General features: G+C 42.9%; 2 protein-coding genes across 3 annotated transcripts; one reads left to right on the top strand and one right to left on the bottom strand.

Annotated features, from left to right (window-relative positions):
* Positions 1-29,306: 29,306 nt before the first annotated feature.
* On the top strand, positions 29,307-77,303 carry CCDC7 (coiled-coil domain containing 7). The gene is made up of 20 exons (XM_072154789.1): positions 29,307-29,383; positions 52,936-53,206; positions 55,667-55,735; positions 57,928-58,008; positions 58,173-58,193; positions 58,310-58,342; positions 59,076-59,254; positions 59,728-59,786; positions 61,657-61,732; positions 62,033-62,277; positions 63,466-63,574; positions 66,068-66,098; positions 67,449-67,538; positions 68,255-68,361; positions 69,238-69,304; positions 71,876-71,991; positions 73,362-73,425; positions 74,150-74,704; positions 76,048-76,100; positions 76,635-77,303. The coding sequence occupies exons 1-20, from the start codon at positions 29,307-29,309 to the stop codon at positions 76,993-76,995; spliced, it is 2,664 nt and encodes an 887-aa protein (XP_072010890.1). The 3' UTR covers positions 76,996-77,303.
* Positions 77,304-85,371: 8,068 nt separating this feature from the next.
* Positions 85,372-111,760, bottom strand: ITGB1 (integrin subunit beta 1). 2 transcript variants are annotated; one of them, XM_072154041.1, is made up of 17 exons: positions 111,555-111,760; positions 99,245-99,314; positions 98,943-99,028; positions 98,075-98,291; positions 97,823-97,993; positions 96,514-96,752; positions 95,456-95,611; positions 94,529-94,624; positions 94,204-94,293; positions 93,980-94,120; positions 93,680-93,882; positions 92,639-92,877; positions 92,328-92,550; positions 91,246-91,478; positions 90,984-91,150; positions 88,619-88,699; positions 85,372-86,133 (listed from the first exon to the last, which is right to left on the bottom strand). In XM_072154041.1, exons 2-16 carry the CDS (start codon positions 99,312-99,314, stop codon positions 88,625-88,627), a joined length of 2,406 nt encoding a protein of 801 aa, XP_072010142.1. In that variant the 5' UTR covers positions 111,555-111,760; the 3' UTR covers positions 85,372-86,133; positions 88,619-88,624. The 2 variants fall into 2 exon arrangements, with proteins under 2 accessions (XP_072010142.1, XP_072010143.1); XM_072154042.1 differs by lacking the exon at positions 88,619-88,699 and having other exon boundaries at positions 111,555-111,756.
* Positions 111,761-112,887: the final 1,127 nt, after the last annotated feature.

Here is a 112,887-nt window from a genome sequence, read left to right as displayed (position 1 = left end):
TTATATACACAGTGATGGCACAGTACAGGGATAATACACACAGTGATGTCACTGTACAGGGATAATACACACAGTGATGTCACAGTACAGGGATTATATACACAGTGATGTCACAGTACAGGGATTATATACACAGTGATGGCACAGTACAGGGATAATACACACAGTGATGTCACTGTAATGGGATAATACACACAGTGATGTCACAGTACAGGGATTATATACACAGTGATGTCACAGTACAGGGATTATATACACAGCAATGTCACAGTACAGGGATAATACACATAGTGATGTCACAGTACAGGGATAATACACACAGTGATGTCACAGTACAAGAATAATACACACAGTGATGTCACAGTACAGGGATTATATACACAGCAATGTCACAGTACAGGGATAATACACACAGCAATGTCACAGTACAGGGATAATGCACACAGTGATGTCACAGTACAAGAATAATACACACAGTGATGTCACAGTACAGGGATAATACACACAGTGATGTCACAGTACAGAGATAATACACACAGTGATGTCACAGTACAGGGATAATACAACCAGTGATGTCACAGTACAGAGATAATACACACAGTGATGTCACAGTACAGAGATAATACACACAGTGATGTCACAGTACAGGGATAATACACACAGGGATTTCACAGTACAGGGATTATATACACAGTGATATCACAGTACAGGGATTATATACACAGTGATAGCACAGTACAGGGATAATACACACAGTGATGTCACAGTACAGGGATAATACACACAGGGATGTCACAGTACAGAGATAATACACACAGCGATGTCACAGTACAGGGATAATACAGTGATGTCACAGTACAGGGATAATACACACAGTGATGTCACAGTACAGGGATAATACACACAGTGATGTCACAGTACAGAGATAATACACACAGTGATGTCACAGTACAGGGATAATACACACAGTGATGTCACAGTACAGGGATAATACACACAGTGATGTCACAGTACAGGGATTATATACACAGTGATGTCACAGTACAGTGATTATATACACAGTGATGGCACAGTACAGGGATAATACACACAGTGATGTCACTGTACAGGGATAATACACACAGTGATGTCACAGTACAGGGATTATATACACAGTGATGTCACAGTACAGGGATTATATACACAGTGATGGCACAGTACAGGGATAATACACACAGTGATGTCACAGTACAGGGATAATACAACACAGCAATGTCACAGTACAGGGATAATACACACAGTGATGTCACAGTACAGGGATAATGCACACAGTGATGTCACAGTACAAGAATAATACACACAGTGATGTCACAGTACAGGGATAATACACACAGTGATGTCACAGTACAGAGATAATACACACAGTGATGTCACAGTACAGGGATAATACACACAGTGATGTCACAGTACAGAGATAATACACACAGTGATGTCACAGTACAGGGATAATACACACAGTGATGTCACAGTACAGAGATAATACACACAGTGATGTCACAGTACAGGGATAATACACACAGGGATTTCACAGTACAGGGATTATATACACAGTGATGTCACAGTACAGGGATAATACACACAGTGATGTCACAGTACAGGGATAATACACACAGTGATGTCACAGTACAGAGATAATACACACAGTGATGTCACAGTACAGGGATAATACACACAGTGATGTCACAGTACAGGGATAATACACACAGTGATGTCACAGTACAGAGATAATACACACAGTGATGTCACAGTACAGGGATAATACACACAGTGATGTCACAGTACAGAGATAATACACACAGTGATGTCACAGTACAGGGATAATACACACAGGGATTTCACAGTACAGGGATTATATACACAGTGATGTCACAGTACGGGGATTATATACACAGTGATAGCACAGTACAGGGATAATACACACAGTGATGTCACAGTACAGGGATAATACACACAGTGATGTCACAGTACAGAGATAATACACACAGTGATGTCACAGTACAGGGATAATACACACAGTGATGTCACAGTACAGAGATAATACACACAGTGATGTCACAGTACAGGGATAATACACACAGGGATTTCACAGTACAGGGATTATATACACAGTGATGTCACAGTACAGGGATTATATACACAGTGATAGCACAGTACAGGGATAATGCACACAGTGATGTCACAGTACAAGTATAATACACACAGTGATGTCACAGTACAGGGATAATACACACAGTGATGTCACAGTACAGAGATAATACACACAGTGATGTCACAGTACAGGGATAATACAACCAGTGATGTCACAGTACAGAGATAATACACACAGTGATGTCACAGTACAGAGATAATACACACAGTGATGTCACAGTACAGGGATAATACACACAGGGATTTCACAGTACAGGGATTATATACACAGTGATATCACAGTACAGGGATTATATACACAGTGATAGCACAGTACAGGGATAATACACACAGTGATGTCACAGTACAGGGATAATACACACAGGGATGTCACAGTACAGAGATAATACACACAGCGATGTCACAGTACAGGGATAATACAGTGATGTCACAGTACAGGGATAATACACACAGTGATGTCACAGTACAGGGATAATACACACAGTGATGTCACAGTACAGAGATAATACACACAGTGATGTCACAGTACAGGGATAATACACACAGTGATGTCACAGTACAGGGATAATACACACAGTGATGTCACAGTACAGGGATTATATACACAGTGATGTCACAGTACAGTGATTATATACACAGTGATGGCACAGTACAGGGATAATACACACAGTGATGTCACTGTACAGGGATAATACACACAGTGATGTCACAGTACAGGGATCATATACACAGTGATGTCACAGTACAGGGATTATATACACAGTGATGGCACAGTACAGGGATAATACACACAGTGATGTCACAGTACAGGGATAATACAACACAGCAATGTCACAGTACAGGGATAATACAAACAGTGATGTCACAGTACAGGGATAATGCACACAGTGATGTCACAGTACAAGAATAATACACACAGTGATGTCACAGTACAGGGATAATACACACAGTGATGTCACAGTACAGAGATAATACACACAGTGATGTCACAGTACAGGGATAATACACACAGTGATGTCACAGTACAGAGATAATACACACAGTGATGTCACAGTACAGAGATAATACACACAGTGATGTCACAGTACAGGGATAATACACACAGTGATGTCACAGTACAGGGATAATACACACAGGGATTTCACAGTACAGGGATTATATACACAGTGATGTCACAGTACAGGGATAATACACACAGTGATGTCACAGTACAAGAATAATACACACAGTGATGTCACAGTACAGGGATAATACACACAGTGATGTCACAGTACAGAGATAATACACACAGTGATGTCACAGTACAGGGATAATACACACAGTGATGTCACAGTACAGAGATAATACACACAGTGATGTCACAGTACAGGGATAATACACACAGTGATGTCACAGTACAGAGATAATACACACAGTGATGTCACAGTACAGGGATAATACACACAGGGATTTCACAGTACAGGGATTATATACACAGTGATGTCACAGTACAGGGATAATACACACAGTGATGTCACAGTACAGGGATAATACACACAGTGATGTCACAGTACAGAGATAATACACACAGTGATGTCACAGTACAGGGATAATACACACAGTGATGTCACAGTACAGGGATAATACACACAGTGATGTCACAGTACAGAGATAATACACACAGTGATGTCACAGTACAGGGATAATACACACAGTGATGTCACAGTACAGAGATAATACACACAGTGATGTCACAGTACAGGGATAATACACACAGGGATTTCACAGTACAGGGATTATATACACAGTGATGTCACAGTACAGGGATTATATACACAGTGATAGCACAGTACAGGGATAATACACACAGTGATGTCACAGTACAGGGATAATACACACAGTGATGTCACAGTACAGAGATAATACACACATCGATGTCACAGTACAGGGATAATACACACAGTGATGTCACAGTACAGGGATAATACACACAGTGATGTCACAGTACAGGGATAATACACACAGTGATGTCACAGTACAGAGATAATACACACAGTGATGTCACAGTACAGGGATAATACACACAGTGATGTCACAGTACAGGGATAATACACACAGTGATGTCACAGTACAGAGATAATACACACAGTGATGTCACAGTACAGGGATAATACACACAGTGATGTCACAGTACAGAGATAATACACACAGTGATGTCACAGTACAGGGATAATATACACAGTGATGTTACAGTACAGGGATAATACACACAGTTATGTCACAGTACAAGGATAATACACACAGGGATGTCACAGTACAGAGATAATACACACAGTGATGTCACAGTACAGGGATAATACACACAGTGATGTCACAGTACAGGGATAATACACACAGGGATTTCACAGTACAGGGATTATATACACAGTGATGTCACAGTACAGGGATAATACACACAGTGATGTCACAGTACAAAGATAATACACACAGTGATGTCACAGTACAGAGATAATACACACAGTGATGTCACAGTACAGGGATAATACACACAGTGATGTCACAGTACAGAGATAATACACACAGTGATGTCACAGTACAGGGATAATACACACAGTGATGTCACAGTACAGAGATAATACACACAGTGATGTCACAGTACAGGGATAATACACACAGGGATTTCACAGTACAGGGATTATATACACAGTGATGTCACAGTACAGGGATTATATACACAGTGATAGCACAGTACAGGGATAATACACACAGTGATGTCACAGTACAGGGATAATACACACAGTGATGTCACAGTACAGAGATAATACACACAGCGATGTCACAGTACAGGGATAATACACACAGTGGTGTCACAGTACAGGGATAATACACACAGTGATGTCACAGTACAGGGATAATACACACAGTGATGTCACAGTACAGAGATAATACACACAGTGATGTCACAGTACAGGGATAATACACACAGTGATGTCACAGTACAGGGATAATACACACAGTGATGTCACAGTACAGAGATAATACACACAGTGATGTCACAGTACAGGGATAATATACACAGTGATGTTACAGTACAGGGATAATACACACAGTTATGTCACAGTACAAGGATAATACACACAGGGATGTCATAGTACAGAGATAATACACACAGTGATGTCACAGTACAGGGATAATACACACAGTGATGTCACAGTACAGAGATAATACACATAGTGATGTCACAGTACAGGGATAATATACACAGTGATGTTACAGTACAGAGATACTACACACTGTGATGTCACAGTACAAGGATAATATACACAGTGATGTCACAGTGCAGAGATAATACACACAGTGATGTCACAGTACAGGGATAATACACATAGTGATGTCACAGTACAGAGATAATACACACAGTGATGTCACAGTACAGGGATAATATACACAGTGATGTCACAGTACAGAGATAATACACACAGTGATGTCACAGTACAAGGATAATATACACAGTGATGTCACAGTGCAGAGATAATACACACAGTGATGTCACAGTACAGAGATAATACACACAGTGATGTCACAGTACAGGGATAATACACACAGTTATGTCACAGTACAAGGATAATACACACAGGGATGTCACAGTACAGGGATTATATACACAGTGATGTCACAGTACAGGGATTATATACACAGTGATGGCACAGTACAGGGATAATACACACAGTGATGTCACAGTACAAGGATAATACAACACAGCAATGTCACAGTACAGGGATAATACACACAGTGATGTCACAGTACAGGGATAATGCACACAGTGATGTCACAGTACAAGAATAATACACACAGTGATGTCACAGTACAGTGATTATATACACAGTGATGGCACAGTACAGGGATAATACACACAGTGATGTCACTGTACATGGATAATACACACAGTGATGTCACAGTACAGGGATTATATACACAGTGATGTCACAGTACAGGGATTATATACACAGTGATGGCACAGTACAGGGATAATACACACAGTGATGTCACAGTACAGGGATAATACAACACAGCAATGTCACAGTACAGGGATAATACACACAGTGATGTCACAGTACAGGGATAATGCACACAGTGATGTCACAGTACAAGAATAATACACACAGTGATGTCACAGTACAGGGATAATACACACAGTGATGTCACAGTACAGAGATAATACACACAGTGATGTCACAGTACAGGGATAATACACACAGTGATGTCACAGTACAGAGATAATACACACAGTGATGTCACAGTACAGGGATAATACACACAGTGATGTCACAGTACAGAGATAATACACACAGTGATGTCACAGTACAGGGATAATACACACAGGGATTTCACAGTACAGGGATTATATACACAGTGATGTCACAGTACAGGGATTATATACACAGTGATGTCACAGTACAGGGATTATATACACAGTGATGGCACAGTACAGGGATAATACACACAGTGATGTCACAGTACAGGGATAATACAACACAGCAATGTCACAGTACAGGGATAATACACACAGTGATGTCACAGTACAGGGATAATGCACACAGTGATGTCACAGTACAAGAATAATACACACAGTGATGTCACAGTACAGGGATAATACACACAGTGATGTCACAGTACAGAGATAATACACACAGTGATGTCACAGTACAGGGATAATACACACAGTGATGTCACAGTACAGAGATAATACACACAGTGATGTCACAGTACAGGGATAATACACACAGTGATGTCACAGTACAGAGATAATACACACAGTGATGTCACAGTACAGGGATAATACACACAGGGATTTCACAGTACAGGGATTATATACACAGTGATGTCACAGTACAGGGATAATACACACAGTGATGTCACAGTACAGGGATAATACACACAGTGATGTCACAGTACAGAGATAATACACACAGTCATGTCACAGTACAGGGATAATACACACAGTGATGTCACAGTACAGGGATAATACACACAGTGATGTCACAGTACAGAGATAATACACACAGTGATGTCACAGTACAGAGATAATACACACAGTGATAGCACAGTACAGGGATAATACACACAGTGATGTCACAGTACAGGGATAATACACACAGTGATGTCACAGTACAGAGATAATACACACAGTGATGTCACAGTACAGGGATAATACACACAGTGATGTCACAGTACAGAGATAATACACACAGTGATGTCACAGTACAGGGATAATACACACAGGGATTTCACAGTACAGGGATTATATACACAGTGATGTCACAGTACAGGGATTATATACACAGTGATAGCACAGTACAGGGATAATGCACACAGTGATGTCACAGTACAAGAATAATACACACAGTGATGTCACAGTACAGAGATAATACACACAGTGATGTCACAGTACAGGGATAATACACACAGTGATGTCACAGTACAGAGATAATACACACAGTGATGTCACAGTACAGGGATAATACACACAGTGATGTCACAGTACAGAGATAATACACACAGTGATGTCACAGTACAGGGATAATACAGACAGGGATTTCACAGTACAGGGATTATATACACAGTGATGTCACAGTACAGGGATAATACACACAGTGATGTCACAGTACAGGGATAATACACACAGTGATGTCACAGTACAGAGATAATACACACAGTGATGTCACAGTACAGGGATAATACACACAGTGATGTCACAGTACAGGGATAATACACACAGTGATGTCACAGTACAGAGATAATACACACAGTGATGTCACAGTACAGGGATAATACACACAGTGATGTCACAGTACAGAGATAATACACACAGTGATGTCACAGTACAGGGATAATACACACAGGGATTTCACAGTACAGGGATTATATACACAGTGATGTCACAGTACAGGGATTATATACACAGTGATAGCACAGTACAGGGATAATACACACAGTGATGTCACAGTACAGGGATAATACACACAGTGATGTCACAGTACAGAGATAATACACACATCGATGTCACAGTACAGGGATAATACACACAGTGATGTCACAGTACAGGGATAATACACACAGTGATGTCACAGTACAGGGATAATACACACAGTGATGTCACAGTACAGAGATAATACACACAGTGATGTCACAGTACAGGGATAATACACACAGTGATGTCACAGTACAGGGATAATACACACAGTGATGTCACAGTACAGAGATAATACACACAGTGATGTCACAGTACAGGGATAATATACACAGTGATGTTACAGTACAGGGATAATACACACAGTTATGTCACAGTACAAGGATAATACACACAGGGATGTCACAGTACAGAGATAATACACACAGTGATGTCACAGTACAGGGATAATACACACAGTGATGTCACAGTACAGGGATAATACACACAGGGATTTCACAGTACAGGGATTATATACACAGTGATGTCACAGTACAGGGATAATACACACAGTGATGTCACAGTACAAAGATAATACACACAGTGATGTCACAGTACAGGGATTATATACACAGTGATGTCACAGTACAGGGATAATACACACAGTGATGTCACAGTACAGAGATAATACACACAGTGATGCCACAGTACAGGGATAATACACACAGTGATGTCACAGTACAGAGATAATACACACAGTGATGTCACAGTACAGGGATAATACACACAGGGATTTCACAGTACAGGGATTATATACACAGTGATGTCACAGTACAGGGATTATATACACAGTGATAGCACAGTACAGGGATAATACACACAGTGATGTCACAGTACAGGGATAATACACACAGTGATGTCACAGTACAGAGATAATACACACAGCGATGTCACAGTACAGGGATAATACACACAGTGGTGTCACAGTACAGGGATAATACACACAGTGATGTCACAGTACAGGGATAATACACACAGTGATGTCACAGTACAGAGATAATACACACAGTGATGTCACAGTACAGGGATAATACACACAGTGATGTCACAGTACAGAGATAATACACACAGTGATGTCACAGTACAGGGATAATATACACAGTGATGTTACAGTACAGGGATAATACACACAGTGATGTCACAGTACAGAGATAATACACACAGTGATGTCACAGTACAGGGATAATATACACAGTGATGTTACAGTACAGAGATACTACACACTGTGATGTCACAGTACAAGGATAATATACACAGTGATGTCACAGTGCAGAGATAATACACACAGTGATGTCACAGTACAGGGATAATACACATAGTGATGTCACAGTACAGAGATAATACACACAGTGATGTCACAGTACAGGGATAATATACACAGTGATGTCACAGTACAGAGATAATACACACAGTGATGTCACAGTACAAGGATAATATACACAGTGATGTCACAGTGCAGAGATAATACACACAGTGATGTCACAGTACAGAGATAATACACACAGTGATGTCACAGTACAGGGATAATACACACAGTTATGTCACAGTACAAGGATAATACACACAGGGATGTCACAGTACAGGGATTATATACACAGTGATGTCACAGTACAGGGATTATATACACAGTGATGGCACAGTACAGGGATAATACACACAGTGATGTCACAGTACAAGGATAATATACACAGTGATGTCACAGTACAGGGATAATACACACAGTGATGTCACAGTACAGGGATAATACACACAGTGATGTCACAGTACAGGGATAATGTGCACAGTGATGTTACAGTACAGGGATAATACACACAGTGATGTCACAGTACAGGGATTATACACACAGTGATGTCACAGTACAGGGATTATACACACAGTGATGTCACAGTACAGAGATAATACACACAGTGATGTCACAGTACAAGAATAATACACACAGTGATGTCACAGTACAGGGATAATACACACAGTGATGTCACAGTACAGGGACAATACACACAGTGATGTCACAGTACAGGGATAATACACACAGTGATGTCACAGTACAGAGATAATACACACAGTGATGTCACAGTACAGGGATAATACACACAGTGATGTCACAGTACAGAGATAATACACACAGTGATGTCACAGTACAGGGATTATACACACAGTGATGTCACAGTACAGAGATAATACACACAGTGATGTCACAGTACAGGGATAATACACACAGGGATTTCACAGTACAGGGATTATATACACAGTGATGTCACAGTACAGGGATTATATACACAGTGATGGCACAGTACAGGGATAATACACACAGTGATGTCACAGTACAGGGATTATATACACAGTGATGTCACAGTACAGGGATTATATACACAGCAATGTCACAGTACAGGGATAATACACACAGTGATGTCACAGTACAGGGATAATACACACAGCAATGTCACAGTACAGGGCTAATACACACAGTGATGTCACAGTACAAGAATAATACACACAGTGATGTCACAGTACAGGGATAATACACACAGGGATTTCACAGTACAGGGATTATATACACAGTGATGTCACAGTACAGGGATTATATACACAGTGATGGCACAGTACAGGGATAATACACACAGTGATGTCACAGTACAGGGATTATATACACAGTGATGGCACAGTACAGGGATAATACACACAGTGATGTCACTGTACAGGGATAATACACACAGTGATGTCACAGTACAGGGATTATATACACAGTGATGTCACAGTACAGGGATTATATACACAGCAATGTCACAGTACAGGGATAATACACACAGTGATGTCACAGTACAGGGATAATACACACAGCAATGTCACAGTACAGGGATAATACACACAGTGATGTCACAGTACAAGAATAATACACACAGTGATGTCACAGTACAGGGATAATACACACAGTGATGTCACAGTACAGAGATAATACACACAGTGATGTCACAGTACAGGGATAATACACACAGTGATGTCACAGTACAGGGATAATACACACAGTGATGTCACAGTACAGGGATTATATACACAGTGATGGCACAGTACAGGGATAATACACACAGTGATGTCACTGTACAGGGATAATACACACAGTGATGTCACAGTACAGGGATTATATACACAGTGATGTCACAGTACAGGGATTATATACACAGTGATGGCACAGTACAGGGATAATACACACAGTGATGTCACTGTAATGGGATAATACACACAGTGATGTCACAGTACAGGGATTATATACACAGTGATGTCACAGTACAGGGATTATATACACAGCAATGTCACAGTACAGGGATAATACACATAGTGATGTCACAGTACAGGGATAATACACACAGTGATGTCACAGTACAAGAATAATACACACAGTGATGTCACAGTACAGGGATTATATACACAGCAATGTCACAGTACAGGGATAATACACACAGCAATGTCACAGTACAGGGATAATGCACACAGTGATGTCACAGTACAAGAATAATACACACAGTGATGTCACAGTACAGGGATAATACACACAGTGATGTCACAGTACAGAGATAATACACACAGTGATGTCACAGTACAGGGATAATACAACCAGTGATGTCACAGTACAGAGATAATACACACAGTGATGTCACAGTACAGAGATAATACACACAGTGATGTCACAGTACAGGGATAATACACACAGGGATTTCACAGTACAGGGATTATATACACAGTGATATCACAGTACAGGGATTATATACACAGTGATAGCACAGTACAGGGATAATACACACAGTGATGTCACAGTACAGGGATAATACACACAGGGATGTCACAGTACAGAGATAATACACACAGCGATGTCACAGTACAGGGATAATACAGTGATGTCACAGTACAGGGATAATACACACAGTGATGTCACAGTACAGGGATAATACACACAGTGATGTCACAGTACAGAGATAATACACACAGTGATGTCACAGTACAGGGATAATACACACAGTGATGTCACAGTACAGGGATAATACACACAGTGATGTCACAGTACAGGGATTATATACACAGTGATGTCACAGTACAGTGATTATATACACAGTGATGGCACAGTACAGGGATAATACACACAGTGATGTCACTGTACAGGGATAATACACACAGTGATGTCACAGTACAGGGATTATATACACAGTGATGGCACAGTACAGGGATAATACACACAGTGATGTCACAGTACAGGGATAATACAACACAGCAATGTCACAGTACAGGGATAATACACACAGTGATGTCACAGTACAGGGATAATGCACACAGTGATGTCACAGTACAAGAATAATACACACAGTGATGTCACAGTACAGGGATAATACACACAGTGATGTCACAGTACAGAGATAATACACACAGTGATGTCACAGTACAGGGATAATACACACAGTGATGTCACAGTACAGAGATAATACACACAGTGATGTCACAGTACAGGGATAATACACACAGGGATTTCACAGTACAGGGATTATATACACAGTGATGTCACAGTACGGGGATTATATACACAGTGATAGCACAGTACAGGGATAATACACACAGTGATGTCACAGTACAGGGATAATACACACAGTGATGTCACAGTACAGAGATAATACACACAGTGATGTCACAGTACAGGGATAATACACACAGTGATGTCACAGTACAGAGATAATACACACAGTGATGTCACAGTACAGGGATAATACACACAGGGATTTCACAGTACAGGGATTATATACACAGTGATGTCACAGTACAGGGATTATATACACAGTGATAGCACAGTACAGGGATAATGCACACAGTGATGTCACAGTACAAGTATAATACACACAGTGATGTCACAGTACAGGGATAATACACACAGTGATGTCACAGTACAGAGATAATACACACAGTGATGTCACAGTACAGGGATAATACAACCAGTGATGTCACAGTACAGAGATAATACACACAGTGATGTCACAGTACAGAGATAATACACACAGTGATGTCACAGTACAGGGATAATACACACAGGGATTTCACAGTACAGGGATTATATACACAGTGATATCACAGTACAGGGATTATATACACAGTGATAGCACAGTACAGGGATAATACACACAGTGATGTCACAGTACAGGGATAATACACACAGGGATGTCACAGTACAGAGATAATACACACAGCGATGTCACAGTACAGGGATAATACAGTGATGTCACAGTACAGGGATAATACACACAGTGATGTCACAGTACAGGGATAATACACACAGTGATGTCACAGTACAGAGATAATACACACAGTGATGTCACAGTACAGGGATAATACACACAGTGATGTCACAGTACAGGGATAATACACACAGTGATGTCACAGTACAGGGATTATATACACAGTGATGTCACAGTACAGTGATTATATACACAGTGATGGCACAGTACAGGGATAATACACACAGTGATGTCACTGTACAGGGATAATACACACAGTGATGTCACAGTACAGGGATCATATACACAGTGATGTCACAGTACAGGGATTATATACACAGTGATGGCACAGTACAGGGATAATACACACAGTGATGTCACAGTACAGGGATAATACACACAGGGATTTCACAGTACAGGGATTATATACACAGTGATGTCACAGTACAGGGATAATACACACAGTGATGTCACAGTACAGTGATTATATACACAGTGATGGCACAGTACAGGGATAATACACACAGTGATGTCACTGTACAGGGATAATACACACAGTGATGTCACAGTACAGAGATAATACACACAGTGATGTCACAGTACAGAGATAATACACACAGTGATGTCACAGTACAGGGATAATACACACAGTGATGTCACAGTACAGGGATAATACACACAGGGATTTCACAGTACAGGGATTATATACACAGTGATGTCACAGTACAGGGATAATACACACAGTGATGTCACAGTACAAGAATAATACACACAGTGATGTCACAGTACAGGGATAATACACACAGTGATGTCACAGTACAGAGATAATACACACAGTGATGTCACAGTACAGGGATAATACACACAGTGATGTCACAGTACAGAGATAATACACACAGTGATGTCACAGTACAGGGATAATACACACAGTGATGTCACAGTACAGAGATAATACACACAGTGATGTCACAGTACAGGGATAATACACACAGGGATTTCACAGTACAGGGATTATATACACAGTGATGTCACAGTACAGGGATAATACACACAGTGATGTCACAGTACAGGGATAATACACACAGTGATGTCACAGTACAGAGATAATACACACAGTGATGTCACAGTACAGGGATAATACACACAGTGATGTCACAGTACAGGGATAATACACACAGTGATGTCACAGTACAGAGATAATACACACAGTGATGTCACAGTACAGGGATAATACACACAGTGATGTCACAGTACAGAGATAATACACACAGTGATGTCACAGTACAGGGATAATACACACAGGGATTTCACAGTACAGGGATTATATACACAGTGATGTCACAGTACAGGGATTATATACACAGTGATAGCACAGTACAGGGATAATACACACAGTGATGTCACAGTACAGGGATAATACACACAGTGATGTCACAGTACAGAGATAATACACACATCGATGTCACAGTACAGGGATAATACACACAGTGATGTCACAGTACAGGGATAATACACACAGTGATGTCACAGTACAGGGATAATACACACAGTGATGTCACAGTACAGAGATAATACACACAGTGATGTCACAGTACAGGGATAATACACACAGTGATGTCACAGTACAGGGATAATACACACAGTGATGTCACAGTACAGAGATAATACACACAGTGATGTCACAGTACAGGGATAATATACACAGTGATGTTACAGTACAGGGATAATACACACAGTTATGTCACAGTACAAGGATAATACACACAGGGATGTCACAGTACAGAGATAATACACACAGTGATGTCACAGTACAGGGATAATACACACAGTGATGTCACAGTACAGGGATAATACACACAGGGATTTCACAGTACAGGGATTATATACACAGTGATGTCACAGTACAGGGATAATACACACAGTGATGTCACAGTACAAAGATAATACACACAGTGATGTCACAGTACAGGGATTATAAACACAGTGATGTCACAGTACAGGGATAATACACACAGTGATGTCACAGTACAGAGATAATACACACAGTGATGTCACAGTACAGGGATAATACACACAGTGATGTCACAGTACAGAGATAATACACACAGTGATGTCACAGTACAGGGATAATACACACAGGGATTTCACAGTACAGGGATTATATACACAGTGATGTCACAGTACAGGGATTATATACACAGTGATAGCACAGTACAGGGATAATACACACAGTGATGTCACAGTACAGGGATAATACACACAGTGATGTCACAGTACAGAGATAATACACACAGCGATGTCACAGTACAGGGATAATACACACAGTGGTGTCACAGTACAGGGATAATACACACAGTGATGTCACAGTACAGGGATAATACACACAGTGATGTCACAGTACAGAGATAATACACACAGTGATGTCACAGTACAGGGATAATACACACAGTGATGTCACAGTACAGGGATAATACACACAGTGATGTCACAGTACAGAGATAATACACACAGTGATGTCACAGTACAGGGATAATATACACAGTGATGTTACAGTACAGGGATAATACACACAGTTATGTCACAGTACAAGGATAATACACACAGGGATGTCATAGTACAGAGATAATACACACAGTGATGTCACAGTACAGGGATAATACACACAGTGATGTCACAGTACAGAGATAATACACATAGTGATGTCACAGTACAGGGATAATATACACAGTGATGTTACAGTACAGAGATACTACACACTGTGATGTCACAGTACAAGGATAATATACACAGTGATGTCACAGTGCAGAGATAATACACACAGTGATGTCACAGTACAGGGATAATACACATAGTGATGTCACAGTACAGAGATAATACACACAGTGATGTCACAGTACAGGGATAATATACACAGTGATGTCACAGTACAGAGATAATACACACAGTGATGTCACAGTTCAAGGATAATATACACAGTGATGTCACAGTGCAGAGATAATACACACAGTGATGTCACAGTACAGAGATAATACACACAGTGATGTCACAGTACAGGGATAATACACACAGTTATGTCACAGTACAAGGATAATACACACAGGGATGTCACAGTACAGGGATTATATACACAGTGATGTCACAGTACAGGGATTATATACACAGTGATGGCACAGTACAGGGATAATACACACAGTGATGTCACAGTACAAGGATAATACAACACAGCAATGTCACAGTACAGGGATAATACACACAGTGATGTCACAGTACAGGGATAATGCACACAGTGATGTCACAGTACAAGAATAATACACACAGTGATGTCACAGTACAGTGATTATATACACAGTGATGGCACAGTACAGGGATAATACACACAGTGATGTCACTGTACATGGATAATACACACAGTGATGTCACAGTACAGGGATTATATACACAGTGATGTCACAGTACAGGGATTATATACACAGTGATGGCACAGTACAGGGATAATACACACAGTGATGTCACAGTACAGGGATAATACAACACAGCAATGTCACAGTACAGGGATAATACACACAGTGATGTCACAGTACAGGGATAATACACACAGTGATGTCACAGTACAAGAATAATACACACAGTGATGTCACAGTACAGGGATAATACACACAGTGATGTCACAGTACAGAGATAATACACACAGTGATGTCACAGTACAGGGATAATACACACAGTGATGTCACAGTACAGAGATAATACACACAGTGATGTCACAGTACAGGGATAATACACACAGTGATGTCACAGTACAGAGATAATACACACAGTGATGTCACAGTACAGGGATAATACACACAGGGATTTCACAGTACAGGGATTATATACACAGTGATGTCACAGTACAGGGATTATATACACAGTGATGTCACAGTACAGGGATTATATACACAGTGATGGCACAGTACAGGGATAATACACACAGTGATGTCACAGTACAGGGATAATACAACACAGCAATGTCACAGTACAGGGATAATACACACAGTGATGTCACAGTACAGGGATAATGCACACAGTGATGTCACAGTACAAGAATAATACACACAGTGATGTCACAGTACAGGGATAATACACACAGTGATGTCACAGTACAGAGATAATACACACAGTGATGTCACAGTACAGGGATAATACACACAGTGATGTCACAGTACAGAGATAATACACACAGTGATGTCACAGTACAGGGATAATACACACAGTGATGTCACAGTACAGAGATAATACACACAGTGATGTCACAGTACAGGGATAATACACACAGGGATTTCACAGTACAGGGATTATATACACAGTGATGTCACAGTACAGGGATAATACACACAGTGATGTCACAGTACAGGGATAATACACACAGTGATGTCACAGTACAGAGATAATACACACAGTCATGTCACAGTACAGGGATAATACACACAGTGATGTCACAGTACAGGGATAATACACACAGTGATGTCACAGTACAGAGATAATACACACAGTGATGTCACAGTACAGGGATAATACACACAGTGATGTCACAGTACAGAGATAATACACACAGTGATGTCACAGTACAGGGATAATACACACAGGGATTTCACAGTACAGGGATTATATACACAGTGATGTCACAGTACAGGGATTATATACACAGTGATAGCACAGTACAGGGATAATACACACAGTGATGTCACAGTACAGGGATAATACACACAGTGATGTCACAGTACAGAGATAATACACACAGTGATGTCACAGTACAGGGATAATACACACAGTGATGTCACAGTACAGAGATAATACACACAGTGATGTCACAGTACAGGGATAATACACACAGGGATTTCACAGTACAGGGATTATATACACAGTGATGTCACAGTACAGGGATTATATACACAGTGATAGCACAGTACAGGGATAATGCACACAGTGATGTCACAGTACAAGAATAATACACACAGTGATGTCACAGTACAGAGATAATACACACAGTGATGTCACAGTACAGGGATAATACACACAGTGATGTCACAGTACAGAGATAATACACACAGTGATGTCACAGTACAGGGATAATACACACAGTGATGTCACAGTACAGAGATAATACACACAGTGATGTCACAGTACAGGGATAATACAGACAGGGATTTCACAGTACAGGGATTATATACACAGTGATGTCACAGTACAGGGATAATACACACAGTGATGTCACAGTACAGGGATAATACACACAGTGATGTCACAGTACAGAGATAATACACACAGTGATGTCACAGTACAGGGATAATACACACAGTGATGTCACAGTACAGGGATAATACACACAGTGATGTCACAGTACAGAGATAATACACACAGTGATGTCACAGTACAGGGATAATACACACAGTGATGTCACAGTACAGAGATAATACACACAGTGATGTCACAGTACAGGGATAATACACACAGGGATTTCACAGTACAGGGATTATATACACAGTGATGTCACAGTACAGGGATTATATACACAGTGATAGCACAGTACAGGGATAATACACACAGTGATGTCACAGTACAGGGATAATACACACAGTGATGTCACAGTACAGAGATAATACACACATCGATGTCACAGTACAGGGATAATACACACAGTGATGTCACAGTACAGGGATAATACACACAGTGATGTCACAGTACAGGGATAATACACACAGTGATGTCACAGTACAGAGATAATACACACAGTGATGTCACAGTACAGGGATAATACACACAGTGATGTCACAGTACAGGGATAATACACACAGTGATGTCACAGTACAGAGATAATATACACAGTGATGTCACAGTACAGGGATAATATACACAGTGATGTTACAGTACAGGGATAATACACACAGTTATGTCACAGTACAAGGATAATACACACAGGGATGTCACAGTACAGAGATAATACACACAGTGATGTCACAGTACAGGGATAATACACACAGTGATGTCACAGTACAGGGATAATACACACAGGGATTTCACAGTACAGGGATTATATACACAGTGATGTCACAGTACAGGGATAATACACACAGTGATGTCACAGTACAAAGATAATACACACAGTGATGTCACAGTACAAAGATAATACACACAGTGATGTCACAGTACAGGGATTATATACACAGTGATGTCACAGTACAGGGATAATACACACAGTGATGTCACAGTACAGAGATAATACACACAGTGATGTCACAGTACAGGGATAATACACACAGTGATGTCACAGTACAGAGATAATACACACAGTGATGTCACAGTACAGGGATAATACACACAGGGATTTCACAGTACAGGGATTATATACACAGTGATGTCACAGTACAGGGATTATATACACAGTGATAGCACAGTACAGGGATAATACACACAGTGATGTCACAGTACAGGGATAATACACACAGTGATGTCACAGTACAGAGATAATACACACAGCGATGTCACAGTACAGGGATAATACACACAGTGGTGTCACAGTACAGGGATAATACACACAGTGATGTCACAGTACAGGGATAATACACACAGTGATGTCACAGTACAGAGATAATACACACAGTGATGTCACAGTACAGGGATAATACACACAGTGATGTCACAGTACAGGGATAATACACACAGTGATGTCACAGTACAGAGATAATACACACAGTGATGTCACAGTACAGGGATAATATACACAGTGATGTTACAGTACAGGGATAATACACACAGTTATGTCACAGTACAAGGATAATACACACAGGGATGTCATAGTACAGAGATAATACACACAGTGATGTCACAGTACAGGGATAATACACACAGTGATGTCACAGTACAGAGATAATACACACAGTGATGTCACAGTACAGGGATAATATACACAGTGATGTTACAGTACAGAGATACTACACACTGTGATGTCACAGTACAAGGATAATATACACAGTGATGTCACAGTGCAGAGATAATACACACAGTGATATCACAGTACAGGGATAATACACATAGTGATGTCACAGTACAGAGATAATACACACAGTGATGTCACAGTACAGGGATAATATACACAGTGATGTCACAGTACAGAGATAATACACACAGTGATGTCACAGTACAAGGATAATATACACAGTGATGTCACAGTGCAGAGATAATACACACAGTGATGTCACAGTACAGAGATAATACACACAGTGATGTCACAGTACAGGGATAATACACACAGTTATGTCACAGTACAAGGATAATACACACAGGGATGTCACAGTACAGGGATTATATACACAGTGATGTCACAGTACAGGGATTATATACACAGTGATGGCACAGTACAGGGATAATACACACAGTGATGTCACAGTACAAGGATAATATACACAGTGATGTCACAGTACAGGGATAATACACACAGTGATGTCACAGTACAGGGATAATACACACAGTGATGTCACAGTACAGGGATAATGTGCACAGTGATGTTACAGTACAGGGATAATACACACAGTGATGTCACAGTACAGGGATAATACACACAGTTATGTCACTGTACAGGGATAAGAGGTAAATTACCTTATATCCTGCCCCTCCCCCAGACACATACACATTACAAAAAACATGAGGTAAAGTGGCCAACCCCTTTAATTCACTAATTCAGCCATGTTATAAAACTGAAATGAAGCTCCAGTTCAGTTACGTTCATTCTGTCTACAATCCTTCTAGGTCACATTAAACTCCCCTCCTCCCCTTCTCTTCTTTCTGGTAATATACTCCTACACACGGCTTGAATTAATGCAGAGACTTCTGTAATTACACAACATTATTACATGCATCTCTCTTTCTATTAAAGGACATCTACCACCAGGATGAAGGATTGTAAACCAAGCGCACTGACATACTGCTGTGCGCCCCCATGAACAGGATCTGCTTTTCTTTAATCTTCTTATGCCCTTGTTTTTATGAAAAATAGGCGTTTAAAATTATGCAAACAAGCCTAAGGGGCTCTGGGCTCCATCAGTGTTAATGGAGCCTGGAGCCCCTCGGGCTCATTTGTAGAATTTTTTAAGCCCTTTTTTCTTGAAAACAAGGGCATACAAAGATTAAAGAAGAGCGGATCCCGATAAAGACACTAGATTGTTGGTTGGTTCGGCAATGATGAACGCTGGGGTGCTTGGGCAAGGCGTCTGGTCAGTTTGTGGACCCTCTTGGCTGGTCCAGAACTTAGGATGGGCAAACATACATTAGATGTGTCACTGATATTAGTGATGGGCCACAGCCACCCCGACCATAATGTGGGAACGTGGATCAAGAACAGGAGGATTTTGAAACTATCTTTAAAGTAGACCTGTAGGTTCAATTTGGAACCCTAAACCAACTACAGGTCCTTATGGACTTGTGGTTTAGGGTTCCAAAGTGACCTTTTTGAAGTCTTTACATGTAAAAATATGAAAAAATATATTATACTTACCTAGATGAGACACACCGGACTTACATCTTCAATTCCGCACCTTATCTCGCGATCGGGAAGTGAAGCTTGGACAGTACCTCAGCTTCACTGTGCATGCGCCGTACCTTTGGCACCTGCGCAGTGAAGCAGGGCTGTAAACCTGCAGATGCCGAGAGACGAGGGGAGTATAACGTTTGTTTTTTCCAGAATGCTTAAAAATCATACAACGCTATTTGACACACTAAACCAATAGCCCTTAGTTTAGGGTGCCAAATCGCCTAAACAAATCAGGAAAGGTTTCAGTCATGTTATATTTGTTGCAAATTAGTATTGGATTTTTTGCAAAAAAAAGTTTATCATTATATTGCAAACTAGTAAACCCCATCTTCTTCCAGATAGGGCAGCACTGTGGCTCAGTGGTTAGCATTACAACCTTGCAGCGCTGGGACCTGGATTCAAGTCCCAGGATCAACATCTGCAAAGAGTTTGTATGTTCTCTCCATGTTTGCGTAGGTTTCCTCTGGATCCTCCGGTTTCTTCCCACACTCCAAAACATACTGGTAGGTTGATTAGATTGTGAGCCCCATTGGGGACAGGGACTGATTTGGGAGGCTCTGTGCAGCGCTGTGTAATCTGTGTGCGCTATATAAATAAAGTTATTATTATTATTACAGCATCCACACCATGAGTCATTGTACATGCACAGATTATATCATGTTTATGACTATTATAGTATACAGTATATTTTACCAGTGGAGTAGATTGCCTTTTCTCTCCCATCCCCGTCTGTCTCTCAGGAGCGACTAATTCACAGATTGAAACCACCAAACACCACTTTAAAACTCTAAATCCTTTAAATCCGGCAACCATCTGCTTTCACTCTCAACGACTGAAGGATATCTTCGAGCAATCCCCTTCTCTTACTCGCTTTTTGCACTAAACCAATCCTGGAAACCTCATCCAAATGTACAATGAGATTATTTCTATAGTCATTCTATACCATGTTTCTTTTTAAAGGGAGCCCACCACTTCCCTTAGCTTTATAATCTGCTGGCAGCATGTTGTGTGGTGATCCCAATATATCGTACATTTTTGGAGAAATTCCCTTCTTTATTATTTAAAGAGGACCTGTCACCCTGAAAGCTGCTCCTCATGCTAAAACAAATGCAGCAGTGTTACAATGATAGCGTTATCAGGAAACCTCTATCTAACACTGCTGCACTGTACATTACAAACGTTCTCAAAGCGGTCCGGCGTATTCATGAGGGGGTGGTCCAAGGTGCTGCCTCTTCCCTCACTACATAGCTCGGCAGTGACTGCCGCGCGTCATGCGGTAGTCACCGCCCATAATCCTGCCCACAATCCCACCCCCTTATGAATATGCCGTACCGCTTTGAGAGCGTTCCAGCCTATTCATGAGGGGGTGGTCCGAGGTGCTGCCTCTTCCCTGGACCGCCCCGCTCACTCCATAGCTCAGCGGTGACTGCCGCGCGTCATGCAGCAGTCACCGCCCATAATCCTGCCCACAATCCCGCCCCCTCGTGAATACGCTGGACCACTTTGAGAGCAGTCCGGCGTTTGTAATGTACAGCGCAGCAGTGTTAGTTAGCATTATCAATGATTTCTGAGAACGCTAATATTGTAACATTGCCGCGTTTGTTTTAGCACTGGGAGCTGCTTACTTTAGTAAGCTGCTCCTAATGCCGATTTTCAGGGTGACAGGTCCTCTTTAAATCAGGGAATTTTTATTGAAAGAAAAGTCCCCCCCCCCCCCCCCCGCCTTTTTTCACCCCAACAAGTACAAACATACCATGAATAAAATAACAATAGAGACTGCCGCAAGCAGTATTTCTTTTACAGTTCCACATCGGAACATTGCAACATTTGCTCTATTACAATATAAATACATTGCAGTCTCAAGACATACATTTTATCAAAAAGTACAATAACTCCCCCCCCTCCCTATGTGCCAGCTTCGGCTAGGACCAGTTGATCCTTCATCTATTGTCATGAACATATCATTCATTTTTTATTTCACTAACGATAGCTGATATTCTAGGCTTGTTATGAGTATTAATAGGGCTTCTGATGGTAGTCCAGGAGTGTCCATCCAACACCCCATATTTTCTCGAATTTCGGAATACTATTCCTCTTTACGTAAGTTCTATATTCCAATCTGATCACTGCATTCATGCGGTCTATGAATCCCTTCCTGTCTGGAGGCCTAGGTCTTATCCAATGGGCCTCTATAACTTATGAGGTCCTGTTAGATCATACGCACCGAGCACTCCTAGAAGACATGCCAAAGGGGCTTCATCAATAGATATGGAGTAGGCCGTGTGTATAATCTCCAAAACTGCTTTCCATAAGTTCCCAGCTCCCTGCAGTCCCACATCATATGGAGTATATCGGCTGCCTCTCTACTACACCTAGGACACTCAGAGTTGGGAACTATAATTGAGGGGATTTATATGCCCCCAATGTCCCAGTTACTGTGCCCTGTGCAGAAGAAGTAACTGGGACATTCTGCAAGCTTCGCTAGGGGAAAGGGTAGGCACTAGCTCCAATGCTTCATCCCACTGCTCATCTCCTATGGGACCTACATCTCTGTCCCATTTAGCTTGGCAGAAATTCCCTTTTAAATCTGTATGCTAATGAGACAGTTAGTGCACCCCAATTATATAGCAGAGAATAGCAGTTCTATGGGTGCTGAGGACACACTCTTGGTGCACCAACTGCCTCATTAGCATAAAGATTAAACAAGGAATATTTTGGTAATGACAGAAAGGATAGAAATAATAAAGCTATGTTGGAAATCACAGTGACTGGATTACAACATTATACTAATAGATTATAACACATGGTGGATGTGTTGTACTCCCTTTTAAGTAAAGTTGTCATAAGGAATGCATGCGTTTTTCAAAAACGCACGCGGTTTTTAACGCATGCAGTTTTTGACGGACTGCTTAAAAACGGGCTAAAAACGCGTCCAAAACGCCCCGTGTGCCATCACCCTCATATGGTAAAATATCTCCCAGGCAAGAAGAACAGACACAGGGGGTGCCCTGATTATATTAGGTGCAGGCACACCCCTTCACACCCATAGGAGTGCTGTAGGAGCGGACAAGTAGTGCTGGACAAGGTTCCATCCATGTAATTTATACATATATTTAGCATAGAACATCTCAACTATCCTATGTATTTATATGATTATATTTATAAATGATGTAACATACTTATAGCTGTGGTGAGCCCCTAGATCAGATTTTACTGGTGGGCCCATGGTATCCCAGTCCGACACTGCATTTAAGCATTCATCTCGCTGCCCTGAGTCTAGATTTGGCCTCATGCTGACATGGACAACAACTCCATAACTGGTATATTAAGATTCCCTTTGTCTCTTTGTAAAAAAAAAATGGGGGGAATTTTCAGAAAGATCCTTGGAGGTGCTGAGGATATGGAGGTGTTAGTTGATAGCTACCCCCTACAGAGCAAGAGACCCTATTCAGTCTTCCAGAGATTTCATTAGTTATTCAAGATAAGGCTAAGGGGGAAGTGATGCTGTTCTATATTATAGCTGAATATTTTGTGCAGATCTTTAGATGGCTTATGAAACTGTCCCTTATCCTTCCACATTGTTAGGGCACATTACTTGCTGTTCTATATTATAGCTGTATATTTTATACAGGTGTTTTGATTGTCCTTATCTCTTCACATTTTCCTTTCTTTATATGTCCAGGTACCAGAGAGTGGTTCCATGTTTGCATTTTCAAATTGTTTTAAAGTAAAAAAGAAAGGCCCATTCCCCAGTTACAGTAGTAGAGGGGATAAGTCTTATTGCTGGAGATCTGACCTTTGAGAATAATAATAATAATTCCTTTATCTAGTTGGCGCACACAGATTAGGCAGCGCTGCACAGAGCTTGCCAAATCAGTCCCTGTCCCCAATGGGGCTCACAATCTAATCAGCCTACCAGTATGTTTTGGAGTGTGGGAGGAAACCAGAGGTCCCAGAGGAAATCAACTCAAATATGGAGAGAACATACAAACTCTTTGCAGATGTTGACCCTGAGACTTGAACCCAGGTCCCCAGCACTGCAAGGCTGTAATGCTAACCACTAAGCCACAAACACCAGTAATCACAAGAATGGGGTCAACAAATGGAGAGTGAATGAAAAGGAGGTACAAATACATGACCATTTCTTTATTCACTATAAATTAAAAAACTTGGTAGCCATAGTTGTGTATTTAGTGTATAGCGTCTCTCTACATCTCTCTCAACCTCACACATTTAGAATTAACAACAGGTTGAACTTGTTCCTTTATGGGTTTTATTCATACATTAGTAACTATGCATCTGAAGTGTTCACGTCAGAAATAATTATCTTTAAGAACAGGATATTCAAGATGTGTCACATATATAATAAGACCCAATCCTCAAATCCAGTGAGTAGTAAAACCATGACTTCAGATTTAATCTAGGGTACGCTTGAAAAATGAGCTGTACGATCGTAAGACTCAAGATTTTCACAGAAAAAGAAGAACTTAACAGCACTTTGTAACAAGCCAACAAAAATGCCAAAAATGGCGGCCACAAGTTTAATGACAGAACATGAATAAGGCTTTAATTGTTACAAAATACCTACTCCACACTCTCTACAAAACCATTAACCTAAAAATAAATGATACCCTACCCCTGTGTCTTCAGGATATTAAGTACAATCACATCAATGACCGCCGAAAAGACTGCTCCGGTGGGCCGCTCACACACTGGGCCGTAAAATCCATGGCTCTTAGAAATTCATGGGATCATGAGCTATCCGTTAAATTAGCAACTTTCATGTACATTAGGGCTATTATTTTCAGAGACAATCCAGACAAATTTGGTCATGCACCAGTCTATAGCAGGAGGTCAGACTTGTGAAACCCAAATCAAATTGGACTGCCTTCTCCTCTTTAAGGACTGAAATGGGTGGTCGGTAATCAAGTTTGTGTTGTGTCAGTCTACAGGATTCTCTGCATCTTCCAGAAATAGTCTGGAAATTCTTCAGAGAATACAAAGCTTTATTCCATTCTCATCTGCTCCATTTACACCTAGTTCAGGTGTGGGGATTAACAAATGTGTTCTACTCCAGAAGGGGGAGGCTCCTGCTGCTTAACATGTCCACACAGGACTGCGAGGCGAAGAAGAAGCGGAGAATGGCTGATGTTCTGGCATGCACAAAAGTGTCTTTACCAAGTTATACCTGCAACACGACAAAAAAGAAATCATCAGAAAAGAACATACCGTATATACCTGAGTATAAGCCATCCCGTATATATATATATATATATATATATATATATATATATACACACACACTGTGACAGCCTATCAGTTATTTTCCCTGGTCACACTGCCAGCCCCCATCCCACACGGATCATACTTTACCTGTACAGTATGCACCCGTGTGATTAAAGAGTCTACACTTCCTCCCAGCCCACGGTGCATACCTACAGTATGCAGCCACGGGACCGACAGCTCCTGGACCCTGAAGCCTCAAAACACTCCGTCCATTCTTCTCCCACACACCCAAGGGCCCCGGTCAGAGTTAAAATGTGCATATATTGTGTGCCGGGTTAGTGCTGTGGTGCCAGGTGCCATGTGTCTGACAGGGGCTGCCGCACACACATACCATCTGATCTTTGCCTAGTTAAAAGTGTGTTTTGGCAGCAAAGACAGCCGCCCATATGAAGACTGACTCGTATATAAGCCGAGTCAGGATTTTTAAGCTCAAATTCGAGCTGAAAATCTCGGGTTATGCACGAGTATATACGGTAATAGAAGGAAATGTTAGGTTATTTGTTTTTTTGGGGGGCGGACTCTTTATGTTAACGGGATTTTCCAGAAATTCACTACCCTCAGACGGGACCCTCCTTCTGACCACTGGACACCACTTCCTTTGTTGTACCCAGGTCTGAGGAGGCCACTCAATGGCCCAAGTGTGTCCCATGACTTTAGGTCAAATGCTTGGCTGAAAAACGGAAACACTGTAGCAATGCAGAATCAGTAGCCAGAATTGGGTGTGCCTGGCCCCCACAGAGTTTTCCAAAATTCTTGGAAAACACTAATAAATTTCTCTTTGACTTTTCAAATAATCGTTGAGCTGTATAAGAGTCTAGTAGCATAGAATTTGGCACACTGGGTACACGTAGGGACATTTTGTTAATACAGACCCATGATCTAGGTCCTAAAGAGTATAGAAAGGGAAACAAGTCTAATGTTTGCTTACACTGGTGACGCACCAGAGCGATAAGAATCCGATGAATAAACAGGTAGCACTGGTGCTGGAGATTACGGAGGACTAAGCCTCAAATGATTAACCTGTCAAATGAACCATGCCGTCCTGATTCAGCTTTGCCATCATTCTCATGCTCTTTGCCAGAAGTTGAATACAACGTGGCACGTGGCTAGCTATGGGTGATGTGGAAGCTGGACGTCTGCTAAGGTGCCCAGCCTCTCCTAGTTATGCCCCTGCATGGACGCCCAGGTTTTGGAAGATGGACCTTTGATGTTGGACTGGATTTTATTAAAAAATGGGTATTAGAGATAAAAATAACTTTGGAAATGGACCCCCAACTATAATGTATTGTTTAGAATACTGTTTTTTTCATATGTAGAAGAAACATCATATAGGCCCCCTAAAGCTTTATGACCTAGGTTATGCCTCCTACCATAGGCTATCTCAACTATTCTTATTTGAATGAGCACATTCTAGTATGGCTACAAAATATTTATTAAAATAATTAAAGTGATGCATAAGGGTAGATGTGACACCCTCTGTCACACACTGTAGATGTTTTAGTTACATTGCATAATGCCCATATTTTATACCAGATAAGACAACTAATGTCAGGAACCCGGGGTAGTGGACCCACTGGACCACCACGGACGATGACGTGAGCCCACACCTGGGAGCAGAGTCTAAGAGTCTAAGTGGTACCGGGTTTTCACCAGAGCAGCCTCAAAGCAGGTTGGACTTTCTACAGCGTGGTACCACCAGGTCGCTCCACAGGCCCGACTTTGTCCGCAGTGGCGGCCAAGGCGAAGTACAGAGTTGTAACGTAAAATCGGGGACAGGCAGGAGGTTGAGATAGGCAGAACAAGATCAGACACGGGGATGTAGCTGAAGGTCTGGGCAGGCGGTAAGAATCAAGGTCAGGAACGTAGCTAAGGGTCACAACGGAAATCACACAGGCAGAAGGGAACAGCTTTCTCAGAGGCATAGAGCACAAAGATCCGACAGGGGACACAGGAAAGGGCTGGGATTTAAATTGGAAGGCGCGCTGGCCCAATTATCGGCGCACTGGCCCTTTAAACTTTAGAAAGCTGGCGCATGAAGTTTGGAGGGAGCGTGACAATAATTGCCACTGGCCGGCTGGAGCGAGAAGACCGTCGGTGGATCGTGGAAAGGTGAGTGAGGCTGCTGTGGGGGTCCAGGGGATCAGAGAGGGGCAAGAGTGCACCTGGGACCCAGGACATTGGTCGCAGGAGCACCCGTAACAACTAATACAAAATATATTTGTTCTGAATTTCATACAAATTCAACTTCAGAGCAAACCTACAGAACCTGTATGTAGCCCAGGGACTGCCTGTATTGCAAACGGAAAGCAGATGCCAAGATTGAGAGAGTCTGGGGCCCCTGGGTGGATTCTCCAGGGCTTGTGTTGACACTGATTCAGAGGTCTCCTATGGACACTTTGGGGCGATTGCCCAGACGATAGCAATATTCAGCGCTGCAAATAACTATTGTCCTAAAGTTAAGGATAAATAGGTAGACTGAATGTATAACAGCTTATTGTGATGTTGATGCTCCATGCCTGCCAGCATCCTCCTCTTGGTGGGCATCATTTCTTGATGTGCTGTTAGGCTCTGATGGCCCCTTCCTCCTTGTGCTCTAGTGTCCTGAAAGGGTATTTTGTTTCCAGCATTTTTCTGCTTGCTGATTGTTTCCTGTGTTCCTGACCTTGCTTAGTTTTGCAACTTTGTCTCTGGATCTTGTTACCATTCTTCTGTGACAAACCTAGTAATTCTTGCCTACAAACTCCTGTGTTCTACTGCTGCCTGCATTACATATCACTAGTGTACACCACCTGCCCTGACCTTGGCTTGTTCCTTACTATTCTCTGCCCGACATATGATGCTTCAGACCTGCATCTCTTGACCCACTCTTGTCAATTGTCCTTATGTCCGGACTACTCTGAGATGTAGTGACCTGCTGGCCTTCCATAGTAAAGTCTAGATCCTAGAACTAAATTAAAGGGAAACACCAAAAGGGGCACTTACCTAGCTCTTGAGACAGGCTCAAAGCCACACATGTTATGGAGTACAGTGGGACCAGAACTCACTTACCATGACACTTTTTTGTATGGGTTTGTTTATAATGGGGCTCATTTACTAAGTGTCCGAACCGCGCACTTTCGCTGGGTTCTCCGACGATTTCCGATTTGCACCAAATTGCCCCGGGATTTTGGCGCACGCGATTGGATTTTGGCGCATCTGTGAAGGCTTTCACGCGACAGAAATCGGGGGCGTGGCCATCGGACAACCCGACGGATTCGGAAAAACCGCAGAATTTAAGAAAGAATTTGTGTCGCAAGATCAGCACTTACATGCATCGGGAAGAAGGAGGTGAACTCCGGCAGACCTCGGAGCAGCAGCGGCATCTGGTGGATATAGGACCTTAGTGAATCCCTCCAGACCCGAATCCTCGTCGCTGGTTCGCGACTGGACCGGGTAAATAAATCTGCCCCAATATATACCACCATATATCCACCAGCATCATTGGCATTTGTGGTGCTCTTTGCATGTGACATATAAGATTGTACTGTGCAGAAGTTGTGTGAGTTGTCTTTCTGTGGTCCTCTTGATATTTATAGGGTCCCAGGTGCATCCTGCTGCGTGTTACTCATCTGTATTACTTTTATGTATGTTTTTTTACCACCCGTTTTCTAGGTGTAACAGCTTGTTAAAGCCTCATCACTAATGTCTAAGCCAAACACTAGGATGAACACAAAAGAGAGGTAATAAGTGAGAAGTATACATTTTCTTATTGAAAAAAAAATTACAAAAAGGCAAGTGCAACAAAAAGAAAAGTTATAACAGGATTATGCAGTCATTAAAGGAAATCAACCACCAGGATGAAGGATTGTAAACCAAGTACACTACCATGCTGGTGTATGCCACCTCTGGCAGGATACACTCTTCTTTTAGATTCTTATGCCCTTGTTTTTACAAAAAGGCTTTAAAAATTATGCAAATTTGCCCTGGGGGGGCTCCAAACTCTATTGCTGTTAAAGGGGGATGGCCCCTTTAAAATCACTTTTGTATACTGCTTGGGGAAGGCTAACTAACTTTTTGTCACTTCATAATAGATAAGGCTTTAGAGTCCTCAGTTGTTGATGCCTTTTATTGGCTTACTAAAAGGGATGAAAGCTTTCAAGGCTACATAGGTCTCTGCACCAGGTGTGGTACAAGAAAACGTCTGTACACAAATGTATACACATATTGACACAATAACATTATGGTTGATGAGACAAGTGATAAGAAACAGAACAATCAATGTAAGGAGAGAAGAGTAAACACTATTAGCAGTAAATTGTAGCACTTGTGAGATGGTTTTATTGTCCCGTGATTGAGATGTGGTCCATGGCTGTGATGACCCCACCAGGTCTGAGGAGCAGATTCCTAAAGAGTCATAAATAGAGATGAGCGAGCACTAAAATGCTCGGGTACTCGTTATTCGAGACGAACTTTTCCCGATGCTCGAGTGCTCGTCTCGAATAACGAGCCCCATTGAAGTCAATGGGAGACTCGAGCATTTTTCAAGGGGACCAAGGCTCTGCACAGGGAAGCTTGGCCAAACACCTGGGAACCTCAGAAAAGGATGGAAACACCACGGAAATGGACAGGAAACAGCAGGGGCAGCATGCATGGATGCCTCTGAGGCTGCTTAATCGCACCATTATGCCAAAATTATGGGCAACAGCATGGCCATGACAGAGTGACAGAATGAAGCTAGATAGCATCTAAAACATCCAATAATTGACCCTGACACTATAGGGGACGGCATGCAGAGGCAGCGGCAGCAGGCTAGAGAGTGTCATGGCGACATACCCTAAATGGACTCAGGCTTCAAACCAATGGGTGGCAGAGAGGAACCAAAGGAGGTGAGCAAGAAGCGCTCAAATAATATCGGTACATGATAAAAGTTTGCCAGTATATTTTGTGGATTACACAGCAGGGTGGCGACAAAGTTAACATGGAAGCCATGAAAACAACCCAAAATTCTGCCTGACACAGCTCGTTTGATAAGGGGACCATGTATGCTTACAGTTCATGCCAGTCGCTGCACTGGCTGCCAGTCTCCTTTCGAATACAGTTTAAAATAATAACCCTCATCCATAAAGCTCTGTATAATGCTGCACCCCCCTACCTCTCCTCTCTTATCTCAGTCTCTTAGACCCGTGCTCTTAGATCCGCCAGTGATCTTAGATTAACCTCTACCCTAGTGCGGACCACCCACTCGCGTCTCCAAGACTTCTCTAGAGCTGCACCAATTCTATGGAATGCTCTGCCCCGGACTATCAGACTAAAACCTAACCTCCAAAGTTTCAAACGTGCTCTTAAAACCCATTTCTTTAGGCAAGCCTATAACACTCATTAACTGCATGAAGTTTTAACTCTTCTACTAACCCGTCCTGTGTCGTCCTCCCATCTGTTATCCAGCAACCAACAGGCACCAGACTTCTCTGCAGTCCCATTCACCGTGGACCTGGTATATAAGATGACGGCTGAGTGGTTCAAGCGACAGCAATTCCATTTATTATATTTTTTTCTATTCCCTAAGAAGAATGGCTAAACCATTAAATATTCTTTTACCTCGTGTTACCCCATCATCTTCATAAACCGTAAGCTCTGGCGAGCAGGGACCTCACTCCTGTTGTTCCATACAAATGTTGTGCTCTGTTACATTACATTTGTATTTGTTTCCTATGATTTGTAAAGCGCTACGGAATATGATGGCGCTATATAAATAAAGATTATTATTATTATTATGGAGGCAGTGAACTAGTAGTAGATTAAAGGTGCTGCAGTTAAAACTATGTTAGTTGGATCTTGGCATGGAGCTGGCGCTCCGCTGCCAGGCGAGCTTTCGCCAATCCAAGCCCCTGTCTCTAGGCTACTCCCCAAACAGCACTTCTAAGAACCTTTTGTATAAGATCAAGTGTAGTAGCGTTCTTATAAGTTTGGGATATGGCGGGTGAGGGGAATGTAAACAGATGCGCAAGAAGCGCTGAAATAATATCGGTAAATGATAAAAGTTTGCCAGTATATTTTGTGGATTACACAGCAGGGTGGCGACAAAGTTAACAAGTTTGATGTGGAATGCCCTGTAATAGCTCTTGGGCGGTGTGCCTTTTATCGCCTAGGCTCAGCAGTTTGAGCACCGCCTGCTGTCGCTTAGCGACGGCACTGCTGCTGTGCCTAGAGCTAGCGACTGATGGCGCCATGCCCACGGATGGTAGTTCGGAGGAGGAGGTGGAGGAGGGGTGGGAGGAGGAGGAGGCATAGTAGCCCTTTGAGACCTGGACCGAGGTAGGCCCCGCAATCCTCGGCGTCGGCAGTATATGACCAGCCCCAGGGTCAGACTCGGTCCCAGCCTCCACCAAGTTAACCCAATGTGCCGTCAGCGATATATAGTGGCCCTGCCCGGCAGCACTCGTCCACGTGTCCGTGGTCAGGTGGACCTTGTCAGAAATGGCGTTGGTCAGGGCACGGATGATGTTGTCTGACACGTGCTGGTGCAGGGCTGGGACGGCACATCGGGAAAAGTAGTGGCGGCTGGGGACCGAATACCGAGGGGCGGCCGCCGCCATGAGGTTGCGAAAGGCCTCGGTCTCTACTAGCCTATAGGGCAGCATCTCCAGGCTAAGCAATCTGGAGATGTGGACATTAAGGGCTTGGGCGTGCGGGTGGGTTGCACTATATTTTCTTTTCCGCTCCAGCGTCTGGGGTATGGAGAGCTGAACGCTGGTGGATGCTGTGGAGGATCGTGGAGGCGACGATGGGGTTTTTGTGCCAGGGTCCTGGGCAGGGGGCTGACTATCAGCTGACACAGGGGAAGGAGCAGTGGTGTGCACGGCCGGAGGTGAACGGGCTTGGTGCCACTGATTCGGGTGTTTAGCATTCATATGCCTGCGCATACTGGTGGTAGTTAAGCTAGTAGTGGTGGAACCCCTGCTGATCCTGGTTTGGCAAAGGTTGCACACCACAGTCCGTCGGTCATCCGGTGTTTCCTTAAAGAACCTCCAGACTTCTGAAAATCTAGCCCTCGCCGCGGGAGCCCTCGCCACGGGAGCTTCACTACGTGACACATTTGGCGCTGATGCACCTGCTCTGGCCCTGCCTCTCCGTCTGGCCCCACCACTGCCTCTTCCAACCTGTTCTGCTATAGGACTCTCCTCCGTCTCAGAAGCACTGTGTTCACCCGGCCTCTCAACCCAGCTTGGGTCTGTCACCTCATCATCCTCCGATCCCTCAGTCTGCTCCCCCCTCGGACTTCCTGCCCTGACAACAACTTCACCACTGTCTGACAACCGTATCTCCTCATCGTCCGACACCTCTTTACACACTTCTTCCACTATGTCAAGAAGGTCATCATCACCCACAGACTGCGACTGGTGGAAAACCTGGGCATCGGAAAATTGCTCAGCAGCAACCGGACAAGTGGTTTGTGACTGTGGGAAGGGTCCAGAAAACAGTTCCTCAGAGTATGGCGGTTCAAATGCCAAATTTTCCTGGGAGGGGGCAGACTGGGGGGGAGGAGGCTGAGGTGCAGGAGCTGGAGGAGTGCCGATTTCGGTGACATGGGTGGACTGCGTGGAAGACTGACTGGTGGACAAATTGCTCGAAGCATTGTCGGCAATCCACGACATCACCTGTTCGCACTGTTCTGGCCTCAACAGTGCTCTACCACGAGTCCCAGTAACTTCAGACATGATGAACCTAGGGAGTGTAGCTCTGCGGCGTTCCCCTGCTCCCTCATCAGCAGGTGGTGTCTCACCCCACCCAGGACCACGGCCTCTGACCCCTGCAGTAGATGGACGCCCACGTCCCCGCCCTCGTCCTCGTCCTCTACCCCTAGCCCTCGGGTTAAACATTTTGAAAATGAAAGTTATATAACTTTAATTTTTTTTTTAACTTTTTTTTGTGTTTTTTTGTGTTTTTTAGTTTTTTTTTGTGTTTTTTAGTTTTTAAAACCAAACAATGCTATCCTATTGCTATGGCTATTTTCTAGCCAAGTATGAAAGCACACTGATGAGATGACGCTGAGTTATGAAAAAATAAAAGGAAAATAAAAAGGAAATGGCAGACTGTGCCTAATTGAAATCCAACCCCTAATAAATTATCCCACTTCGGTCTTTGCGATGGATATGTGCGTCACTAAGCGCTAAACACAGCGGTCGCAAGTCTCACTCCAAATTCCTCACAATTGGCTAGTATATGCACTGCAGCAAGGACAGCCACCAGCAGATCAACCAGAAATAAAATATATATAACGCTATTGTAGGCGTAAGTAAGCCGTTTGGATTCTCCTTTGGCTATTTTCTAGCCAAGTATGAAAGCACACTGATGAGATGACGCTGAGTTATGAAAAAATAAAAGGAAAATAAAAAGGAAATGGCAGACTGTGCCTAATTGAAATCCAACCCCTAATAAATTTTCCCACTTCGGTCTTTGCGATGGATATGTGCGTCACTAAGCGCTAAACACAGCGGTCGCAAGTCTCACTCCAAATTCCTCACAATTGGCTAGTATATGCACCGCAGCAAGGACAGCCACCAGCAGATCAACCAGAAATAAAATATATATAACGCTATTGTAGGCGTAAGTAAGCCGTTTGGATTCTCCTTTGGCTATTTTCTAGCCAAGTATGAAAGCACACTGATGAGATGACGCTGAGTTATGAAAAAATAAAAGGAAAATAAAAAGGAAATGGCAGACTGTGCCTAATTGAAATCCAACCCCTAATAAATTTTCCCACTTCGGTCTTTGCGATGGATATGTGCGTCACTAAGCGCTAAACACAGCGGTCGCAAGTCTCACTCCAAATTCCTCACAATTGGCTAGTATATGCACTGCAGCAAGGACAGCCACCAGCAGATCAACCAGAAATAAAATATATATAACGCTATTGTAGGCGTAAGTAAGCCGCTTGGATTCTCCTTTGGGGTGGATATGTGTGTCACTAAGAGCTAAACACAACGGTAGCAAGTCCCCCTGCAAATTCCTCACAATATGGTACTAGCTGCACTACTAGTGCCAGCAAGCCCAGCCACAAGCAAACCAAAAAAAAAAAAGTATAACGTTATTGTAGCCCTAAGAAGGGCTGTTGGGTTCTTGTTGAATCACTCCTGCCTAACAGTAATCTACTAGCACCCTAACGCTGTCCCTGACCAGCAGCAACTCTCTCCCTAGCGGCATCCAGACACAGAATGATCCGAGCAGCGCGGGCAGCGGCTAGTCTATCCCAGGGTCACCTGATCTGGCCAGCCAACCACTGCTATCGACGTGTAAGGGTACCACGTCATGCTGGGTGGAGTGCAGAGTCTCCTGGCTTGTGATTGGCTCTGTTTCTGTCCGCCAAAAAGCAAAACGGCGGGAGCTGCCATTTTCTCGAGCGGGCGAAGTATTCGTCCGAGCAACGAGCAGTTTCGAGTACGCTAATGCTTGAACGAGCATCAAGCTCGGACGAGTATGTTCGCTCATCTCTAGTCATAAACTGAAATAAATCCACATTTATTCCTGTTTTGAGTGTGTCAAATGTTATCATAAACTTGTACTCCAAGACTTTCCTTTCTCTCTGAGATTGGAAATTGTCTTTTAAAGGAAACCTACCATTTAGAATGGCAGGGGTAAGCTGTAAGTACCGAGCACCAGCTCAGGGTGAGCTGGTGCCGGTACTTACTTTTGTTAGTGTTATAAACCGCGGTATCGCGGTTTTAACACTTTTTAAACTCTAGACCAGAACAAGCTCCGGCGCTGCGTGCGCGCGCCTACATAGGAAATAGCGGAGATGTTGCGCGAGCATGGTCGCGCACAGCGCCGTAGCCTCTCCTGCTCTAAAGTTTAAAAAGTGTTAAAACCGCGATACCGCGGTTTATAACACTAACGAAAGTAAGTACCGGCACCAGCTCACCCTGACTTTCAAAACTTGGATTTTGTGGTCAGGGCTGCAGATTATTCCTCTTCTCTTTTATGGTGTGACGATGAGAGTTCATCCATGTTCTCAGTTGTTGCCCTGTTTTACCAACGTATAGGACAGTAGTGCATCTGTTACACACAATTGTGTGAAGTGCAGGTGAAGTTACCAGAGATATTCTTACTGCAATTGGTGTTTACTCTTCTCTCCTTACATTGATTCTTCTTCTTCTTATCACTTGTCTCATCAACCATAGCGTTACTGTGTCCATTTATGTATAAATATGTGTTCTATTCACATGTTGTCTTATACCACGCGTGATAGTCTCAAAATCTTGCAATTGTCATATTCCTTTTTAGCCAATAAAAGGTATCAACAACTGAGGACTCTACTTTTATCTACTTAACCACTGGCTAATATGGTACAAAGAATACTTTACCTGCATAACAAATTCTCACTCGTTGTCCTGATCCTCCCATATGGTCTTTGGTCTTCTCTTGCTTTCTGTGCGTCCTTCCCGGCTGACTCACTGGAGCACCACATGATCTTCTTCCCGTCTTTCATGCGCACACCAATGCGCACATCCCTTTCAATTGAACCTGGAGCCCCTCAGGCTCATTTATTTGTAAAAACAAGGGCATAAGAAAGCTAAGAGAAGTTCGGATCCTGCCAGAGGGGAGCAAAGACCAGCAGGTGGACCAGTTAGCCAATTATACAGATGAGACTGTTCAGTATACAGAATAGTAAATGGGTTGTCCTATTCCACAATAACCAAGTATTGCCTTTTTCAATCTGGACCTAAACTTGCAAAAAAACATTTCACAAATCAGTAACACATTGGGAGAGATTCTTTATGGCTTCTCTGACAGTTTTCTGCTGGGGAAACCACATGAATTTCCCTCTCCCCACCCATTTTTTTTGTGGCTTCTCCAATCCGCATCCATTTTGGACACATCGGACGGAGAGTGGGCAAGGAGCGGGGCAGGTGGGGGCTGGCAGTGGTAGTACTCCGCCAGTTTCGACCTGGTCTCCAGAGGCCGGAGTCTCTTACTGGATACAAGCACCGGACCGGCAGCAGGGGGAATTTTAAGACTCAGGGTTGCAGTGCATGCACTGTATCTCCCCGCACCCTGAACATGCCAAGCGGCCATGCCACAAATTATTTTACCCTATTCCTGTCTGGAATTTGTGGGTATTTTTAATGCAGATGTTCTATGCAAATTCCTACTTCTAATGGTGTTGCCAAGTGTAGACTTATTGATATAACCGACTCCTACTCACTTTCCACCTTCTCTTCTCCATAGTAAAACTATGTAATTTGACACCTCAATGAGCTTATGTTCATCTGGATAGCAAGATGGAATTCAGCAGTGGTTTCAGATTGAAAAGCATATTAAACAGAAGGGACAATGTTACCAGCCAATGTAGGTAGAGAAAGAGATGACTTCTACTCTCTTAGTTCCTATGTCAGCACACACTGGCTAAAAGCTTCTTGTTGGATACTAAAGCAGTCACACAAAGTCGAGGGGCTGTAAAGCAGTTCACTGCAGAAAGCTAAGACCACAGGAGCGTGAGGACATGTTCCCAGCACTCTACATCCAGTTACATTCCTGGAGTATTAATCACTTTTTCACAATCCTGCTACTAAATAATGAACAAATAAATAAATCTTTATATACCGGCACTTTACAATAAAACATAAACAATAAAACATTACAGAGCAATAACAATGTCAAATGCAACTATAAGAATAGGGGCTCTGTTACCGTTTTAGAGAACAGTTTTAGAGATTGGCTGGTTTAAAGAGCTTGGAATGGCCCCAAAATAGTTGGTTTATATCTATCATGGATTTCTTATTATAACATGTAGGGTGGCGACGACTACAGCAGTGAGCCTGAAGAAGACACTCATGTACCACCAGCAGTAGTGGATTATAATACAGGCAGTTTGGGCGGCAGACCTGGGCCCAAGCCTTCTAGGGGGCCATCCAAAACAGCCACCAAATTTTATGTTGAAAAACCCTTTACCGGTGAAATCCTTGTACATCTGTTCCTGCTCTCAATACACTGGTACAAGAGTCATTTCAGGACCTAAGAAGGTCCTCCAAAGGTCCTGAAACCACAGATTGGCAGCAGGGAAAGGGACGCATCCTCCATTCCCCAAGAAGCTGATTCTAGCACCATATGTAGGAAGTGATTGCAGACTTGTAGGGGCTATAGTATTCATACAGACCAGGGCCCATGGTGGTATTAAAGGGGTTGTCCGATTGTTTTTAAAATTCTGTAAGCGGGCCGGGGAGGGATTAAAAAAGTTACCATCACTCCTGGTGTGCAGGAGCAGATTATCATATATTCCCAAAATTTATCCCATATGTACTCTCTTTAACCTAACCCTCTCTGTTTACCCCTTCCCACTGGGTGATCTTTCAGCTCCTAATACCATTATACAGGTTACGCTGCAGGCCCAGGCACCATGCACATGAACATGAAGATGGTGGCTCGTTCATATAGCATTATTTATTTATTCTGATAGCCTACAAAGATAAAGACAAGCAATTTTACCTCTTGCGTGTATCACCCAAGATTGTAAGCTCTTGGGAGCAGGGACCCCATTCCTATAACTTGACCTGGTGACCACTTTATTTGTAATGTGTAATTTTGTCTTTATTTTGTCCTTGCAATTTTTACTATTGTAAGCTAGTTTTATGATAGTGTTTTCAAAGCAAAGTCCTTAGGGGACTAGCGGCTTAGATTGGTAAAACCTGCTGACAGGTTCCCTTTAAGTGCACCACAGACAAGTGGTAAAGCATGATGCTGCTTCCGAATAAAAAGTTACATGTGCATAAAAGTTTCAAAACCTTCCCAAGAATAACTGCACAATTCTGCTGCACATCCATTGATAAATTCACCCATAAGGTTTTTTAAAACCCTACACGCCGGAATAACAAGTGCCAATTGATGCCCAGAAACCTGCAGTCTGCCCCCTGCTGTCAGCCTATATGTTATTATACAGTGCCCTCTGCCAGTTATACACACTAACTGCCAGTCTGCCCCCTGCTGTCAGTCCATATGTTATTATACAGTGCCCTCTGCCAGTTATACACACTAACTACCAGTCTGCCCCCTGCTGTCAGTCTATATGTTATTATACAGTGTCCTCTGCCAGTTATACACAGTAACTGCCAGTCTGCCCCCTGCTGTCAGCCTATATGTTATTATACAGTGCCCTCTGCCAGTTATACACACTAACTACCAGTCTGCCCCCTGCTGTCAGTCTATATGTTATTATACAGTGTCCTCTGCCAGTTATACACACTAACTGCCAGTCTGCCCCCTGCTGTCAGTCTATATGTTATTATACAGTGTCCTCTACCAGTTATACACACTAACTACCAGTCTGCCCCCTGCTGTCAGTCTATATGTTATTATACAGTGCCCTCTGCCAGTTATACACACTAACTGCCAGTCTGCCCCCTGCTGTCAGTCTATATGTTATTATACAGTGCCCTCTGCCAGTTATACACACTAACTACCAGTCTGCCCCCTGCTGTCAGCCTATATGTTATACAGTGTCCTCTGCCAGTTATACACACTAACTACCAGTCTGCCCCCTGCTGTCAGTATATATGTTATTATACAGTGCCCTCTGCCAGTTATACACACTAACTGCCAGTCTGCCCCCTGCTGTCAGTCTATATGTTATTATACAGTGTCCTCTGCCAGTTATACACACTAACTACCAGTCTGCCCCCTGCTGTCAGTCTATATGTTATTATACAGTGTCCTCTGCCAGTTATACACACTAACTACCAGTCTGCCCCCTGCTGTCAGCCTTTATGTTATTATACAGTGTCCTCTGCCAGTTATACACACTAACTACCAGTCTGCCCCCTGCTGTCAGCCTTTATGTTATACAGTGCCCTCTGACAGTTATACACACTAACTACCAGTTTGCCCCCTGCTGTCAGTCTATATGTTATTATACAGTGCCCTCTGCCAGTTATACACACTAACTGCCAGTCTGCCCCCTGCTGTCAGTCCATATGTTATTATACAGTGCCCTCTGCCAGTTATACACACTAACTACCAGTTTGCCCCCTGCTGTCAGTCTATATGTTATTATACAGTGCCCTCTGCCAGTTATACACACTAACTACCAGTCCGCCCCCTGCTGTCAGTCTATATGTTATTATACAGTGCCCTCTGCCAGTTATACACACTAACTACCAGTCTGCCCCCTGCTGTCAGTCTATATGTTATTATACAGTGTCCTCTGCCAGTTATACACACTAACTACTAGTCTGCCCCCTGCTGTCAGTCTATATGTTATTATACAGTGCCCTCTGCCAGTTATACACACTAACTACCAGTTTGCCCCCTGCTGTCAGTCTATATGTTATTATACAGTGCCCTCTGCCAGTTATACACACTAACTACCAGTTTGCCCCCTGCTGTCAATCTATATGTTATTATACAGTGCCCTCTGCCAGTTATACACACTAACTACCAGTTTGCCCCCTGCTGTCAGTCTATATGTTATTATACAGTGCCCTCTGCCAGTTATACACACTAACTACCAGTCTGCCTCCTTCTGTCAGTCTATATGTTATTATACAGTGCCCTCTGCCAGTTATACACACTAACTACCAGTCTGCCTCCTTCTGTCAGTCTATATGTTATTATACAGTGTCCTCTACCAGTTATACACACTAACTGCCAGTCTGCCCCCTGCTGTCAGTCTATATGTTATTATACAGTGTCCTCTACCAGTTATACACACTAACTACCAGTCTGCCCCCTGCTGTCAGTCTATATGTTATTATACAGTGTCCTCTGCCAGTTATACACACTAACTACCAGTCTGCCCCCTGCTGTCAGTCTATATGTTATTATACAGTGTCCTCTGCCAGTTATACACACTAACTACCAGTCTGCCCCCTGCTGTCAGCCTTTATGTTATTATACAGTGTCCTCTGCCAGTTATACACACTAACTACCAGTCTGCCCCCTGCTGTCAGCCTTTATGTTATACAGTGCCCTCTGACAGTTATACACACTAACTACCAGTCTGCCTCCGGCTGTCAGTCTATATGTTATTATACAGTGCCCTCTGCCAGTTATACACACTAACTACCAGTTTGCCCCCTGCTGTCAGTCCATATGTTATTTTACAGTGCCCTCTGCCAGTTGTACACACTAACTACCAGTCTGCCTCCGGCTGTCAGTCTATATGTTATTATACAGTGTCCTCTACCAGTTATACACACTAACTACCAGTCTGCCCCCTGCTGTCAGTCTATATGTTATTATACAGTGTCCTCTACCAGTTATACACACTAACTACCAGTCTGCCCCCTGCTGTCAGTCTATATGTTATTATACAGTGTCCTCTGCCAGTTATACACACTAACTACCAGTCTGCCCCCTGCTGTCAGTCTATATATTATACAGTGTCCTCTGCCAGTTATACACACTAACTACCAGTCTGCCCCCTGCTGTCAGTCTATATGTTATTATACAGTGTCCTCTGCCAGTTATACACACTAACTACCAGTCTGCCCCCTGCTGTCAGCCTTTATGTTATACAGTGCCCTCTGACAGTTATACACACTAACTACCAGTTTGCCCCCTGCTGTCAGTCTATATGTTATTATACAGTGCCCTCTGCCAGTTATACACACTAACTGCCAGTCTGCCCCCTGCTGTCAGTCCATATGTTATTATACAGTGCCCTCTGCCAGTTATACACACTAACTACCAGTTTGCCCCCTGCTGTCAGTCTATATGTTATTATACAGTGCCCTCTGCCAGTTATACACACTAACTACCAGTCTGCCCCCTGCTGTCAGTCTATATGTTATTATACAGTGCCCTCTGCCAGTTATACACACTAACTACTAGTCTGCCCCCTGCTTTCAGTCTATATGTTATTATACAGTGCCCTCTGCCAGTTATACACACTAACTACCAGTTTGCCCCCTGCTGTCAGTCTATATGTTATTATACAGTGCCCTCTGCCAGTTATACACACTAACTACCAGTTTGCCCCCTGCTGTCAGTCTATATGTTATTATACAGTGCCCTCTGCCAGTTATACACACTAACTACCAGTTTGCCCCCTGCTGTCAGTCTATATGTTATTATACAGTGCCCTCTGCCAGTTATACACACTAACTACCAGTCTGCCTCCTGCTGTCAGTCTATATGTTATTATACAGTGCCCTCTGCCAGTTATACACACTAACTACCAGTCTGCCCCCTGCTGTCAGTCTATATGTTATTATACAGTGTCCTCTACCAGTTATACACACTAACTACCAGTCTGCCCCCTGCTGTCAGTCTATATGTTATTATACAGTGTCCTCTACCAGTTATACACACTAACTACCAGTCTGCCCCCTGCTGTCAGTCTATATATTATACAGTGTCCTCTGCCAGTTATACACACTAACTACCAGTCTGCCCCCTGCTGTCAGCCTATATGTTATTATACAGTGTCCTCTGCCAGTCATACACACTAACTACCAGTCTGCCCCCTGCTGTCAGCCTATATGTTATTATACAGTGTCCTCTACCAGTTATACACACTAACTACCAGTCTGCCCCCTGCTGTCAGCCTATATGTTATTATACAGTGCCCTCTGCCAGTTATACACACTAACTACAAGTCTGCCCCCCGCTGTCAGTCTATATCAGTGATGGCGAACCTTTTAGAGACCGAGTGCCCAAACTACAACAAAGACCCGCTTATTTATCGCAAAGTGCCAACACAGAAATGTAATTTGTGATTTATACTCCCTTCTCTGTCACAGTTTTCATTGATACCAGCCCCCTGAGGCACCAATATAGCAGAAAATAGTCCCAGGTCCAGCTGTCACTTTAAAATACCTCTTCGCACAGCAAGTCCTGGGCTGTCTGGGACTGCAGGAAGATACCTGGACTCATCTCTGGTGATGGCCCGGGTGCCCACAGAAAGGGCTCCGAGTGCCACCTCTGGCACGAGTGCCATAGGTTAGCCATCACTGGTCTATATGTTATTATACAGTGTCCTCTGCCAGTTATACACACTAACTACCAGTCTGCCCCCTGCTGTCAGCCTATATGTTATTATACAGTGTCCTTTGCCAGTTATACACACTAACTACCAGTCTGCCTCCTGCTGTCAGTCTATATGTTATTATACAGTGTCCTCTACCAGTTATACACACTAACTACCAGTCTGTCCCCTGCTGTCAGCCTATATGTTATTATACAGTGTCCTCTGCCAGTTATACACACTAACTGCCAGTCTGCCCCCTGCTGTCAGTCTATATGTTATTATACAGTGCCCTCTGCCAGTTATACACACTAACTACCAGTCTGCCCCCTGCTGTCAGTCTATATGTTATTATACAGTGTCCTCTGCCATTTATACACACTAAATACCAGTCTGCCCCTGCTGTCAGTCTATATGTTATTATACAGTGTCCTCTGCCAGTTATACACACTAACTACCAGTCTGCCCCCTGCTGTCAGCCTATATGTTATTATACAGTGTCCTCTGCCAGTTATACACACTAACTACCAGTCTGCCCCCTGCTGTCAGCCTATTTGTTATTATACAGTGCCCTCTGCCAGTTATAAACACTAACTACCAGTCTGCCCCCTGTTGTCAGCCTATATGTTATTATACAGTGTCCTCTACCAGTTATACACACTAACTACCAGTCTGCCCCCTGCTGTCAGCCTATATGTTATTATACAGTGCCTTCTGCCAGTTATACACACTAACTACTAGTCTGCCCCCTGCAGAGAGCCTATATGTTATTATACAGTGTCCTCTGCCAGTTATACACACTAACTACCAGTCTGCCCCCTGCTGTCAGTCTATATGTTATTATACAGTGTCCTCTGCCAGTTATACACACTAACTACCAGTCTGCCCCCTGCTGTCAGCCTATATGTTATTATACAGTGTCTTCTGCCAGTTATACACACTAACTACCAGTCTGCCTCCTGCTGTCAGTCTATATGTTATTATACAGTGCCCTCTGCCAGTTATACACACTAACTACCAGTCTGCCCCCTGCTGTCAGCCTATATGTTATACAGTGTCCTCTGCCAGTTATACACACTAACTGCCAGTCTGCCCCCTGCTGTCAGTCTATATGTTATTATACAGTGTCCTCTGCCAGTTATACACACTAACTACCAGTCTGCCCCCTGCTGTCAGCCTATATGTTATTATACAGTGTCCTCTGCCAGTTATACACACTAAATACCAGTCTGCCCCCTGCTGTCAGCCTATATGTTATACAGTGTCCTCTGCCAGTTATACACACTAACTACCAGTCTGCCCCCTGCTGTCAGCCTATATGTTATACAGTGTCCTCTGCCAGTTATACACACTAACTACCAGTCTGCCCCCTACTGTCAGTCTATATGTCATTATACAGTGCCCTCTGCCAGTTATACACACTAACTACCAGTCTGCCCCCTGCTGTCAGTCTATATGTTATTATACAGTGCCCTCTACCAGTTATACACACTAACTACCAGTCTGCCCCCTGCTGTCAGTATATATGTTATTATACAGTGTCCTCTACCAGTTATACACACTAACTACCAGTCTGCCCCCTGCTTTTAGTCTATATGTTATTATACAGTGCCCTCTGCCAGTTATACACACTAACTACCAGTCTGCCCCCTGCTGTCAGCCTATATGTTATTATACAGTGTCCTCTGCCAGTTACACAAACTAACTACTAGTCTGCCCCCTGCTGTCAGCCTTTATGTTATTATACAGTGTCCTCTGCCAGTTATACACACTAACTACCAGTCTGCCCCCTGCTGTCAGCCTATATGTTATTATACAGTGTCCTCTGCCAGTTATACAAACTAACTACCAGTCTGCCCCCTGCTGTCAGCCTATATGTTATACAGTGTCCTCTGCCAGTTATACACACTAACTACCAGTCTGCCCCCTGCTGTCAGCCTATATGTTATACAGTGTCCTCTGCCAGTTATACACACTAACTACCAGTCTGCCCCCTGCTGTCAGTCTACAGTATATGTTATACAGTGTCCTCTGCCAGTTATACACACTAACTACCAGTCTGCCCCCTGCTGTCAGCCTATATGTTATTATACAGTGCCCTCTGCCAGTTATACACACTAACTACCAGTCTGCCCCCTGCTGTCAGTCTATATGTTATTATACAGTGCCCTCTGCCAGTTATACACACTAACTACCAGTCTGCCCCCTGCTGTCAGTCTATATGTTATTATACAGTGCCCTCTACCAGTTATACACACTAACTACCAGTCTGCCCCCTGCTTTTAGTCTATATGTTATTATACAGTGCCCTCTGCCAGTTATACACACTAACTACCAGTCTGCCCCCTGCTGTCAGTATATATGTTATTATACAGTGTCCTCTGCCAGTTACACAAACTAACTACTAGTCTGCCCCCTGCTGTCAGCCTATATGTTATTATACAGTGTCCTCTGCCAGTTATACACACTAACTACCAGTCTGCCCCCTGCTGTCAGCCTATATGTTATTATACAGTGTCCTCTGCCAGTTATACAAACTAACTACCAGTCTGCCCCCTGCTGTCAGTCTATCTGTTATTATACAGTGTCCTCTGCCAGTTATACAAACTAACTACCAGTCTGCCCCCTGCTGTCAGCCTATATGTTATACAGTGTCCTCTGCCAGTTATACACACTAACTACCAGTCTGCCCCCTGCTGTCAGCCTATATGTTATACAGTGTCCTCTGCCAGTTATACACACTAACTACCAGTCTGCCCCCTGCTGTCAGTCTACAGTATATGTTATACAGTGTCCTCTGCCAGTTATACACACTAACTGCCAGTCTGCCACCTGCTGGCACTTGTCTGTTTGTGTCTTGCTTTTTCCCACCAGTCGGCCTACCCAATCTGGTGTCCTCTGTCCACCAGACCTTTAGGCTCTCTGCATTCCCAATAAGTCTTAAATCCTCCTTATAGGACCAGAACGTCACATGAATGACGAAGTGAAGTGAATTACTGCATTGACACTAAACATTGTAAGTACAATGTAGCAGGATGGGGATTGTATTTATGGTATTTATCAGATGTATCTTTATTTTTCTGGCCCTCTGCTGGTGCAAATGGAGAACTGCACAAATCACTAATCGGAACTAGTAGCTCTTATAACATGATTTATAGTATGATAATAAAAAAGGCAAAATCAGGGTCTAGTATTGAGGATAATATGTATTGGTAAATCATAACTTGCATATCGTGACCCAAAAGGTCCCTGTGGTCCTGTGGGCTGTCGCACACCCATATGAGTGGTTTGTACATGGGAATACCATTGTAGTATGGGGGGATTCATCAGTGCTTGTACGCCATTTTTTTTAGCATATATCCTTAAAATAATTGCAACTTCCAGTGTACGGATTAGCATCATAATGGGCTTGGAGGGACTTGAAGGGGGCTGTTCCCGTTTCCGTAACTTTCACAGGCTACAGAGCAATTGTACTCCTTACTCATAGATCCAGGCACCGTGACTGTGGTAATCTTCTTATATTTCTTATCCATGGCCTCCTTCCTTCCAAAATCAACTTTTGAAATTATGCAAAAGAGGGGCTCCTGTGGGTGTTTTCAGAGTCCCTCTGAGCTGTAGCTTCAGAGGCTGTTACAGAGTGCAAGGAGAACTTCCCCCTTCCAATGTGTGATATTACAGCAGACAGAGGGAGGGGGGGGGATTCGGGGAAAGCAAAGAGGATGTGGTCTACCACAGTGTAACAGCCTGTGAAAATACAGCATAGAGGGCTTCTAGTAAAAACCCCAGGAGCCCTTCAGACTCATTAGCATAATTTTAAAAGTTGATTTTAGAAGGAATGTGCGCATGGATAACAAGTATAAGAAGATTACTACAGTCACGAAGCCTGGATGTATGAGTAAGGGTCCCTGGATGAAGATGGTAGATTTCCTTTAAATTAACCTGCAATTCTCCCAGTAGCCAAAATGTGTTAGGGAAATAGTTCCAGGATTGTTTTCAATTTTTTTTTGCGAGAAAAGTTGAACAAAGTGAAGATATACAAAGTGCAGCATCGCCATCTGCTGTGTGAATGGAGTACTACATACAAACGCTGTGTCCTTTTCCTACTTCCACCTTCATCAAAACTGTGACATTTACTTAACATGATAAGTTTGTGTGATAAACATTTTCACTCTGTTTTTAAAAACAAAGGGAAAGCAAAGTTACTTTGACTTAAAGAAGTTGTGGTTTTTAGTGAATCTGGGAGAATGTGATATATTATTGCCACTTCCGCTCCTGTTAATCCTCTTTGAGGATTTTTTGTTACAGAACCAAAAGGGGTTTTCTAGCATTAAAATATAAATGCCTTATCCATCAAAGGGTTTTTCAGGGTTAATTATTTTTTTTATAAAAGCAATAGTTAGGATATATCCTCAATATCATATGGTTGGGGGCTCAACTCCCATCACCACACAGATCAGATAAAAAAATTCGGAAGCAGATAGCGCCATTCTCTATGTAGTGGACAGGCCAAGTTACTGAAGATCAGCTCCTATTGATTTGAATAGGAGCTTAGCTGCAGTGACTCAGTTTGACCACTACACTGAGAGGGGTGCTATCTGCTTACTGTTCTGTTCTCTGTTATGAAGCTGCTTAAAATAGTTAATTTGTAGGATGTTGGGAGTTGGACCCTAGAGTGACCCAGCACCCTACCCCAATACAGCACTCAATACTAGCCCATAAAAAACAAATCCTGAATTCAGGCAATAATTAATACAGATCTTAGACTAGGTTACAAATCATAATACAGACCCCTGAGCAGAGAAGTAATCATAGTGGAGACCCCAACACCCCCTCCTTCACCGAGCTGACAATGATATTGGAGGCTCATTGGAGCAGAAAATAAATAATAGGGACCCCCAACAGTAGACAATAAAAATGGAGGCCTCAGATGAGATAATAATGATAAGGACCCCAGAGCAGATGATACTAATAGAGACCCCAGAGCAGATGATACTAATAGAGACCCCAGAGCAGATGATACTAATAGAGACCCCAGAGCAGATGATACTAATAGAGACCCCAGAGCAGACGATACTAATAGAGACCGCAGAGCAGACAATAATAATAGAGACCCCAGATCAGACAATAATATTGGAGACCCCAGAACAGACAATACTGGCGGAGACCCCAGAACAGACAATACTAATAGAGACCCCAGAGCAGACAATAATAATGGAGTCCCTAGAGCAGATAATAATAATAGATACCCCAGAGCAGACACTAATAATGGAGACCCCAGAGCAGACACTAATAATGGAGACCTCAGATCAGACAATAATAATGGAGACCCCAGATCAGACAATAATAGTGGAGTCCCCAGAGCAGCCAATAATAATGGAGACCCCAGAGCAGCCAATAATAATGGAGACCCCAGAGCAGCCAATAATAATGGAGACCCCAGAGCAGACAATAATAATGGAGACCCCAGAGCAGACAATAGTAATGGAGACCCATTTATATGCTTAATAGCATATGTTACATGACCTCATTGATATTAAATTTGCTTTTATCAAATGGATTAAGTCTGTTTGAAATAAAACTAGAGCTTATTCTTTGATCCGTGTGGTTCTCAGTTCTGGATCATGATACTGGTGCATATCACCAGCATCAGCACCCAGAGAGTTGACCATAGTAGGAGAGGACCCAGGAGTTATGAAAGCACTTATTGGTCTCTGCCTGGTGGTAGGGTGCGGGCCACAACTTGAGGCTCTAACAGGACTTATCAAATAAATTATATAAGGTAAAAAATAAACAAACTTTACATTTAGAACAAAAAAAAATATTTTGTAAAATACAATAATCGAAGTACACATTTTTGTCCTTTGGAACTGTGCTAGATGGAAAGCCATGGGTCTTATGGACCTAGACATTAATGGGAGTATTTTCTGTACGTGGAAAATATCTCACACCACACAGATGCACATCAGAGACCTGTGAGTAATCCTATAGCAGGGTCACAGCCAGAGTAATGAGTGCAACTACAGGTTTCTAAACATGGATATGACAGCAGTATAGCGGCTTATACTTTGTAGCGGTCGCATAGTTAGATGTTTTGTGGTCGGCTGTGAGCTCAGACCTAACATTAAACCTAAAAAGATCTGAAGCTCACAAAAACGTTCTGTAATTATTCCATGAAGAAATCTAAATCTGTTGCTCTCAGTAACTATAACTACAGATAAATCCAATGTCCCTCCCTAAAAAAAGTTTTGGTTCTCGAAAAACTTTTTTTGGAATAGATTAATTGGTGTTTTATGATTGAGATTCCTGACATTCCCACTGCAGTCTAGAAGAACGTCACTTTGGATGTAGGACGTGTCGGTGGCTTCTCATTGACCACAGCAGGAGAGGGATTTTGCTAATAGAAAGTCAATGCCAAAATCTGTTGTGTGAATTGTTCCTTTAAAGGAAACCTACCACTTGAAGTGGCAGGTTTCAGAAGAAAATACCGAGCACCAGCTCAGGCTGAGCTGGTGCCGGTGCTTATTTCTGTTAGTGTTTTAAACCGCGGTTTCGCGGTTCAAAACACTTTTTAAACTTTATAGCTGGCGCAGGGAGGTACGCGCTCGGCGCTTACCATGCGCGCGGCTCTCCTTCACTTCCTATGTAGCCGCGCGCACGGTCGCGCGCATGGTAAGTGCCGAGCACGTACCTCCCTGCGCCGGCTATACAGTTTAAAAAGTGTTTTAAACCGCGATACAGCGGTTTAAAACACTAACAAAAATAAGCTCCGGCACCAGCTCAGCCTGAGCTGGTGCTCGGTGTTTTCTTCTGAAACCTGCCACTTCAAGTGGTAGGTTTCCTTTAAACTTCATTCGAATCCCTCATAACCCCAATCACTTTGAAGCAACTGGGCCCCAATGTAAAATGTGTACAGGCAGCCCCCGGGTTACATACAAGATAGGGTCCGGAGGTGTGCTCTTAAAGGAAACCTACCACCACAAATCTACCTATAAAGGTAGATTGGGTGGTAGGTGCATCAATGGGACGTGAGGATAGACCTTTTAAGGGCTAATCCTCACGTCCCCTCACTTTTTTGGTAACTTTTATTCCATATATATTTAAATTTACTTATGTGGCTACCGGGGCGTGGAGTAGCCGCATATGAGATTACATGAGGCGGCTACTCCACGCCCCGGTACCCACTTTACCCCTCCTACTCACCCATCTTCGGCGCGCAGCTCCGCGTAGCTGCGCGCCCTCGTCCGTTGACCCTGCCGTCTGCGCATGCGCAGAAGAGCAGGCCCGCGCCTGCGCGGTCACTGCTCCGAAACAGGCGCGGGCCTGCTCTTCTGCGCATGCGCAGACGGCAGGGTCGCCGGACGAGGGCGCGCAGCTACGCGGAGCTGCGCGCCGAAGATGGGTGAGTAGGAGGGGTAAAGTGGGTACCGGGGCGTGGAGTAGCCGCCTCATGTAATCTCATATGCGGCTACTCCACGCCCCGGTAGCCACATAAGTAAATTTAAATATATATGGAATAAAAGTTACCAAAAAAGTGAGGGGACGTGAGGATTAGCCCTTAAAAGGGCTATCCTCACGTCCCATTGATGCACCTACCACCCAATCTACCTTTATAGGTAGATTTGTGGTGGTAGGTGCCCTTTAAGCTGAATTTGTATGTAAGCCGAAACTGTACATTTTATAATTTAGTCCCAGTGACAATCGGAGTTTCAAAATCTTTTGCTGAAATGGGACCAAGGATTATCAATAAAGCTTCATTACAGACACCTTACAGCTAAACATTGCAGTCTGGGACTATAGTAACATCCAGAGAGCTTCACCGGAGATCACAGGGGGCAGAGGGGTCCGTCTTTAACTAGGGGTCGTCTGTAACTTGGGTGTCACCAGTATTGGGTCCCGAATTATAGTGTATTATTTATAATCCATAAACTGTTAATAGAGGAAAGACACCTTATGTACCCCCTTAGACTTCTGGACCCGAGAACTTGGACCCCTGCTGATCACAAGAACAGGGGTCACATGTCCTTTACCTCTCTGCACTACTACATGACTACATTAAAGGAACACTCCAGGCAAAGCTGATTCATTGAATAATTCCTGAAGGGAGGAGCAGGACTCATTGTCATTGTATTCCTAGAACTTAGAGTCCTGCTCCTCCCTCCAGGGTCTTGCACAAGGTATAATTCAATAGGGAAGATTTATCAAGCTGCCTAATAGTAAGAATGTGCTTTGTTGCCCATTACAACCAATTACAGCTCCCCTTTTAAAATATTTATGAGCACTGGTAAAATGAAAGCTGAGCTTTAATTAATTGCCATGGGCAACTAAGCACATTCTTACTCTTAAACAGCTGGATAAATCTCCCCCAATGAATCAGCAGTGACTGGAGTGTTCCTTCGAGAGAGTTTAGTGTGCGGTGGTCAGTATGTCCTTCTGGTCCATACATTGGGGCTCATTTACTAAGGGTCCGTTGGACGCATTTTCGGGTCTCCCGTCGATTTCCGTTTTGCGCCGAATTGCAGATGATCGGATTTTGGCGCATCGGTGCCAGCTTGCACGCGACAGAAACCAGGGAGCAGGCCGTCAGACAATCCGACGGATTCGGACAAACCGCGTAATTTGTAAGAAGATGGTAGATGCAAAGAAAGATTTCTATAGGGTCACCATTCTATATTTAGCTCCTCTACTCATTTTCTAGTTTCTCACCTACAGATTTCTCTTTCCCCAGCTCTTCTCCGATCATGAATTCTGCAAAGGTCAATCCCCTGAACACCTTAAGACCTAAACCACCAATACCTGCAGGGAAGACAACACATCTCAACCCTATAAAGAGGAAAAAGCTGAAATCTACAACTCCGGAATATCTCCCGATGGTGCTGCTACCTCCACCAGAGGCCGAGTCTCTCCAGCAATATGCCGTCCCTCTGATTGGGTATGGAAGGACGAGCCAGTACGACGATGTGACCGAAATGTGGAAGATCTGCAATAGAATTGATGAGGTGGGTGCAACTGGTTTTAAACAAAGGTAGAAAAGTGATTATACATGGAGGAAGGTTACATATGATGGAGGAGAATTGCTAGTATGGGCGCACTGGGAAATATAAGTGGCCCTCGGAAAAATGTTAGAGTGACCCCACTCTGTAATCAGAGTTAGCAAAACATCAATTTCAAACATCAATTTACATTGTTAGGCAACACTAATGTGCATCTACACAAGGAATGACGAAGAACAGTACATGATGCAAAAACATAACAAGCCTTAACATTCCCTCTTTGGTAGTTTGTGATGCCCCCAAAAAGTCACAATGCTGTCCTCCAGTGGTCACAGAGCTACTTCCAGTAGACACAGGGCTGCCCCCAGTAGTCACAGGGCTACCTCCAGTGGTCACAGGGCTGCCCTCAGTAGTCACAGGGCTGCCTCCAGTAGTCACAGGGCTGCCCACAGTGGTCACAGGGCTGCCCTCAGTAGTCACAGGGCTACCTCCAGTAGTCACAGGGCTACCTCCAGTGGTCACAGGGCTGCCCTCAGTAGTCACAGGGCTACCTCCAGTAGACACAGGGCTGCCCCCAGTGGTCACAGGGCTACCTCCAGTAGACACAGGGCTACCTCCAGTGGTCACAGGGCTGCCCCCAGTAGTCACAGTGCTACCTCCAGTAGACACAGGGCTGCCCCCAGTGTTCACAGGGCTACCTCCAGTAGACACAGGGCTGCCCCCAGTGGTCACAGGGCTACCTCCAGTAGACACAGAGCTAGCCCCCAGTGGTCACAGGGCTACCTCCAGTAGACACAGGGCTGCCCCCAGTGGTCACAGGGCTACCTCCAGTAGACACAGGGCTGCCCCCAGTGGTCACAGGGCTACCTCCAGTAGACACAGGGCTGCCCCCAGTCTTCACACTGCTGCCCCAGGTGTCACAGGGCTAAAGCTGCCCCAAAGTAGCCAGAGTGCTGCCCCAAAGTAGATAGATGGTGGTACAATTATTTTTTTATTATTTATGTGCAGGTTACCCCCAACCGGTCTGATATCAGTCAGCCCAACAGGATTTCTATGGTGGATTAAATTGAATTAGATATGAAGTGCCTGTTCAGCCTGCATGTTATAGAGCAGGAGGGCTTGAGCAGATTATACATAGTGTCCTATTTGCAGGCAGCATGTTATAGAGCAGGAGGAGCTGAGCAGATTGTACATAGTATCCTTTCTACAGGCAGCATGTTATAGAGCAGGAGGAGCTGAGCAAATTGTACATAGTGTCCTTCCTGCAGGCAGAATGTTATAGAGCAGGAGGAGCTGAGCAAATTGTACAGTGTCCTTCCTGCAGGCAGTATATTATAGAGTAGGAAGAGCTGAGCAAATTGGACACAGTGTCCTTTCTGCAGGCAGTGGGGCACATTTACTTACCCGTCCTGTGTGATCCCTGAAAGTGCATTGTGCAACCGGAATGCACATCTGCCGCGATTCACTAAGATCATGCGCCCAATATCCTGCATGTGTCGCATGTAAATGCATTGTCTTGCAACACAAATTGAATCTTAAATCCCGTGCTCAGTCTGAATCAGTCGGATCGTCCGATGGCCTGCTCCCCGGGTTCTGTCGCGTGAAGCCAGCGCAACTGCGCCAAAATCCTATCATGTGCGACACAAACCAGCGTGAGCAAATCCCGAAAATTGCCCTTAGTAAATAAGCCCCAGTGTCCTTTCTGCAGGCAGCATGTTCTAGAGCACATGGTGCTGAACACATTATTTACAGTATCCTATTTTCCAGCAGTGTTTTATAGAACAGGAGGAGTGGAGCAAATTATATAAAGTGTCCTGTCCACAGGCAGAATGTAATAGAACAGGAGGAGCTGAGCAGATTGTACATAGTGTCCTATCTGTAGGCAGCATGTTATAGAGCAGGAGGAGCTGAGCAGATTGTACATAGTGTCCTTTCTGTAGGCAGCATGTTATAGAGCAGGAGGAGCTGAGCGGATTGTACATAGTGTCCTATCTGTAGGCAGCATGTTATAGAGCAGGAGGAGCTGAGCAGATTGTACATAGTGTCCTATCTGTAGGCAGCATGTTATAGAGCAGGAGGAGCTGAGCAGATTGTACATAGTGTCCTTTCTGTAGGCAGCATGTTATAGAGCAGGAGGAGCTGAGCAGATTGTACATAGTGTTCTTTCTGTAGGCAAGTTGTTATAGAGCAGGAGGAGCTAAGCAGATTGAACATAGTGTCCTTTCTGTAGGCAACATGTTATAGAGCAGGAGGAGCTGAGCAGACTGATATTTAGTTTATTTGTGAAGACTTAGTATACCTTGTATTTTATTCATTTTATTCTCCACATATTCTGGACATAAGAGTTACAGTGGTAAGAACAGAAAGTTATATGTGTATACCTGCTCTTATACGAACCTAATAATATAACTTTATATTCTTACTTCTTTTGTGATGTTTTCTAATTGTTTCTCTGGTTCTTCCTAGTACTCTAAAGAGCTGGAAAATTTATATGGAAAAAGGGACAGTAAAGTATCGGCTAAATCTTTACAAATGGTAAGAATAAAATCTTATGTGTCACATGGAAACTTTACTTTCCCTATGACAGAACATGAGTACATATACATGAATGAAACAGCTTCCACTAGGAGCTTGACTGAATTAGGGCGGCACGGTGGCTCAGCAGTTCTGCCTTGCAGTCCTGGGTTCAAGTCCCACCCAGGTTAACATCTGCAAAGAGTTTGTATGTTCTCTCTGTGTTTGCATGGGTTTTCTCCAGGTCCTCCGGTTTCCTCCCACACTCCAAAACATACTGGTTGGTTGTTTAGATTGTGAGCCCCATGGGGACTGGGACCAATTTGTCATGCTTTGTGCAGCGCTGCGTAATCTGTAGGCGCTATATAAATAATTATTATTTGACACAGTAACACTGGCAATGGCTTATGTGAAGTGTTAAGGCATAATGGTATATCTCACATATAAGATTTCAATCTCTTGTTTTATGGACTTAGAAACAACCATTGTGGTTCCACTGAGTCACCTTACCAATGTAGCTGAAGGTTATCTAAGCTATGAATAATCCCAGTTCAGGAATCTGGACAGTGAAGAGGTCACCAGTTACCACCTCTTGGAGTAGTAGTAGCTGCTGTCCCAGGAGGGGTAAAGGTTTTTCACCTGTGGATCTGTCACAAATACTTGACAGATGTTGGTCACACTTCTGTGGACCTTCACCTTCATTGGGAACAAAGGTTTGCTGGCCCCCAAAAGAAGTCCAGGTCATCGACATTGATCCAAAGCTTGATCAGAAGATTCCAAGAGACATCCAAAGTTGCATCAGGACAATTGAATCGGTCAATGTTACAGGCATGAACAATTCCCTTTGCATTTTAGGCATTATCTGTGCCTAAAATGCTTGGAATGTTTCAGTTGTTCTGGTGCCAACTTTGGACGTCTCTTGGAATGTTCTAATAAAGCTTTGGATCACTGTCGATGATCCACTGGACTTCACTTGCTGCAATATATTACCTCTCCAGTGAGGTAGCCCAAGCTCAGATGGTGATGCTTACATAAGGGGGGCAGGTGAGCTGCAGTTCTTCTATTGGTCTACTGGACCCCGTCCCACCGCAAGGCCAAATTGAGACACGGCTGAACGCGCACCGCCAAGTCAGGAAGAGTTCAAAATGAACAAGAGATAAGTCATAGGCTGGGGCAGGGAGCACAGATCCATGTGGTCCTCACAGAAGATCAGCAGGTCAGGGACTTCATGAGAAAATGGAGTTGATGAACCACCTAAGGTCAAGAACACTGAAAATAGCCAAGGAGCAGGAACCTAAATAGAACCTAGATCGCTTCCATTGAGGGTCAAATGGAATTGCCTGGGGTCAGGCTTTTAAAATGTAAGTGGGAAGGGAAGGAGGAAGAAGAAAGGGACAACCACAGTCAAGGGAGGAGGAGGCAGTGGGTACAGTACATACAAATGAAAGTTTTTGACTTAAACTTAGCGGAGGAGCAACAGCCCCACGGAAAAAAAATCTCTAAAATTCGGGTTGCACTCAACTCCTATGATTCTGGCAGGAAAATAGTGGTATGACCATGGTCCTAGCAGAATCTTAGGATTGAATGCAAGCAAAATTTTAGAGATTTTGGGCACAGTAAGTTTTGGTGACCTTGAACCATTGAGGGGAAGCTACATGGCGTAGGTCACATACTGAAGGATCGCTGTAGGTGGATCCTACTTTGCACTGAAAGGAAATCTACCATGAAAAATCAAACATGGATAAACCAGGGACACTTACTCATAGATCCAGGCACAGTGACTGTAGTAATCTTCTTATGCAGATTCACCAGGTGTTACCTTGTGCAGGTGCACTTCCCCCCTCCCACCATGTGCTGAATCTTCCAATCTGCCAGAGCATTGAGGGTAAGAGCCCTTCTAACTCATTAGCATAATTTTAAAAGTTGATTTTAGAAGGAAGGAGGCCATGGCTAACAAAAAGAAGAAAACCACCACAGTCTCGGTGCCTGGATCTATGAGTAAATGTCCCTGGTTTATCTTGATTTTGATGGTAGATTTCCTTTCAAGTTGCACAACGCAAACTAAAAAACTCATACAGTCTATCATTGGTGAAGAAAAGGAAGGATGTGTGTTGGAAGTCTCCTAGGTGATGAGTATTAAATGATTAACATTTGTGCAAAAATCTATCACTTCCTATATGGTTACTAAGACCAAGTTCCCTTCCCTTTGTTAGGAGCGGCTATTCTTTTCCTTCGTGTCCACCTGTGATTCTGCTACTAAGGAGCTGGATACCAAAATCGACATGGAGAACAAAGTAAGGCAATGGCTATTGATTGGATTATCTTTTGCAATTATTCTGTACCGGAAGTTTTTATATGTCTGTAGCTGTAGATGTGGTCTGATTTTCATCCACCCAGTCTGATACTGTACAGATATATCATATTTTTGTGTATAATTATATTTTCATCTCTTCCTCAGATTCTAGAGTCCTTATATCAGGTATGTTCATCAATACCTAGAGATATCAGAGTTTTACTGTATCGGACAACTCATTCCATATATTCCTTCGGTTTATTAAAAATGTGCTGGATTATTTTATATGCTCTATGTTGCAGGGTTACGAGAAGGAAGTTTCTCTTTTGGAACAGGTGATTTTGTTACATTTTTTTTTGTTATATTAAGAATCCTTACCTCATTATCTCAATGTGGTTTATTACGTGTTATGTACTAAAATACATCTGAATTTTCTTTGTATTGAAATATAATACAGGGGTAGCAGGACCTTGTGGGCCAAAAATTTGCATATTACGATAATAGAAATTGTGATTTGTCAGCAGTCAGTCCACAGATATTATGCTTGTGATGCAGGCCACTCATATACAAGGTTATATATTTAGTGTACTGGGAGTTAATTGATTCTATTTATGTATACATTATTGGGGCAGATTTACTTACCCGGTCCATTCGCGATCCAGCGGCGCGTTCTCTGCACTGGATTCGGGTCCGGCCGGGATTCATTAAGGTAGTTCCTCTGCCGTCCACCAGGTGGCGCTGCTGCACTGAAAAGCATCGGAACGCGCTGGAGTTCACCGGGCCGGGCTGAGTGAAGGTAAGTGCAAGCTCCACGACAGATTTTTTGTTTTAAATGCGGCGGTTTTTCCGAATCCAGCGGGTTTTTGTTCGGCCACTCCCCTTGATTTCCGTCTCGTGCATGCCAGCGTCGATGCGCCACAATTCGATCACGTGCGCCAAAATCCCGGGGCAATTCTGGGGAAATCGGCGCAAATCAGAAATATTCGGGTAACACGTCGGGAAAACGCGAATCGGCCCTTTAGTAAATGACCCTCATCGACTATTATTACTTTGTTTGCTATATTGCAGTTAATCAGGGAAGATATTACGGCAGATAGTGATATACAGGCATCGCATCTCAGAGTAACATCACTCATGTCTAAACTAAATGAAAACCACCAGAAACTGGAGGGAATAAAACATTTTTTCCAAAATATTCCAAATACAAATGACCAGGAACTACTGCTTGCTTCACCTTCAAACGAAATGTAAGTACCAGACTTGTACAGATTGGTATGTATTGCTTTTTCTCGCTTGTTTAGGGAAAATATATTTTTGCTGGATTCATGACAGAATGATGGGCATCATTGGCATCATTATAATATGGCGCTGTTTTTTCTTGATTATGACAGAAAGTATGTTTCACATTTCTTGAACAATATCTGCTATATATATGATATGTGTTATAGATGTTGTCGGTATACTTACTGCCATATTTGGAGCGAGGTATGAGATACTTCTGACTTAATAATGAGAATATGTCCATATTATATTCTGACTGTCGTATGCCACCACTAGGGGGAGCTCCGGAGTTTATCATATACAGATTTCTAATTGACTATTATTCAACGGTGTAGGCATTAAGCTGTGCCTAGTAATATTTCTATATTAGACAAGTTGATTTTTATCAATTATCAAGTCCATTTTCGACATTATTAAGAGACTTTATATTTTTTATTAGAGAGGAAAAAAGACAAGGAGTTCAGAGAGTCAGAAAAGATTTGAAGCCTCGATGGAATGGTAAGAGGTGGGCAGAGGGTACATAAAAAAGACTTCTCTGCTATGTTCATTCGGGGTTAGCAATGTGAACAGTTTCCTTCATGTGACCAAATTAAGGATCTATATCCATTATTAGATGCCCATAGAGATTTGTAGGCCTGGTGTCACTAGAGGTATTATAGTCACTACTTAATACGTCCCATATTCATTTACATGCAGTATATTACTAGCCTGTGTCTGCTATGGAGCTAAGCTATATATAAATACTACCACTGAGCTCCAATACGACATACAACCTGGGAATAGAAGTAGTGCTATTTTTGGAATCAAAACTTAACTTTTTCTATGTTGGTCCAGTTGTATGATATCACTACCTATGTTGTTATAGAACTCAATCAGGAAAAACAACGTGTGGTTAAAGCACTGCAAGAAGTTTTCACCAAGATATCCGTAAGTTACCGTACATTTTCTGCTATCCTTGCTGGAATTTACAATATTGATGGCCCCATTCTTTGTTGGGGAACCAACTCTTGGTCCTGATACTTGCCTAACCCTAATCATCACATCATAATCATGTTAAAAAAGTAAAAGTTTGCCTCCATTTGATTAAATCCATTTGGATAAAGTGCTAATTATTTGGTTAGTAACTTTTCCACAAACTTTGCTTAAATCAATAGAACAAGTGTCTACATGATAATTCTTATTGGTACAAAGTGGTTCTTTCTCCGTTTACTTGGGTTCCAGCCATTCTCCATTCATCCCGCCTAATCTGCTTTTAACTCTGAAATCTCTGCTGAATTCCATTTTGCTAACAAGGCAGACAGAGGCTTACAGAGGAATCAGATTATAAATAAGAAGAAGAGATTGGGAGCAGTGAGTCACAGCAGCTAGGTCTCCCCCCACCAGCTTACAGAGGACTGCAATTTTACAGACAGAGACTGCAGATATGTGAACTGTTCGAAAAAGATTACAAGCAGGGGTGTAACTAGTAAAGACAGGGCCCCATAGCAGACTTCTGAATGGGGCCCCCTTCTCCCTTCACCAGGCAGTCTTCTTATCCCAAAGAAGTTGGGGGCACATATCTTTCCCAGTAACTGCAGACCACATGGGGGAAGTAGATGCAGGGAAGCTAGAGATCAGAGATTCCTAGTCCTGCCGTCCCCTCTCCCGCCGTTACTTATCTAAGTTCCCAACTCCCGGCTGTGTAGAAGATATCACTGTTACATACATATTATGGTGTACAATGTGCAGCATAATATGTGTATAATAGTGAACATTCACCATTCTTTAGTGAGTGTGGTCGGATGCCAGGGCCCCCTGACACTGCGGGCCCCATAGCAGCTGCTATGGTTGCTACCACTGTAGTTGCGCCCCTGATTACAAGTCACAAGATATGAAACAACTTAGATATGACTTTTGTGACTTAGTTATATTGCACATAGCAGTTTCTAGCTTTAGTCAGAGCATATGTCCATTGCAGAGCATACACATTTTGACAAAGAATAAATCAGTATTTAGTGATTTTCTTGCTTAATGCAAATATAATATGAAATTCCAACGCAGCATTATACATAGAAGGGAAGTTTTCTGCATCAGGCCAGATGAGGTCAAGAGAGATACGTTTTCAGAGTTCGCTAGCTAAAATTCCTTTTTTTTGTTTTTTTTTCTTGTTTAGTCTATTGGATCAAATCTAAATTGTAGCTTCCTGGTGAAACTAAACTAAATTGTATAGGATATATAAAAAGACATTATGGGCTACCACTTCTTCTTTCCGATCCCACATCTACTTCCCAGTAGCATTTCCTTTACTGTAATTGTGTATAAATGAGTGTAGAATCATGAACATGCACTTTTGAACGTTAATATGTAAAATTCTTACTTTATACAACAGGATCAAAAGAATCAATGGAAAAGCTCATCCATGATGTTGGCCAACTGTATGACGCGCAAACCATAGAACTACAGAAGTAAGTGAACAATGTAGTTCTGATTTGGTAGCTCAGAAGGTCCTGGCCATGTACATGTCACCAAGACAATGCCTTAATTTCGCAATTGCATTTCCACGTGACGTGGTTGGAGACAGGGGCGGACTGGCCATTGTACCCACCGGGAATTTTCCCGGTGGGCCGGTCGGTCCTGGGCCGGTCTGGGGCCGGTCCGGAGCTGGTGCGGGGCCGGTCCGCACTCCCTCCTTACAACTTTTAACATAATCTATAGTACCGGCATCGTACGATCGTACGATGCCGGTACTATTGATTAGTACACAGACGCAGCGCAGCACCGCTGCTTCTGCGTCTGTGTACACCCGCAGCTACACAGGTCGCGCAATTGACGTCATTGCGCGACCTGTGTAGCGTGGAGGAGGCTGACACTTACCCTGTCAGCTGTCCGGCCCTCCCTGCAGCTCCGCGGCTTGGTGTGGAGGCGCGAAGCAGTGACGTCACTAAACCCGCGCCTCTACACCAAGCCACCGAAGACCGAGGAAGCCACCGAAGAAACCTGCTCCAAAGAGGTGAGTATGATGTTTTTTTTGTTTTTTTTTAATGATAGAATGGGGCAATAATTATGTCTGGGGCGGGGGGTGCATTAGGGCTGGCAGGGGACATAAATTATATGTCTGGGGTGGGGGGGCATTAGGGCTGGCAGGGGGCATAAATTATATGTCTGGGGCAGGGGGGCATAAATTATATATCTGGGGCAGGGGGGCATTAATTATATGTCTGGTACGGGGGGGGGCATTAGGGCTGGCAGGGGGCATAAATTATATGTCCGGGGTGGGGGGGCATTAGGGCTGGCAGGGGGCATAAATTATATGTCTGGGGCAGGGGGGCATAAATTATATATCTGGGGCGGGGGGGGGGGTCATTAGAGCTGGCAGGGGGCATAAATTATATGTCTGGGGCGGGGGGGGGGTCATTAGAGCTGGCAGGGGGCATAAATTATATGTCTGGGGTGGGGGGGGGGTCATTAGAGCTGGCAGGGGGCATAAATTATATGTCTGGGGCGGGGGGGGGGGCATTAGGGCTGGCAGGGGGCATAAATTATATGTCTGGGGCAGGGGGGCATAAATTATATGTCTGGGGCGGGAGGTGGCATTAGGGCTGGCAGGGGGCATAAATTATATGTCTGGGGCAGGGGGGCATAAATTATATGTCTGGGGCAGGGGGGGGGCATTAGGGCTGGCAGGGGGCATAAATTATATGTCTGGGGCGGGGGGGCATTATTCTATATCTGGGGCTGGCAGGGGGCATTAATCTATATCTGGGGTAGGCTGGGAGTATAAACTCTATGTTTTGGGTAGGTTGGGGGCATAAATTCTATGTCTGGGGTAGGTTGGGGGCATAAATTCTATGTCTGGGGCAGGCTGGAGCCATTAATTCTTTTTCTGGGGTGGGATGGGGCCATTAATTCTATGTCTGGGGCAGGCTTGGGGCATTAATTTTATGACGGGGGTATGCTGGGGCCATTATTATTACACCTGGGTTATAGTCGGAGCTCTATCAATACTGGGGTGGGGGGGGGGGGTAAAGGAGGTTTCAGGAGAGAATAGAAGAAATAAATTATCCTTACCATTACAGTTACATTATGGGGCACTATTTGTGTGGTACTAATATTCTTTGGGGCACAGTATTGGTGGTAGCAGAAGAAGGGACAATGGGAAAGTGCAGAACATAAGACGTCTGTTTGGTAAACTCTGCAGGAAAGCTGTGTACCTGGAGGAAGAGACAAGGAGATGGTGGAACTAATGGAGAAGATGAGGAACGAGAACAATCCGAGGAGACGTCACCTGATGTCACTGGATGCAAAAGGTGAGGATCTCATGTGTTTTCTGTAGCTGCATATGATACATACTGATTTTTTCCATGTTCGCTTCTGTGTATATATGTAGTATTATAGTAGTTATATTCCTGTACATTGGGGGCAGTATTATAGTAGTTATATTCTTGTATATAGGGGGCAGTATTATAGTAGTTATATTCCTGTACATAGGGGGCAGTATTATAGTAGTTATATTCTTGTACATAGGGGGCAGTATTATAGTAGTTATATTCCTGTACATAGGGGGCAGTATTATAGTAGTTATATTCCTGTACATAGGGGGCAGTATTATAGTAGTTATATTCTTGTACATAGGGGGCAGTATTATAGTAGTTATATTCTTGTACATAGGGGCAGTATTATAGTAGTTATATTCTTGTACATAGGGGGCAGTATTATAGTAGTTATATTCTTGTACATAGGGGGCAGTATTATAGTAGTTATATTCTTGTACATAGGGGCAGTATTATAGTAGTTATATTCTTGTACATAGGGGGCAGTATTATAGTAGTTATATTCTTGTACATAGGGGGCAGTATTATAGTAGTTATATTCTTGTACATAGGGGCAGTATTATAGTAGTTATATTCTTGTACATAGGGGGCAGTATTATAGTAGTTATATTCTTGTACATAGGGGGCAGTATTATAGTAGTTATATTCTTGTACATAGGGGGCAGTATTATAGTAGTTATATTCTTGTACATAGGGGGCAGTATTATAGTAGTTATATTCTTGTACATAGGGGGCAGTATTATAGTAGTTATATTCTTGTACATAGGGGGCAGTATTATAGTAGTTATATTCTTGTACATAGGGGGAGTATTATAGTAGTTATATTCCTGTACATAGGGGCAGTATTATAGTAGTTATATTCTTGTACATAGGGGGCAGTATTATAGTAGTTATATTCCTGTACATAGGGGGCAGTATTATAGTAGTTATATTCTTGTACATAGGGGGCAGTATTACAGTAGTTATATTCTTGTACATAGGGGGCAGTATTACAGTAGTTATATTCTTGTACATAGGGGCAGTATTATAGTAGTTGGCTTGTATATGGGAGAAGGTATTGTAGTAGTTTTATTTTGTATACAGAAGGCAGGATTGAATGGGTTATTCTAAATGTGTTATTGCAGCATTATTCTTGTACATAGGAGGCAGTATCAATATATTATATCTCTGAATTGTACATGTATGGCACAGGGGAAAGGTATATAAGGCTTATCGGGTCGTGTGTTTGCATCATTTACTGATCGACAGGTCACATTCTTTGCACATTAGATTCACTTACTAGCAAAACATGTTCTTGTTTTGCATTAAGGCCATCTACCAACAATTTGTCTGTTATAACCCCACCCACATTATATGACCACACCCACTTGTTTTGACTCCGCCCATAAAATGGGGCCACTTTTATAGTTTTTTCCAGGGCCGTTTTAAATTCCCAGTCCGCCCCTGGTTGGAGATGAGCGGACGTGAACTTTAGGTTCCGTGTCCTCCATTCAGCAGCTCCGTGTAATACAGGAAAGTTACTTGATGAGTTGCAGAGCAGCCACCTAGCAACTAGGCATAGCTGTGATTGACCAGGTGGTCACCTGGTGGACATTACTGGCCAATCACAGCTATGCCTTGTTGCTGAGGACATAAAGCTGCCTGATTGGCTACTCTGCTGCCCATCAAGCAACATGTCCATGTTACGTGGAACTGCTCAATGGAGGACGCTGAACCTAAAGTTCGGGTCTGCTCATCTCATGTTGGTGTCATAGGTCATGATCACGAGGGTAAAATCATGGATAATATGACTGGCACATTAGGTGCCTATTTAACAAGGGAGATTTGCCATTTCCCGTCTCCTAGGGCGCACATGCGCCAGCTCTGTAAAATTTTCATCTGATAAATTCCAGCCCCTTCCTGTGTCCCCTGGCAGATCTTTGCGCCTCATAGCCTTACAGAAAGTTTTCCTGATGCCCTGTGCGATTATCCTGATTTCCCGTTGTGACCTCAATTCCGTTCCTGACCTTGCTATTGTGCTGCCCATCCTGACCTTCCGCTACGTCCCTGTGGAGCGACCTGGTGGTACCACGCCACAGCAAGTCCAACCCGCTTTGCAGCGGGCTCTAGTGAGAACTTAGACTGTGGTCCCAGTTGCTGGCTTACGTCATCGTCTACGGTGGTCCAGAAGATCCACTACAGCTGATCCTGACTCAGTCCCCTTGAATAAAGTAGTATAGCAGTACACGTGTGGAGCCTGCTGCTCCATTTGGAAAAATAGGAATGCGTTCTTGGGAATGATGAGGGCCCACTCCCAATCAGCAAGTTATCAGTTATCCTTGTCCAACCCATTTAAATATATTCACAATATTTCAAGATTCTATAGATTTTAGTTTTTCATAAAATTGATCAACACAGGGCATATACAGAATTACACCTGTTTTTGGCCCATTTATTGTTTCTTAGTCTGCTTTTTTCCCTCTAACCTAGGCTTGGAAAAGACCAGGAAGAAACAAAAAATGTAAGAATCCATTGTTGTTCTACAGTACAGTATATGATACAATACTCCAATTATTATTAAAAAGTATTATTTTATTATTCTGTAGTATTGTGGACAGTATTATTATTATTGATTTATAGAGCATCATTAATTCCATGGTCCTGTATAATAAATAAGGGGTTCACATACATAACATTAAGACAAAAACAAATGCAAAAACTAAAGAGATTAGGAAACCATGTAATATCTCTTTTTGCAGCTAGCACAAGGTCTCATTAGTTTCCATGGGCTCAAGCTCAGGGGCATTCATTAGCAGATCCTATTCCTGCCCATCTTTGTGGAAATTTCGGGAGTGTGAGTGGCGCTCTCTCGCTACAAACAAGTTCCATTGCTATAGACATGCAAAGTGCAGGTGGTCATAGGCTAGGCCTATTTTTACCTGAAGGATTAAGTACTATTTTAAAATGTCCTACTTATCTTTCAATGTGGCAATTTATGAGGTTGTTTTTTGTGGGATTAGATTAATTTTTCAATTTAATTCACTTTTCAAAATTCTTTCTAGGGAGGGGGGAATGAAAAAAAAAACGAAATCACCATTGATAATTTATTTTACATCTCAGTATAGTTTTCCATCAATGGGGCTGTCTTTTTTTTGTGGAAAAGTAATACTTTTCATTGGTGCCTTTTGGGATTTGGACGACTATTATTCTTTATTCTATCAATGAAACTTGCTATTTTGCCGTTATTCCTCACAATTTTTTTTACAATACCTACCATGCGATTGAAATAGCGTTAAAACTTCTGCTGATAAATTTAGAAGATCTGAGCAGCTATAGAGCCATAGTGGTGTAGAAACCCTGAAATAAGCTTATTGATAGCACTTGTGATTATTTTCCCCTTTCCACCACCTCTACGACGGAGGGGCATGAAACTGTGGGCACAGCCGGCAGAGAGTTTAGGGCCTGGCATGGAAATAAACACTGTGCAGGCCCCTGCCAGATACTTTAAAAGGCTGGAGCATGAGCACCGTCGTGCAGCAAATAACCCCCATAGTGTGTGACAAAGTATCTTAATTCAAGAGATTGACAGGGGAAGTGAACATTTTTAAATGTTTTAAATTTGAGGATCTAACAAGGTGGTGGTGAAAAACTGATCCACTATGATACGCCTCGTGTAGTTTCTCAGGGGCGGGAACATAAAACAATTGTTTAAAAGACGTTAAAGTTAAGCACCGCCCACGAGGAGTTTTCCTTTAGTGATTGTTACCACAGAATTTGTAATGAATTACCTTTTCTAGAAAAATGACATTAATGCCGTTATTACTTACATTTACTAAACTTTGCTCAAACTAATATGTGGTAATTGTTGTAGGAATACATTAAGGTTAAAACAAAGTGCCAATCCCTCCTGCAGGAGAAAAAGTTTTTAGAGATTGAGCTAAAGAAACTTCAGTCCCAGAAGGTGAGTTTTAACCTGTTTAAAAGGAAATCTACCATTTGCTTTTATACATTGTGAACCAAACATACCTTGAGAATGCTGTAGCTACACTGATGCAGAAACATTTCTTGTTTAATCCCTGAACCAAGTGGTTTTGCTGAAAAAAACTATTATAAAACTATGATAATGAGGCTCTGTCGTTTCTGTGGTTGCCTCAGTGCTTCTCCTCAGCCTTATTATGCACTGCTCCAGCCTTGTCCTGCTTAGCATAAGCTGAGAATATGTCATCACTGTGGTGTCCCTGACAGGCAAAAGTAATTAATCACTGCGCCATCCCCCAGCTGCTGTGTATGAGCCATCCAGCTTAAGTTGATTGGTGCTGTCTGGACAGTTCAGGCAGCTCTTCTGTGCACAGAAGACAGTCTGCACCCAGCTTTCCCAGGGTCCTGAATTTTATGATTGTTTTTTAGCAAAACCACTCGGTTCGGGGATTAAACAAGATATGTTTCTCCCTCAGTGTAGCTACAGCATTCTCAAGGTATGTTTAGTTCACAAGACATAAAAACAAATGGTAGATTTCCTTTAAAGTAAAATACATATTGTTTATGGGACTTACATGTATGTTCCACTTTGGAATTACATCTTCCTCTCTAGGACTAGAACATGTAAAATATTGTTTCAATGGATATTACAGAAAACATTTGATAATTGTTCTACAATTTCATTTTGCCATCATTTAGGCGGGCCAGAAATCTCCCCCTCTGTTGACACATGGTTTGAAAGATGGACGGGAGAAGGATATAGAAACAATTTCATCTCCTCAGGCTAAAAGTTCCATACAACAAGAGTAAGTTTTTGTATACTATCTAATAGGGGCATCTGATCCATTGAGAACTAAATGTTTTCAGTTTTTTCTGTAATTTAAGTAACAACAAGATAATCTGAAGCTTTTTACAGATTTTGTCCTCACCATCACCAGTTGGGCTCAAAATCCACATTTCTTATTAATATGTGTTTTTAGAGTGGGAGAAAAGTGAAGTACCAGGAACAAAACACATACAAATGGGGAGTACCTACAAATTCCTCCGTATTGTTGTCCTTGTTGGGATTCGATTCCACGTCTCCGCGATGTACATCATTATCAATTCCGATTCCAATTAAGTTCATCATTTTAAAACATGATAAAGGATTGTGAACCAAGCACACTAACATACTGGTGTGTCCCCCCTCTGGCAGGATCTGCTCTTCTTTAAGCTTCTTATGCCCTAATTTTTACAAAAAAATGGCTTTTAGAATTATGCTAATGAGTCAGAGGGGCTCCAGGTTCCATGAGCCCCAGACTCATTTGCATATTTTTTAAAACCCTTTTTCTTAAAAACCAGGACATTGAAAGCCTAAAGAAAAGGACATCCTGCCAGATGGGACACACACCAGTATGTCAGTGTGCTTGCTTTACAATTATTGATCTTGGTGGTAGATTTCCTTTAAAGTCTGTTCGAACTCTGTTTATGGACCAGTTTACAGGTTTGCCAGTGTTATATTAATATTAATATATTTGGGAATTAATGAAAAAAAAACTACCAAATGTAAATTATATAAATTGTGTAATATATAAAAGCCTTGAAAAAAAATAGTTTATTACCTGTAACATGGAGTTATTACAGTCTGGCCAGTATACGGTAGTATAATTAGCCATTACCGGTTTTCCGCTGTTTTATTTCAGATCGGAAAGAAAAGTCGCTTTCAGCTCCATGTCAGAAGAGGAAACTGAAGAAGTTCCAGAATCACAGGTAGTCCAGGGCTGTTTTTTTTAAAGAATATCTACATAAAGATATTTTCCTATTTAAATAGACCTATATTGGCCAGAGTGGATTAGGGGTATCATGGGCCTAACATTAGTGCCCTATACCAATAATTTGCATTGGCTATGTTGGTTGTGCAGTGTAATCTACTACTAGTAAATATGTCCCCTTAGTCATTGGTTATAATGCCCCTAAAGTTATAAACCCTGAAGTTAGGGACTGTGGCCTGAGCTATCACCTGCACCAATAACCTGCTCCCTCGTAGGCTACAAGACCATTTGGCCTATACTATTTGTGGAAGAATGGTTTAACACTGGAGTAACTGGGGCCCACTAATTCAGTTCATTATAAGGTTTAAATAATATTGGTCTCTAATAAGAGAGTTTTACAGATAATATTTGTGAGTTTAATATTCATTTAGTAGTAGAATTCATAAAATGCATAGATATGTAGAATATATAATAATCAATCATCATAGCAAATCATAGAAATTCATTCAGTAAGTAGTTAAATTCTTATGATATGAAACATACTCGTTCAATAACTCAGAGGTCCCCAACCGCCTGACAGCTAGCTCCGCGGCCCTGCGCCTGGTCAGAGGGTGGGTCTTAGTGACGCGGTCCTCCTGCACAGCATGGAGTGTTCCTGACGGGGTGGGGCGGCAGGCTCTCCTTACTGACACGCCTGGTGCTCCCACTCATTCTGAACCTATGGTAAGTTGAATCACATTCTCATTATAAATGTCATAATTATATGATAAGTATGCACTAAGCTCCACCCCTCCATAATCCCACCCCATATGACCAAAGCCCTGCCCCCACCGGACCATGGAAAACTGGTCTAGCTTAAAGCCGGTCCCTGGTGCAAAAAAGGTTGGGGACCTCTGCACTAACTCATAAATAAATAAATGCGGCTAAGAATACCATTTAGTACAATAAAGTACTCACATGGACTCACGATTGTGTTGTAGGGATTCAGCTGGTTTGGTGTTGTTTCCAAATGTTTTACAAGAGGAGGCCGCACGTCCTGCCCGCTCTGATTGGTCCATGTATCAGAGAACTATACATACATGTTCCTTGTAGAAATATATTGTTACGTCTGCTTTGCAACAAAGCTGACATGAATCTTTGTTGCGATCTGGATGGGAGAACACATTTCTTCAATGTGGATGCGCCACATAGTTCAGGGCATTAGTACAAAGATTTACAGCCTGAGTCCTGGATCGACTTTTTGCCATTGGGCCCCCTTTCGGTCTTGGGCAGTAGCACAGTTTACCCTCCTTAGAATCTTCCCTGATCATATGTACATGCAGAATTACTGCCATTTTGAACTGAAAGTAGTATATTGGCCAAGCCTGGGCCAAAAGGACATTTCTGACCTTTATATTTTGATGTTGAAACCTGTGGACAGATTGTTGTATACACGATTTTCCGGCACTTCCTGATTTGCTTTGGGTGAATCTTTTATATATGATAACAAGGGAAGTCTAATGGACCCATTGAAAGATCCATTGACTTTTGATGGTTTCTGTTAGTGTCCATTTCCACCACATCGGTTGTAATACTTTTTAGCGGAAAACTAAAAGTCCAAAATGTTGTCAAAAATTGACTAAAGGAAATAGGACCTTTTTATTAAAATAACTTGTATTTTAGAGGACTAGAAAGGGTTATATAATAATTAATGATAATTCTTTTATTTATATAGCGTACACAGATTACACAGCACTTGCCAAATCAGTCCCTGTCCCCATGGGGCTGACAATCGAATAAACCTACCAGTATGTTATTGGAGTGTGGGAGGAAACCGGAGGAAACCTATGCAAACACAGAGAGAACATACAAACATTTTGCAGATGTTGACCTGGGTGGGACCTGAATCCTGGATCCCAGCGCTGCAAGGCTGTAATGCTACCCACTAAGCCACCTTATATACCAATTTCCAGAACAATTAAATAGATTCAGACCCAAATCAAGTCCTATGAAAAATTCTGTGAGACTGCAGTGACTACAATCTAGAAGGATTGGCTCATCTCGTGTGATGGCTCGGCCTGATGCTAGATGGAGCTAGTGGCTTATGGGGAAAGGATGTGGTTGAGGGTTCGGACACAGGAACACAATGATATTACAGTTTCATCAAGTGGATACATTCTCTAATCATTGTCTTGCTGGATAATTCCAGGCATTCACAGGGATCATAGACTCCCACACAGACACAAGCAATGAATGCTCCTCTTGTGTCAGGAATTCCTCTGGAAATTAGCTACGGCTATTAGAAAAGTGCTGGACTGGCAGGACTGTATGTCTCTTATGTGTGTGTGTCTTTCCCGCTCTATGGACATGTTTTTCTTTTTTAATCCATCCTTAGACAAGATATGGTCCCCAGAAGTTTAGATGTGAATTAACTTATAATAGCCAAGGGGGCGGTACCTTTTATGTGTCCATGTGTGCTGTATGAATACAAAAGTAAACCACCCCCTTGGCTATTAAGAGATAATTGACATATAAACTTCTGCCATAACTTGTAAACAGATGAACAGATTATTCATATTCATTCATATAGAAAGAAGCAACATCAGCAGATTCTCCCGTATCTGGTGTTCACAAGAAAGCGAAGATAAAGAAAAAAAGGGATACGGATTCTCCGGAGATCACTAACATGTATGATCCGAATGAGGGGTGAGTAGTTATACAAGGTTAGCAGATTTTTTATTTTTTTTGTGAAACTGTTTATGTAGTTGAATCCTGTTCAATTTTTGAGCCCACTATGGTGGTCTTTTGCTTACATTCACACACTTAAAGGGAACCTGTCACCAGGAGACCCATTTTTAGCACTCCCCCAGTCCCCACAGAGCATAGTACATACACTGCCAAAGTGTTTTTGTATTAAAAATAAAGATCTGTTATATTGTACCTTTCATTAGCATCTGCTGTGTGACTAGGCAGTTGCCTATTGGGAGGAGCTTGAAAGGAGCAGTTCCCACCCACCTTTGGGAAATTGCTTCTCCATGTGACCTTTTCAAATATATGAAAACACCCATCACTGGGCTTAGCGACGCCCCCTGCTCCTCTACAGCCAATCCCGAGTGTGGGGAGTTATTAATATATTTGAAAAGGTCACATGTTTCCCAAGGGTGGGGGGGGAACTGCTCCTTTCCAGTCCCTCCCAATTGGCAACTGCCTAGTTACACAGCAGATGCTAATGAAAGGTACAATATAACATATCTTTTTTTCTGTAAAACCTATTTTTAATACAAAAACACTGTGTATGTACTATGCTCTGTGGGGACTGGGGGAGTGCTAAAAATGGGTCTCCTGGTGACAGGTTCCCTTTAAAGGGAACCTTTTAGCAGAAATTGACCCAATAAACCACTACAAGCATCTTGTGAAACTGATTAATACCTTCCAGTTTATGTTTCTTTCATGGCACAGCGTGGTGGTATCATCCAGAAAATGTACTTTAAAGTGAGATGTGTACTTTGAAGTAAGTTCTATAAGGTTATGGAGGCAGCGATTTTAGCGCTGAAGTCAAGCTCTTCCAACCTCAGCACTTCCCCTCTTCTGTGATCGGCATCATTTACTAGTTTTCAGGAGAGCTGATTAATCCTTGGACACAAGGACTCCAATTATAGTGTAGTGAGGAGAGCTTGACTTCAGTGTTAAACTCTCCTCCTCTGTGACTTTATACAAACAATTTACATCTCACTTCAAACCTGATTTACTGGATGATGCTGCCACACTGGACCATGAAAGATACATGTACTTGTTTGACAACATACTGGCAGTGGTTTGTTTGGGAACCTATCATCAGCTTTTCACCATTAAAACTAATGACAAGTTGATGGCATCTTGCCAGTAGACGCACCGAGTCACAAGGGGCATGTTTTTTCTTCAGCCGAGTCCCTGTGTTTTCATTCCTGCTGTTTAGATACCAAATAATATTTTTTCGTTTGCTATTCTGCAATTAAATTTCATAAAAAGTTTAGTTCACAATTTAGAGTTTACACGTTTCCAAATCTTTAAATGTAAGTGATACCTGTGACTTGCAGGGACAGAAATGCAGATATATCTCCTACTTCAGAGCCCGGGGATTCTAAGATGCTCGAACCCAAGGTAGGAAGTTGCTAAAGACAACATATTCGTATGATCTGTGCAAAACTCATGGTCATGAATGACAGCTGCAAAATGTCCCCCTTGTCGGAAGAGATTAAGCACATTATTTGTTGCATAAAGGAGAGACAAGTAGGTATGTAAGATGTATGGGGCGAAAACGAAGTGTATTGGTTACAAACTATCTTACAAGAGGCACCAGGCTTGGTGGTTAACCTCCTAACATGTGGTAACAGACTTGTTGGTTACCAAGACTCTCTATGAGAAGGTACACAGTTACACAATCAAATGGAAACAAAGCACGGTCCTTGTAACATAATATCAATCAATGGGTCATTGCCCTCAGCAACACCTGTAATGTACCATGTTTCACTGCCTACAGACTTGACTGGACCGGTTCCTGCTCATTTGTAAGCCACCAGAATTCGACAACATAATCTGAGTGTGTCTCCACTAACTTATCAAGTCCCTTGTCTAGTGTACTCCACCAGTCTTTTCTTTCCTGGTCCTTATTGGCACAGAAAATTATTCGTCCAACTTGGGCAGGTCACTACTGCAACCGGCAAATGACCTCATATTGTGGTGTGATTTGAGGCTTCATCCTCCTGAAAAGTGAACAGGAACATTGGGAAATCAACAAGGATATTGTGACGTTTATATTGTATATTACTCCATTCAAAGATGAACCTTTTAAACAGGAGCAAATATGATTATTTTTGTATTTTAGGAAAATTTAGGGTCAGAAACCAAAACTTTGGTGTCTTCAAGTCCAAATGCAGATATAAAAGGAAAGGACAGTAAAGGTAAAATGAAAAAACGAAAAGGAAAGTCTCAAAAGAGCAGAGGAAAAAGGCCCAGCACAGCCTCCATTGATATAAAGGTGCCTAAAGATGGTGGAAGAAGATCAAGCAAGGTCATTCTTCAAGGTGGAACTCCAAGTGAGAAACCAGAAGATAAATCACTTACGGGAAACAAAAAACAACAGGATCCCGAAACAGTCAAGTCTGGCACCAAAGAAAGAAAATCTATAATTAGGTTATCTAGAACCATATCATCTTCAGGTAAAGGAAAAGCTATGCTTAATGAAGAAGCCTCTATACTAACCCCTGATCCCAGCATTCAGCCTCGTAAGAGTGAGGAGTCAGGTCCTCAGCAGGAGATACCCGGTGGACCAATGTCTTCAAAGTCTATGGAAAAACAGCAAGGGGGACAACAAAGTCTTGGTTCCAGATCAAGCCTTCTATCTTCAGACGAAGAGGAAAAGTCAGGAAGGGATAAACAAGTAGGTAAAAAGCACAGGTTAGTTCAGACTTGTGGAGTTCAATCTGTCTTGCAGAAATAAGTCCAGCAATGATATTCAGTTTTGGTTAAGAATCAGCTTTTATTGTATAATCCAACAATAAAATACAAATGGTTCCATCTCCCACAAGCTGGCAATCATCGACCTACGCGTTTCAGATACTAGCACGTGTCAGTAGTCATGGTCAAAGACACAATGAGCCACATTGCGGCAGTTTTCTGTGGGACTTTACACATCGCAGTGTCCATGCTGCACTATACCCAATGCAACACAAAATTCTGCACATAAAGGGGCGTTCCGGAGGACAGCCGGACTGTGCTCCAAATTTATCATGCGGTGTCCGACAGAAGTGTGTCGCCCTATGGTGCACCGAAAAAAGTTGGTGCACTCTGTCGGAGCAGTGCAGGGGGCGCCAGATTCATGAAGAACGTGCACCACAAATCCTGAATCTGGCACCCTCTGAGACCCCCACAGATCGCAAAAAAGAGGGGTCCAACGCTTTGTCAGATTGATGGAGCAGACGGCCGCACATGATAGTTCTGCTCCATTAATCTCTATGGAGCTGACGGAAATTGCTGAGCGCCACGCTCCATGATCTCCTTCAGCTCCATAGAGATTAATGGAGCAGAACGGTCATGTGCGGCCGTCTGCTCCATTAGTCCGACAGAGCCCCCCTTTCCGCGATCTGCGGGCGTCTCAGAACTGAGACCCCCACTGATCAGCAAGTTAGGCCCTAACCCGTGAATAGGGCCTAACTTTCCTTTGAGGGAGAACCCTTTTAAAAACATTTCATATAACATATCGTAACCAGTTCTTACAAAGTATACATAATTAGTATTATCATCATATAATGCACATCCCAGTTCTAAGAAATATACAATCATTGTGGGTGACAATTAAACAAGACACACAATATAACAAGACACACAAAAAATAAACAGCGTCATCATTTCTAACCAGAATAGCAAACATACAAAGCAAATATGTATATACCCCATATAGCAGGGATAAGTATATACCACATATAGCAGGGGATACCTGGAGGTCCAATGTCTTCAAAGTCTATAGGAAAACACCAAGGGAGACAACAAAGTCTTCGAACCAAATCAAGTTCCAGGTTAGTTCAGACTTGTTGAGTTGGAGAAGCTCCTGTTTTACTTAATCCGTAGTGTAGGCATTAGGGGAGAAAACCTTACACCAGTACAGAAGCATGCAGTGTGATGGAGTAGTGTATGGGGGTGATTTCTTGAGACTGAATTGCAGACTGGATAGAAACTATTTGATGGTTTAATGGAAAAACTGTTTTCTCTGTATCATTGGAACAGAAAGAAGATCGGGATGAAAAACAGACCGGACACAAAAAAGTGCATGATGATCGGTGAGCTGTAATGTATTATAGATGGAGAATACAGTAGGTAATACTATCTACACAAAACCCTATGTAGAAGATGTCCTACAAAAAATACTCTGCCTATGCTAGGACCAGCATCTGTTACCCTACCACATTACTTATGGTATGGCCTGAAATGTCATAAGGACACCCTATTACATTCAATGTCCTGTGATCCCCATTTTCATCGGGATGATGACCACTTATATTCATCCAACCAATATTTAAAAATTTCTCCTTACCATAACAAGTAGTGCACATTCTCAGAACAAAGCTATTCTTGCCCTACCTAGGTCACACAAATTGGATGCTAAATTACTACCTTGTGGCAGACCTTTCAGTATTTTCATATCAGTAGAGAATTTATGAAGAATACTTAAAATGAGAAGCAAATTAGAAAAAATTCTTAAGTCTTGGAGGTCCTGCCCTGCATAAGAAAATCATGGAAATGAGATGAAATGATAATTTTAATGTTATAAAATTAAAATATAAAATGTTCTCTTCTTAATTGATTTCATGTAGTTTTAGGGAATTACCTGGTGTCATGGAAAGTGTTTCTAAAGGTAATGCAGAGCCCGGCAGAAAAGATAACCGCATGAGGTCAGATATGGAAGAGAGTGATGTCATTACACAAGATTCTGGTGGGAGGCTGCCATCTGACACAGGACAGGCGCTGGAGGACCCACTGGATCCCGGAAATATCTCAATGAAGACATTTGTCTCTGCGGTCACTGAATTTGTTCATACTCATCCCTTGGATACCTACGATAGAACAAGTGAAAATATGGATTTCCCAGGTTTCCAAGAACAAAGTACTACAACGCAACATTTCAGTGCTGATGAGTCATTCCAAACCGGAAACTCAGATACCAGATCCTGCTGATGTTGACCGTTTAAGATTTCACCCGTCCAGCGGGCCATTACAGTGGGAGGTAAAAGATTGACAATTTTCCACCAGACCACATCTCATACCGTTTCCTGTGAGTGACGATGGAGGCCCAGATCACCATAAACAATTAAGTTTGGACCAAAAAAATGGGTCTTTGTCTTGTCTTCCTTTATTAGCAGTACATTACCATACAACATGTATGATATTTTCTTCTGAAACCTCTACAACCCCTCAAGTTATGCTCCTGGCTGTAGTGTGCATGTAAAACCCTTGACACTAAGATTTATTTGGCAGTGGCAGTGCCCATCCCAAAAATTAATAGAGAGGTGTGCAACCAAAAAAACATAGGTGGATCCATACCTCCCACCTTGTAAGACTCTGGAAGTGGGACAAGAGATGTGTCTCACTATAGAAAATTTTCAATTCATGATGTCATCTATTGCACCTCTTGCTCTTTGTCAGACACAGCAGCGACAGAGGCTCAACGGTGGAGCGGGGAGCTAAGGGCTACCTGTATCACCATTGTATTCATCTCATCTACATCCAATACTGTCCTCCTCAGTCTGGGAAAGTTGGGAGAGATGGCGGACACCATGTGAGAGACTGCAAAGCCGCCCCCAATTATGATGTTCCCGCAAACGTATAGGATGATGTTTTGGAGTTGATGCTGTGTTTGTTTTCTTCAACCCATATCCCTACAGAAAATCATCTACATTTTACCTTATTTTTTTTTCCATCTAAAGAAAACCCAGTATAATTTTTTCCACTACAATCATTGACTTTACATTTTTTAAGAGGACACCGGAGGCGTCGGTATACGTTTTGTCGTCTTCTTTAAGGAGATATTTTTCCTTATTGCTGACCACATATTTCCTGTGTAAATTTCAGACAAGGAAATGGCACAAAGTGGAAATCAGCGAGAGCCGGCAGTGATTAGGAACAATGCATATTTGTATGAAAGGCTTCCTATCTCGGGGGCTCTGTACCACTTCTTTGTTTCAACCGTCAGGAATAAATGTAAAACACTTGGGCGGATAAAGGAAGGTTCACTTTCATTCCTTACCCAGGAAAAGGGAGGTTTTTTTAGAGGTTTTCTGAGCGAAAAATATGTCTGACCAATCCCTCATAAGAATAGGTGTTCAAAACCAGATTGTTTGGGGTCCAACACCCAGCAACCCCCACAGATGAGCTGCTATCTATCACTGGACTCAAGAGTAACCTCAGCAGGTGAGATGTGCTGTTTGGGCCCTGTGGTGACTTGCCCAAATTTAGCACAAAGATCCAAAACAGAAACCAAAATAGAGTCAGATAGTTCCTTTAAATGGAAGGTTGATGCCGGAGATACCCGAGCACTGTGCTCAGTAATATGCCAACAGCCTCAAAGTATTCAGTAGAGCAGTGATGGCAAACTTATGACACGTCATAGGCATCTTTTATCTTTACAAACGTTGCAGAGACATTTTTTTGCTGACACGCAGCAAGATGACAGCATCCGGAGGTGGAGAGCACAGCATGAAGGGCGTCCATCTTACCTCCCACTCTGAATTTCTTGCGTATGTGCACCCAGTATCTGGGAACATGAGAACTGTGTCCCTAAGTTGGTAAACGGCTGTTACCTGGACCAAGGTCCATATCAGGTAATAAAGAGGGGATAGGAGAGTCATTTAAGATTTGTGTGCTGTTTACACCTCGGCCATTATCTTATAGGAGCTACCAACCATCTCACCCTGCTGTCAGTGTCCCCACCACAGTTACTGCTCAGCAACAGGGGCGGATCAAGACTGCCTTGGGCCCTGGGGTGTATGAATATTATAGCCCCTACAAGTCTGGAATCACTTCCTACATCTGGTACTATATCAGCTTCTTGGGGAATGGAGGATGCGCCCCTTCTGCCTGCCCTCAATCTGTGGTTTCAAGACCTTCGGAGGACCTTCAAAGGTCCTGAAATAGCTCTTGTGCACATGTGTATTGAGAGAAAGAATTTGGTGGGTGGTGTGGGTGGCCATGAGCCCCAGGCTACCACCCACACCACCTGTATTATAATCCACTACTGTGCAGCAATACTGGGAGAAGAGAACTTTTTAGTATTTGACCTACAAATATCACAAAGGACCCCACCTGCAGGTTGTTATCCCCTATCCTGTGGCAAGTGGAGGACATTCCTGCACTTTGGAGTGACTAGTAATTTATTGACATAATAATTCCTTTATTTATATAGCGCACACAGGTAACGCAGCGCAGCACAGATCAGTCCCTGTCCCCAATGGGGCTCACAATCTAATCATACCTACCTGTATGTTTTGGAGTGTGGGAGGAAACTGGAGGACCCGGAGGAAACCCACGCAAACACAGAGAGAACATACAAACTCTTTGCAGATGTTTGCGTTTTTGTGGTTGGGTTTACTCTGGGTCCTCCGGTTTCCTCCCACACTCCAAAACATACTGGTAGGTTGATTAGATTGTGAGTCCCATAGGGACAGGGACCGATTTGGCAAGCTCTGTGCAGCGCTGCGTAATCTGTATGCGCTATATAAATAATTATTATTATTATCTGTTTGTAGATCCCACTGAAGACTGAACTTTCTCTTTGGGAACTGAAATCTCTTAATTAGAATAAATACAATGTGACTTTTACCAGTATTATATTTGACCTAATATTGTGTTGTGTTCTTTTATACATTGTTACAACCTGTTGTCATCTCGGCTCTTTCTGGTGAGTTTCCCCCAATTTCCTTCGCACAATAGGGGGAAGGTGAAGTTCACTTCCAGCGAGGCGCTAGATGACTATGCCACATGTAAATGACAGGATGGACAATCTGATGGACATTTATTCCCGTGCCTCCTGTCCCTGATACATGTATAAATCTCTGATACTACATGTCCTTTACCTTAGGAAGTCACTGTTTTCCATATTTGATGGCTTGGGTTCCTTAGGCTCACCAGATAAAATTATTCAGGCGGCCCACTTTATCACCCTCAAAGGGGTGTTCACATTTCAGGAAGTAAGTTATTGTTTGCATAAGGAAAAGTACTACAATTTTCCAATTTACTTCCTGTATCAATTCCGAACATTTTTCTAGATCTCCGCTTGCTGTCATCCTGTAGGAAGCTTCTATTCTATGCTTACTGCGATAGTGGATAGATAGTGTGTGTCCCAGGCAGCATTTATCGGCACAGATCCTCAGAAAGTCGAAACCTCTCGTGTAATTTTATGGTTTCTTTATTGGCTTGCAGAAGACGCGTTTCAGGCCCGGACCGGACCCTTCATCAGAGTTAGATACAACCTAACTGATGAAGGGTCCGGTCCCACCCCTCACCCTCAGGAAACTGCTCCGTCAAACATCGATTTCAAATAAAAAAACCCCCCAAAAACGAATTCCCATGTCCTCCAAATCGCTTCCCCCTTCAGAACGTCATACATGTCTGCCCCAATCCTCACTGGCCACTCCCAGGGGACTGGGGACACAGCTCTGCATACAGAAAGGTCAACTTTCATCGAAAAAAAAAAAACTATGAAACTCTTTGGCAATGTGCACACTATTCTCTATGAGGACATGGGGGAGACAGAAAAGGGGCTTCTGATGACAGGTTCCCTTTAAATAATGTGATTATGGCCTGAAACAAAGGTTATCCTGACCTAACAGAGTCATCTAGGTCACAGCTGTGCCTGTAGTACTAATGAAGCAGAGAGCTGTTACGGGCTGTGACCCGCCCCCATTGCACTTCAGGCTAATCTGCATATGTAACATCATTTATCTGCATGGTGATATGACATCTCTCCTTGTGGCCCATATACAGCATTTGTTTGTGAAGAAGCATTACTGTATGTGTCAGACTTCTTTGTTTTCTTGCTTGGGGCACAGAAGACATTTCCTGTGTGAATATTCAGACTATTTGTGTTTGTAAGGGGAAGGTTCAGGCTGATGAGTTTCTTTCATATGACACGGCCTTCCCAGAAATCATTGGAACAGGACTGTACTGTGATGCAAACACCATCATGTTAAAGGGATTTCCAACTAAATACAGTACACTTATTCCCTAGAAATGGAATAGGAGATAAGTATTGGATTGCTGGGGATCCAAACATTGAGACCCCAAGCTATGAAAGAAGGACGATCCAGAGGTGGTGTAGCACGTGGTTTCCGGAGGGTCCCAAAGGCTGGGCCAGAGGGACATCCAGACAAAGGGGTTGTCTGGATGTTAAAAAACATGGCTGCTTTCTACCAAAAACTGCCCCACACCTGAATATGGTTTGTGCTGGTATTGCAACTCAGCTCCATTCATCTCAATGCAGCTGACCTGCAATACCGGCACAAACCATGGTCAAGTGTAGCGCTGTTTCTGGAAGAAATCTGCCATGTTTTTTTTTTTTCATCCCCATTCTTCAAGACCCATCAACGGGTTTGTGTACTACCGCTACAGATACTACTAGGCCCACGGATTTGGGAACCTGGTCGGCCTGCTATGCACCTGCCATGTCTCGATAATGGGCAGTATAATTTCATATACTGTAGCCTACCAGTCCTCACATAGCAGTCATGTCCAGGGTGCAGACTGCTAGCTGTTGTTTCAAGTAGAGGATGAAAGGGTTAAAAGTTGGCCTCTAGTTTGCAGCATAAGCAGCAGCACAATGTGATATATAAATACCCGTTTTGGCAGGGACACGCACCTACTCAGCGCAGTGTTTAGACGGCTGCAGAAGTCATTGTCCCCGAGTAACAGAATGTTACTGGAGAACCATAAACAGCCCAGAGACATGTCCCCGGATAGCTGTATACTGATAGTGAAGACTCCATATACTACTCCAAGGTGTAGAATATTATCTGCCTGAACTACTGGAAGCCGTTTCTTCATGTATTCACAGCTAAGATGTTCCAACTACAGATGTGATCCAAGACTTCATCAAGAAAGGAGAGGAAATTACATTCCAGAGGTTACTCTCAAATGTCTCGGGCAATTTACAGAGAAATGGGGCACAGATTACAGATTAGTTATGGAATATTTTTGGTGCAGGGCCAGAAGTGTGGAGGCCTCAGCTCCTCCTGCTCTATAACATGCTGCCTGCAGATAGGATACTATGTACAATCTGCTCAGCTCCTCCTGCTCTATAACATGCTGCCTGCAGATAGGACACTATGTACAATCTGCTCAGCTCCTCCTGCTCTATAACATGCTGCCTGCAGATAGGACACTATGTACAATCTGCTCAGCTCCTCCTGCTCTATAACATGCTGCCTGCAGATAGGATACTATGTACAATCTGCTCAGCTCCTCCTGCTCTATAACATGCTGCCTGCAGATAGGATACTATGTACAATCTGCTCAGCTCCTCCTGCTCTAGAACATGCTGTCTGCAGATAGGACACTATGTACAATTTTCTCAGCTCCTCCTACTCTATACACTGCTCCTCACAATCTTCAGATTGATTCCATAACGTCCGAACAATCAATTTTCACTAGCAGATGGGTGGTGCCAGGCCATCTACTTCAGGCCAGAGCCACCCATCTGACAATTAAAGGAAACCTACCACCACGGATCAGGTGGTAGGTGCCTCTATTGCACATGAGGATAGACCCTTTTAAGGGCTAATCCTCACATCCCATGTATCTTTTCTATAACTTTTATTAGCCTAATATGCTAATTTTCTAAAGAGGCTACTGGGCGTGGAGTAGCCAAAGTTGAGGCTACACGGAGCGGCTACTCCACGCCCCAGTAGCCTCTTTGATCCTCCTACCAGCGTATGACCCCGAGACTCGACTCTTCAGTTTTCTTCCACTGAAGGAGAGAAGCGAGTTCTCTGTCACATCTAATAAAACTGCAGATATATGTGAGCACCTAAAGCTTCCCTAAGGATCTTATGATTTCCACCAGTCTGGATCCTCCCATCCGTTATTATGGGAGGTTAGAGTTATGAAATACTCAGCGACAATGTAATATTTGACTTGATAATATCAATTTGGGAATAGTTTCAGTTGAATCTGCTGCTTACTCTTCTCTGGCTTTTTGAGGGAGGTCTCAAGCCAAGAACCTCTCTATGATATCCTTTTGCGGCTATGTAAAGGTGTCTTCTAGTGATGGGGCATTTGTTAACGAGCCGGCTGCTCCACCTTTATAAGGAATAGTTTCCTAACTGTAGAAAGCGCTGTTACAATGTTTTTGCATCTCATTAGCACAGTGTAGGGAACTGGTTTGGTTGGGCAACAGTCTTTCGATGAAGGTCATGAAAGAAACCTCTTAAGATTTTTGCGTTTGATGGCCTTAAGACGACATAAAGGGGTTTTCCTACCAAACAAGTTAGGCCTTGCTAATCGGTGGGGATCTCAGTAACACCCCCTCAGAGCCCTTCTGGCTCATTGGCACAATTTTAAAAGTTGATTTTAGAGGGAAGGAGGCCATGGATCTATGAGTAAGTGTCCCTGATTTATCATGATGGTAGATTTCCTTTTAAAGAGATACAGAAGTTTGGGTATTTTAATTATTTTGAAGAGATTTGCTTACGTCAGGTGATTTCATCAGAACAAAGAAGTTCTTTGTCTGTTTCAGCACTAGAGGCAGCCATTCTTTCACCAAATAATCTTTATACCTAAAGACATGCAGATAGCCGCTGGTGATCCTCCCTTCCTTGTAGGTTCCTGAAAGGGAACATGTCGCCAGGTTTTACCCCATTAAACTACTAATCTCCTCTGGTAGGGAATGAAATGTGCTTTCTAGATTCCCCTCTTATGAAAATCTCACATGTTTACGTCAATATTTTCTGCATTGAGTTTAGAGGCTGGAGGAGGAGTGTCACTTGAGATTTTGTGCTGCTGGTGTCATATTAAAGGAAACCTACCACTTGAAGTGGCAGGTTTCTGATGGAAATACCGGGCACCAGCTCAGGGTGAGCTGGTGCCGGAGCTGATTTTTGTTAGAGTTTTAAACCGCGGTTTAAAACACTTTTTAAACTTTATAGCCGGCGCAGGCAGGTACGCGCTTGGCGCTTACCAGCGCGCGCGGCTACATAGGAAGTGAAGGAGAGCCGCGCGCGCTGGTAAGCGCCGAGCGCGTACCTGCCTGCGCCGGCTATACAGTTTAAAAAGTGTTTTAAACCGCGGTTTAAAACACTAACAAAATTAAGCGCCGGCACCAGCTCACCCTGAGCTGGTGCCCGGTATTTCCATCAGAAACCTGCCACTACAAGTGGTAGGTTTCCTTTAAAGATAAGGATTTCATCTTTCATATCGCATCATGGTTGCAGCTTTGTGATCTAAATAGGTGGAAACTGAACCTATATCTGCAGCTTGCATTTCCAACTACGCCTTTAGGTACCTGCATAGGTTTTGTATGATCGCCGACCCACAAGCCTGATGAAAGAAGAAATTCCTTTATTCTTTAATATGAAAAAAAAGGTACTATATGTGCTATAGAGCCAAAGAAAGCGACATCTGAATTGACAAGCCCCCAGTTGCATCTACACATGACTCATCTCAGGCAAAATATGACACTTTTCTTACTTTCACACGACAAGATTTGTTTTTTTTATAGGTAAACAGGTAAAATTTCACATAAAATGGTATGCAATGTCCTACCTGATTGGACTGAAAGTCTACTGGGATAAAACCTGATGACAGGTTCCCTTTAATGTGTGTCTCTATTTCCTATGTTACAAATTGTTACAACGTCCTATAGCCCATCTTGTTCAATTTAGAAGAGTAATTGCTACACCAATGGTGAGACAAGGGGTGTGTCTGACTACATCACACTTGTCGTAGTCACAGATCACAGCTCTATTTCGTAAACAGCCACATGGTGAATTGGCCAGAAATTACCTTAGACCTAGAAATACACAACTGCGTTATGCGAGAGACACACTGGACACAAACCCATTTTAGGTCATTTTATTTAATAAATAACTTCAGTTACCAGTACTGTAAAAAGTGAACAACTGCTAAAATAAAAAGGCACTTAAAAACAAGAAATGTGACAAACATAAAACACAGGCGAAGCAAATGGTCCGAGGGGGGGTAATATACAATGAATCTGTATGGCACAATATCAGAACACATCCACAAAGTAACAAAAGGCGGAGTTGGATGAAATGGCCACAGAGGAAATCCTGAAGATAGAAGTCAAGGCAGATTGTGAACAGGAAAGATAAGGAAGCACCAGATATAAACAAAATCTAGGGGGGTTGCCCAGGATTTAGGGAAAGGGGTGGGGTCTACTTAACGTACAGCACCAAGGCTCATATCTGGTATTTAAGCTCAGACTTACCCAATTGAATCTGAATGAACTGTAATACCAGCCACAGCCTAAGCCTAAGAGTGGCGCTGTTGCTTAGAGCAGACCTTTTGCATCCCTGGACAACGTATTCAAGAACAAACGCACGCTTTTTACATGAATTAAGGCCTTTAAACAAATAATGCACTGTGATTTTTCTTTTTTTTTTTTGGCTAGTTAAAGTTAGGCAGCGATCGGGGCAGAGCTGGAATTTACCGAGGATGTTCCAGAACCGTTATTACATTCAATTGTTTTTGCATTTTTCGCTCACTTTCACTGTCATTCGCTCATCATATACACTACAAAATCCCAATCCACATCCCTTCGCCTTCCCAACCTGCTGAGGTTATGCATCCCATTACTAATCGACTTGTCGGTAAACTCCCGCCCTGCCGTTCCCTGTGAAGCAGTCCTAGAATCAGGACACTTGGACCTGAAAAGCCTTTAGTGATTTACCCACCATCCCCAGAAGACAGACAGATACCTGCTTACACAGAGGTCAGAAAGGCACAACGTGACTTTCAGTGACTTAAAGGTTGCACATTCATCGTTGGTTTCTACAGTCCAATGGCGCCGATTGCTTTTTTTCTTGCAAGCGGGGGTGTAGCAAAAAAAAAAATAAAATTTTTTTTTGCTTTTTTACATAATCTGTACAAGTGAAAATCTGAACATCAAAACACTGTTATGCTGTAGTCAAAAATCATTGCAGTACTGCCCATCTGATCCCAGCGGTGGGTATGAAAAGAAAAAACAAAAAAATAACCCTACTTTGCATACACAGTGTAGTCAAAATGTACACAAACTGTTCATTTTCCCTCATATTTTGGATTCACCACCGTTGTCACCGCGCTCTTGTAGATGGGATTTTCACCCTAAAGAAAGCAAAAATAAAAAAAAATTAATAACGAAAAACTGAAGGCAAATTAATCACAGCAGGAAGGAAACGGTGTGCGGGATATCACTGCACTCCGGCTAGATACACACATGGACAATGGCACACGGTGCACCCACAACACAAGCTGCCACCACAAGACTATGCTAGAGGGGAGGGGACCATATACAATGTACATGGAAAGGGGTGAAAAGCCACAAAAAGTTCAATTGTGACTCCTGTAATACTCTGCAGATTTAGATTGGGTATTCGCAGGGTGAACGCACGCCTGGTTACCATGCGGTGGTCTCTACTGTCAATCAGAAAAGTTTTATGAACCCACATTGCCTTATTTACAATATAAATACTAATTCAAGCCCTGATCACATTGGTGTGTGCTGCATCTTGTCCATACCGTACTAGACTTCCTGTGGAGCTCCAGACGCCTGTGATTGGCTGCACTGCCTCCCCTGCTGCTTCCTGTGGTGTAGGGAGAGACACAGGAAGTTCAGTGCAGCAGGATCAGGAGCAGTACTACTGGAATGGGGACCTTGGGCAAGTTAACTACTTTTCTGCTTGAAATCGCCCCAGGTTACCACGATTACATACTAAGCCACAATTTTCAAGAAACAATGAGGTAGGCCGCTGACTGCTCTCACCTGTGATTGGCCAGTGCTTCCTGTGGTGTCAGGAGAGAGACAGGAAGTGCAGCAGGATCGGAAAAGTGCTCTTGGAGAGCCGGCAGACAACTTTTCAGTAGTATTTTACTTTGATACTAACAAAAGGGTCAGTGACTTGTAGGAGCTGTTGCACCCACAGAGCAAGTGCGACCCCTATATCACATAGGGGGTATTATAGAACTAAGCAACTTATATAGGTTTATGTAGGAGTCAATTTCTAGGCGCTGCACACACCGACTCGGGGGAGTGTTACACTGATGTCCTCATGGAAAATGTAACCGCTATCCTCACTGGGCAGAACAACTTCTGCACAACCAAAAGGTCAAGTAGTGAAATCACAGAACTTGGGTAACTGTAGTGGATGAGTAATTCCGAGACACCTCCCTAAAAGGACAGAGGGGGTTTCCAAGGACAAGTCAATATAACAAGCTAAGTCTTAGGTTTCGGTAGAATATATAATACAGGATATTGGACCTAATCTTCTGAAGAGAGACCCGACATGTCACAGCACAGGTTTCTGTAAGGCTGCAGCCACATGGGACAGTCCCGCTGCAAAAACACACACAATTTGGCGTTTTCTTGCCGCAGTTCACATTCAAGAATCATCACAGGACTTTTGAAGCTTTTAAACCTTGCACTGCAAAACTGATATTCTGAAAATTTTCTTGTGGCTGATCTCATGTAATGATGGTAGTTATCCCCCCTGCAAGTCCTGTCTGTAGGTTTCTAGCCTGTATGTCCAACAGCCCCATCATGTTGGGATATGTGCTGGCACACGAGTTCTAGCAGTGCCCCCCCCCCCCATTATTACTTATGATATCCTAATGGACAAATCACCTCAAATTTTACAAGGACCCATTAGAGTCAATAAAGGACCTGTGGATGTTTTAGTGTCTGAAATCGCCCTGAAAGTAGTTGGCTACTTTATGCATGTTTTTTGTAATGTGTGCAAGTGTGGGGGGCAGGATATTAGGTAATTTACATATATACATCCATTTATAGTTCTGCTCCACTTCCTTATGTCACTTTTAGATGGCGACAGGTTCAAATACTCTATGCTATGCAGATTTTAAAAATGCCTTGGTCGGTATTTGGAATAATTTCAGTACATTATTAAACTTTATTTCACATTACATGGGTCCCTGTCTTTTGCGTGGTATGTCCAGAAAGGAAAAGAGGGAGTGGGTCAGCTGCAGCCTGTGTCAGTCTCCTCCACACTCATGCAGCACAAGGAAGATGGTGTGAAGGAGAGGAAGAACGCGTGAGGAGACACAGACTCACCACATGCTGCAGGCCGGGAGTGTGAAATGAATCAATCTACCAAAATGATTCAGAATACTGACAAAGGCATTTTTAAAATCAGCATAGCGTAGGCTATTGGAACTTGTCACCAGTTAAAAATTACATGACAGGTTCCCTTTAAAATTGTTTAGAATACCATCATAAGGTCCTTACACAGGAATGGCAGCAGACGAGGTAAAAAAGCAAACAAAACAAAATACATTTCTATGTAAACTGGCTCATATTCTGCGCCCTCCTCCCCACTTACAACATAAAGTTGGCCAACCCCTATCTTAGGCAGCCCTATAAAAGCACTTCCAAAATTTGTGCACAGTAGGGTTATAAGATGCAGAATTAAATAAACCAGAAAACCTGCGAAAAAAAAAAAACCTCAAGCCATTTGCAAACCAGTTCAGCAACCCCTCACCAGTAAGCGACCGCTGGTCCACACAGTGTTAGAGGTATGAGCAGAGTGCAAGGAGCATGCATGATAAAAGGCACAGAAGAAAGACAGAAAATACAAACTGAGGCTTAGAGAGCGGCTTTACGTCCGTAATTTGGATTCTTGAAATTATTTATAGGACTCTTGTAAATAGGATTCTCTTGCTGAGAAAGGAATCCACAAAGAAAGAGGTTTATGATAGAAATTAGACAATGTATGGACAGTAATATCAGATCAGTACATCCAACACCCAGCGCACGGTCAGGAGGGTGCTCACCATATACCGATAACCTGACCAGAGGGGTAGATGCAAACAGCTGGGCAGAAACCAGGAGAGCGCCCCCTACCTACTATGTGCCGTTCAAAAATCAGACTAACTCATTTTCACTAAAGAAAGATTATAAAAGCCCATGACACCAGCAGTGCAAAAGTGTCTCTGCCTTTTCTAAGCATTTGCATTACTATATAATTGTGTGTTATAACTTACTCTTGCATCCTGACAAAATCCTGGGGTAGTCACAGGGGTTGGGCTTTGGTTTGGATGCATTTCAAAAAACAACATGTGACTTGTCTGAGCTGCAGGCTGCCTCCATCTTTGTGCTCCTGTACAGCTCCCACCCTCCCTCACTGATATCAGGCTGACCAGGCTGTGACCTCTGAGATGGAGCAGGAGGTGGAGCTGTACAGGAGCACAAAGGTGGGAGCTAAGATCTGAGGAGTGAGTAACACAAACAAGTTACATATTGTTTTTTGAAATGCATCCAAACCAAAGTCCAGCCCCTGTGACTACCCCAGAATTTTGTCAGGGTGCAAGGTAAGTTACAACACACAATTATATTGTAATGGAAATGCTTATCAAAGGCAAATTTGCACTGCAGGTGTAATGGGCTTCTGCAACCTGTCTTTAGTGAAAATGAGGTCCCTGGTGACAGGTTGGCTTTAAGGCAATAGAGTCTTCGGCCACCTGCAGGCACTACAGCCCAAAGATGAATAGTTTGTAGCTATGTAATTAGTACATGACAAGAAAAAAATCCAACCCCAAATAATTTAAAGGAAACCTGTCTACAGAAATTGACATAAACCACTATCAGTATGTTGTGACCAGCTAAACATCTTCCAGATCAGATTTCTTTTAAGACCCAGCACTGTAGCATCATCTAGAAAAGCAACTACAAAACCAGATGTAAAATGGTTGTATAAAGTTGTGGAGGTGGAGAGTTTAAATTTGAAGCAATACTGTGATTAACATGTACCAGACTTAAGGAGAGCCAGTAATAAGGTCTCTGGATGTAGGACTGCCAATTACAGTAGAGGGGAGAGGGGGAGAGAGGGGGGGGTGTTAAAGGTAGGGAGAGCTTGACTTAAGCGCTAAACTCTCCACCTTTGAGACTTTACACAAACAATTTACATTTTAAAAGTTGGATTTTTTGGACCACCACACTGGTCCGTGAAAGAAACATGATTGGGAAGGTGTTACTCTGCTTGTCAACAGAGCGGTAGGGGTTTGTATGGTTAATTTCTACTGAAAAATTCCCTTTTAAGCAGGTATTTTCGAGAAACTTTTCCTGTAAATGGGTTGCTTAAATTTCTGGTACGCCCCTTTAAAACTTTAAACAATTTAAACAGCATATTAGGGAAGCCCGAGTCAACTGAGGTGGGTTTTTCAGATCCTCATCTTTTGGCTGTAGTGCACAAAGTGTCTTTGCTCTGGAGGACCTGTTCTGTATTACAATGATTTGAATGGACACGGCAATATCACAAGCTGTGGCGCTGCAGGCCCAAGCTTTCCCCTTAGGTTATGGGTTTATAAAGAAAGGGATTGTTGAAAGTGGAGAACTATTCAACAATTAAATACATATTTTTTTTCTTATAAATAAAGAAAAAAATAACTATTTTATCAACAAATGTTAAAAGTTTTTCTCTATATTATATGATAAAAATGCACCTATAGGAATTAGAGGTCATTGGGAAAATTAATGGGTGGACCATATCGAAAGTAAATCTAAAAGGGGGTAACAAGAAGAAAAACAGAAGATAAATGCGAGGCATGGAGGACTGAAGGTTTTTCTATGCATAAAACATTTGCCTTACTATTCCCTTTAAAGGGATATTTACACTATAACCACATTCCCCAGCGGTCAGGAGAAGAGGTTTTAGCGCTCCTAATGTGATATGTGAAGTGGGGATGTGCAGGTTTGGAACCACTCCAAAAAACCTGAATACAGGCAGGGCACGCACTAGAGTGCCCTGTGCACACAGAGCGAGTGCCAGGACCCAGCAATCAAATATTTATACCTGGTCTTGTTGATATGGGATAAATTTCAACATAGGAAGCAACAATGAATCATTTTAAGGAGTAGGAAAAAAAAAATATATGGGTCAATATTGGGTTCTGTTTCACCAAGTAATACCCATAAAACTGAATTTAAAAAAGCGCTGGATACTTACAGCGTCCCATTTGGCGTTCATTTTTTCTTTTTCGAACTTTGCAAATTCCCTTCTGTCGTGGATGATCATAAGAAGTTTCCATATCAGCAGCAGCGCCAGTCCAATGAGAACGATACCAGCAACGACACCGGCAACGATTGGGATTATGTCGGGACCGCTGGGGCATTCTAATAGGAAAGTAAGAAGTATAAGTACATATTCCACAGCACAGCCTACCGCAGTCTATACATCCCAGCCCAGAGCAATTCAGCCTGAGCATTACCTGGATCCTTCACCACGTGCACATGGACCTCAGAGTTGGCATTGACAGAGTAGGTGAAGTAGAACCAGCAGTCGTCGGCATCCTTCTCTTTGCAGTGTGTGAGGGCATCGGCCTGTCCTGGCTGCGGTAACTTGTCCCGGCTGTCCACCATGGTGTAGTTGAAGTGGAAGCACTCGTCGTTGCACACCGCCTGCTTGTCCCCTTTTTGGAAGGCTCGACACTGAACGCATTCCCTAAAAACATGGAAAGATCCCTGAATATGGGTGCAGGACATGAGGTGCACAGTAGACAACAGTGGGCCAACTCCATTCCATAGATTTTAAGGTATGATAACACGTTACAGAGGTGCCTGGGATTTTGCAGTGGAATTATGTGTGGAAAATACAGAAAATAAGACAGGATTAGGCTAAAGTTAAATCACATCGAGACACTATAGAAAATAAATCTTCAGTGGAAACTTGACACGTAGTGCGGATTTTGCGTATGTTAGAATTTCTTTGTTTTGTAATGCGCAAAAACCACAAAGAAATTACATTATTTGCAACATTTTAAAGAAAAAGAAATACACTGTAAAACCTGCAGCTGCAATGTCTGGAAACCTACATCTATAGAAGCATCACATGTTGTGTTATAGTAGACCAAATATATGAAAGATGCTGTCCTGCCTTTGGGAGCCCGCACCCATTTCAAGAAGGGACATCCGCTGACCAACTTCCAGCAGTCGGGACGAGCTGAGAGTGTATTGCGCATGCACGGCCATTCTGTGCTACGTGTAAATAGCCAAGCATATACGCCAACAGTTAATTGGAGAGTGTGCCGCACATGCGCTCATTCAACTCTACAGTAGTGATGACTGTAGCAGAGACTATACACTGCACTCTCAGAGTTGAATGGAGAGAGGTCGTACATGCGCACCAAACTCTGCAGCTCAACTGAAGGACCCTGTTCCCAGAAAGGTGCAGGTCCCAGGAGGTAGGAACCGCATCCATCCTCCATTTTAAACATATCCTGTGGATAGGTCATAGTCGACAGCAGAAATCCCTTTGAGAACTCCATCCTCCTCTTACACCATTAATACTTACTTGTGCTCAGTACAAACTCCGGCGCAGGTCTGACACATCTCGCAGGTCTGTCCCTGGAATTTGGGATCTGTACATTTACACCGCCCGCATTCACATACGCCTCTTCCGTTGCACAGCTGGCCATTCGACGCCATACACGTCGACTTATCCTCCGAACAATCGCATGCACTTCCGGAGAAGTTAGGGAAACATTCGCAAACTCGGCATTTGCAAATTCCATTACCTGGCAGAGCAAGAAGTATAAGTTAGGACCAGATACTATAGACACGAGAGCAGGTCACATAGGAGGCATTCATGTACTCTTTACTTACCTCCACAGATCTGGCCATTGGATCGGTCACAGTTAAAATTATCGCAGTCGCAGAACTTGCCGGAGTACACTTCATTGGGATTGTCCCTCTTCTTGCACACACACTGTCCGCAGATACAGTCGCCATTGTTGCTGCAGATCTCGGAGCTGTTCTCCTTCCGGCACTGGGCATCCATATCCTCATTGCTGACCTGCTCAGTGCTACACTCACACTTCTTCCCAATGCGACCTTCATTACACCTAGACAAAGGAGGATTATCCGTCAAAAACCACACAGGGGGATCTCTACTTTCATGGTTCATCTCTACACAAAAAGACATAGAAGGCTGAAGATAAATTGTCACGACTTGCATGAACCAACACTTTTTTCACAATGTGTCCCTGCATGGTGCAGAATCTGTACTGAATCACTCTCCTTTCCCCACTGAAAATTTATTACCATAGAATTTATTCCTATTCTATCTTTATTTCAATTATTATTCATGATATCATGATTTTTTTTTAGTATTTTATCATTTTTTACTTCTGATTAGTTTAGCTGGTCTTAAAAAATGTTTAGTGACGATTTATTGTTATTAGTTTAAAATGAACAATATTTCTATTTTTGTTGATTTGGTTAATAAAATACAATGACTATAGTTTAAAATATCAAGAAGAAAAATCAAAGTAAAAATAATCATAATTATAACAAAACCTATCAGGTTGATTTGGGACATCTTGGTCTCACTGTGCATTTGCCGTACCTAGGTACCTAATGAAACCAGGGTATTATACCAGCTTCACTTGCTCCAACACAAAATTATGCTTTAAATCTTCAAATTTGAGTCCCATGAGCTCATTGGACCCACATATAGGTGAAGTTTTTTTTTTTTTTTTTAAATTGAGGCCGCAGAAAGCTGTAACACATATTGATTTGGGACTCTAACCACAGGTGTAGGTGGTTTAGGTTTGCGAAATCGCCAGGTTCTCTTTAATGGCTCTGAGCGCAAGAGAATATTCAAGTAGCAGGAATATAGTATATACACATGTGAGATGAATCTACCTGCAAGCCCCACATTCAAATGTGCCATTTCCATGGTGGCAATCTGGGCTGTCAGGGGTTCCACTTTGCTGGCAGTCACATTCACAGATAAATTTGAGAAGGATCTCAACTTCTTCGGTAAAACCCAAAGGCTTGATTTTAATGGACTCAGTCTGATCCTTCTTGGGGCACTTGTGAGCCGTCACACTGATCTCAAACTGAACCTAAAAACAAAAATTGAATAATGAAAAATATGTAAAAATCAACGACAAGCAATGAGCTGGACGGGCAATGTCCAAGAATCCTCAGCTCTACACGTACCTGATCTCCCAGGGAGATGTTGGAGCACTTCCTTCCATTCTCTCCGGTCCCAATGACTCCGTTCTTGCAGAATGACTTGTAGTTAATGGTTACGCCTTCTGGCAATTTGCTATTTTCCAAGATCAGCTCTGAAGATAGTGACTAGAAACAACAGAACACGACTTACTGATAAGCACAGACTGGCAGCGGCTGCTTCGTATCCGCCATCAATGGCGTATACTCACATTGTAGGAGTCGATGATCAACTGGATGACGTTGCTGGAGTTAGAGGACAGAGTACCCACCGCAGACTTGGGGATCAGGTTCTTCAATTCCTAATAAAAAGTACAGCACAGACTTTGCATCAACCACTGTTCATATAAAATAAACTTTTATTTCTAAAGAGCCATCATATACCGCAGATCATGGGGAACATATACAAACAATACAGAGTAACATGGCCATATGAATTAATAGGAGTGAAGGCCTTGCTCACAAGAGCTTACAATCTAGGAATAGAGATGATTTATTGACCTATTGAAAGTATAGGTCACTAGACAGATCATGTACCTTGTAAACTGGCTGGAAGTCCTCAGTGACGGCAAAGATGGTCTGTATGTTATTTTCACTGAGCTTCTGTACAATATGAGCAATTGATGGATAATCCTGCGCGGGGGAAAAAAAAATATGATGGTTTAAACAGGATGTTAAAGATCTCAAACTACAGGTTCAAGCCAGACTTGGACTAGGTTTGTCGGGGGATTTCCTAAGGCTCATATGTATCCCAATGTATACACATACAATGAGATATGTTCTCCTGTTCCTCCCCCTAAAAGCGGGATAAGAAATGAACATCGGCAGCAGCTAGTTGTTAATCAGGGCGTTTCCCCACAGTGAAGTCACTGTCCTTATATGGACAATTACATCATTGGGGACCACCCAGAGCAAACACTCAGCAGAGGCTCCAATGGCCTCCGCTGAATGTACACGTTGGAAAAACCCAACTCGCTGCATCTTTCCCACAGTATGTGACGCAAGCAAAAAGGATGTCACTGTCCGCCCATAGATGTCTATAGATAGGCCAGCATATACATCTGAAGCTTCCCTTGTATATACGCCACTGTATGAAGAAAACGTGATGTGAATGTAACCTAATGAAATATTTTCCGTTGGGAAAATTTCTGCAGAAAACCCTCCTCTGATAAAAAAGAAAAATCAATGGACCAATTTTCTGCTCGTTGGTCAAAATCCAATCAGTAAATTTCCAGCAGAAACTTTGTTGTACCAAGACGAGTTCAGTTTTTTGGATTTTAGTGTATTGTAAAGATTTATTAGTTTTCTAGATCTAAAAAGAAGAGCGCAGACACACGGCACCTTGTACAACATCTGCAACAGAATCTTCTAGTCAACAATAGAAGCCAGTCAAGACCTGGCAGAGATCTAGAAAGGAACTGGATTTGGCAGAGCAATTGAGAAACCCTCTAAATATAGACTTACATAATAGTGGCTCATTGTGTACATGTTGTCGTGCATGTGACACTTCCCATCGTTTGGCAGCACGATTCCTCCTAGTTTTCCATCTCCGGCAAAATGGAAACCGGCATCCGTGGAGAAGACCAGCAAGCGCGTGACATTCCTCCAGCCGATTTGCTCCTGAAATACAAAAAGACCGCACAGTGAAGGAAAGATTGTGACATTGGGACACACAAGACTGAACTGTTCAGCTTCCCAGGAAGAAACCATTACAGTAGAAACTAATGTGGAAGATCTTGCCGACTCAGCCTGAGCTACGCCACATATTGGGACCAGACCAAGTATCTAATTGATCTGATGAATCTCTGAGTAGCATTGATGCATTTCAAGCTATTTTTGCATTTATATTCCAGGATTGTGGCTGCACTTTGAGCAGCGGTGGAGTGCCCTCACATTTTGCTCTCTGCATTTAAACTGCTCTAGAGACCCTAGCCAACTACAGCTCTTGCTCAGAATTGAGCGGTGGCTGTGCCGCAAGATCTCACACAGGAGTGCACCAGTAGTGTCCAGCTACAATCCCAAAATATAATTGCATTTTACACAGTCCCGTCGCTACTAAAAAGGTACGGTTACACAGATCTCCAGTAGCAATACCAAACACTGTCTGCAGCTTTGTATGATGGATTGGATGAATTTGATAATGTATATCCTTGACAACCCCCATAGTTCTCAGGCTGGGCTACTGAATACTTGAGCCTTTCACTTCCACAATGGTCGCTGTCCATTAAAGGGGATGGTCACTTTTTGAAGAAACCTCTAAAATGCTATAACTTGGCGATTTTGACATAGGTCCTCCTTACACCAACGCTGTCCTCCAATTTCAAATGTAAATGGTGATCAACCCCCATGTTCATAGCAGACATGACAGTAAAGGTCACGTGATGAACACATGTGAATAAATCTCTAGCCGCAAGCTCTCCTGTTCATATGCCTCATGTGTACCGTGATGTATTCACATGGATAATTCAACTCATCATCCAGATTACTATGGATATGGCAGCTGCCATCTACAATGTACTTACCCCACATACAGCAACTTGCATAATTGCATCAAATCCACCCTCCGGAGAATCCAGGTTACCGGAGATCTGCTGTTTGCCTACGAGGTCATTGAAGAGTCTGCCGTCGCTTGTGAGATTGAGGACGTTTTTAAAGCTGAACGGACTTGTGCAGTTCTGATCCGTGGTGCAGGGATTGAGGAGCTTAGCTGGGGTGGTGCTAATGTACGGCATCACCGTCTTCTCCACAAAAGATCCAAAACCTAAATTGTAGCAGAGGAGCATACATTAGTTATACACATGCTACTACACAAGTCACAGAGGATGGCCAACAACCCCCTCTCACAGATGTCTAGGAACATCTCTCAGTCTACAGCTGCCCATCACCCATGTGGCTGCAGTAAAGCATCCTGCCAAATGCTGTTATTAGCAACTCAGGGTATAGTGTTAACCCACATGACTGGGCAGAAGTCGCATACACCCGTACAAGCGTCAGACACAATTTTACTCCTTCCAAAGTATTAGCCCAGTGCAGATTTATCTGCCTTCTATAATGTCCCTCCACTACTGCGGCTTGTGGCCCAGTGCAAGTGTAAAAATGTTGGGCAATGCTTGTTTAATGCATGATGTAAAATGACTAGAATGGCCTCAATTGGCTATTTTCTTATATTTTAACCCTATATACACCTAGGAGTTATTTATTTGCATTAGCTCCTCAAAACTGTTAAGAGGATTATTATTACTATTCTGGAAAAATGTTAATGCGACCTCTGCTGTGACTGGGGTGACAAAAATGCGCAAAAAAGAAAACAGAAGATGCATTTTCTTTACATTAATGTGATGCAAAAATCGAGAAATTAAATTGTAAAAATAATGAAAGTAACTTCAAAAACCGCAAAGTTCGAAAGAAGATAATTTCAGAAGCTCAGACAGGCGCATCTCAAAAAGGAAGTGAAGAGCGGACGCCCACAACAAAAGAAAAGATGCAAACTCAAAAAGCTGTCTGTATAGCCAAAACTTACAGGAACAAAATGCAACAAGTTCACTCATTTCCAAATATTCCGCAGTGCGGTGCAGCCACTTGGCCCATTTCCCGATCTCATTTACACCCTAGGCTCTATTTTATAGGAAAAAACTAGAAAACTAGTAGGAGACCCAAACATACATGCGGAGAACACGCAGACTACACGGAGAGGTTGTGCCTAATCGCAAGGACCCACAATAGTGTAAGGTCACACCACTAACACAGATCCTCCATTAACAGACACAGACCCCTTCTCTATTTACATAAACATATACATTATATACCCTTTTGTTGGTGCACGTCACTTACCTATCCTGAAATCGGATGTAATTTTTTCCATTTCCGTCATGAGTGCGGTGCCGAGACTTTTCACATTCTCCAAGTCGTCTTTCATGGAGTATGACAGGTCCATAAGATAGTAGAGATCGATGGGATAATCTTCTGCTCTTCTGAAGGTGAGATTGAATGTCTGGGGTTCACCTGCAGACAACAACGACACATGAATGAGGATAACGTTACCCCATCTGCATCCCTTACACCACGCTCTATCACACTACACACCAGATCTCAGCTCGAATCTCAGCTGCTGGGGCCGGATCTGGGTGATGTTTGCAGGATCCATACGTTCTCCCTTAGCCTTGTTCGTTATGGCATTATCCTTTAGCTTTTCCTTGCTCCCTCGGGGGTTCTGGATACTGTCTTCTGGACATCCTTTGCTTTTTAATGCAGCCAGGTCATCGCAACGGGCAGAGGTCGGTTCACCTTCTTGCAAAAAGTCCTGAAACAAAAGAGGAAATGATATCGAATGCTGGAGCTTCAGACTTGGAGGGGCCTTTAATCGATCAGTAATATGACTTGGCATTTATTCTAATATCAGGTTTGTGCTTGCGACTCCACAATCTGTGAGCCCAAACTTAGCGAACAGGAGCTACAATTCCTATGGACATCGGCGCTAATTACCTATGGACATCAGCAGGTGGAAGCAGTGCCACCGCCCACACGGATATCCACAGGGCCCCTTTAGGCCTTGTGCAAAGAGTGTGCTAAAGAGGAAACTCAGTCTTTCGGATAAGCTAGAAAATTGCCAGCCAAAAAGTCATAAATGCTTGTTGAACCAGTCCAATGGCTACAACCATCTTCAGGAGCATTTAGATGGCTGTGTGCCTGCCCAGAGGGGATGCCCCCCCCCCCTCCATAGTCAGACGAGTGGCCACACCGTAAACTTGCCAAAGACATGTCCTATACTTTGTGGCTGCCCGATTTGCTCTTCACACCGTAATCGGGAGCCATGCAAGTCTTAGGGGGGGTGTCATGATCTGGTCGCACATCATGCGATCAGATCACTGCTTATAATGGGAGTGTAATTGTACCCTTGCTTCGCTCTCACAGTCACTGACTGCTGCCTCCAGCACAGTACATGGCTACTTACCACTTTGGTGCACCAGCCACAGTTGGGCCCGGCCTGTATACATTCTCCACATGATTTGGCATTTGCTTTTAGACATTCAGTTCCTCCTAAAATGAATAGAGAAAAAAAATCTTCATTATACTATGTAGATACAGAAAAAGGCTCTGCTCTTGCAGGGCAACCATCAGGATTATACAAATCTGCCTTGGGCATATATATCAGGAATTGGTTCTTCAACAACCAAGGTGAAAAAAAAGTGTCTATTATTAAAAAAAACTAAAAAAAAAAACCTCACCCCATTAAACCCCATTGGCCAGTCTTACCTTGCTGTGCGCTGGTGTAGGACAGAGAATACATACACAGCCCCAGTACTAGTAGCCATATACGGGCCATCTACAAGATAAAAGGGGGAAAGGATATATTAAAATTCTGCATCAAATTATAAGCAATCCGTAACAAAAATATTCATTCAGCATATAAGTATTTGACAACTTCTTGTAAAGAGAATCTTTCACCACCTCACACATATGATAATGAACATAATGGAAGGGATGCTACAAAGATTATGTAACACTTAGAATTTAGTTTCTGGCCCCCAATGTTGTGGATAGATCAGTCCAAGTATCTGACCATTATAATCCCCTCCACTGTCAGAGAGGAGGTTCCAAAGCAGAGAAGGTGGGCATGTGCCATGATAAACACCAAGACAATGAGAAGATTATCATAACATACGCCTTCTTAACTAGCACCTCCTCTCTGACAGATCACAATGGTCAGATACTGGGACTGGTAGCTCTGCAACCGTGGGGACTAGAAAGAAAATTTTAAGTGCCCCTACAATATAGTATGTTCATATCCATGTGTGGGAGGTGGTGAAAGGTCCTTTTTAAAGACCAATATGTGCCAAAGCCAACGTCTTTACTTTACACAACATTTACACCCATTTCACATTCATATCATGACCCCATACACCGCAAAAACCCTCCAGACTTCATTGTTGTACACAAAGAGTTTAACCCCTACGGGACACAGCATCTTTTGGCCTAAAGGACGCGGCCCCATTTTTCAAATCTGGCCTGTGTCACTATAAGTGGTTATAGCGTGGGAACGCTGTGAGATATCCAGGGGATTTTGAGATTGTTTTCTCGTGACACATTGTACTTCAAATTAGTTTAAAAATTTGGATGAAATCTTTTGCGTTCAGTTATGAAAAAAAACAAAATTTGGCAAAAATTTTGAAAAATTCTTTATTTTCAACGTTCTAAATTCTCTACTTTTGATTCAGAAAGTCATAGCACCCAAATAAATTCATAACTTACATTTCCCAAATGTCTGCTTTATGTTGGCATGGTTTTTTCAGATTCCACATATTTTACTAGAATGTTATGAGGCTCAGAATTTGGGTGCCATTTTTCACATTTTTTGTAAAATCGCCAAAACCTGTATTTAGATGGACCTGCTCAGTTTCTAATTGACACTGAGAGGCCTAAATAATAACGAGACTCGTAAATTACCCCATTGTGGAAACTACACCCCTCAACGTATGAAAAACCACTTTTAAGAAGTTTGTTAACCCTTTACGTGTTTTATAGGGGTTAAAACAAAATGGAGGTGGAGTCTGCAAATTGTAATATTTTTTCACAATACACTCATTTTGGGTGGAAAATTAAACATTTGTAATGGATAAAATGAAAAAAGGCTCCACAAAGTTTGATACCCAATTTCTCCCGAGTACACCGATACCCTACATGTGGTGGTAACCTGCTGTATGGGCGCACGGCCGGGCATAGAAGGGAAGGAGGCGCCATTCAAATCAGATTTGCTATGTCACATTGTACAGGCTATAATTTTTTTCTTTTTTTTATTGTGCACCTATAGGGGCTTATTTCTTTTGCCACATGAGATGCACTTTTCTAATACATAATTTTGGGGCATCTATAGCTAATTAGTGAGATTTAATTATCTCTTTGTTGGTGGAGGAAATGAAAATCATCAATTTTTAGGAAAATTTTTATGTGTTTTTTTTTTGGCCGTTAACCATACCATGAAAATAGTATATTATTTTTATTCTTTGGGTCGCCACGTTTATGAAAATACTTCATTTATATATATTTTTTTATTTTTTCCCATTTTTACTGAATAAAAAGTAATTTGGCAAAATTGTTGTTAATTTTAGCATCACCGTCTTTCACATGCATAACTTTTTTATTTTTCACCTCAAAAATCTGTTTAAGGGCTTATTTTTTGCAAGAATAATAGCTCTTTTTAGTGGTCTTATTTTAGATTGCGTAACTTTTTAAAATCACTTTTTTAGAGCATTTTTAAAGGGCATTAATAAAAAATCATCTTTATCAGAGAGAGTTTTTTTAGGTTGTTTTTTACGGGGTTCACTTTGCGGATCTAATAACGATTCTGTTTTATTATGCAGATTGTTACGGACGCAGGGATACCAAATATGTGGGGGTTTTGTGTATTTTATTCAATTGTACTGAATAAAAACTAATTTGGAGAAAATCTTGTTCATTTTAGCATCACCATCTTTTCATATGCATAACTTTTTTATTTTTTGGCAGATAAATCTTGTTAGGGGCTTATTTTTTGCGAGAACAGTTGTTCTTTTTAGTGGGCTTATTTTGGAGTGCATAACATTTTTTAAATCACTTTTTAGAGCATTTTTTATAGGGTATTAATTAAAAATTATCTTTTTTCGGAATGTTTTTTGCGTTTTTTTCCTCCGGCGTTTACCGTGCGGGTCCAGTAACAATTCTGTTTTATTATTCAGATTGTTACGGACGCGGCAATACCAAATATGCGGGGTTTTTTTGTGTTTTTATGTTTTTTATACTTTATTAAGTTTTTTTATGGGAAAGTGACATTTTAGGGGCTTATATTTTTATGTATTTATTTTTTATTTATTATAATGTGTAGTGTTAACTGTTTTTGCATATTTTTACTTATACATACTTGAACTTAAACCAGTGATGCTCTGATCACTGGTTTAAGTTCAATACACTGCTCTACAATACCATTTTATTGTAGAGCAGTGTAAACTGTCTGAGCAAGCTTGCGCATGCTCAGACAGTTTACAGCCAGACCCGGAAGGGGTCTGGCTGCCATGGAGACCGGGCAGCTCTGGGGCACATGCCAGTCCTCGGAGCTGCCCGGAAGAGGATCGGATCCCCCGGTAAGCGGCACAGGGGATCCGATCCACAGCGCTAACACCCTTACACGCCGCGGTCATGTTTGACCGCGGCGTGTAAGGGGTTAACACCCGCGATCGGAGCCGGCTCCGATCGCGGGTGTTAGCGCAGGCTGTCAGCTGTACTAGACAGCTGACAGCCGCTGCTTCTGGTACCGGCTCCGTTCGTGAGCCGGTGCCAGAAGCAGGACGTTATAGAACGTCCCCGTGCGCTAAGCATCTAGCCCCGGGGACGTACTATAACGTCCTGGTGCGCCTAGGGGTTAAAGAGAACCCGTCATGCAAAATAACCCCCTAAACTAAATATATTTTCATAAACTGCCATTAGAGAGCATTGCCTCTATCCATTCATTGTCCCTCTACATGCCTGTAAACCTGAGCAATGAGGTCCTAAAGCTATATGCAAATGACCTGTGATATGTCCAATGAAGCATTAGCATATTCAAGATGTCCACTCGATTCATGAGTGGGAGGCACAGCCACACCCCCAGTGCTTGACTGACAGCTGCTCCATGTAATGGCTGTACCATGTGCTTGCTGGTGGCCACGCCCCCTGCAGCCTGTGTGTGTATAGGAGAGATACAACAGCTCCAGGCAGCCATGTTATAGCACAACATGTCAGGTACTTGTGTAGCTGATGTCTGTGTCTGTGTATTAGGAGGATGCAGCATGTCAGCAGATGCAGCACACACACTAGCCATGCTTTACTATACATTACACACAGACATGAGCAGGGGGAGGAGGAGAAGGGAGGGGAAACAGTAGTGACAACTGCCTCTGACCATGTGACCTGCCTCATTTACATAATAAAGAATAGATGATTTTACAATGATTAATGTATGAAATAACTAGATAAAGGCTGGGATGGGATCCTTGTGAGCTGCTCCAACGGGTAGAGGTGACAGGACAAGTGACACAGACCTGATGACAGGTGTCCTTTAAGTAACGAAAGATAACCAAGGTCCGAACTGGGCGTTATACAGCAGTCAACGGGATGTTCAGGACCTCAGGCACAATGCATAGACTTTAACTTGTGTTCGACACAAGTGGATCTGCATATAGATGAAGATCCAAGTCCTCTGCATGTCCCCATAGCAGAAGGGAGGGATATACTGCTGTATATTCTGCCTGAGTCATATCTGGCTTTGGCTCAAATATACTGCGTCTGGAGCCTCTCAGAAGCGAGATAAGGTCATTTTCCTGACGTCTATTACTTGTAAGGGAGAAAACCTTGGCAGTACAGCACTTTGAGGTGACAGAGCCCCCATACATGCCCCTCAGACTACAGTCTGGATAACACGTCTTCTATGCACCGAGCGTTTCTTTATGCACACAGGAAAGAAGTCAATAATTATGAAGTGCTGAAAAATCTAGCACCACAGAAGTTTAAATATCTCCTGCACCCAGCAGCATCCTACGCAGCAGTAGAGACAGACCCCGGGCTCCTGCATACAGCACAATACTTGTCAGCAGGTCCCCATTTTTGGTAATCCTAAAAGCAGATGTTAGTCTGACTTTTGACAAGCGGCGCTCACCGGGTAACATACTTCTACATCTGTGAAGAGAGGAAGCCGGGCGGATTCCAGCAGCTGAACGTTCCCATATATGGGCCGAGCACTGGCCGGACCGCAGACAATCCAGGGGGCCAGGCTTTGTAGTCAGCTCTGCTACATCGTGTTATTCTCATCACAGCAACACATGACGAAAAGTGCACATATTACACCTCATTTCTGAGGGATTTACTCCGGAATAGTGTCACAAAAGCCATCATGTAGAAACTATATAGGGAAGTTTGCAGACTGTAAGCTCCTGTGTCACCCCCTCATCCTCATAGACTGTAAGCTCCTGTGTCCCCCCCTCATCCTCATAGACTGTAAGCTCCTGTGTCCCCCCCTCATCCTCATAGACTGTAAGCTCCTGTGTCCCCCCCCTCATCCTCATAGACTGTAAGCTCCTGTGTCCCCCCCCTCATCCTCATAGACTGTAAGCTCCTGTGTCCCCCCCTCATCCTCATAGACTGTAAGCTCCTGTGTCCCCCCCTCATCCTCATAGACTGTAAGCTCCTGTGTCCCCCCCTCATCCTCATAGACTGTAAGCTCCTGTGTCCCCCCCTCATCCTCATAGACTGTAAGCTCTTGTGTCCCCCCCTCATCCTCATAGACTGTAAGCTCTTGTGTCACCCCATCATCCTCATAGACTGTAAGCTCTTGTGTCCCCCCTCATCCTCATAGACTGTAAGCTCTTGTGTCACCCCCTTCATCCTCATAGACTGTAAGCTCTTGTGTCCCCCCCTCATCCTCATAGACTATAAGCTCTTGTGTCACCCCCTCATCCTCATAGACTGTAAGCTCTTGTGTCACCCCCTCATCCTCATAGACTGTAAGCTCTTGTGTCACCCCCTCATCCTCATAGACTGTAAGCTCTTGTGTCACCCCCTCATCCTCATAGTCTGTAAGCTCTTGTGTCGCCCCCTTCATCCTCATAGACTGTAAGCTCTTGTGTCACCCCCTCATCCTCATAGACTGTAAGCTCTTGTGTCACCCCCTCATCCTCATAGACTGTAAGCTCTTGTGTCACCCTCTCATCCTCATAGACTGTAAGCTCTTGTGTCACCTTCTCATCCTCATAGACTGTAAGGTCTTGTGTCACCCCCTCGTCCTCATAGACTGTAAGCTCCTGTGTCACCCCCTCATCCTCATAGACTGTAAGCTCCTGTGTCACCCCCTCATCCTCATAGACTGTAAGCTCTTGTGTCACCCCCTCATCCTCATAGACTGTAAGCTCTTGTGTCACCTTCTCATCCTCATAGACTGTAAGCTCTTGTGTCACCCCCTCATCCTCATAGACTGTAAGCTCTTGTGTCACCCCCTCATCCTCATAGACTGTAAGCTCTTGTGTCACCCCCTCATCCTCATAGACTGTAAGCTCTTGTGTCACCCTCTCATCCTCATAGACTGTAAGCTCTTGTGTCACCTTCTCATCCTCATAGACTGTAAGGTCTTGTGTCACCCCCTCATCCTCATAGACTGTAAGCTCTTGTGTCACCCTCTCATCCTCATAGACTGTAAGCTCTTGTGTCACCTTCTCATCCTCATAGACTGTAAGGTCTTGTGTCACCTTCTCATCCTCATAGACTGTAAGCTCTTGTGTCACCCCCTCATCCTCATATACTGTAAGCATTTGTGAGCAGGATCCTCACTTCTAATGTTCCAGATGACTGTTTATACTCTGTAATGTAATATTATATTTGTATATGTCCCCTATGATTTGTAAAGCCCCACGGAATATGATGCCGCTATATAAATAAAGATTATTATAATTACTACAAGTGTATAGAGAGTTTATCCTGCAACAGGAGCAAGTGATGACCCTAGTTCATCCATCTGTAGTGGCATCTAATATAGTGGCTGGTTTGGCAGAGGATACAGGTAAGCTCGACACTACACTACAAGGGGGGCTTCACCCAAAAGTCACAAATATAATGGAACCTAAAAAGTCACATAAGAATGGACTGGCAGCGCAAAGCCATGACCACCGCTTCATTCACTTCAAGGGGACAGAGGCTAGACTTCACTAAGGTGTTAGCGCCACTTTACCTCATGTGTGGGGACAGGATATGAGGTAAATTACCAATATACAGATATTAAAACTCATCCTCTGCTTCCTTGATATGTAAAGTGAAGTCTCCTGTCTTTTACCTCAGCAGCCAGACATTCCTGTCCACAAAATGGCCGCAGATAAAGGGTCACGTGATCTCTATATGTCCATGAACAATTGCTCCGCCAAGACCTTAATCTTAGGGGGGATTCATACTTTCTCACATTTGTGATTTTTTTACTGGATGCCATTTTGGCTTATGGACACATACAGATTGATTTTCTCTTCCTGGCTTCAGTGGTTTTTCACGGTTGTCTTCACCATTCTTTTCAATGGTCCTTTTCACATTACAGTGTGTGTCCATAAGCCAAAATGGCTCCAGTGAAAAACCACTGAGGTGAAAGAGCCCTTATATTCATGAATACTGTCATAAGGTCCTGCAGGACATTGTTCATGGACAGAGAGAGATCACATGACCCTCCATCTGCGGAATCTCCGGCTGATGAGGTATAAGACAGGAGGCTTCACTTTACATATCAAGGAAGCGGAGCAGAACTATTACTAGATGTATATTGGTAAATTATCTAATATCCTTCCCCCTACACTTACACACACATTACAAAAAACATGAGGTAAAGCAACCAACCCCTTTAATAAAGAAGCGGTTTTGCATCTGCACTACTGCTCTACTTACACAGGGGACTTAGGGACCCCTTGCCTCTTGATCATTGGGGTCCACCACTTATGACACATAATGAAAAGTGATTAATATCTGAATTGAAGCACAAGGAAGACGTCTAATGGACTTGCCATTTACTGCATTTATACCACAGACAATAAAGCCCAGCATGAACGCAAGATCGCTCAGTAACCCTTGGACATACATCAAACACATGCCCCAGATTTTAAGTGGATTCCACAAGGAATATAGGGCATCCCCCAATAGGGGAAAGGGGGGGGGGGGGATTTACCATTCATTTCTTCCAAACCTGAGCCAAAATACTCAATAGTGTGTGAATTTACCCTTACATGGCATATTTGTGACCTGTTGACAGCTCTTATGAACGGCCCATGTCCCTGTGAACGCCAACACACACATGCATGCTCTGCTGGGAGGAGTGTGCATGTGTTCTGAAGGAGTAAAGGAGAAAAAGCTGCTTCCAGGCGCCTCTGATGGCGGCTTATCTCTAAGAAGATAAAAAAAATCTCAGGCATGTGTAAAGCAAATGTTTGATGCTCATCAGAGTCCTTTCTGTGGGCATCGCCCCAGCACACCAGACAGGACTCAAAGAAACTTCCAAATTATCTCTGGAGGACCTCCTGCTGGCCCCACGATTTTCTCTGTACAGAGGGACACTGAAGCTAAAATGATGAAAATTTTCCGCCTTTCTACTGTGTTGCTGTCCTCAGGAGACCAATAAGATTGAAAGTTGTTGAACAGGGAGCAATAAGTTACTGCTTTAATTTTTGGTTGGCACCTCGCGATAAATAAGGGGGGGGGGGGGTTTGGGTTGCAGTTCGGGCACTCGGCCGCTAAAAGGTTCCCCGTCACTGCCTTATGGTCTCACTATAGAGGGGCAATATCCTGAATACCTATAACCCCTTGGTGGCTCTTCGGTAGCACCAGAAAATGCTGCAGTTAATACTAAAGTATAAAACAGGTCTAAGCTCGTTACAAATTTTTTTTTTTTGCCACAGAAGCTCTTAGCGGCGTTACGCGAGGAAGTGACGACATCTACTGAAAGTCGGCTGCAAGCATGAATATCCACCACAGTGACCACCGAATGTGGAAGAAAAAAAGCTGCGGTGGTAAATGTGGTAGCACTAAGTGACTCGAGGCTGCAAATGTCTCCCAAGACCAAATAAGACGTCTTCTATCTGTATAAAAATTTCCAAAATTTACTCTTTTTACTGTCTCCTCAGGATACAGCAGGTGTAGCCCATCAAGAGTCTGAAACAGGCTTACAACTTATCCCCCCCCCCCATTCATAGGATAGAGAATAACAAGCAGATCAGTGAGGGTCCGACTACTGGGACCACCACCAATCAAGAGAACAGGATCCCCGGTAATCCAGAGAATGGGAGTCCCATTATCACTAATGGATGGAGCGGCACAATACAATGCCTTTAAGGCCCAGCAATCTCCATTATATTCCATACAGCTTCTGACTGCCATATCCATGGAAAGATATCTTGGATATCATCCAGAGGACCCAAGGCCAGATTAAGACGTGTGTTACAGATGGATTTTGGAAAAATGCTGTGTATCAAAATGTCAGCGTGCCTGCTTCGATGTGCTTTAAAGCGATCACGAGAAGGTGAACCCCAGCAATATAGAGAGAGGAGATCCCATACACAAACAGGCTCCGTCTGTGGAAATGGTCAGTTTTGGAACGAGTACAATGCAGCGCACAGCAGTCCTTTTATCTTATATAGAAATATGATGCAGGGATCATGAGAACCAGGGGTCCTAGGTACTGCTGTCGGAACCTCCTGTTATCACTTGTGTGGTTCTCATCACTATGACACCCACAGATCAGTAAGTTAGGCCCTATACTGTGGATAGGGCCCAATTTGTTTCATGGGATAACGAAGACCTAGCAATAATATCTTTAGAACGGCAACCCTTTTTAGTACAAATGTTTATGTAAAACCCTTCTCGTTAATACAGTCCAACTTAAAGGGAACATGCCATTAGAAATTGGTCTAATAAACGATTTCCAGTATGGCGTCTAGCAGCATTAGGCTGCATTCACAATGCCGTATGGGGGACGTATATATACGGCGTATATACGTCCCCCATAGACGGCAGTGGGCGCACAGCGCCCTACAGGAGCAGTACGGTGCCGCGCTTGTGCTGTTCTGTACCCTGAGAAAAGATAGGACATGTCCTATCTTTTCTTAGCATATGGTGCCGTGCACTATGTTTCTCTATGGAGAGGGGCAGTGGTGAGTGGCGCTCTCCCCGCCGTCACCGTGTGTCCACCGTGCTACGGTATGGTGGGCACACGTCACTGTGAATTCAGCCTTACACCTTCCAGATCATGTTTCTTTCATGGCCTTGCATGGTTCCATCATCCACAAAATCAACTTTGAAGTGAGATGTAATTTGGTTGTACATAGTCAAGGAGGCGGACAATTTAACATGGAAGTCAAGCTCTCCCTGCCTCAGAAGTCCTTCTCCCCTGTGATTGACACCATGCACAGGACTTCTGGGGATCTAGTGATGTCTCCGGGTGCAGGACCATCAATTACAGTGAAGGGGACATCCTGCGAGAGGGAAATCTTAAATTCAGTGTTAAAATCTCTGCCTTCTTGACTTTATACAACAAATGTATACTGCTTCTAAGTAAATTTTATGGATGATGCCACCACACTGGGTCATGAAAGAAACATCTATAAGGTCTGATTTGGCAAGCTAAGTGCTAAGTGTGCGCTATATAAAGGAATTATTATTATTATAAGGTATTCAACTGCTTGTCCACAAACTTATAGTGGTTTATTAGGTCAATTTCTGCTGACATGTTCCCTTTAAGTGAATAAGATTTTTAAAACAAAAACTTTTTTTTTGTGCGGACATTGACATGTGGTGTGGATTTCATCCACAATAGGGGAGAAAAAAAAAAAAAAAAAAATCAGCTGTACATAACCATGACTTAGAAATTCAGAATATTTCTACATTCACAATGTGATGGGGTTCATCTGCTGGTAAATTGATATTGAAAGGAATTTTACCCGCTGCAAAAAACTTTTCTCCAAAACGGGAAGAGAGAAACCCTTTACAATGAAATACAATACAATCAGCAATAGTGTTTTGCAGATTCTGGGACCTCTAAACGCGTATTCGACCCTACAGCTGCTGAAGAACCTCTTCTTTAAAGAGACAGCAACCATACTACAAGTCTGAGGTTTGCACAGGAAAAGTCACTTCCTGCACGAGTATACAAATATTTACAAACACGCCAATGGAAAGTTTTTCCTGCTTACAATTCCAGAACCCAGGAACTAGTAATATTTTATAGGATTGGAGAAATAGTTGATTTATTCCCTCGTACACAGTCATAGAAGATATCAAGTATCCGCAGACTCAGCGATCTGTATCCTCACACAAACTCTGAATACAAAGGAAACCAGAAAAACATACCTAGAGGGGAAAGAAAAAACTGAGGGAAACAAAAAAAAAAAAAAACACCCACAGCACAGGCCAGACAAGTGCTGACACATCAGCTCCCGAGGCCACAGATCTGCACAGCAACAACCAGGAGGAGGGTATAGAGCCGCGCCAAAACCAGGAAGTCTACACGGATACATGGAGATACAATAACTACACGTCCGGATGTCAATATCCCAGAAAAGCGGGAAATATTACACAGTGGAGAAGCTCTAGAACAAACTATACTGACTTGTAGTTTCATGACAGCTGGATGGATACAACTCACAGCATGCCAGGGGATGCTGGGAGTTGTAGTTTCACAACAGCTGGAGAGCTACAAGTTGGAAATCTTAAACAGGAAACAAAACTTCACTGAAATGAATATTTAGTATCCGTGTATTGGGTTACAATGTATCAGAAACACAGGCAACATACAACGTGTCTTACCTATTCACCTATTTACATTATAATCTACCCCGCACCCAGATCCCAAATATAGAGGGGACACCGGGACAACACTACAGGGGGGTATATTTTAGTCTTCGGCCATGTGTGTGTTATTTGCAGTGGTCTAGTGTTATAAATACACAGAGCGGAGACTGAGTGACCCCCCACCCCCCCTCCACACTACCACTCCCAGGATGTCCTGCGCTCCCCTCCCACTGCACATTCCTACAGGGAAACTCCCTGCTGCCTCTGGGGGTGGAAAGGACAGAGCGGATGATGGGGAATATGTCCTCCACACAGAGACACAATGCCCCGGCCATCAAAGGGTGGAGAGAGAGGAGACCACACTACTGCATGCAGCAGAATCATAGACATCTCATCATATGTACTAGGGGCAGGACAACTCCACCTCTGCTGTACACAGTAACCCCTACACTACCATGTCTAGACCAGGTCTACCCCCTGAACTGCAAACATCATCACCCCCGCTCCCTCCATACTACAGTCCTACAGCCACGACAATCACTATGTACAATAAATGGACACGACATGTGCTGTATATACAGGTATAAATCTATACCACACATATATAGAGGCAGCACAGATCAGTAAGGAAAGGGTGATATCCAAAATCCTCAGGAATACAATAAACCAAAAGGACGGCAGCACTCCAAACATAGTGGGGAAAAAGGGTGCTCATTGCCTCCTATTTTTGAAGTGCTGCGTTACACATGCATATTATACATACACATATCTCTATATGCACAATGTATATACACATAATGTAATGTAAGAGATATATTGTATTCAGCCATATCCTAAACTAGCAGATATACAGCGATAAATAGCTCCACTCCATACAATATACACATCTACTGTACAGTACACAAACCTAAAGGAAGTAAAGCAAATAGATGGAGTATATGTAACACATGAACATTACACACAGCACAGTGTATATACTATACACACCACTATGCATCCCATATATACATTACATACACACTGGGCAGTATAAATCTTCGATAGGACAGTATACATTATACAACTCCTAGAGTACACTATATACACCTTCCACAACAGGGGAGTATACAGCAGTCTGCACATCACTATACTCCTTCCATAGGACAGTATACATTAATACACAGTATAGTATACACCCTATACTCTTCTATATACAAGTCCTATATACACACGGCCGTATATACACACAGGGCACAGTCCGCCGGGCTCTCACCGTATGGATGTCTCAGCCTGTGGTTACAGGGCGGTGTGGTGTCCGGGGGCCCCGGTATATGGGCTGCAGCTTCCGCCGTCTCCGCTCGCTGTGTCTCCTTGGTCCCGGCCGCCGCTAACGGTTCCCGACTACAACGCGGTGACGTCCCGCACCCGCCCAGTCCGCACGCCGCGCCACAGGAAACGCATTCCAGGTCGCTGACGTCGGCAGGGGGCGGGGACACGGCGGGACACGTGGGTGCGCGGAGGCTCGGGGACTTGGAAGGGGGGTGGGAGGTGATGTCTGTGTGAGTGCATTAGTCTCCCCTGTACAGGGGGTCTGACTGTTACCCCTGAGATTAGGGAGAGCTGGCTGAGGGAAGCACCAAAAAAAACGCACTATCTAATCCCAAACATGTGGAGAACTATGTCGGGCCAGTGCAAGGAAGCGCCAAATTCATGGCGCAGGTTCTGAATGAATGTGTCGCACCGAGAATTATACACGGGCAGAGAACTTTTAGTGCAGTTTCCTACATTCTTAGTAAATGTGCCCCATAGGGTGATGCCACACGTAGCGGTTTGTCTGCGCTTGCAAACACAAACAAAGTTGCGCCCACCGAGGCGGGCCTTGGCCCGATCGCATCGGCGGTTCTATGGAAACGCCTGATCGAGAACGAGCCGGCGGTGTTTTGTGTTAATTTAATGCAAAACACCGGCGGCTCGTTCCCGATCACCGGTGGGTGCGGCTTTGTCTGCGTTTGCATTTGCAAGCGCAGACAAAGCGGTACGTGTGTCATCACCCTAAGGGTGATGCCACACATGGCGTTATGAAAACATTTTTGGTCCGTTTTTAAGCAGTCCATTAAAAAATGCATCTGCTTTTAAAAAACGCATGTGTTTTTTGAAACGCATCCGTTTTTGACAGATTTACCAATTATCTAAATTAAAACTGGTCAAAAACGCATGCATTTTTTAACGGACGGCTTAAAAACGGACCAAAAACGGGTTCAAAACGCCACGTGTGGCATCACCCCAACCCAACAATTGGGTCCAGTCCTCTCTACGTGCAGTCCATACTATGCACATGTTCATGTCTATCAGGGCTAATTATCACAGAGCCAGGATTTTGGATGTACTGGATTTTGGAGGCAAATCGGAACTTGTAAAACAGATAATTTTTTATTGGAAAGTGAAGAAATCTGGAAAAAGAAAGTCTGCAACTCCTTTCCATTAAAATAAAAGGCAGGAAGTTTTGGGTGGATTTTGAGGCAGTTTTCTATCTTTTTGTAAACCAGACATAATGCAGGGTGAAGACGTGGGGCTCATCTGCTGTAGAATTTCCGCTACTCACCACA

This window comes from Engystomops pustulosus, chromosome 5 (assembly GCF_040894005.1).
Source record: "Engystomops pustulosus chromosome 5, aEngPut4.maternal, whole genome shotgun sequence".
In the NCBI taxonomy this organism is placed as follows: domain Eukaryota; kingdom Metazoa; phylum Chordata; class Amphibia; order Anura; family Leptodactylidae; genus Engystomops; species Engystomops pustulosus.
This window is presented reverse-complemented; position numbering and strand designations above follow the sequence as displayed.

What these genes read in the sequence shown, in the direction of transcription:
- CCDC7 (XM_072154789.1), top strand. Translation starts at nt 29,307, where the DNA reads ATGAAGTTTGGAGGGAGCGTGACAATAATTGCCACTGGCCGGCTGGAG. An exon ending in CAAACCATAGAACTACAGAA is followed by an intron (nt 61,733 to 62,032) that starts GTAAGTGAACAA and finishes ATTAGTACACAG; the next exon opens with ACGCAGCGCAGCACCGCTGC. An exon ending in ATGTATGATCCGAATGAGGG is followed by an intron (nt 71,992 to 73,361) that starts GTGAGTAGTTAT and finishes TGTGACTTGCAG; the next exon opens with GGACAGAAATGCAGATATAT.
- ITGB1 (XM_072154041.1), bottom strand. Translation starts at nt 99,314, where the DNA reads ATGGCCCGTATATGGCTACTAGTACTGGGGCTGTGTATGTATTCTCTG. An exon ending in GTGGCTGGTGCACCAAAGTG is followed by an intron (nt 98,292 to 98,942) that starts GTAAGTAGCCAT and finishes CTTTTGTTTCAG; the next exon opens with GACTTTTTGCAAGAAGGTGA. An exon ending in ACATCTCCCTGGGAGATCAG is followed by an intron (nt 93,883 to 93,979) that starts GTACGTGTAGAG and finishes TTTTGTTTTTAG; the next exon opens with GTTCAGTTTGAGATCAGTGT.